This window comes from Scyliorhinus canicula, chromosome 2 (assembly GCF_902713615.1).
Source record: "Scyliorhinus canicula chromosome 2, sScyCan1.1, whole genome shotgun sequence".
NCBI lineage: Eukaryota > Metazoa > Chordata > Chondrichthyes > Carcharhiniformes > Scyliorhinidae > Scyliorhinus > Scyliorhinus canicula.
Window position 1 is genome coordinate 182,193,812 of NC_052147.1, and position 122,241 is coordinate 182,316,052.

The following is a 122,241-nucleotide window of genomic DNA, read 5'->3' on the forward strand; positions in this document are numbered from 1 at the left end:
TAGTGATGTTAACTGACCTGAAAAGATTGACATAGTTTGTGAGAAGAGTTTATTTTCAATTGTACTACATGCTTCATAAGTATCTGATTTTGAAGAATGTACAGTAATGATTATGCCGGTTCAATTAATGTGAGGCTGTTAGAGAATGCAATTTTAATGATATAACTTGCTCTGGTAATATTAAGTGATTACATGTATAAGTTTCTTCCTGTCAACCAAAAAATGATTGAACGTATTGGCGAGAACCATTTCTCAGGGTAGATGAAATGGTAGCCTGTGTTTCTTCCAAGTGGCTAAGAACGGTTAAAGTGCAAGCTCTGGAGTGAGCAAGATGAGCAGGCATTCTTGTGAAAAGTTTTATAGGTAACAGCTCCCTCCTATGGAGGGACTCAAAATTACTACCTTAACAGCATTTCCCGTCGATTTCAATGAACTGGACAACTGGAGGATTTTAAAAATGCAACCATTTATCAATGCAATCTTAGTAGTTTCATCCTGAGTTAATTAGGTGATTAGGCTAGGCTTTTGGTTTTCTCTAAGATTGATGTTTTCTAGTTCCTTGTATGTATATTCAGTAAAAATTGACAAGTTTATTTGAATTGCTGAGTAAAATGCGATCAAAAATCCATTTATTAATAAAATTGTCATAGATTTAACATACAAGCAGTTCTTTCAGCACTAACATAATCACATAATATAATTTAACATTGTTTACATCTCCACTGAAACAGATCTAAAAATTTTAATGCCCAAGAGCCCACTACAAAATCAATATATTTTGTACATTGCGTTCTTAATTTCATAGAATCCCTACAGTGTAGAAGGAGGCCATTCAGCCCATCAAGTCTGCACTGACCTTTCAAAAGACCATCCTATCTAGGCCAATCCTGCCCTGTTTCTGCAACCCAACCCCAAGGGGCAATTTATCATGGCCAATCCACCTAACCTGCACATCTCTGGACTGCAGGAGGAAACCGGAGCACCCAGAGGAAACCCACGCAGACAAAGGAATCTGAAGTGAACCCGGGTCCCGAGCAATGGTGAGGCAGCAATGCTAACCACTGCCACCATGCCACCCCGTTATTTGTAATACATTGAAGGCACTAACAATTGTATAGACAACACAATAAAGTACCCTATAACTGAACCAAAATGGGTAAATCCTCATTATTGCAAATTTGTAATGACTGGCAGAGGTGTGAGCTCCTTTTATTACAAAGAGGTTCAGGGGAAAGAGGATAAAATTGGGAAATTTAAAAATATTGTTTTTTTTAATCCGTTTAGATTTCCCACGATGGCTCTAATGCTCAGTGAGAGACCTTTTGGAGTGCTTGCCTGCCAATTATCAAGAAATGAGAGAGCTGCACGAGTTCCCTTGTAGTCCAATGCCCTCACTTTTCAGATCTGACCCCACACCAACACCACCCCGAGCAAAACCAGGCTCTTTTGGTGTTTAGACCTGTTGCTCATTTAATAATATCTCTAATTATTCATTTTAAAAACCAGGATGAACAAAATAGTTAATTTTTGGGTGTGCATTTATTTCAAATTAGAAACCTTCAATAGAATTCTTGCAATTCAAATTCTGTATTCTATTCTGTCAGATTTAATCAGCAATGTACCACTAGCTTTTTAAAAATGCTCCAGGAGTTTTATATCCATAGATATGTTTTTGCAGATTTTTTTAAAAAGTCTGACCTTCAACACAAAATGTTGCTCTGAGTTTTTACTAATAAAGGTATACATCAAGACATTGAGTGACAAATTTAACTTTGCATTTAAGCAAAGATAATCTGAAAATTTGGAAGCATATTATCCATGTGAATAAATAATCTGTATAGTTTAAATAACCTAGATAGTTTACAACTAGATAACTTTTATTTTCTCTTTCCCTTCTCCAAAGTTAAATGAATTTGATGTACTGCTTAACTGGTGAATTAATTTAAATAAGTGACAGATAGTTCATGTACCCCACTGAAAACCTTCAAAAATTACCAATATCTCTGTTTCAGTGCAAACTGTTCATTAATTCCCTCAGAAAATCCCAACACCAAGTTCATCATTGGAGGTAGGAGGAATATTGCCCCATACATTATACATTTAAATACAGGAAATTGGGAATTGTGCATCTATAATTTTCAGAAGTTTGGTCATATTAAGTTCTCATTTTAAATGAAAACTGGACCAGTTCTAGAACTGTGTTAGTAGTGGTTACTTGTTGAATATCAGAAAATTACTTGCCCCAAATTCAGCTTTCTTATTTAATTCTTGCCCTCATCATTCATTTCAGACCATGTATCCTACCCATAACCGCTCACTTTCAACAGTGAGCACATCTGGTAATGTCTTAGTCAAAAGACAAACACATCAGCTACAATAGACGCCTGTGGTTATTCTGCTTGATAATTTAAATCCAATATAACATCTGGACCCCAGAAATTCTGATAGAGTTGACTGCACTGCAATAAAGCCACTCGCTTGTTTCAGTCACCTGACTTGTTTCCTGGTTGCATTTTGGTGGATTATAATGTCACTTCATTTGTTAATAGAATCCTAACAATTTAGCTACCTTTTGAGCTTCAATGCATGGTTTTAAGAATTGATGTAAATTTTGAATGGACAGAAATTTGTTAGAATTTGTTCTTCATTTATGAACAGGCACTTAAATTCTGCTATTGATGCTCTAAATACACTGAAATGTGCTGTAGAACCTTATAATTTCTGAAATTTACATTATTAGCCATCAGTGTCTTATTGATGATCTGGGCATATTGCATAACCGTTCTTTGAAAACATTCTTTTGTTTTTTTACAAAAAAGTCCATCCTGGGGAATTTATAAATACGTTTTTTCCAACACTTTTTCATGTGCTTTGTAATCTTTAAATCTGCTCATCAAGAGATGTCCTTTTGACTTGGTTGAATAATGCTGGTTTGCTTCGGCAAACCTGGATCAATATTCTGGTTTCCGTTTCCTGGCAATGGGATTAAGTTCCTAGGCAAATTTGACTGGTTGAATCCATTCTCAGTGGCTTGGGTAGAGCTTATGCTGGTCTGCTCATCTGGTTCAGAGGTAGTGACCGGGACGTCTGCCGTTGCTAGATTGTTGGAGCTGGGTGATGATTTAAGATGTGGAGGACACCCAACTGGCAAAGTGTCTGCAGATACGGGACAATCGTTTTCCTCCTAAAGTGAATATAAAAGCACATTTAACACATTGCCAAGGATTTTTAATTCCAGATAAATGTTAAGAGCACTAAGGACTTTTTCCAAAATTAATACAATTGGTTTATTATAAAATTAAAAATGTCAAAGTTATCGAGGCTGAGATAGAACAGTACCAGAGACCTGCAGTTAAAAGCAGGAGAGAAAAAAATAATCGTGTGGCATCAGTGCAATTGATTTTGTTGATGAATATTTTTCTTTTTCTCCCTGTAAACTTAAACCAGCAGGAAATTTAACATTTTTCAATTGGGGCAAGTACAAGTAGCACATTGCTAAGTATCAGCACAGAAACGAAAGGGAAAATGCTGGAAAATCTCAGCAAGTCTGGCAGCATCTGTAGGGAGAGAAAAGAGCTACCGTTTCGAGTCAGCACAGATTAGGTCTAGCGGTATTAATTAAAAATAGTTTAATCGCGGTACTAACTAGATTCTAAATCGAGGTACTAACTAGATTCTAAAAGAAATTGTTATAATTTTTGGCTTGATGGTGAGTCATGGAGAAAATATTCCTGTTGGCTCTGTAATTAAATGATGAATTATTATGACTACTCCCATGAAAGTTTACCAAGGAACTTGGTTAAGGGAGTTTTTAAAGACAATCCCCAGTCAAATCTGCAAAAAAGATGAAAGGAATTTTACACTGTTCAAGTGCAAAATTCCTTCTGGATTTCTCATAACATTTACTATTTTCTTTAATTTCCCAAAATACTTTCTCTAATACAACTTGTCATTATGAAATATATTTAACAGCATTTGCTGCATGTTCCCATTGTGATTATTCCTCATTTTGTCCTTTTCACCAGATTTGCTTCTGACATCTAACATTGTAAAGTCAAACAGGTGTTTGGAAGAATTTAAAGTTGTTTTCCCCACAAATGTTTATGGGCATCCATCCCAGTGATAGAATTAGCATCAGAAGCCTGCATTTTATGTTAGATTTCAGAACCTTGGTTTTCCACCTCCTTCTTGGTTTGGTCACATTACCGATGGAATGTATTACCATCACAGAGGTCACTTACATACAGGAGGTTCATTCCTGGCTTGTGTCAGGGAGTTGTAATATTTTAGGGACAGATTCACTGCAGAAGGTCCTGCCACACTGGGAAGGAGAGGTAGCCTGGCAGCTGTCCAATTTACAAATACTTTTAAATTGCCAAAAGGGTTTTAAATTTCATTCACAGGATTTGGGAATTAGTGTATCATAAACCTGCTAACATGTGGCTGGGCACGGTTCCCCGTCAAACAAAACTAACTAATGGGAGAAAGGCAAAGAACTGATGGCACAGAGGATTGTGTTGCTGCATTGCTTTCTATATTCACCCAACCAATCAAAATTCAGCAGCCGGAGGTGGCAAGGATACGTCAAGATGTTAATATTTCTGCTGCAATCCCAACTGTTGAGAGGTGCGATTCGTTTTGATGCCAATGTGTGCAACACGGTAGCACAGTGGTTAGCACAGTTGCTTAACAGCACCAGGGTCCCGGGTTCGATTCCCGGCTTGGGTCACTGTCCGTGCAGATTCTGCATGTTCTCCCAGTGTCTGCATGGGTTTCCTCCGGGTGCTCCGGTTTCCTCCCACAGTCTAAAGATGTGCAGATTGGGTGGGTTTACTGGGATAGGGTGGAGGCGTGGGCTTAAGTAGGGTGCACTTTCCACGAGCCGGTGTAGACTCGATTGCCGAATGGCCTCCTTCTGCACTGTAAATTCTATGATGGTTTAAGTCTAACTTTACCAAAATGGGATGATTAATCTAAATTTCTGACATGATCCTCCTTTATTTGGGATGATGCTCACGCTCTAGAATCAGTGAGCATCACCCCTCACCCACCGCCTCATCCCATCCAAGCAAAGTTCAGGGTGAAACTACAGCACATTAAACATGAGGTGCATATTTATTATTGTGAAGCTATTTATCTTGAACTTCTACCTGCTAAAATGCAGAAATAGCAAGGTCTCCGTCCTATTGTTAAGATATGAGACACATGGCCACTTGCCTTCATTTGAAGCAAGCAACAGTTTCTTTCCATTTCAATGGCAGCATCGGGATCAGGCACCCCCTCAGTTACCGTCATCATGTAAAAATGGGCAAATATAGTTTGGAAAAGGTGCTGAGGATGCAGTTTCTGATGCCAGTCGTCATTTCGCATTGTATTTTACAAGGATGGCCGCAATTAAAATATTACTTGCTATGAGCTAAACACGTTTCCCAACTAAAACTTCTACTTTTGCAGAGTATGTTTTTTCACAGCTGATTTCATTCAGTGTTTTGACTCTGAATTATCACAATTTAAACTTAAAAATTATAAGAGCTACCCTTGAGCATATTGATGAACAGAGTGAGATTTGTAATATAAAAGTGTCAATTAACCTGCAGTACATGATGCTCAATAGTTGCATTTGTCTTCGCCAACTTCACCATCTCTATAACTTGATAAAAGGCAAATGCAAGAGTGACCCAAGGTGATGAACTGATGGCCCAGGCTGGCTTTGTAACATCTTCCTGGTCCTCTTGGTACTTGGTCTTTTTTAGAGGAAGTTTGGTTTCAAGGTGGGGCATCATACTATCTGAGTGGTGTTGCACAAGGTCAATGGTCGCAATGGGAACCGGGCTAGATGGAACTGGAATCCGTTCTGCCAGCATTTTCTTTTCTGAATAATCAAGAAGAGATAAAATTAAAAGGCTCTACCAATGATAATATACAAGAAGATGGAGCAGAAATTTGAAGTTTTCACTTATGAGCAACATGGTATAGAAGTTCATTAGCTATGAAAGTAAAATAATTAAACTTAATACTTAAATTCTTCTAATGCAAGATAAATATAACAAATCAGAAATTTAGGAGTAATTTTGTTATACCTGGACTGGTTGAAGCAGCTATAAATTATGCATTTAAGGAGAAGTTTGGTGCATATGTGAAGGAGAAGGGACCAGAGAAGGAAGGAGAGGAACAGGAGGTCAAAATGAAAAGAGATAATTCCAGTGGGAGAAGACTCGGTTGATTATAGATAGATAGAACAGTATAGCACAGAACAGGACCTTCGGCCCTCGATGTTGTGCCGAGCAATGATCACCCTACTCAAAGCCCACGTATCCAACCTATACCCGTAACCCAACAACCCCCACCTGACATAGGTCAGTTGGACCAAGTAGCCTGTTTCTGCAGTCTAGATTCTGTGTTTGCAGTGGCTGTACTCTGCTCAAAAATCCTCACTCCTTGTCATTCATTCAGGTTGACTACTCTGGTTAAGTGTAGCATTTTCAAAGCTACATACCCAATGGATGAATCTCATAAAGATATTCTATTAGTAGGTTTGCAGTTTGCACACATGGTGCATGCTTCAGTAGCATGTTAACCACAGTTACAGTTCTGCAAATATCATCAGCCGCTGTTTACCTTAACGACAACAGAAGATGCTAGAAATAGCAAAAGACAGCTTCTGTGGGGAGAGAAATAGAGTTAACGTTTCAAGCTAAACAGTTAACTGTTTCACTCCACAGATGTTGCCCGCTTTGCTGATTATTTGCAACATTTTCTGTTACTTCATATTTCCAGCATTTGCAGGATTTTTCTTTTGTATTTACCCCAATATCTCTAATGCTTCCTGCAGCATTAGACTTTTTAAAAAAGTATTCTTAATAAGTTTTTGCAGAATTTTTCATAATAAAACAGTAGTAACAATAATACCAAAACAAACGAGTGAACATTAACATAGTGTAAAAAGAGAATATACAATAACAATTAAATAGACATTACCCCACGCGACCCAGTCTTCCCACACCATCCCAATGAAGCACTCAACCCCCACCCATGGATTGCTGCTGCTGCTGACATTTTAATTTCCCCCGAGAAGTCGACGAACGGCTTCCACCTCCAACAGACCTAGCGTAGACCCTCTTAAGGCAAACTTTTATTTTTCTCGAGGCTGAGAAACCCAGCCATGTTGGTAACCCAAGTCTCTACACTCGGGGGCTTAGAGTACCTCCACATTAATAAAATCCATCTCTTGGCTACTAGGGAGGCAAAGGCCAAGACGTCGGCCTCTTTCGCCCCCTGCACTCCCGGGTCTTCTGACATTCCAAAGATCGCTATCTCTGGACTCGACACCACCCGTGTGTTAAGCACCTTGGACATTGCCCTCGTGAACCCTTGCCAGAACACTAAGCTCCGGGCATACCCAAAACATTTGCAGGGCTGCCCTTGCACCTCATACAACTGTCTTCTACCCCAAAAAACCTGCTCATTCTCGCTGCCATCATGTGTGCCCGGTGGACCACCTTAAATTGAATCAAACTGAGCCTGGCACATGATGAGGAGGAATTAACCCTGCCCAGGATCTCGGCCCACAGACCCGCTTCCAACTCCTCAGCTGACCCCTCCTCCCACTTGCCCTTGAGCTCCTCCACCGGGGTTTCCTCCGCCTCCTGTAGTTCCTGGTAGATATCCAACACCTTCCTCTCCTCCACCCAGGTGCCGGAGACCACCCTGTCCTGTATCCTCAGTGGCGGCAGCGTCAGAAAGGCCACTACCTGTTTTTTCAGGAAGGCTCGTACTTGCAGATATTTAAAGGCGCTTCCTGGCGGCAGATTAAATTTGTCATTTCTCCTCTAGCGCCTTCGAACTGGGAAAACCTCCGTCTATGAACAGATCTCCCATCCTTCGCTGCCAGCTCTGGAACCCACTATCCATCCTACCTGGGACAAACCTGTGGTTGTTACATATCGGGGTCCAGACCAACGCTCCCTCCAGGTTCTTGTACCTCCTCCACTGTCCCCAGATCCGCAGTGTCGCCACCACCACACTTGTGGAGTAACAGGTCGGCGAGAACGGCAAAGGAACCGTTATCAAAGCTCTCAGACTAGTACCTTCACATGGCGGCACCTCCAGCTAGCTCCCTACGCCGCCCCCCCATCGCCCACTTCCTAATCATAGCTATATTGGCCGCCCAGTCGTAGTTGCGAAAGTTCGGCAGCGCCAACCCCCCCCCCCCCCCCCCGGACTGTGCTCCAACAGTCTTATTCGCCCACACAAAGCCTGTATGATCCTACGCACCCACTTTAAAAAGGCCTTGGGGATGAAGATGGGGAGGAACTGAAAGACAAAAGTCTGGGGAGGACAGTCATTTTCACGGCCTGCACCCTCCCTGCCAGTGACAGCGGGAGCATGTCCCACTTTTTAAAGTCCCTTTCCATTTGCTCCACCAACCGGGTCAGGTTGAGCTTGTGCAGGGCATCCCATTTCCTGGCCACCAGTATACCCAGGTAACAAAAACTTTTCTCTACCATCCTGAGCGGCAGATCTTTCAGTCTCTCCTCCTGCCCCTTGGCCTATATCACAAACAACTCGCTCTTTGTACCCTGAAAAACTACCAAAATCCCTCAGGATCCGCAGATCCTTCCCCCATCCCCTCCACGGGGTCCGAAATGTACAGGAGCAAATCATCTGCGTATAGCGAGACCCGATGTTCCACCCCAACACCCCCCTCCCCCGAACCAGTCCCCGCCACTTCCTCAAGGCTCTCAGCGCCATAGTGGTTCTATAGCTAGGGCAAATAGTAACGGGGAGAGGGGACACCCCTGCCTCGTTCCCCTGTGAAGCTCGAAGTACCCCGACCTCAGCCAGTTTGTACATACACTTGCTACAGGCGCCTAGTTTCACCCAGCCAATAAAGCCCTCACCAAACCCGAACCTCCCCAGTGTTTCCCACAGGTACTCCCACTCCACCCAGTCAAAGGCTTTCTCTGCTTCCATTGCTGTTACCACCTCTGCCTCCCCTCCCTCGGAGGGCATCATAATATTCAAATGTCTCCGGACATTGGTATTGAGTTGTCTGCCTTTAACAAACCCAGTCTGGTCTTCCTCTATCACCCCGGGACGCAATCCTCAATTCTTGTGGCCAGAATCTTAGCTAGCAATTTGGCATCCACATTTAAAAGCAAAATCAGCCTGTATGACCAGCAATGTTCCGGGTCCTTCCCTCGTTTAAGAATGATGTGGAGATGCCGGCGTTGGACTGGGGTGAGCACAATAAGAAGTCTTACAACACCAGGTTAAAGTCCAACATGTTTGTTTCAAACACTAGCTTTCGCAGCACTGCTCCTTCCTCACCGGAGGAAGGAGCAGTGCTCCGAAAGCTAGTGTTTGAAACAAACATGTTGGACTTTAACGTGGTGTCGTAAGACCCGTTTAAAAATGAGTGAGATCAAAGCCTGTGACATTGTTGGGGGGGGGGGGGAGGGTTCCTTTCTCTCTGGCCTCATTGAGCGTCCTCATCAGGAGTGGGCTCAATATTTCCGAACATTTCTTATAGAATTCTACCTGGTAACCGTCCGGCCCCGGGGCTTTACCCAATTGCATGCCCTCTATACCCTTGACAATCTCCTCCAATCTAATTGGGGCCCCCAGCCCCTCCACCAGGTCCTCTTCCACCTTTGGAAACCTCAAGTGGTCCAAAAATTGCCTCATCCCTTCTGCTCCCATCGGGGGCTCCGAGTCATGTAGTTTACTAATACTGTTATCATGGAGGGAATCAAAGCCCCCGAGGGCTGAGGTATGGCCTAGAGAAAGTCAAGTTCGTCTTGAGAGGTTCGCTACTAGGGTTCGCCCGAAGGTGGAGGCCATTTAATGACTTCTTCGCAGAGGAGTAAGCGTCAGCAGGGGGGGGGAGGGGGGGGGCTAGGGTAGAGTAGGGGGATATTGAGGCAGGTCAGTGTGTGAACAGAGCCTGGTTTGCATTATGTTTAATGTGGAATTTGTGTCGTGACTTTTTTTGTTTGTACTGTACAATGTCATTTTTTCTATATGCCTAAAATACCTCAATAAAATTGTTTGTATAAAAAAAAAATAACTCCTTAAAGACTCCGTTTACCACCCCCCGGATCCAAGACTGTGTTACCCTCCTTATTCTTTAGTCCCCTAATTTCCCTGGCCGCCTCCCTCTTTCGCAGTTGGTGTGCCAGCATGCTACTTGCTTTCTCCCCGTACTCATAGACTGGCCCCCTTGCCTTCCTCAGCTGTGCTAACACTTTCCCTGTGGTCAGCAGTTCAAACTCTGACTGCAGACTCCGCCGCTCCCTCAGTAGCCTCCACGTATCTCCTGTCCACTTAGAATATCTCCTCCACCAGTCTCTCCCTCTCCGATCTTTCTCTCTTTTCCCTATGGGATCAAATTGAGATGAGTTCCCCTCTGACAACTGCCTTCAGAGCCTCCCAGACAGTTGCCGCTGCTACCTCACCCGTATATAGAACAGCACAGAACAGGCCCTTCGGCCCTCGATGTTGTGCCGAACAATGATCACCCTACTCAAGCCAACGTATCCACCCTATACCAGTAACCCCCCCCCCCCCCCAAATTAACCTTATTTTTTAGGACACTAAGGGCAATTTATCATGGCCAATCCACCTAACCCGCATATCTTTGGACTGTGGGAGGAAACCGGAGTACCCGGAGGAAACCCACGCACACATGGTGAGGACGTGCAGACTCCGCACAGACAGTGACCCAGCCGGGAACTGAACCTGGGACCCTGGAGCTGTGAAGCATTTATGCTAACTACCGTGCTTCCCGAATAGTTTGTTTCCAGGTAATCCTGGATGTTCCTGCTAATCCACCCGCAAACCTCTACGTCCGCCAGCAGCCCCACATCCAGCCTCCATCTGCTCCATAAAACCCTTCAGTTCTTTAGCCACTGCCGGTCGCTTCCCTGTCCTGGACTTCTACCGGTCCAGCTCAGGGTCAATGACTGTGTTAAAGTCTCCCTCCATGATCAGGTTGTGTGACTCTTAAGTCCGGGATTTTGCCTAGCATGCGCCTCATAAATTCCACATCATCCCAGTTCGAAGCGTAGACGTTCACAAACACCACACGGACCCCCTCCCACTTTCCACTCACCATTATATACCTGCCCCCTTATCTACCACAATTCTCCCAGCCTCGATTGCTACACCCTTACTGATCAGAATTGCTACCCCCTGGTCATCCAGCCCTGAATGGAACACCTGGCCTACCCATCCCTTTCTCAATGTCGTGTGATCTGCGAGCTTTAAATGTGTCTCCTGAAGCATTGCTATGTCTACCTTTAACCCCTTTAGATGCGCAAACACATGCGCACTCTTTTGACCGGCCCATTCAAACCCCTCCCCCCCCCCCCCCCCCCCCCCTGCCGACTAGCCATCGCCCTTTTTTGACCAACCTCGAGCCCGCGCCTTTCGCTTCCACAGGGAGCCACCACCCCGACCCTCAGTTGGTACCCTGAAATTGATACCTCCTCTGTCAGCAAAGCAGCATCCCCCCCCCCCCCCCCCCCCCCCCCAACAGCCCCTCGACCCAAAACCCCCACCAAGCACCAGCTGAGCACTTGCTCACCCCCCACTACGCTCCCGAGAGTCAGCTGACCCCGGCAGCTCCCGCCCCTGGCGCCGATCAGACTGTCGCCTCATTGTCCGGACCCCTCTCCCCACATGAATAAACCAATTAAACCACCTCTCCAGCCCCAGTGAGTAAATAGTAAAACGAAACGAAAAATAAACAGAAGACACTAACATTGCCCCGTGAGAAGACACTTATTGAACCAAGGCTCCAACTTCCCAAAAAATCGCACTAAGTACAGGGCCCCCTCCCCCCTCCGTATCTCAACTTTGCCGAAAACACTGCACCCTCCAGCCACCACCACAGCCCTTACACGCACCCAACATTGTCTACAATCTTATATTAGAAACGGTACCATGTTACCCAGCCCCACCGTTGCATTCCACCAAAGCTTAACCGTCCTTTAATTCGAGTCCAGCTTTTCTTGTTTGACGAATGACCACGCCTCGTCCGGCCTCTCAAAATAGTGATGCCATTCCTCGTACGTGACCCATAGCCTCGCTGGGTGTAGCATCCCAAATTTCACCCCTTGCTGAAGAGGGTTGCCTTCACCCGGTTGAATCCAGCACACCTCTTAGCCAGCTCCGCACCCAGGTTCTGGTAGATGCGTACCATGCTGTTCTCCCACCTGCTGCTCTGTTCTTTTTTTGCCCACCGTAAGACAAGTTCCTTGTCTGAGAAGCGATGAAATCTCACCACCATGGCCCTCGGGGGTTCATTTGCCTTGGGCTTCTTTGTAAGGGCTCTGTGCGCCCCGTCCAGCTCCAGGGAACAAGGGAATACCCCCTTCCCTATCAGCATCTCCAGCATCTTGGACACAAATGCTCCCACATCCGACCCCTCCACACCTTCAGGGAGGCCCACAATTCTCAAGTTCTGTCTCCTGGACCTATTTTCTAGGTCCTCCAGCCTCTCCTGCCACTTCTTGTGGAGGTCATCCTGCGCCTCCACCTTAAGGACCAATACGACCAACTCGTCCTCATGGTCAGATAGCCTTTTTCTCCATCTCCTTAATCGCTTTCCCTTGTGTCACCTGAGTTGTGATCATTTGGTCTATTGATGCCTTCATCGGGGCCAGCATGTGCTTTTTAAGATCAGCAAAGCAGCCCCTAAGGAACCCCTGTTGCTCCTGTGCCCACTGCGCCCATACACCCTGGTCTATACTGGCCACCATGTTATGCCTCGGCACTCGCTCCGCACGCTTCTGTCTGTTGGGACTTAAATGCTTCACCCGACCACGTTGTGTGATCAGTGGGATGGGGGCCAATGAAGGTAGGGGCTGGATAGGTCGTCAAGGGGGCCTGTGGGGGTTGGAGGGGTTAGATGGCGTCCTGTGGTGGAGGGGGGGGGGGGGGGGGAGGGATGATTCGGGGTCCCTTGGGGAGGGTAGGCTCAGGATTTTGTGGGGGTCAGTGCTATATTTACCCAGGATTGGAGTTGATTTTAACTTCTACTTCTTCCTGGGTATCTATTCATTTCGGACAGTCAGAACAATCCAAAGGCTGCAATTTAATTTGAGTAGCAAATGGTTCCCAGTGCAGGGTAGCTGCCTTATGAAAGTTTAAAATTCCTGGGCAACAGACTTGCAGTCTTTGTGTGGAACATCAATGTGTGTGCGGGGAGGGGAGGAAAGAAAAAAGTGTAGTACCCCAGTGCATTTTTGGGACCCCCGGGAAGTTATGTGCAATAATTTGCTGGGACAACAGTGGGTCTCGCAGCACTGTATGGATGTCTGCTCTCTCAGCCAAGCCTCATTATGCATTATCAACTGAGAGGCTACACATCCATTGGTCTGTTGAAACAGCTACACCCCAAGGAAAACATTTATTGATTGACAGTTCTTGTTCTCTGATCTCTGTCAATTGCACAATGTTTGTTTACATAGGATAAAGAGTTTTCAAGTGCTTGCAGTTTCTGCTGTTGATACCTTAAGGGTCTGGATGTTTGACACTTTTTTTTACTGGGCTGTAGTGAAAACATTTCTGGCAAGAAAGTAGAAAGTTATGCATGAATAACTGTTTTATTAAGCCTTTCCACACATCCTATTGTTACTATAGGGTTCATTGGTTCTGTAGAGTGTGTATAATGAGTGGGCATGAGGGTTCTATAGCTTTGCATGGAGGTTATGAGGGGGCATGGATTGGGTTGGGAGGCATAGCTTGGCATGGGGAGATATGGGTAAAAGCTTTTAAACTTACTTTTCCAGAAATCCCCCTTTCAGACTATGGTCCACTCCACCCATGTGGGTCCGTAAACCATGAGTCCTTTAAAAGTTGGCGTAACTCTCTGAAAATGCGGAGGACTTGACATGCCTACCTCCACTATGGAGCTGTCCAGGTCAGGAGTGCAGGGTGTAAATTTGCGACCTGCACTAGCCTCACACTGATAAATGGAATCAGGATCTCCAGAATCGGCTCCATTTGTACATTGCCACAGAGTCTCCCCGACTCCGTGAAAATACAGCCCGTTAACTCTTTTTTTCTCCAACGGTGCTGCCCGATCTGCGAAAATTTTCTGTCGCATTATTTTTAATTGATGGCGCTTTTTTTCTGATAATGCAGTATATTGTATAAATTGATTGGGTTGATTTCTCCCATGTCCCTGCCGATGGGTTCAATGATGGCTGCAGGGGAAGAATACAGCAAGAGGCCCAAAAAATGCTTTTATGCTGACGTGGTTTTCTGGGGATCTTCCATGGCGGATCGGGAAACCTGCAAGAGGCCAGCGTGAAACTCACCTGCATCCCACTGCTGGGGTGCAATGAAACTCTGACCTCCCATGCCCAATTTTCTGCAGCGCCAGCGAGAAAAGAAGCTGGTGCAAAACCCATCTGGAACAACCTAGTGGGTAGAACAATGTCTGAGACTGCCACCAGAGTTCAAGATGGAATCCGTTGGCAACCCTGGGCCCCAGAACACCACAGCAGTGAATCAAAGGGAGTGGCTCCATCTTCCATCCTCAGAATGTTTCTGGAGATCGATCTTTTTTCTCAAGAGATCCATTTTAATTTTCAGGAGGTCTACCTTTCTTCAATCGTGGGTCAATGATGTTGGGCCCCTTTTCAATATGGCACCCGGACACGACGGCAGACAATGCTGCTTCATGCCTGCCTTGTCACGGGAAACTGTGCAAACCACCGAGTTACATGATTAAGGAGGTCGTGGTTGGAAGGTTTGGTGTCTTTCCGTCAGCATCCACAACGGGAAACGATTTGGGTGCGATCGAATGGCCTTGTCGCACCAGACCTGGTGAAGCGATGAGGTTGATAAATCGAGAGAGAGGCCCCTCGAGGGATTTGTGGCTCTCTGAACACCTCCCAATATCTAACGAGATCTCGTGTGAAAGTTGCAATCTGAATCTCTCTCTCACTGGGTCAGATCCAGATTAATATATTTAAGTAAGCCATTAGGCTCATTTAAATATGTCTGCGCCTTCTTCTCCCGAGGCCCAGGAACGAATGCCCGCACACAGGAGACCTTGTCATGGCACCATTTAGCACTGGTCCACACATTTGTGGACTAGGTGTGACTGCACCTGGGGGAGGATTGGAGGCCTCCAGGTGGTCAGGCTCTGGACAGGTTGGTGCTGCCATGCTAGCAGGGTTCCAGGCTGGCAGTGCCATGATGCCCAGCCGCCAGGTTGCCCATGGCAGAGATTGGGATAGGGGGCACATGCCCTTAGGGGGTCCTCGAATCTCTCCTAACCCCACCTCATAAGGGCAGCATGGTAGCACAATGGGTAGCAGTGTTGCTTCAAAAACTCCAGGGTCCCAGGTTCGATTCCCAGCTTGGGTCACTGTCTTTGTGGAATCTGCACTTTGTCCCAGTGTCGGTATGGGTTTCCTTCAGGTGCTCCGGTTTCCTCCCACAAGTCCTGAAAGACATGGGGCTAGATTCTCCGATTCTGGCGCTATGTCCTCACGCTGGTGTGGGAATGGTGGCGTTTTACGCCAGAAAAAATGGCACAAAGCGGCCACCGATTCCCCGTTTTGCTGGGAGCTAGCATGCCGGCAGCGTAGAGCACCCGGTTCTAGGTGCCGATATTGTCGGGTCCGTGGCCGCGCATACGCACGGCAACGGCCGCGCCGTGCTACATGGCGGAGGACGCACGCCGGCCCAGCCCGCGAAATAGTGCCCACCCTTTGGCCGGCTTGCATATCGGGAACTCAGCTGGTCAGTGGCGGAGCATTGGGGGCGTGCTTCAGGAAATGCCCTGACGCCGTCAATATGCCACTTTGAAAAGGGCAGAGCGTCGCGAAAGCGGCGACGCTTACGATTTGGTCGGAAACTTGGATTCTCCAGCCAAACTCGAATCCAGCCTGTGCTGTTAGGTAATTTGGACATTCTGAATTCTCCCTCTGTGTACCCGAACAGACGCCGGAATGTGGCGACTAGGGGCTTTTCACCGTAACTTCATTGCAGTGTAAACGTAAGTCTACTTGTGACAATAAAGATTATTATTATGGAGCAGTGCGGGGTTCCGCAGTCCGCAGTGCGGTGTCGGAGAACGGTTGAGAGATCGGGCAGCATTTTTTGAAAACGGCGCCCCGATCTCCGTGCACTGACGGGCAGTGAGGCGCGGTGTTCCTGACCGCAGCCAAAAGAAAAGAGTCCCGTTTGATAGCGCTGCAGGCCCAGAGAAAGACCTCGCTATACGCACCCAAACAGGATTCTGTTGTTTGGGCATGAGATTGTGCTCTTTACATTCCTGCCTGCCACCGGACTTAGTCCCAGGATGGAAGAATTCAGCCCATGGGGTCGTAAATTCCAGTCTTGGTGCGAATACAAGTTTATATCTTTGTGGGTGGAGGGGGAGGGGAGGGGGAGGCAATTGGTGGTGGTGGAATTACACATTTGGACTAGATCTTAAAGGTTAAGTCAGGGGGTTATATTCGCTTTTCCCCTATTTCTCAATGCAGGAGGAGGTCTCCCAAGAAATTCCTTTCTTTAAACCTTGGTGGCGCTGTCCCGCAAACTAACAAGAGTCCCTTTGAGGCTTTTTAACTAGACTCCACCCTTTATTAGATTAGGGTGATCCATGCCAGAGGAGATTAAATATCTCCTGTAGTCAGAATGGCTCCTATGGGAACTAAAAGGTTTATCCCAAAAACTTCTCTTCAGCCCATTTGGACTCCTGCCTCACAAGGGTGGTTCATGCCATCGATGCACCCTACAAGCAGTGGTGTCTGGCACCTTCCAACAAACAACCCTTGCTTGGAATTTGGAAGGAGTCTCTGGCCTTGCTCAAGGTTGGAAAGCAGGTTTCACTCTGCTGCAAATACATCAGAAGTTGGGGCTTTGCAGGCATTTTCTTTTACCTGCATGCCTCATGGAAGGTAGTGGACTGGGAAGGAAGGGAGAGGGAGGTAAAACCATCCCCTTACAGCTGTTCGCTGGTAACCCGTTAGCCTGCGCCAGGACAGAGGCCACCTGCTTTTCAGTTTAACTTTGGAGGGGAATTAAAGGCCAAATATGTTTTAAACATGTTTAATATTACATAATAACATTTCAGTGAAATTTCTAGTCAGGATTAACACAGTTCCTGTGAATGCGATAGTGATAAATACCTTCATCTTCATCAGGCACTGCCAACCATTGGATCAAGGCAAAAAGTAGGAGAATCACTAGAGAGGCCATACCAATCCCACGGAATGTTTGTGGAGCACCTGAAATCCATATCACACAATATTACCGAATGGAAATACCCTGTTCATTTATGAATCACAAGGTACTTAATATCTACAAAGATAATTTCAGTAAAAGGCGTGACCATGACTAAATGAAACCTGATGTGACTACAATTTAAACCACGCAGTATAATATCATGTTAGTTTGATAGTAATGTTAGCACAGTGGCATGCCATCTATTATGATTCACTGTAACAGCCGCCACTTGTGAAACAGATCACAACTACTGGCTCCATGAACTGGGCAGGAGTTAAAACACTAGCTCTGGGCATTCTGAACTAGTGCCCGCCACCGTTTTGATTGTTTATTTTTCTTCCATTCTTCTGGGCAACCATCATCTCTCTGATGAGAGGAGACAGACAAACCTAGCACTGAACCTCGACACTGCTCTTTAGGTGGTTCAAGGAGTTGCTGGAAGAATTGGGCCCTTCAATACTCGCCTCCCAGCAAGGATTTACCTAGCTCTGCTTGGTATCTTCCTGCGGCAGAAATGAGATTGGAAATCTCATAAATGATGAATTAATGGCCATTCTGAGTGCTGCCGGGGAGGGCGGGAAGAGAGCGAGTGTCGAGTGCAGGCAGGCGTTTCCAGCAAACCCCCTGATGACTGCCTCAGAGAGTTGCAGTATTGTTTTAATGACATTTGAACCAAACATATACTGGCAAACTATCATAGCGAATCAAGCAACTGGCAGAAAAACACATCTAAATCCTCAAACATTGTATTTTATTTAATCCTGGACATTTTATCCCACTTTGGATCGGAAATGGTGAAAATACATGAACGCCACCTGACCGCTTGATCCATGTGCCAAGTATAAAAGCACACAGGCCATGTAAAATTAGGGCCAATCGTATACTTAATTAAGTTAACTGTGCTTTCAATTGTTGGCGGGTGCACTTCCGATGCTTGTGTGCTTCCCATGACCAAAATATCGCATGCGGGCACCATGACGTCAGGAAGCATGGCCGACATCTTCTCATGCAACATCATGCGAGTATGGGTCAGCCAAGTGTCTGCCCAAACTCCATAAAATTGGCCACTGAATTGTGGAACATGTTTGCAAAAAGGAACTCACAATCCAATATAACAAACAGCAATTTATTTATTCATTCAACTTTGCCCTAGGTCTTAGAACTTTACTCAAAGTTTCGCTTCAGGTGAATATTTATTTTTTGAGTTGTCAACCTTCTTTGGGGACGTGTCAAATTTCTTGATGCTGGAGGTTAGTTTCTCAAAGCCTTTGTAGGTTGGCCTGTATGGAAACCTGATACAAAACCTAACCTCCCTGACATTGGCTTTCTGCCACTTTATAGTTATGTACCTAATGTAGTAGTTCTTCACATCCACATCATGTAACAAGCAGCTTGATTCAGAAGGAACCACCAAATTCAGTTTGTTTGAATAGATTAAGGTCAATAGGACGGTTTAAATACATTGCTGAGGAAACTTCAGCTGATCCAATGATCCATTATGTTTAGATTATTTCATGACTAAAGAACTGTAAAATGTGCAGAAGCTTGCTGCTGTATTGTGTATTGCAACGGAAATGAATGGAAACGCAGAAATTGAATTTGGATACCAATATGTCAGAGTACAACTAAAAGTAGTTCTGTTCTGTTTTGTAATTTTTATATTGCTCATGTTTCTATCATCAATGTGGTGACTCCAGTCAAGTATAGACCACGTGGTCTTCTCGTACTGTTTAGTTGCCACAAGGGGTACCATTTCCTAAGTGGGCATTTCCCATTTCTGAAACTGGGCAGTAAGTATATAAGCAGGGTACAAGACTATGTAAGGCTGTCACAGCTAAAGACAATGAGCACATTTCTCCCAAAACTTTTTAAGAGCGCAATTCTCCGGAAAGATTTCCAAGTGTGGTAGCAAGCAGGAACTGCTGCGAGCTTCCTGACTCTCGGGCCGGAGACGCTATTCAACATTAACTGGCCCACATAACGAGGCCCCACAGACTTCTCGCCGCAAATTAAGGTTCCCCAGCGCTCGCCAGCACCCCCCACCACCCCTCCCACCGACAAGGTCGAGCAGCACTTAAACAGCAGTTACAAAGCGAGCCCCACTCAGCTCACAGCCATGGCGCTGAGACAACCGGCCCCAAGATTCGGGGATGCAGATCTGGGGAGGCTCCTTGATGCAGTGATGTCTTGTTCTCTCGAGGGTCCCGGTGGGTGAGCTACAGGGCAGCCAGTGCTGCCTGGGGCACGGTGGCATCGGCCGTGAGCTTGGGGAGTGTGACTAGGAGGACTGGCCTCCAGTGTCGTAAGAAGGTCAACAACCTACACCGGCCAACACGGGTGAGCTGACACCAACAACCCCATTTCCCCCCCCCCCCCCCCCCCCCCCGTCCCGTCCCCGGAGACCTTTCTGTCCCCATGTGAGCATCCTCCAACGCTCCCTTCACCCCCCTTCCTTCAACCCTGCTAACTCTCCTTCACACACCCCCCTCACACCACAGTGAACCACGCATGTGGCTAACGATGCTCTCTGTGCCTCCGCAGGAGAAGCTCTCCCACAATCACCAGGAGAGGGCCCAGGCTGGTGGAGGGGTGCCGGACATGTGCATCCTCACTACCTTCGAGAAACGGGCCCTGATGGGGCTGGCCAAGGACAGAGCAGTCACCAATGTGGAGGTTGGCGGACGCTACAGCGGTGAGGGTCCATCGGGCCCACCCATATTTAAATGAGCCGTAAATATCACTGGGCGTGATCCGGATTGCACCAGGCGCCATGAATCACGAGATCTGTGATCAGCCTAGCTCAATGCCCAACTTGGGCCTCTCCCATCATTCACCCTTCACACCCGGCTCCATGCCGGGCGCAGCACTATGGATGCACCTCGCCCCAATGTCATTCCCATTCAATAGTCATGTACATATATATTCCTGTAGGAGTTGTCGTATAATGATCTGGAAGGCACTGCCTGAAACTGGTGGATGCAGAGTTCACATCACTCTCAAAAGGGAATTGGAGGGCGGCACAGTGGGTTAGCCCTGCTGCCTCACGGCACCGAGGTCCCAGGCTCGATCCCGGCTCTGGGTCACTGTCCGTGTGGAGTTTGCACATTCTCCCCGTGTTTGCGTGGGTTTCACCCCCACAACCCAAAGATGTGCAGGGTAGGTGGATTGGCCTCGATAAATTGCCCCTTAATTGGAAAAAATGAATTGGGTAAAAAAAAAAAGGAATTGGATATATGCTTGATAAGAAAACAAATGTAGGACTATAGTAAGAGTAGGGGAGTGGAATACCAACAGATTTGTAAATTTCATTGCCGGAGCAGCGGCCAGCCATTGGATACCGGCAGGTGCTGAGCCTATCGGGAGGTGAGTGTGAGTTGTAAGTTTAAATTACTTACCTTTGCAGGAAACAGGAAGTTTGTCCCGCGGACTTCTGGGAAGGTTTACCCCTCCCTAGTCAATAAATTCTGGTGGAGAGGAAACCCGAGACACTACACGTGTAGTGTCTCCCACCCGCCCTCCTCCTCTAACCTAATAATAAGACCCATTGGGGTGAGCAGGTGAGTGCCTTATTACATTATTATTTTTCTTTTTCTTATTTGTTAACCAGAACTAGGTTGGAAAAGACTATAGCAGAGGTATCCAAGTTTTTTTTTTAACTGAAATTTATACAAAGTGATAAAGTAATTAACTAATCAGGGATGGCTGGGCAGGTGATGTGCTGTAGCTGTATGATGTGGGAGCTGGCTGTTCCCCTTGTGAATGGCAATGACCACATCTGCAGCAAGTGTTGGTTGCTGGAAGAACTCCGGCTCAGAGTTGATGATCTGGAATCTGAGCTTCAAACACTGCGGCACATTCGGGAGGGGGAGAGTTACCTGGACACTTTGTTTCAGGAGGCAGTCACACCTGGGAGATTAAGTAATTCACATTCAGTAAGTGATCAGGGACTTCAGAGTGTGACTGTAAGTGAGGCAGGCAGGGGGAACCTGAGTGCAGGAGCCTCAGCCCTTGACCTTGTCCAACAGGTATGAGACTCTTGCTCCCTGTATGGATGAGGAAAAGGGCTCTGGACAGGATGAGCCAGCTGACCACGGTACCATGGTGCAGAAGGCCATTCAAGAGGGGGGAGTAAAAAGACAAGTAGTTCTTATAGGGGATTCTATAATTAGGGGGACAGATAGTATCCTATGCAAGCCGGATCGGGAGTCTCGCATGGTGTGTTGCCTGCCCGGTGCCAGGGTGCGGGACGTCTCCGACCGGCTTGAAAGGATATTGGAGCGAGAGGGGGAGGATCCAGTTGTTGTGGTCCACGTTGGGACTAACAACATAGGTAAAGCTAGGGTGGAGGACCTGTTCGGGGACTATCAAGCACTAGGAAGAAAATTGAAATACAGGTCCTCAAGTGTCATAATCTCCGGATTACTGCCCGAGCCACGTGCCAATTGGCATAGGGATAAGAAAATTAGGGAAGTAAACACGTGGCTAAGGGATTGGTGTGGGAAAGAGGGATTCCACTTCATGGGACATTGGCATCAGTTTTGGAACCGGGGGGGATCTGTACCGTTGGGACGGTCTCCACCTGAACCGATCTGGAACCAGTGTTCTAGCGAAGAGGATAAATAGGGTGGTCAGTAGGACTTTAAACTTCTGAGTTGGGGGGGAAGGGAAAGTGAAAGCGACAGGGAGCATGGAGTTAAATGGCAAGATACACAGGAGGATAACATGTAGGCAGGTGGATTTAAGCTTGAGGCAGACTAGGAATGCAACAAAAAGGAAGGATAACTTTGGACATCTTAGGACTTCCAATATCTGTAATGATAAGAAAGTTAGCATTAAGGCACTTTACCTGAATGCTCGTAGCATTTGTAACAAAGTAGACGAACTAATGGCACAGATCATCGTGAATGATTATGATGTGGTAGGCATCACAGAGACATGGCTGCAGGGGGGTTCAGGACTGGCAGTTAAACATCCAAGGATATACAACCTATCGAAAAGACAGGGAGGTGGGCCGAGGGGGTGGGGTTGCCTTGTTAGTTAAGAACAAAATTAAATCTATGGCACTAAACGACATAAGGTCGGATGATGTGGAGTCTGTGTGGGTAGAATTGAGGAACCACAAAGGCAAAAAAACCATAATGGGAGTTATGTACAGACCTCCTAACAGTGGTCAGGACCAGGGGCGCAACATGTACCGGGAAATAGAAAAGGCATGTCAGAAAGGCAAGGTCACGGTGATCATGGGGGACTTCAATATGCAGGTGGATTGGGTAAATAACGTAGCCAGTGGATCCAAAGAAAAGGAATTCATGGAATGCTTACAAGATGGCTTTTTGGAACAGCTTGTCATGGAGCCCACAAGGGAGCAGGCTATTCTGGACCTAGTGCTATGTAATGAACCAGACTTTATAAAAGATCTTAAAGTAAGGGAACACTTAGGAAGCAGCGATCATAATATGGTTGAGTTCAGTCTGCAGTTTGAAAGAGAGAAGGCAAAATCGGATGTAATGGTGTTACAGTTAAATAAAGGTAATTACGAGGGCATGAGAGAGGAACTGGCGAAAATCGACTGGAAGCAGACCCTAGTGGGGAAGACAGTAGAGCAAAAATGGCAGGAGTTTGTATGCATAATTGAGGACACTGTACAGAGGTTCATCCCCAAGAAAAGAAAGATTATCCGAGGAGGGATTAGACAGCCATGGCTGACAAAGGAGGTCAGGAAATGTATCAAAGAAAAAGAGAGATCCTATAAAGTGGCCAAAAGCACTGGGAAATCAGAAGATTGGGAAGGCTACAAAAACAAACAGAGGTTAACAAAGAGACAAATAAGGAAGGAGAGGATCAAATATGAAGGCAGGCTAGCCAGTAATATAAGAAATGATAGTAAAAGTTTCTTTCAATACATAAGAAACAAACGACAGGCCAAAGTAGACATTGGGCCAATTCAAACTGATTCCGGAAGGCTAGTGATGGGAGATGAGGAAATGGCTGGAGAACTTAATAAGTACTTTGCGTCTGTCTTCACAGTGGAAGACATGAGTAATATCCCAAAAATTATAAAGGGTCAAGGGGCTGAGTTGAGTATGGTTGCCATTACAAAAGAGATGGTGCTAAAAAAGCTAAAAGGTCTTAAAATTGACAAATCTCCTGGCCCCGATGGGCTACATCCTAGAGTTCTGAGGGAGGTGGCTGAAGAAATAGCGGAAGCGTTGGTTGAGATCTTTCAAAAATCACTGGAGTCAGGGAAAGTCCCGGACGATTGGAAGATTGCTGTTGTAACCCCTTTGTTCAAGAAAGGATCAAGACAAAAGATGGAAAATTATAGGCCAATTAGCCTAACCTCGGTTGTTGGTAAAATTCTAGAATCGATCGTTAAGGATGAGATTTCTAAATTCTTGGAAGAGCAGGGTCGGATTAGAACAAGTCAACATGGATTTAGTAAGGGGAGGTCGTGCCTGACGAACCTGTTAGAATTCTTTGAGGAGGTGACAAGTAGGTTAGACCAGGGAAACCCAGTGGATGTGGTCTATCTGGATTTCCAAAAGGCCTTTGATATGGTGCCACACAGGAGGCTGCTGAGTAAGGTGAGGGCCCATGGTGTTCGAGGTGAGCTACTGGCATGGGTTGAGGATTGGCTGTCTGACAGAAGGCAGAGAGTTGGGATAAAAGGTTCTTTTTCGGAATGGCAGCCGGTGACCAGCGGTGTCCCACAGGGTTCAGTGTTGGGGCCGCAGCTGTTCACCATATATATTAATGATCTGGATGAAGGGACTGGGGGAATTCTAGTGAAGTTTGCCGATGATATGAAGTTAGGTGGTCAGGCAGGTAGTGCTGAGGAAGTGGGGAGGCTGCAGAAGGATCTAGACAGTTTGGGAGAGTGGTGCAGGAAATGGCTGATGCAATTCAACGTGAGAAAATGTGAGGTCTTGCACTTTGGAAAAAAGAATCCAAGCATAGACTACTTTCTAAACGGTGAGAAAATTCATAATGCCAAAGTACAAAGGGATCTGGGAGTGCTAGTCGAGGATTCCCTAAAGGTAAACATGCAGGTTGAATCCGTGATTAAGAAAGCAAATGCAATGTTGTCATTTATCTCAAGAGGGTTGGAATATAAAAGCAGCGATGTGCTACTGAGCCTTTATAAGGCTCTGGTTAGGCCCCATTTGGAGTACTGTGTCCAGTTTTGGGCCCCACATCTCAGGAAGGACATACTGGCACTGGAGCGTGTCCAGCGGAGATTCACACGAATGATCCCTGGAATGGCGGGTCTAACATATGAGGAACGGCTGAGGATCCTGGGATTGTATTCATTGGAGTTTAGAAGGTTAAGGGGAGATCTAATAGAAACTTACAAGATAATACATGGCTTAGAAAGGGTGGACGCAAAGAAACTGTTTCCGTTAGGCGAGGAGACGAGGACCCGTGGGCACAGCCTTAGAATTAGAGGGGGTAAATTCAGAACAGAAATGCGGAGACATTTCTTCAGCCAGAGAGTGGTGGGCCTGCGGAATTCATTGCCGCGGAGTGCAGTGGAGGCCGGGACGCTAAATGGCTTCAAGGCAGAGATAGATAAATTCTTGATGTCGCGAGGAATTAAGGGCTACGGGGAGAATGCTGGTAGGTGGAGTTGAAATGCCCATCAGCCATGATTGAATGGCGGAGTGGACTCGATGGGCCGAATGGCCTTACTTCCACTCCTATGTCTTATGGTCTTATGTAAACCCTTATAACATACGGCAAGCAGGTGGGTAAGTGCAGAAGAGATTACTGGTCAGACATAAGGAAATTGGAGCCTCTACCACCACTATTCCTAGGCCCAGACTACAACATGTATATAAAGTGCGACATCTTGGTGGCCAGATGGCTAGACACTGCTTTGGATCAGGTTTGTTCCAACAGTCTGGGGTTAGATCCCTGTTTCGGCTGGGGTAGATTCAGGACCTTCCTCTTTGCCCTCCCCATGGTGGAGGTTGCAACACTGTAGGTCGGACGTGCCTTCAGGCAGAGAACCGAAGAAAAAGAAGTTGATGCCCCAACGCAGATCCTTGCTGGATGCAACGAGTCATATCCTGCAAATAGAGTACTGCTCCTTATCCTTACTGTCTGTCCTCTGTTGTTCAACTGGGTTCCTGACTAGGTCAGTAAATTAGCATTCAATTCCATAAGCTTCAATTTTAGATAGGAGTCTCATATGGAAGACTTTATAAAATACCTTCTAAAAGATTATCGAAAAAAATGAATTAACTTTCCTCTGGGCACTACTTTAGTCACCCATTCACATAATTCAACCATGTTTCCAAAAAATGACCCACGCTTTAAGAATCTACCGAAAAGCTGCCACTGTCTTGATGGGCCAAATGACTCTGCGAAACTGTAACTCTCCAAAACCCAGTGGCATTGAGGGTGATCATAACACCCTAACATCTACCTGGACTGAGACCAAGCAACTGAGCATGAACTGGGTATGGACCCTGAGAATTGCCTTGGATATCTGGCTCAGTGTTTCACCAGTCGGTGCATTATCCCAGGGATCCTGGTTATATTTTTTGCTTCCTTTATTTTTAAAACATTCTGGCCTGGCAGCATGGAATATTTCTTGTTTAATAGCCTCGTGTTGCCCTTTACTCGAATCAGCTGCGCAACTAAAGTGAAAGATGCATTCTTTTTAAGATTGAAACGTTAATGATCTACCCAGACTGTCCTGAAAAACCAGTTTTATTCTACAATATTAACATCTAGAGTCTCCAAAAACCAAATGAGAACGGAAGGGAATTTTTAAAGGTCAGAAAAGACGATTCCGCAGTTCTGAATATTAATATGCTGCAGTGAAACAGGACGTGATGAGGAATGATTTTTTTCCAAGATAACGTAATAATCATTAAGTGCTCTGAACGTTATATTTATTCAATATTCTATTTGTGATTGTAGCTATAATTTTTTATTATAATAAATGACATGCATACCTCTAAATGAGCTGAAGCCCGTCAAATTCATTAGTGTTCAACACAGCTTGAGAGCAAGATAATGAGGAGAAAAAGCTGCGGCTGCTAGATAAATAATGAGCTGTTCTCTCCCAATTCTCAAAATGCCAAGACAGAAAATATGGAAAAAAGCCATCATGTCATTACTCACCAAAGGCATTTACCATTACTCCTCCCACCATGGCACCGCAGCCTCGACCCAAACCCAGATGGAGCCCTTGTAGAATTCCTTGTGTCGAAGTCCTTAATGCGGGAGGTACAGCTGCACTGAGATAGGAGATGCATGCAGCCCATACAGCTGCATGGGTAACACCTACAGACAAGTAAAAAATATTTTCAACATTTGATTTATATTCTATTTGGAATGTACAATATTTAAATAATGAAATGCGTTGGTCAAATATGCACTACCTTCACGATTAAAAGAAAATGCATCGTTTTCTAAGGCATCAAGAAAACCAAGGCAAAGGAATTCTGATTTAATTTTTCAATTGAATTAATGATACCTTTTTATGGGATGCATAAAACTTGTCCAAGATTTTTTCTCTACTTTATGCAGAGAATCATAGAATGGTACAGTGGACAAGGAGGCCATTCAGTCAGTTGCGCTTGTGCTAGTTCTTTCCCCATAACCCTGTAATGTTTGTCCCTTCATCTATTTATCTAATTCCCCTTTGTACATTATTACTGAATCTGCAACCACCACCCTTTCAGGCAGTGAATTCCAGATCACAACACACTGTGTAAACAACACAAAAATACAGTCAGCTAGAGGTGAAAAGGGAAAATGTTTTTTTACCCAGCAAATGAGACTCACTTTACCGATTTCCACTCACGATATAAATAACAAGTGGAGGAACCGTTCTACTTGATCACTTTTGTGCTGATATTTCAGGGAGGATTATTATAATTATTTCATTTTGCCTTTTTTTAAGGTTTCAAAATTTTCTTAACGTTTCCTTACCTTGCATCACCTCCATGGGGAGTACGTACCATGCATTTTCCAAATAAGAGATATACAAAAACCGAGCTGTATTACAGGCCAGACCAATGTACAATACCCTGAGGCACAAACGGAAGCACAGTTAAGTACAGAGAGATGGCTTCCCTGAAAATAATCCCAAATTTTATGAAATCTTAAAGACTAACCAATCTCTGTAACATTGCTCATAGGATATATTGGGGGAAATTTTCTGGACTCCCCACGCATGTTTCTTGGTGGCGAGAGGTGGCCCGCCCTAGGCCAGCAGTGGAATCTTCTGGTCCCACTGCCATGAAATGGGATTTTCCATTGAATTTGCCTCACGTCATCGGGAAACCTACTGTGGTGATGCGCCATCGGCAGAACTGGAGGATCCCACTGGCATGAACAGACGGAGGATCGCGCACATTGTTTTATATATATGAGCCCATTAAGTCTCTCAGTTTCCCTTTTTCTCATTTTGTTTATTACTCTTCTGTTTTAATTATTCTTCCTCTCTTCCTGTTTGTCTCCTTTTCATCTTCATTTGCTCACTATCTCTCTACAACTGCACACTTCTAGTGCCTTTAATGCATGCACTTCACAGGAGTGTTATCAAACCAAGTCAGACACAGAGGGGATAGTAGGATAGATGACCAATAACCTGGTTAAAGAGGTAGTATTCAACACCAGGTTAAAGAAGTGTGTGGAGTTTGCACTTTCTCTCCATGTCTGTGTGGGTTTCCTCCGAGTGTTCCAGTTTCCTCCCACAGTCTAAAGATGTGCAGGTCACGTGGATTGGCCATGATGAATTGGGCCTACGTAGGGTAGTCTTTCGAATGGTTTGTGCGGACTCAATGGGCGGAATGGCCTCATTCTACACTCTAGGGATTTTAAAGAAGGACGGCAAGGTCAAGACAAAGAGGTTTAAGGAGAGAATGCCAGAGTGAAAAACTTTGGCAGCCAGAGGTATGGCCAGCATAGGAGCAATTAAAATAGTGGATGCAATGTAGGGCACAGGCAGCAGAGTTTGAATGACCTCAGGTTCATGGAGGAAAGCCAGGCAGGAGTACACTGGGATGGTCAAGTCTCAAGGAGTTCAGCAGCAGATGAGCCAAGACAGGAATGGTATTGGATGACGTTACAGTGGTGGAAATATACAGTCTTTGTGACAGCTAGAATATGTAGTCAGAAGCTCATCTCGGGGTCAAATACGACACTATGGTTGCCAACAGTTTGGTTCGGCCTCCTACAGTTTGCCAGGGAGAGGACTGGAGATTCTGGCTAGGAGTGCAGACAATAAATTTGGTCTTCCAAATATTTAGTTGGAGGAAATTTTTACTCATCTAGTATTCGATGGCAGACAAGTAATCTGAATTACTGGAGAGAGTGGAGAGGTCGAGAGAGTTGATGGCGTGGTAGAGCTGGATATGGTCAGGATACATGTGAATACCATGCAGTGCTTTCGGTTTTTGTTGTCGAGAGGCAGAATGTAGAGAGAAATAAGAGGAGACCAGAGTTAGATGCATGGCCTCATGCACCAGAGCGAATGCTACAAGAGCAGGAAGGCAAGCCATTGCATATTAATTTTCTATTAAAAAAAATCTCTTTAGCAAACATACCTTGAAAGAACTATCCCAAAGAGTCACTGACCTTCACTACAGAGTGGCTACATATAATGACGCAGAGAAGGCTGACAGTAAACGTGATATAGATTTATTTATAAGGGTCTGCATAATACAGCATCTTACTCCCAGAGCAATCCTAGCTGGGAGGACTTCTCACCAGGCTCTGGTCAGGGTCTGCTTTTAACCTCTGCTCATAACTCTGCTCCACGAATCCCATGGGGAGATCAATGAAAGCTTCCCCATGGTTGTCGCGGGGGTATGACACTGCAGAACAATGATGTTTCACCTTTACACTGGGCCAGTGAACATGGGGCTATATGGAAGTTCTGAAATACGCAGGAAGATTTATAAAGAATCCAAAAGGGCGGCGCGTGGCACTGCAGTGGTTAGCACTGCAGCCTACGGCACTGAGGACCCGAGTTTGAATCCTGTCCCTGGGTCACTGTCTGTGTGGAGTTTGGACATTCTCCCAGTGTCTGCATAGGTTTCACCCCCACAACCCAAAAATGTGTAGGTAAGGCTGTGCTAAATTGCCCCTTAATTGGGAAAAAAAAATAATTGGGTACTCTAAATTTAATTTTTTTTAAAATAAAATAAAAAAATATAGAACATTGACGCCTCGAGATATGTGTCACATGCATTTAGCAGGGCAACTTTAAAGTTGTTGGAGCCATGTTCACGGATAGTTTTGCGATATTTTCATAAGTTCTTCTAATGTGGGATGCAGGCTAAATTTTCTTGTGCTTTAGAAACTGTCACTGTTTTGTATTCTGGAGGTTGGTTTGAACTTTTTGGTGGAATGTAATTGGTAAAAATTTAAATGGGAGCAAGGCTTTGCTTAATATGATTGGCAAAGAATGAAAATATAAAGTAACAAGTTACAGAAAGGATAAAACACTTCATTGAAAATAAACAAAATTGGCAGACAGTTCAACCTGCAGCAGGAATGTCATTAAAATGTCTCGACATTGACAGGAAGTAAGTGAAAGGCTCTCAAATAGAGGCAGCTTCGGACAAATGCGCTATTTTATACCCATAATCCTAGATCGTACCCAGGGCCGATGTAGTTTGAACCCATACAGATACGTTTTATACATAATTATGTTTAACTATTGATTTTCTTTTTTTTTTAAAGCCTTTACAGCTAGTTTTCATATTTTGATGGGAAATTTTTAACTAAGGCAAGACTACAGCATAACTATGGCATATCCCAATATGAGACTGTCCCATAGTTACCTGGCCATGCATAATCTTCCCATTTCATGTTATTGCAAAGCAAATTTAGTGCAAACGCATAACAAACTGACTATGTCAGGTTAAACATCACTTGAGCCTGTTTGAGGAAACAGAAAAGCGGAACAATTCAAGCATAGCTTCACTCAACAAGCTGACTGGAGCCTTTTCCATTCGGGGCACTGGTTTAAAGAATTGTAAAGAAAGTGCGATTATATTTCATTTGAACTTGTGTGGAAGCTATATTTATTCAATCAAAAGCAATGCAAAGTTTCCACCTGCAGAAATTGAATGGACATTTTTAAGTGCAACTACATCTTATTCACCGGGTTTTCTGAAAGGGTAAGAAGGTAACAATTAAGGGATTGATGGGAATTAAGGCATTCAATTAGATCAGAATATTCTATAGCTTCCTGCAAACTTAGAGATGTTATTTGTAGAGTCGCCACAGCCAGTACATTCCATGCATCCCTTAATCTAAATACCAGCAGCTCCTGCTAGGTCTAGAGAACTACAGATGACCAAGGTTAGAGAGCTGTAATTTTGTGATTTGACTGGTATAAGCTGGTGCAAACCGTATGCAGTAATGTAGTTAATGCAACGTTAGAAGACGAAGCAGAAGGAAGAGATGCAATAAGTTTAACTAAATGGCTATAAGGTGTTGTCTGCGGCAAAGCAATTGGTGTGGGATATAGGTTGTTGTCTGTGATTAAGTTTCTTTAACCCTTACTACTTGGCAGTGTTTCGCTCCTGTTGAGTCTCCAACTCTCATTTCTGGTACCTGGACAAGTACACACCTACGCCTATCCCTACATTAACAATGCTATTGCCAACAGAGGGAGTAACTGGGTCTTTGGGACATATTTTTCTTTGATCCTTCCTCCAAGAGCTGGTGGCAGTAAATCTAAGCAGCAGCCACAAGCAGATGGATTCATCCACAAGTATGAAGACAGATGTGCTGACCTCTTATCTGGCTTGTCCAGGAGTAAAAGTTATAATAGATAATCAATGTAAGGAAGAATTGCTCAGTGGGTGTTGGTCTACAAAGATGGATTGGGTGTGGTAGTGGTGTAAATCCATAAAATCACAACAATGCAGGAGGCCATTTGGCCCATGAAGTCTGCACCAACCCTCTGAAAGAGCACCCTACCTAGTCCCACTCACCTGCCCATTCCTGGAACCCACTTAACCTGCATGCACATCTTTGGACGTCAGGGGGCAATTTTAGCATGGCAAATCCACTTCCTGCATATCTTTGGACTGTGGGAGGAAACCCATGCAGACAGGGGGAGAACATACAAACTCCACACAGTCACTCAAGGCCAGAATCAAACCCAGGTCCCTGGCGCCGTGAGGCAGCAGTGCTAACTACTGTGCCACCTTTAGGTTCATTTCAAGCCCAGACTCAACTAGCTGCAGGATCCTTGGCCAGGCCAGTCCTTGGCCAGTACCAAGTGGTTCAACTCCTAATGGACTTAGGCCCAAAGCACAAGACTGTCCCTAAACTTGACACTAATTTGTAATGTCAATCAGAGAATACAAGATAGCTGGTATGGAGAGAAATCACCACATTGGTTCAGCAGACATGACCTTCTGCGTGTTGCACAGTGGAGGCAGCTTTATTCTATATCCAGCTGTGCTATACCCCAATTGGAAATTCTTGATGGTGACAATGAACAGCTGAAATGGGAAGAGTTCAACTCTCCAGCCCTCACTGTAGTCGTTTTGATGAGTAGGACCAACGGGGTAGAATGGAGCAATGACACAAAATAATAATAATAATCGCTTATTGTCACAAGTAGGCTTCAATGAAGTTACTGCGAAAAGACCCTAGACTGTATCGGATCAGCTGCCCATTATACACAGCATTTGATGTATAATTCCACTGACTGATGGAACTGAAAATCAGATGCTATGTAAGGTAAAGTTGCCATAGTCCCAGATGACCCCAGGCTGCATTCCCCTTTGAGAGGGAGAGCTGACTGGTGGTGATTTAACCCAAGGATCACCACACCTTAGGCGAGGGGCAAGGTTCAGAAGGCAGGACCTTCATGAATAACCACAACGGTACAGCAATTAAACCTGCACTGTTGGCCTCGCTCTGCATCACGAACCAGCTGTCCAACCAACTGAGCTAAACTGGCCATGTATATCTGTTGTAATGGTATTGAGCTAGACACAATGTAAACCATGAAAAATGGGTGGCTTTGAGTTGGCTGGGGAGGTAAAATCTGAGAAATGTGTTTCCTGACGCAAACCCACCGCCGACACATCCATGTAACTGAGGCTGGTAGGTAGACAGTGACCAGTCCACTTCATAGAGACAAATTAGAATTTTAGATTTGACAATGATGCTGCTGAGCTCACTCTTCTTTAGGCTGTAACCGCTGTTGACTGGGTTTTCCAAAGACCTGGCACCTTCCTGATGGTGAGGGCTTACTGGATTCAACAAGTATCTTTACACCGATCTGTTGGATGCAGATGTCTGAGGCACCTCTGTGACCAGGACACCACATCAAACTCCTCAGCACCCTTCCCCCACAGGTCTCCAAAGCGTGCACAGCATCTGACTTCCCCCAATTTTCCACTCCCACCAGTGGTGGGAATCCTGTCTTGATGGAAAAAGTCAGTTTCCTGCTGGCAGGAAATTACTTTGGGATTTTGTTTCCAGGCTTTGATGGGGGGGGGGGGGTTAAATGGGGGTCAGGTTTTGCACTGATCTATGCCATCCTGTAGATGGTGAGCTGAAATGTCCTGGGAGATATTGGATGGTCTCATCGGGGATCCCAGAAAGTCAGGGTGCAGTGGCCTCAAGAAGGGAAGGGGTCAGGTGGATAAAGAGCATGGAGACATCAACATTGAAGGATTTGGGGGAAGGACAGGAATAGCCACATGGATAATGTTAGGTTCAAGGGTAACAAGTGGAGGCTGCAATGATATTTTTTTCTTTTTTATAAATTTAGAATATCCAATTAATTTTTTCAAATTAAGGGGCATATTTTAGCATGGCCAATCCACCTATCCTGCACATTTATTTTTGGGTTGTGGGCGCGAAACCCAGGCAAACATGGGGAAATGTGCAAAATCCACATGGAGAGTGACCCAGAGCCGGGATCGAACCTGGGACCTTGGCACCGTGACGCAACCGTGCTAACCACTTGTGCCACCGTGCTGCCCGAGGTTGTAATGATAGGAGGAAGGGGAAGTAGGAGGTAGTGAGAATGGGAGGGACTTGGTGGGTGGTTGGGGGAGGTTGGAAGCTGGTCTCCCACACAAATGTTAACAGCACCATTTTTGAGTTCACCTTGCAATAATGACATTGTTCGAAAATCAGTTAGAAAAATATCAGCACAATTCTTGGCTGATTGAAGGCGCACCCTGTAACGGTTCTGCTTAAACCATGGGGAGCACAGTTCAGCTGAGTGTTGGACTCTAGGGTCTCATTCACAGTAAATGAGCTTGGCTCCTTTTCTCATGGTTTGCAGTCAGGCAACAATCTATTAAGTTTGGGTGCTGCGCTGTATATGGAGCGGAATTCTCCACTCCCCACGTGGTGTGGGAGAATCGTGGGAGGGCCTCCCGACATTTTTTACGCCCCCCGGCACCCCCAGCGATTTCCCCCCCCCCCCCCCCCGGCGCGGATAAATCGCCGCTCGCCGTTTTTCACGGCGAACGGCAATTCTCCAAGCCCGATGGGCCGAGCGGCCGGCCCTTCACGCCCGTTTCACCACGGCAGCAAACACGCCTGGTCGCTGCATTCGTGAAACGGGCGCCAGATGCCCATTTGGGGCATCTAGGGGCCCGATTTGGACGGGAGCACAACTATGCTCGGGAGGGGACAGGCCCGCGATCGGTGCCCACCGATCGTCGGGCCAGCGTCCAAACCGGACGCACTCTTTTCCCTCCACCACCCAGCAAGATCAAGCCGCCACGTCTTGCCGGGCGGCGGTGGAGAAAGACGGCACCGCACATGCGCGGGTTCGTGCCACCTGCACGCTGATGTCATCCGCGCATGCGTGGGTTGGAACCGGCAACCCGCCCATGCGCAGATGATATCAGAAAAGCGCCGGTTCCGCGTCATTTCTGGCGCGGCGAGGTCGCGGCCGGGAACGACGGGGGCCCGCTCCTAGTCGGGGGGGGGGGTGAATTAGGTGCGGGGAGTGGGCCCCAAGGCCAACGTGAACCTCGGCCGATTTCACGACGGCCATCCCGATTTTTATCGGGAGCGGAGAATACCGCCCATGGCCTTAATTGACATCGGATCGTCACAGAGCCATGTCAGAATGGGTGCATGCTCCAAGAATCAGTGGCCACATCTGCTGCGCAAAGGCTGTATGGACTCTACAAGCCTCCATCTTCCCAGTGAATAGGTCATGACATTCAAGGCAGCATGCTGAGTCAGGACATACATGCAAGAACTGGGTATCCATAGTTGTAAAGGCCACTGGAGGACAACTGAGCTCACTGTGGCTCCTACAACGTAAGTCCTTTGACCCAAATGAATACACTCATTGTGAATGTGCATTCATGTCTGAAGGGAAAGATCAACATTTGTCATCATCCAGGATATCATCCTGCACGAGGTGGCCCTTGTTTTCAATACGCAGACTAAGGGGAAAGTCGAGGTTTAGTGAATGCATTCCTGCCTTGTATATGGAAGAAGACAAATCAATGGAACTACCATTGATTGATCAATTTTATCAGTTAAGAAGAAAAAAAGGAAGAGTTGAGAATGCAGGCTGTAGGCAATGCTACCTTTTTAACAGCTTTGATGCAAATGAGAAGGGCCCGTCGCTGTTTGGCACAGTTCAGGGAAGACCGAAGCCCTGAGGAACAAAAGCCAGTGGAACCTCAGGAAGATCGAAATGCTGATGAGGAGTAACTAAATCAACAAAGATTTGCTCATGCAATCGCATCCCCATGTGTCTCATCTGAATCCTCACCCTCTTCAAATTCAAATTCATCCCCTTTGTCCGAGGAGATGTGTAGTTCCTCCACGTGGCAAAATGTCTCCCCTTTGCAACTTTAGAACCTGCAGGATTGGCTTTGAATAAAGGTCTATTGAAGATGCAGCTCATAAATTGGAATGAGCGAAAGGCAGTCCTGCAGATGCAGATGCCTTCACAAGTCCAGGAATATAGTCATTCATATTTGCCACATTTCTCATGAGGAACTCACACTGTACTGACTTGAGGGACTTCAAATGCCAGTTTCTCTTAAGACTACAGCTGCTCTCAAATGTTTTTCCAGTGGATCCTTCCAGGGCTCCACTGAGGAGCTCAGCCAAATCTCACAATGGGTGAAACATAAATGCATAAGGGGTGTGACCGAAGCCCTTTTCAATAAAGCTCACCATTACTTGCAGTTCCACATGGATGAAGCAAGCCAGGCTGTCAGAGCTTTGGAATTCACTAAAATCTCAGATTTTCCACCCATACAGGGTGCCATTGACTGCACACATGTGGCCTTGAGATCTCCCTGGCAGCAACCTGAGATTTATTAACAGAAAAAGATTTCACTCTTTAAACATCCACCTATTCCGTGATCACAGAAAGAAATCATGCATATTTGTGCTAGATACCCAAAAAGCTCTCATGACTCTTAATTCTTGAGTCAATCACAAGTGCCACAGATCTTGGAGGGTCCTCAGCATTTGGAGGATTGGTTCCTCAGTGATAAGGAGTAACCCTGAAAATATGACTAAATGGCGCCCATTCGGCATCCATAGAGTGCATCTGAGGAGAGATACAGTGCTGCACATTTAAACACAAGGTCCTTAATAGAGCAGATTATTGGCCTCTTAAAGATCTGTTTCAGATGTTTGCACCACACAGATGGGGCTCTCCAATATTCACCACAGAAGGTGTCCCACATCAACATCAACTGCTGCATCCTGCAGGTTCTAAAATTGCAAAGGGGAGACATTTTGCCACGTGGAGGAACTACACATCTCCTCGGACAAAGGGGATGAATTTGAATTTGAAGAGGGTGAGGATTCAGATGAGACACATGGGGATGCGATTGCATGAGCAGAACACAAAAGACGTAGCCACAACAACATCATAGTTACAAAATTCCAGGTGGAACAAAGTAAAAGCAAGTTTTTACAAGCACAATTCTGCTTTCATGCAGGGAGACAATAAGAACTTCATTGTCATCTTCAGCACAAAAGGTCATCAATCTCACAATGATAATGGTAGCATAGTGGTTAGCACAATTGCTTCACAGCTCCAGGGTCCCAGGTTCGATTCCCGGCTTGGGTCACTGTCTGTGCGGAGTCTGCACGTTCTCCCAGTGTGTGCGTGGGTTTCCTCCGGGTGCTCCGGTTTCCTCCCACAGTCCAAAGATGTGCAGGTTAGATGGATTGGCCATGGTAACTGCCCTTAGTGTCCAAAATTGCCCTTAGTGGTGGGTGGGGTTGCTGGGTTATGGGGATAGGGTGGAGGTGTGGACTTGGGTAGGGTGCTCTTTCCAAGAGCCGGTGCAGACTCGATGGGCTGAATGACTTCCTTCTGCACTGTAAATTGTATGAATTCTATGAAGCATATGTCGCCTTCAACCCTAACAATGGGATCATCCTTGGAAGCTACAATCTCCTAGGGAGCATGTGGTTGTTGTGTAATGGAATTAGCACTCCATAGCGCTCATCCTTAACTGACTACATATAACGCAGTCCTTTAGTAACTTGAGTCACCTCCTGACTCCCCAAAGTCTGATCACCATCTACAAGGCACAAGTCAGTAGTGTGATGGAATCCTCTCCCCTTGTCTGGATCAGTGCTCGACACCATCCAGAACAAAACAGCCCGCTTGATTGGCAATCCACTTATAAACATTCACTCCCTTCACCACTGACGCGCAGTGTGTACCATCTACAAGATGCACTGCAGGAGCTCACCAAGGCTCCTTCAGCAGCACCTTCCAAATCAATGACCACTATCATCTGGAAGGACAAGAGCAGCAGATACATGGGAACACCACTACCTGCCACGTTCCCCTCCAAGCCATTCACCATCCTGACTTGGAAATCTATCGCCGTTCCTTCACTGTTACTGGATCAAAATCCTAGAGCACCTTTTCTGACAGTACTGTGGGTGTACCTACACCACATGGATTGCAGTGGTTCAAGAAGGCAACTCACCACACCTTCACAAGGACGACTAGAGATGGGCAATAAATGCTGGCCTAGCCACTGAAACCCACACCCATTGAAGGAATGAAAAAAGTATCTCTGTCAGAAAATAAATGCCACTCAAACTGAACTTGGGTGAAAAGACTCCAATGTGGGTCATTATAAATACTTATAACATCCACAAACTACAATCTTCAATGTGACAGCATCAGGATAATGATTTAACCTTGATGAACAATTCTCATGAGGCCATATAATTTGTGCCTGCAAGGCTCACATTTTCCAGGCATCATTTTCATTCAGGAAGTGCCTTTGTTCAAGTCACTGACGAAGAACAAAGAACAAAGAACAGGAACAGGCCCGTCGGCCCTCCAAGCCTGCACCAACCATGCTGCCCATCTAAACTAAAATCTTGTATACTTCCGGGGTCCATATCCCTCTATTCCCATCCGATTCGTGTATAGAACTAAAGGCGACTCATTGGAGATTGAATGAGACTTCATTGAATTGAGACAAGACTGCAGATACGTATTTGGCGGGGGGGGGGGGGGGGGGGGGGGGGGGGGCAATTTGTACCCTTGAATGAATGTGGGACCTTCCATTACATTGAATACCTGAAACTTGGAGAGGAATAAAAGCAAAATATATTTGCAATAATGCAGATTATATACAGTGAATGAACCCCATGCCACCATTGTGCATTCAAACCTTCGTAGTTTTCCTTATTCTACCACTTCGTGTAGGTGCAGCTCCAACATCTGCAGCAGAGGTGGAGACAGCCTATTGACTGCTATGCCCTGTTGTCTGAAATGTCTTTGGCAGACCCCTGAAGGGACTGCTAAGGGTAACCTGCTCCAGGGCAATTGCATCCTCCTTGGCCTAGACAGCTGGAGTTCACAGAGGCCAGAGTGGCAGGATTCTCTTGGAAACTCCTGGTTGGATACCCCTTGGGAGTCTGGCTGGCGCTCCTCTTTCCTGGCGCTTCCTCTCTCAGCAACATCCGCGACACCTCTCCCTGCCCCCGACCAACAAGTCCCCTGAACAAAGCCCCTCCTTCCCATACAATTGAACCCCACTCCTCCTGATCAAACCCATCCAATCGACTCTGACCCGGACACCCTATCCTCCCCTGATCAAAATCCCTCAACCGACCTCCCATTCACCCCCTCCCTCCAGTGGACTCCACCTTCCCTGAACTGATCCTCATTCTCCTCCTTCTTTGAATTATCTTCCTCCTCCACACTCCCACCCCCAAACCCTGGTCAACAACCCACCCCAAATCACCAGAACAGACTTCTCATCTCCCCGTCCGATTGGAGGCCTAGTCTGCCGGTCGAGGTCGGTCCTGGATGAGGAAGTGATTGGCGATGTTAAAACTCCACAGCATGTGGTGGAGTTCTGGATTTTAGGTTCCTCAGGAAACTTTGACTGACCCACTTCTTGCGAGTTCCAGAAGTGGGGAGTGGGATGCATCCGGGCGGTTCCAATTACAGGTTGGGAGCAGTTGGTGGTTGAAGGAATCGAGTTCGATTGAAGTGGGGGAGCCGTTGGTGATGGTGATAGTCGGGAGCAATAGTAGTCACGGGTCTGAACATGAGGGAGAGTAGGCAGATCACATTGGGGAGGTGGGGTTTAAAAGGTAACTTGTTTGACCTGGGTGCAACACACCTGTCCTCCTGGATCCTAAATAGCACAATTCAGGGGCGGCATTCTCCGACCCACCGGGGGGTCGGAGAATCGCCAGGGGCCGGCGTCAATCCCGCCCCCGCCGTGTCCCAAATTCTCCGCCCCCTGAGATTCGGCGGGGGCGGGAATCGTGCCGTGCCAGTCGGCGGGCCCCCCGTGGCGATTCTCTGGCCCGCGATGGGCCGAAGTCCCACCGCTGACAGGCCTCTCCCGCCGGCGGGAATCAAAACACCTACCTGACCGGCGGGATTGGTGGCGCGGGCGGGCTCCGGGGTCCTTGGGGAGGGCGGGGGGGGGGGGGGGGGGGCGGGACGATCTGACCCCGGGGGGGTGCCCCCACGGTGTCCTGGCCTGCGATCGGTGCCCACCGATCGGCGGGCGGGCCTGCGCTGTGGGGCACACTTTTTCTTCCGTCCCACCATGGCCGTCACCATGGCGGGGGCGGAAGAGACCCCCTCCCCTGCGCATGCTCTAGTATGACATCAGCAGCCGCTGGTGCACCGGCGCATGCGTGGACTTCCGCCGGCCGGCAAAGGCTTTTCGGCCCTGGCTGGCGGAGTGCCAAAGGCCGCCAATGTGAGGGCTTGGCCCCTAAAGGTGCGGAGAATTCTGCACCTTTGGGGAGCCCCGACGCCGGAGTGGTTCACGCCACTCTGTCCTGTCGTGACCCCCCGCCTCGCCGGGTAGGGGAGAATCCCCGCCAAAACCTTTACCCAGTGGATTTAACTCTTCTTGCTTCTTGTTACCTCCTAGAATTCCTGAGGCCAGGAAAACACAGCTGATCATGGTCAAAATCACTGTTAAAATGAAAGCACACAGCCTCATATAGATACTTAAATTAAAAACTTGATAGGAAAATGTTCACCCACCCCTTACCCTGACTTCATCAAAACTGGACGTGGGTGGCTTCAATTTTCAGCTTTTTACCCGCCTATCCAAACCAAATTCATCCATTTTCAGTAGTTAAAATTACCCCCGATAATATTTTAAAAGGAATATTAAAAGGATTCCGGTAATGAACAGAGAAATGGCACTCAGAGCAGCCAACTCCAGTAGAACAACAAATGTCAGACCAAATGGCCTCCTCTGTGTTGTGAATTCTGTGTGACATGTTGTTTCAGACAGGAGGGTGAATTGATTGTTAAAAAATATCCTGGTGTTTTTGGCCATAGATAAACAAACACTGTCCCCATTAATATTCTGTTTATGAGTTTCAGTAGCCCTTTTGTATTTTGTTTGAGAAACCAGGCTTCTTTTTGGTTTCAGGAGGGCTCTCAGCTAAATAAATTTCTCCATAATCGGACTTTACTTTTCCTCTCTGAAACTATTACCTTCAAATAGATGGAAACTTGCAGCATCTCTTATACATCTTGTTTTTAAATGTGTGCTGTGTCAGGCACGGGTAAGTCAGTACAAGAGCTTACCTGATGTGACCCACCAGTTCAATCAACTTGTGACTAAAGAAGTAAGCGGTCAGTTCGGATACATGACTTAGGACCGAGCAGATTCCAAAGAGTGTAGTTGTCCCATTCAAATCTTCCAGATGCCAATAGAGGAATGTAAACACGAAGCCATAGCCAAAGCCCATGAACCAGGCCACAAACAGCACAGAACCATATTGCACAGTGCAAATTATTCTAAGTAGCTGTCTAAATTCAAATTTTCTCGTTCCCGTGCTCCTTGATTCTTCAGCACTATTTGTGACTCCCGAATCGACTGATGAAGGATTCTGAGTCACTTGTTGAATTTCAATAAATTCTTCTCTCTTATTTTCCTCAGCTTTTAGGTGACTGTAGTCAAATCTGAATTGGGTCGACACAATTAGTGCTATTGACATCAAAACTCCAAAAACTATAAAGGTTAACCTGTAGTTCTTGTAATCAGGTTTTTCACAGCCTTGACCCTCAATAGAAACTTCAATATGCGTGTGGTCAATTGAGATGCCGACTGCCAGCATGGTAATGCCCCATCCTAAGGAGCCCCACATTCGCTGCAACCCATAGCGGTCTCGGTGTTTGCCGAGGTATTGCAGGGTAACGGTGTCCACGATCGTGACTGCCGGTGCACTGAAGAATTCTCCGACTATAACAACCAACAAAATTAGTAGGAAAATATTTTCAACCTCTGCCAAGTCAGAAGTGATGTATTTGTCAGGCTTTACAGTTGAGGCCAATGTGGGATGTAATGTCCTGTTTGGATTTATGGTTGCTGTTGAATTGTCAGCACTTTGAGCAGCTCTTTCTTGTAAAATATGGCCTTGTTCTGCACTGACCAAGGGGAACGAAAAGCCGAGATCTCGCGCATATCCAAAGTCTGGCTTTTGTAAATGTCCCTCTGTATCCGACTCTTATTGGATTTGTTTGGGAGAGAGTGATTTGTCGATACAGTTGTGGGTAATGCGGAATGTGTAGAGATATTTGAAGCCAGTGTAGTAGGAGCTGGATTCCTTGATTCACACCTCATGGTGGCAGGTTTCACAAAACCAATTCCCAGATTGAAGACAATCCAACACATAACGGAAAAGAGAAGGACAATCTTCCCCTTTCTAAATCGATCTGCTATAACTCCCCAGAATGGGGCACTGCAGAATTCTATGAAATATCTTATCCCCACCAAAAGTCCGCCTTGGCTGGCCAACATGCCAAGCTGTTTGTAATACACAGGTAGTAATGGGCACAAAGATCCATACCCAGAGTAAAAGAAGAAGTAAAACACTTTGGAAATAAGGAGATCATTGCTTATTTTTATACAGCGTCTCTCAAACCAGTCCTGTTCCTCTGTTTCTGTTGCTTCTCTTTCTGCATTGGTAGGATTAGAAGGCGGTTCATTCCCTGCTTCCACTGACAGAGCATTGAAAGGTTCGTCCAGAATATATTTTCTCTTCTGATCCTCTTCATCATCAGAAAGGATGGCAACTTTGTCGTCACTTGCCATAGTTAATTGGTCAGGTGTTCAGATTCCTACACTGGCCTGCAAAGGAGAAGGAAACATTTAGAGTATTTTTCATGTGAATATGAAAATAAAGTCTTAAATTCCACTTCTTACCACTACTGCACTGGATTTCAGGAAAAACTGGCTTATTTTCAATCTGTGCCATCAATGGGATGGACTAAATTAGCCGAGTAACTCTTATTCCATTTTTCGAACAGAGGCCATTCTTCGATTTGTTTCACTGTTATTTAAATCAAACTGCTTTGCTTATATGTACTCAGTATAAGTTATATCTAACAAGGGACCTGTCTGGCAGGTAATGTTACTCAGCTTCTCGCTGTGCTAGCCAATTGAGCCATAGGAGGATACTGATTTCATCCTTTAAATTCCCCAGTTAGAATTGAAATTCATTCTTGAATTTTTTTCCAAAACTGTTTTATTGTGTTTTCACATCTTACAGGCCATCGGTTATATATTGCAAAAGTCGCATGCAAAAATAGGAAATAAGACAAACAGAACTCAGTACATATATTTACAGGCAATCATTCTTCAACTCTAACATTAAATTTAAATGTAGTCTTGTGACCTTTGAATGCAAAGACTGTGCTTATAACCAACGTCCTCTCTATCTTAGTTACTGTTGTGCACTAGCCATTCATTGAAGTGCACAGAAATGTTAATTTTGGCGGAGGAGGGGTCTGTGCACACTTGTTAAATTAAATCGACAACATGTGCTCAGCCTGATGCGCAGCGAGCTCTGGGATGCTGCACAGTTCTGGAGCTTAGAGGGAATGTTGCATATAGCCATTCTTCAGAAACAGGAAAATCAAACAATTCACCTTGAGTTGGAGGTCTAGATGAAATGCTTCTTTTTGTAATAAACAGGAGATTATTTGTTTCGTCAATAATTAATGATGCACAAATTAAATTGCAGAAATACAACTTTGCAATGGGTTTCGAACCATAGAACCATAGAATTCCTACAGCGTAGAAGGGCCAGTCGGCCCATCGAGTCTGCACTGACTTTCTGAAAGAGCACCCTACTTAGGCCCACTCTCCCACCCTACCCCTGTAACCCTACCTGACCTACATATCTTTGCACACTAACAGGCAATTTAACGTGGCCAATCCACCTAACCTGCACATCTTTGGCCTGTGAGAGGAAACCGGAGCACCTGAAGGAAATGCACGCAGACATGGGAAGGAAGTGCCCGTGACACTTAGTGACATTAATTACAGAGAAAACCAGCCACTCTCTTTTATTGTCATTCAAGGAACAATTTCAATCCTAGTTGGAAAATTGAGAAATACGCTGAGTTTCCACCTCAGGTTTAGCTGGCAAAAGCAGTGGGTGGCTGAGCTATACAGAACAATAAAGTCCGAGACTAGATCCCTGAGTAAACTGATCTGAGCAATGATTCAATTCCTGCTGAAGGCGTGTGTGTGTGTGAGTAACTGTGTACAGAATATGGGGTCAGAATCAAGATTGCTTGTGGTATTTTCCATGGTCAAACAGCCTGCTAAAATTCACTATCTGATCACAGATGTAGAATAACGTTTGCAATAGGAATCAGAGTGTGCAGTGCCCATTGACTTTAACGGAAAGAGGAGAAGAGGAGAGAAGATGGAGGCGGCATTATTTTGTAAAATGATAACTCTTATATAAGGCACCATAATTTGCTATTTCAGGGCATCATGGACTGCTGGTTAGGATTTACTTTGCCCATTTACTCACAATGATATTTTGCGCTGTAAATTTGAGCTGATAACATGTACATTACAACAAAGGAATGGGGCATCTGGACCCTGAGTGAATAGGGCTAGTGATTAACCCCTTAACAGATTGAAACAGTGTATGGATGGAGAAGGACATATAAATTAGAGAAGGTAAATTTTATATCAGATCAGGTACAGAAACAGAGGGAAAGAAAGGCTGGATTAATGGAGACAGAAAATGAGACTGAAAGGAAGAGACAAATAAATTAAATTTGACATTTTTCAAATCTCCAACAGCAATAAAAATCTGAAGAAGGGGCCTCCACATTAGTCATGTCGCTGTTTGGCAGTAGTTAAAATTGTTTATTTTTTAAATTCATTCTTAGATGATGGTGTCACTGGTTAGGCCAGAATGTATTGCCCATTCCTAATTGCCCTTGAGACGGTGAACTGCCTTCCTGAACCACTGCAGAATAAAAAGGCCAAAATCTAACTTTTTGTTGACATGGAATTATGTAGAATTTATATAGTCAGAAACAAACTCTGCAGCCCAAATGGTCTATGCTGACATTAATGCTCCACACGAGGCTCCACCCACCCATCATCTAATCCTGCCATCATATCCTCCTATTCCCTCTTGTATTTATTTGCTTCTCCTCAAATGTCTATGCTATCAGGCTTAATTATTCTATGTTGTAACATACTTCACATTCGTATGACTCTTAAGAGTATAGATGCTTCTCCTGAATTCCGAACTGGATTTATTGTTAACTGTCTTATATATAGGACGGGATTCTCTCAACGGGCGGTGAAGTGCCGACGCTGGAGTTAAAACGGGAGCATTTTACTCCGGCGTCTGTGCCCGCTCCGGGACCCCATTCTGCGGCCCACAGGGGGCTAGGACGGTGCTGGAGCGGCCTCCGCGGCCTCCCGGCCTGAACCCGGCACCGCGGGGTTCATGCATGCGCAGTTGAGCTGGCGCCAACTAGCGCATGCGCAGTTGGTCAGGCGGCAACTAATGCATGCGCAATGGCCTTCTTCCCCGAGGCGGCCCCGACGCCAAATGGCGTAGGGCTACAGGAGCCAGCACGGAGGAGAGGAGGCCGGGAGGCAGAGTGGCCAGCCCGCCGATCGGTGGGCCCCGACGCGGGCCAGGCCACAACAGATGCCCCTCCCCCCCCCCTGGGTCGGATCCCCCCCCCCTCCTCCCCCACAGGCCCCACCCGGACCCTGCAACGCCGAGGTCCCGCCAGCCCACAGCAGGTTAGAACAGCACCGGCGGGACTCGTCTTTTTGTTGACGGCCACTCGGCCCATCCGGCCCGGAGAATCAGCGCGCCCGAGCAGAGAGTCGGCGCATACCCCGACCAAGCCGTGCCGACCAAGCCGGCGCCAATGGGGGCGATTCGCGCGGTACGATTCGACGTGGTACGATTCGCGCGGTGCCGTGCCGTTTCTCCGTCCCGACAGGAGGGTTGGAGAATTCCACCAATAGCTTCTATTTTTGGACTCCAAGAGGGAATATCTTTTCTAAGTCTACTGTATCTCAATTTTTTAAATCTCTAATAGGTTCCCCCCCCCCCCCCCCCCCCCCCCCCCCCCCGCCCGACCTTTCTCTTTTCTAGAGAAAGGAGCTCCAGCCTTTTCAGCTTTTCCTGATTTTGTTTTATAGGATGTGAGTGTCACTGGCTGGGCCAGCATCTATTGCCCATCCTCAATTGCCCTCGAACTGATGGTGATATAATTCCAGCTTCTATTCCCAGTTCATGCTGAGTTCGCTGATCTTAATTGGGCTGGTAATACTAATGCCTCGAGTGTCTAAATTACATTTTAGAAATAAAATCAATAAAAGTGCATAGATCAATAGTGACTCCTGACCTAAACTGCTTGAATTTGTAGCAAATGAATGAGAATGGGATCAGGCTCTGCTATGATGGTCTCCAATTAAACATCCCGCTGATTCTTAGAAGAATTGGAGGAACACTGGAGGACAGCTGGCACCCATGGGATAGATTCCAGCAAACAATCGATTTGCATTTATTGCGTAAATAAGGGAAATTCACTCCATTTATTTATTTCAATCAGGAGGCAGATAAGATGTCTTTTTTGTGAAGCTAAGGATAAAGCAATACATCTCGGATTAAAACTATCGGATTCCACCTTCAACTGTACATCTGCCATCACGTGAAGTTACTGTGGCATTTATGTAAAAATATTGGCATGTTTTGAGATTCGCCACTAACCAGACAGCAAGCTATTGTGGCCGAACGGCCACCTAAGATGGCGGTCCTGCAAAGGATGCTGGGAGAATTGGCCAAGTATAAACACAAGCAGGCTGCAGTTTAACTAAACATTGATGAGCAAGCTGCAGCTTAGGCATCACAATACAAAAGAAAAAGGCCATCTCCAGGCCACCCCAGCGACAATAGAAGCACACCGTCAATCACAAATGTCTGCCAGACACAACAGCATCTATATTCGTTATTTGGAAAGCCTACATGTCCCTAACACTAATATACCTGGCCGGTGAGTGCACAACCGGATTTGACTTGATCGATCAGGGCAATCGAACCCTGATCAGTTGATTGGTAATGACCCAGGGACCGCCCAAGAGGGCGCAAAACAAATAATACACGAAAGGTGCTGCACCACCTTAGAATCTCTCTCTGCAGCAGTGCGCAACAGCAACGGAACAACGGTGATCTTCACCAGCCATCACAAGGAGGACCATCAACAGAAGGAAGATCAGAGCCAGAGCATCAGACCAGATTGAGGACTACAGGAGCCGGCATACAGATAAAGGCTAATATCTGTCTGGGTACTTGCTAGTCACTCAAAGTTAAGTTAAGGTCTAGTATGAACTTTTAGTACTCTGTAGAATAACTTGTGTTCATGGTGTGATTGATTAACTGTAACATTGTGTGAGTGTGAATAAACACTATTTGATTAAACAAGTCGATTCGCAGTCATTTGTCCAATGCATACAGGTTAAAGACACACCGTGGTAGCAACACTCTGGACTTGGAAGTCTGTTTTGCAAAACAAGGATCCAAAAATTCAATCACCCCTCAAACTAATTCAGAAATACCTCACAGACAAATACTGCAATTTTGGTGCATTAACAATTATGGTGTATTAACAATTAAAGCACATTGATTAAAACACATTTCTAATCATAAGTGATGTTTCTACAAAATATTAACATGGATATATAGGCCTCCTACTTCATTCAAGGAATAACTGGTTGCTCAATGATATTCGGGCTTGGAGGTTAAAACTATGAAGCCAGGCTGGGTAATTTGTCTTGCTTTCCTTCAAATATAGAAGATTGAGGGATGATCTAAAAAATGTTAAAATACTTCAATAGGGTACAAACAGAGAAGCTATTGCCTCCGATATGGAATTACAAATGAGGGGAGGTAAATTTAAAATTGGAGCTGGGTCAATTTAGGAGAGAAATTAGGAAGCACAAAAAAGACACAAATTCGCTCCACAAAATGTCCATGGATGCTGGAACAATTACAGCTTTCAAGACTTGAGATTAATAGAGTTTTGTTAGGAATACGTATCACTGGATATTGAATTAAGATGAATAAATCTAATTCAAGTTTACAGATATGCCATAACTGAATGACAAAGCAGACTTGAAGGGTTGAATGATTGCTCCAGTTCCTATGTAATTCTATGTTCTTTGGGTATATGGAATTCCGACAAGACCCTCTATAAAAAATAGTATTCCAATTCTTAATCTTCCAAAATGTGTAAAAATTATGATGACTCTAAAAAAATTGACCTGGCTTACATACCCATCATCTTAAGAGTCATCAGTTGGTTGGATTGCTGGTTCATGATGCGGGTGATACCAACAGTGCAGGTTAAATTCCTGCAACTGCTGAGGTTATTCATGAAGGCCCCACCTTATCAGCCTTGCCCCTTGCCTCAGGTGCAGTGACCCTCAGGTTAATCAGCACCAGTCAATTCTGTGGTAAAATAACCAACTGCCTGAATTTTAAGCCTGATACAGAATTGGACACTTTAAATTAAGAACTGGAAAAATTAGCCACAGTCAGAAGCACAGACAGGCCTGGTGGGAAATCAAACAGCCAAACACGAGTACACTGGGAAGAGACAGATAGCTGGGCAAGTCTGGGCCTGTCATGTAAACAGGACATCGGAAGATAATCGGCCCCATTCAAATTGATTGATTGTTGTGGATTGACCAGATAAAGCCAGACTTTCTGGCACTTAGATTTCCTGCGGGATACGGTTACACACAGACAATGCACCTAAGGATGGACACCTGGCGGGGAGTTCCGGGCATTCTGAAAAGTTGCAATTGGCAACTCTGTTGGGCGTTACGGCCCCGCCCAGTGACCTCATTGGCGGAGGGCCAGAGAAGCTTCTGGAAGTGCTTGAGGAGAGGGATAAGAAAGAGGCAACCAAACCATCCCCCCCAGTGAAGATTCAACACAAGAGGCCTCGGAGAACAGACAGATTAGGCGTGTGAGACCCACATTTGCAGATGAGGGTCCTGAGACGACAAAGGCTCAGAGTATTAGACCCGCAGCTCAATCAAGTTCATCGGCACGGGTAGTATTAGAATCTTGGAAAAAGTATATTTGGGATATTTTGGGAGGATAATGGTTTTATTGTATTTGTTAATAAATTTGGGTTGCATCGTGAACCTGCGTTTGTCCTTTGTTCATCTCGCAGGCAAGGGCACCTTGGTAAAACATTTTACCAATAATTTTGTCGAAGTGTCTGATAGTTTATGGCATCCCTGGGTGGGCTTCAATAAGAAGCGACCTAGTTGCTCGGAATTCGAACCCACCAACCTTGTAATCTCCGACATCAATCCTGAGCCTGAATTAAGAGGACAGGGATGGACAGGATTCAAGTGGAGTGAACAAGAGTACAGACATCGGAGCAGTAAATTGGGCCATAAACCCTGTGTCTGTAACACGTGGTGAACAAACTATGTAGTTAGAACTAGGATAGTCAAGGGAATTGGGTAAACTCTGTGGGAGGAAATTTAGTGAAAGCCGGGCCACTCTCCCGGTCGATTCCGACACACTCATGATGAACCTTAGGGAGAGAGAGAGAAAATATTAGAAATGGCAAGCCGTGCCAAATGGGAAGAAGTCTTAGGTGATATTGAACAGGAAATGGCCCAAATGGGTAGAATGGGGTAACAGCCCAAAATTGGATCTAGGATCCAAAGGGAAAAATTCTTGGAACCACACCCAGAAAGAATTGAGCAGAGAGACTTTCAAGTTAGGTAAAGTGATTACAATCGCTAGTTGTATGGAGCAGCTCCCTGGAAGAGAGGTGGAGAGTTTAACATTTTTTTTTAAAAAAAATAATTTTTATTGAAATTTTTCGATACAAACATTTACCCCTACTACATTTTAAATTATAACACAACAAATCCCCCCTGGAAAATCCTCCCCACGTCCTCCCCCCGCGCGCACCCCCCCACCCTCCCCCCCCCCCCCCGCGCTACCAGTCTAGCAACCAAACCGTTTTTTCCCTTTCTGCCGATGGCCTCGGGCAGTCATTGCCCGCGACCCCCCGCTGACGTGCTCCCTTCGTTGCTATCCCCCCCCCCCCTCCCTTCCCCCCCCCCTTTCTCCCCGGGTTGCTGCTGTTTCGGCCTCCAGTTCCTATCTCTGATCCAGAAAGTCAAGGAAGGGCTGCCACCGCCGGAAGAACCCCTGTACCGACCCTCTCAGGGCGAATTTGATTCTTTCCAATTGGATGAAGCTTGCCATGTCGTTTAACCAGGTGTTAACACTTGGTGGCCTTGTGTCCCTCCACTGAATCAAGATCCTTCTCCGAGCTACCAAGGACGCAAAGGCCAATATTCCGGCCTCCCCTGCCTCCTGTACTCCTGGCTCCACCCCAACCCCAAAAATCGCTAGCCCCCACCCTGGTTTGACCCTGGTTCCCACCACTCTCGATACCGTCCCCGCCACCCCCTCCCAGAACTCTTCCAGTGCCGGGCACATCCAGAACATATGTACATGGTTCGCAGGGCTTCCCGAACACCTAACACACCTGTCCTCACCCCCGAAGAACCAACTCATCCTAGTCCCCGTCATATGGGCTCTGTGCAGCACCTTAAATTGGATGAGGCCCAACCTTGCGCACGACGACGACGAATTGACCCTCTCTAAGGCATCCGCCCATGTCCCATCTTCTATCTGCTCTCCCAGCTCCGCTTCCCACTTGTCTTTCAGCTCCTCTATCGATACCTCCTCCACCTCCTGCATTATTTTGTAGATGTCCGAGACCTTCCCTTCTCCGACCCAGACCCCTGACAGCACCCTATCACTCACCCCTCTATCGGGAAGCAAGGGAAATCCTTCCACCTGTCGTCTGGCAAATGCCTTCACCTGCAGGTATCTAAACGTGTTCCCCGGGGGGAGCTCAAATTTCTCCTCCAGCTCTCCCAGGCTCGCAAACCTCCCCTCTATGAACATGTCACTCAGTTGCCTGATGCCCGCCCTGTGCCAGCTCTGGAATCCCCCGCCAGTGTTCCCCGGGACAAATCTGTGGTTCCCTCTCAGTGGCGCCGCCATCAGACCCCCCACTTCCCCCCTGTGTCGCCTCCACTGCCCCCAGATTTTAAGGGTGGCCGCCACTACCGGACTCGTGGTATACCTTGTGGGGGGGATCGGCCATGGTGCCGTTACTAGCGCCCCCAGGCTTGTATTGCCGCAGGACGCCCTCTCCATACGTTTCCAAGCTGCCCCCTCCCCCTCCATCACCCACTTGCGCACCATCGATGCGTTCGCCGCCCAGTAGTATCCGGAAAGATTGGGTAGCGCTAATCCTCCACTGTCCCTACTCCGTTCCAAGAAAATCCTTCTCACTCTAGGGGTGCCATGTGCCCACACATAGCCCATAATGCTGCTAGTTACCTTCTTGAAGAAGGCCCTGGGGAGAAAGATGGGCAAGCACTGGAACAGAAACAAGAACCTCGGGAGGACCGTCATTTTGACTGACTGCACCCTCCCTGCTAGCGACAGCGGTACCATGTCCCACCTCTTGAACTCCTCCTCCATCTGCTCCACCAGCCTTGAAAAGTTCAGCTTGTGGAGGGTCCCCCAGTTCCTTGCCACCTGCACCCCCAAGTACCTGAAGCTCTTTACTGCTCTCTTAAAGGGGAGCCGCCCAATTCCCTCCCCCTGACCTCCTGGGTGTATCACAAAGACCTCACTTTTACCCACATTTAATTTATATCCCGAAAAGTCCCCAAACTCCGCTAGTATTTCCATTACCTCCGGCATTCCCCCTTCCGGGTCCGCCACATATAACAACAAATCATCCGCATAGAGTGATACCCGATGTTCCTCCCCTCCCCTTGTCAGTCCTCTCCACCCCCCTGAACCCCTCAGTGCCATCGCCAACGGTTCGATCGCTAATGCAAATAGTAAGGGGGATAGGGGGCATCCCTGCCTGGTACCTCGATGGAGCCCAAAATACTCTGACCTCCTCCCGTTTGTAACCACACTCGCCATCGGGGCCGAATACAGCAGCTTCACCCACTTGATAAATCCCTCCCCAAACCCAAACCGTTCCAGCGTCTCCCACAGGTATTCCCACTCCACCCTATCGAATGCCTTCTCCGCATCCAGTGCTACCACTATCTCAGCCTCCCCCCTCCACTGCTGGCATCATAATCACATTCAACAGTCTCCGGACATTTGTGTTAAGTTGTCGTCCCTTTACGAACCCCGTCTGGTCCTCATGGATTACCCCTGGCACACAATCCTCTATTCTGGTTGCCAGGACCTTTGCCAACAGTTTGGCGTCTACATTCAAGAGGGAGATAGGCCTGTAGGACCCGCACTGTACAGGGTCTTTGTCCCGCTTCAGGATCAAGGAGATCAGGGCCTGTGACATTGTCGGGGGCAGAACCCCCCCCTCTCGCGCCTCATTGAAGGCTCGCACCAGCACTGGACCCACCAAGTCCACATACTTCTTATAAAATTCCACCGGGAACCCATCCGGCCCCGGCGCCTTCCCCGCCTGCATCTGGCCTATCCCTTTAACTAGCTCCTGCAGCTCTAGCGCGCCCCCAGCCCCTCCACCCGTTCCTCCTGGACCTTTGGGAACCTCAATCTATCGAGGAAGTTCTCCATTCCCCCCCTCCTCCTGGGCGGCTCAGACCGGTACAATTCCCTGTAGAAATCCCTGAAGACCCCGTTCACCTCTTGCCCCTTCTGCACTACGTTCCCTCCCTTCTCTCTCACTCCCCCAATCTCTCTGGCTGCATCTCGCTTGCGCAGCTGGTGTGCTAGCATCCTGCTCGCCTTTTCCCCGTACTCATAGACCGCGCCCTGTGCCCTTCTCCATTGCGTCTCCGCCTTCCTAGTGGTCAGTAGGTCAAACTGGGCCTGTAAACTGCGCCGCTCCCTCAACAGCCCCTCCTCTGGTGTCTCCGCATATCTCCTGTCCACTTCTATAAGTTCCCCCACCAGTCCTCTCCCTCTCCTGCCTCTCCTTCCTTTCTCTGTGTGCCCTTATGGAGATCAGCTCTCCTCTGATCACTGCTTTCAGGGCCTCCCAGACTACCCCCACCTTCACCTCGCCCGTGTCGTTCGTGCCCAGATATCTCTCAATGCCCTTCCGGACCCTTCCGCACACCTCATCGTCCGCCAGCAGCCCCACATCCAGGCGCCACAACGGGCGCTGGTCCCGTGCTTCCCCCAGTTCTACCTCTACCCAGTGTGGTGCATGGTCCGAAATCGCAATGGCCGAGTACTCCGTGTCCTGCACTCTCGAAATCAGCCCCCTGCTCAGTACAAAAAAGTCTATTCTGGAGTACACCCTGTGGACGTGGGAGAAAAAAGAATACTCCCTCGCCCTTGGCCTGCCAAATCTCCAAGGGTCTACCCCCCCCATCTGCTCCATGAACCCCCTTAGCACCTCTGCCGCTGCCGGCCTCCTATTCGTCCTGGAACTCGATCTGTCCAGCCCAGGGTCGAGCACTGTATTGAAGTCCCCCCCCATGATCAGGCCCCCTGCCTCCAGACCCGGAATGAGGCCCAACAGGCGCCTCATAAAACCCGCGTCATCCCAATTCGGGGCATACACATTCACCAGCACCACATTCTCTCCCTGCAGCCTACCCTTCACCATCACGTACCTACCCTCCTTATCTGCTACCACCTGCGCCGCCACGAACGACACCCTCTTTCCCACCAAAATCGCCACCCCCCCGGTTCTTTGCGTCCAAGCCTGAGTGGAACACCTGTCCCACCCACCCCCTTCTCAGGCGTACCTGGTCTACTACTCTCAAGTGAGTCTCCTGCAACATTGCCACATCCGCCTGCAGTCCCTTTAGGTGTGAAAAAACCCTTGATCTCTTGACCAGCCCATTCAGCCCCCTCACGTTCCAAGTAATCAACCGGGTCGCGGAGCGACCCGTCCCTTTCCCCTGTCTATTAGCCATGTCCTGTCCCCTGTTCGCCCCGGGTCGACCCTCCCCTTCTGACCCGTTCCCCATGGCGATGCCCCCCCCCCTCTCTCCTCCCGTTCTTCCCTTCCCGTCCTCGGCCTTTCCAACAGCAACCCGGTATCCCCCCCTAACCCCCCTCCCCCCCCCCCCCCCCCCCCCCCCCCCCCCCGGCTAGGACCCCTCCTAGCCGCGGTGTATCCACCATCGTACTCCCGAGAGTCAGCTGGTTTTCGCTGACCCGGCTGCCCCTGCCACACTCCGACTCCTCCCGATGTGGGGGGGGAGGGGCCTCCCCCCCCCCTTGCCATCCCTCTCTGACCCCGCTTCAGCGCGGGAAAAGCCGCCATTGCTGGCCACACCCCACTCTTCTCTCCTCCCCCTTCCTCCGTCCCGCGCGCGGGAAACAGGGGAAAGCCCGCGCTTTCGCCCGGCCACACCCTACCCCGCCATCTTCAATTCCACCCCCGTCCCCATCCAAGCCCATAAAAAAGCCCCCTTAAAACGAGAGGAAGAAAAAAGAGAAAAACAAAACACGCATAACCAACTTGCACCCCCCCCGTCCCGCCTCCCCAACTTAACAATATAACAATATAAATAACAAATCTCAAATAAATACATAAATACATAACTATGCCTGCATAACTAAATAACTACCCAATAATAACGTATTTAACCATCACCCTCCATCGAACAGAACAGTAACCATAACCCTTAAAGAACAGATCAAAAAACAGTAAAAAAGCCCCCCCTACAACAACAATAATTAAGGGAAGTTGGCAACGGGAAGAGACACACAAAAAGGAACAAAGAAACCCCCCATAACACAAGTTTCAAAGAAACCAAACGATCCATCAACTTTAACCAAGTTCCGACCTGGCCTAAGAAAGACATGGGCCACTTGATCAGTCAAGGGTACTCGGGCGGCCTCGACCGCCGGCGTTCCCAAGTTCTAGTTCAGGTCCAGCTTTTCCTCCCGAACAAAAGTCCATGCCTCCTCTGGGGTCTCAAAGTAATGGTGCTGGTCCTTGTAGGTGACCCACAAGCGCGCTGGCTGCAGCATTCCGAACTGGATCCTCTTTGCGTGCAGCACCGCCTTCGTCCGGTTAAACCGGGCCCGCCGCTTTGCCACCTCCGCACTCCAGTCCTGATATATCCGCACCGTCGAATTCTCCCATTTGCTGCTTTTCTCCCTCTTGGCCCACCTCAGCACTTTCTCCCGATCACAGAAACGCTGGAATCGCACCAGCACCGCCCTCGGGGGCTCGTTCGCCCTAGGCCGCCTAGCCATGACCCGATATGCTTCTTCCAGCTCCAGGGGCGATGGACCGGCCCCCTCTCCCATCAGGGAGCTCAGCATCTCCGCTACATATTTCGGGAGATCAGGCCCCTCCAGGCCTTCTGCTAGGCCCAGGATCCTCAAGTTCTTCCGCCTCATTCGAGTGTCCAGCTCCTCAAAGCGGCTCTGCCATTTCAGGTGGAGTGCCTCGTGCACCTCCACCTTTCCCACGAGGACCGTGGCCTCCTCCTCCCTTGCAGCCATCTCCTGCTGCAGCTCTCTTATCGACGCCTCTTGGGTCGCCTGGGCCCCCATCAGCCTTGTGGTCGTCGCGTTCATAGACTCTAAGAGTTCCACTTTCAGCTCCGTAAAACACCGGAGGAGAGCGGCCTGCTGCTCCTCCGCCCATTTTCTCCAATCTTCTAGTGCGCCACCGGCCGCCATTTTGGTCCTCTTCCCCCGCTTTTTTCGGGGAGCTGCTGCCGCTTTTTTTGTCGCCCCACTCCGAGTACCGACCATAAAGTTGGTCTCACTCTCCTCAGGGAGCCTTCCCCCACCGGGATTCGTCTTTACAGTACCGTCGGGGCCCTCCAATCGGCCCTTAAACACCTTTGTCGCAGGAGCTGCCAAATGTGCGACTTAGCTGGTCATAGCCGCAACCGGAAGTCCGAGTTTAACATTTTTAAATAAATTAGGTGACTCTAGGGGGCAGATCAAGCTGAAAAGTGAGCTGGAGGTAAGAGAGCAGAGGAACCAAGCCAACCTTCTACATATGGGCCAGTTTCAGGCTCCATGCGAGAAAGCGTATCAGAAAGTGCAACGCACAATCCAGGATCAGGATGCGGTGCGACAAATAGCAGAGGAATTAACGGAGAAATGCAGCAACCTGCAGGCTGCAGTAAAGGTCCTGCACCAGGTAGGGTAAGAGAATGGAGCCCATGCAACAGACCGTTCAAAGTGCCTGGGCGAGATTGAAGTTAAAATCACACTTATCCATAAAAAAAGGGGGATAATGTGCACCTTCACAATAGAATCAGAGGACAATGACACAGGGACAGAATGGGAAGAGATAGAAGAGAAAGACCACAAATTTGACAATTCTATACATTAGAACCGTCAGCATTCCCAACTTCCGGTGGCCACCTCGAGGAGGCAGGTCGCAGGTCGGATCGCTCCCGCCCGCGATGGGCAAACGGACCTTTTTCCACGGACGTTTCTGGGACCTGGCAACCTGAATCGGTGGAGGAGACGATAGGGAAGAGGCTTCCTCTCCGGGGTATGGGCAGCTGGACTAGAAGTGGTCAAGTGGAGCGGCAAGGATCGAAGCGGGAGCAGCGGGGACCCCAGACCGGGCGGCCAAGCATGGCGGACGGCAGGGACCGGGGAGCGGAGGCTCACTGGCCAAGGGAGCAACAGATGGAGTTCGTCAGGAACTGCTTCGCCGAACTGAGGAGGGGCACGCTGGACCTGATGAGAGCGGTGATGGACCGAATGGTCGAGACACAGGGGGTCCAAGGGAAGGCGCTCAGGGAGGTCAAGGCGAAGCTCTCCAGCCAGGCGGGCACGGTAACGGAGCTGGAGCACGAATTGGAGGAGCTGAACGCCTGACAAAGGAGGATGCAGGAGCAGCTTGAAGAGCTGGGGAACAAAGCCAGGAGGCAGAATTTGAGGATCATTGGCCTCCCCGAGGGCTGCGAGGGGTCGGATGTGGCCGCATAAGTGACGGGTATGCTCGAGGCGCTGATGGGACCGGAGGCTTTCCCTCAACTCCTGGAGTTGGATGGGGCACATAGAGCCCCCGCAAGGAAGCCCAGGACTGGCGACCGACCGAGGGCCTTGGCGGTCCGCTTTCACCGGCTTGCTGACAGGGAACGTGTGCTGCGATGGGCCAAGGCGGAGAGGAGCAGCAGATGGGAGAACTGCGAGGTGCGCATTTACAAGGACTTGGGAACGGAGCTGGCCAAGAGGCGTGCAGGATTCATCAAAGTAAACGCAGCCCTCTACAAAAAGGTGAGGTTTGGAATGCTGTATCCTGCAAAGTTTTGGGTTACGTTTGAGGAACTCCACTACTACTTTGAGACACCAGAACAGGTTTGGACTTTTATTAAAGATAAGAAGCTGGACTTGAACTAATGGGGACTTAGTTCTTTCAGTGCTGTACAGTAGTAATCCACGGGAGGCAGGAGTTCCGTCACCACACCAATATTTAGTTACAATAACGATATTGCAGGAGCAGCTACAAACAGTGCTGCTAGCAGTCCAGTCAACTTAAGACTGGCTCACAAAGCCTACACAGGTGCGTATATGGGCCCCCTCAATGAGCTATCATTGAGGGAGCTCATACTCCAATTGGTCAACCAATAAAGCCTATTACAGGGTCCCTGGTGTGTGGGGGGAGGGCCCGAGCACTCGGACGGGAGACAGGCAGGCGCCAAGGGCAGGGGTCAGCATAGCTAGCGTAGGTCAGGGGGCACCAGGGAGAGCAAGGAGGAGGGGCGGGGCGGGGCGGGCTAGGGCCAAGCGCAGGGCTGACCTGGCAGGTCAGACCTCGGGGGGCAGGGGAGGAAGAGGGTTAGGGCCACGTTAGTTTAGTTGAACACGTGTGGCATGGGCAAACAGAGCTGGCAGGGGAAGTGCCTTATTAACATGTTTATTCTTTCCCACTGTTCGTTTTCACTATGTTAAGGCTCTATTCATAGGGCCTTTTTTCTCTCTGTAAATGTTACAAATTTGTGTTAAATAAAAAATTTTTAAATAAAAAAAAAAGAACCGTCAGCATTCCAAGAACATTCCTCTGCCCCTATGAACCCTCTCACCACTAGCAGATTCGAAGGCCAGAATGCTAACATCACATATGTAACTCTGTAGACCGTAGCTCAACCGACCAACATCGCCAAGGCAGTTGAGGTGTTTGAACCAACATGGTATCCAACGCATTCTTCGACAACACAAACCAACAGAGGGTTTTACACGGGTTAGATGGTGGAGAGGAGGTAAACATATATTAACATGCTTGAGCACAGCGATACACTCCACCTTGCCCAGTCCCCAAAATATAGTCAGGGAGCCACTAGAAGAAATGAAGGCAGCAATTTAGACTGATGTGGGATATGATAGAGACCCAGTGGATGGCCTGAATAAGGGCAGGCAAAAGAAAGGAGAACACCCAACGGCATACGGCAGTCACTCGTAGACACAATTCAAAGCAGTTGAACAAGCACAACCGATCCACTTGGATCCGAATGCTCTTCTCAAATGCCACCGAAGGGAGTCGAAAGGCATATGAGAATTGTGACCCAGCCAGAGGGTTCATTTCGGCAGACGGGAAACCTTTAACACATTACCTGCTTAAATGTTTTTTTAAGACTGCCCAAGGTCATGAGTACAGTATAATTAAAGTTAAGACCCATCATAGAACTTCCCCATGGTGGCACAGTGGGGCGACATGATGGCACAGTAGTTAGCACTGCTCCAGGGTCCCGGGTTCAATTCCAGCCTCGGGTGACTGTGTGGAGTTTGCACTTTCTCCCAGTGTCTGCATGGGTTTGCTCCGGGTGTCCGGTTTCCTCCCACAGTCCAAAGAAGATGGTATCCTGTGTGTGCATCCCTGAAAGACAATCACATATGGATACAACAACCAAAGGATGATGGACAGGAATGTTAATGGGAGCTCCAATTACTGCTCCGAGGGAGACCCTCACAAGTGATTGACAGGGATTCAGAAACCATGGGTGTATGGAGCTAGCATGTTTAGCCTTCGGTCCAGAGAGGTGACTACCGCAGGAAGATCATAGAAAAAGAATATATATTTCATGAAATCAGAAATGGGCTGAGGCTAACTGCTGGTGCACCCCTCCCCACTTGTCCTGAAACCACCCCAGGGCCCCAAAACGGGTGGGTACTAAAACATACTACGAATTGGTATCTGTACTGATGGCTCTCGACGGGACACAGCTACCAGACTGGTGTCCTTCTCCACTCAGGAGACTATAGCTCCACTTGGCCCATCAGCTACTGGGCAGAAAGACAGGAATAGATGAGGGCGACAATAGACCCAGGCCAAAGGGGCGCAAGATGTGGGAAATCCAAAACGACTTTGCAACTGCAGACAGAGAAGGGGCATCCATAATTAACACACTTGAATTGGCTGATCTGGACAACTAGCTCAGAGTTTTAATCCGACAAGTAAACACACCTTGGAAAGTTTAAATTAGAACACTTGGCAGGATGCCAACGGAGATTTGGCTGGGAACAAAGCCAGCAGCCCCATGGTTGCTATGCTAGAAAGGCACACCCAAACTATTAATCAGATTGTTAAAGGGAGGGTAAAGGATGATGTCAGGCAACAGAACCGAATGCTGTGTCGTATCTATGGACAGTGGATGGTCAAGCAGCTGAGGGATACCTCGATCAAGTTAGCAGGGACAAGGTGCTGTCCTGGATCAGCGATGAACAAATAGAACATCTATCATGGAGAAAAAGGCATCCCGATATTACTAATTGCCAATTGCGAGAACTGACCAGGGCCCCTGACCAGCAGCAAATGTGAGCACATAGACTCATGGGGAATGGGGGTTTAAAGAAACCATTGTGTCACAACCTCGCTTCCGGTAGTGGTGTCAACGTGCAACGTCACCAACACCACTCTCTGTATCAGGCCACACATACCCGCTAGGGTAGTTTGATTGAATTAGCAGATATGCACAGAAGAGAGAAAGTGGTGACTGTACTTTGAAAATATGACAATGGTATAACACTTCTGCCAGAGAAATCACAACAAATTCGGACATAATTGACCACAGCACAAAAACCCTGGTCAAAGTAGTGCAACAAATGGGGCAAATCAAAAGAAACATCATCTAAATCGGAGTCACTACCTGGTGGGGGTTTCTGGGATTGGGGCTCCAACATACAGATACATCCATGGGTCTGCCTCCGTCACATTTATCTGTAATAGGCATCTTGCTGATGGCTGTCTATTTAATTATCCTCACGATAAAGCCTGTCTGCTGGAAAAAGGAACGAATGTGGCACCGGGATATGGAAACCGGGAGGGACTGTGGTAACATGACCAACGGCCTGAATCTTAGGTCAGATACAGAATTGGGCACTTGAAATTAAGAGTTGGACGCTTTAAATTAGCCACAGTCAGGATCACAGACATGATGTAAGGCCAAACAGTCAAACTCAAATACACTGGGCAGAGACAAGTCGAGGCTTGTCCCGTGAACAGGTCATCGAAGATAATCGGCCCCATTCGAATGGATCAGTTGTTGTGGACTGCTCAGATGAATGAAGACAGACTTTCTAACACCCCGCATTCCCACTGTTACCTTATTTGGGGTAAGGTTACGTGCAGACAATTTAACTGAGGATGGACCCCGGGTTGGAAAGTGGGTTGTTCCTGGCGCCCTGCAAAGTTACTATCAGCAACTGCATGGAGTGTTGCGGCACCTGCCCAGTGGCCTCATTGGTGGAGGGCCAGAGAAGCTTCTGGAAGGGCGCAAAGAGGGTGATAAGAAAGAGGCATCTAGATACCCTCTCCAGTGAAGACTTGACACAGAGGCAATGAAGAAAACTTGACGGCGGGACCAGAGAACAGACAGAAAAGAAGTGTGAGACCGTCCTTCACAGATGAGGGTCCTGGGACGACAAAGGCTCAGAGTATTAGACCTGCAACTCGATCACGTTCATCGGCACGGGTAGTATTAGAATCTTGGGAAAAGTATATTTGGGGTATTTTGGGAGGATAACGCGGTAGCATTGGGCAGCACGGTAGCATTGTGGATAGCACAAATGCTTCACAGCTCCAGGGTCCCAGGTTCGAATCCCGGCTTGGGTCACTGTCTTTGCGGAGTCTGCACGTTCTCCCCGTGTGTGCGTGGGTTTCCTCCGGGTGCTCCGGTTTCCTCCCACAGTCCAAAGATGTGCAGGTTAGGTGGATTGGCCGTGATAAATTGCCCTTGGGGTCCAAATTGCCCTTAGTGTTGGGTGGGGTTACTGGGTTATGGGGATAGGGTGGAGGTATGGGCTTGGGTAGGGTGCTCTTTCCAAGAGCCGGTGCAGACTCGATGGGCCGAATGGCCCCCTTCTGCACTGTAAATTCTATGAAAATTCTATTCTATGAAATAACTGAATTATTGTGTTTGTTAATAAATTTGGGTTGAATCGTGAATCTGTGTTTGTCCTTTATACACCATTGCAACCAAGGGCACCTGGGTAAGATATTTTGCTAAAAACTCGTCGAAGTGTCTGATAATTTACAGACAACAGCAAAGTGAAGAGCAGGCTATGGTCCTCTGGGAATGTGATGACATTTACATTTACAGAGTGTTACAGCACAGAAAAAGGCCCTTTGGTCCATCATGTCTGTGCCAGCCATCAAGCACCTATCTTAATCCCATTTTCCAGCACTTGTTCCATAGCATTGTATGCTATGTTGATTCAAGTGCTCATCTAAATGCTTCTTAAATGTTCAGAGGGTTCCAACCTCTGCCAATTATTACAGGCAATGAGTTCCAGATTCTCACCACCCTCTGAATTAAGATTTTCCTCAAATACTCTCTAGATCGCCTGCCCCTTACCGTATATCTATGGCCTCTGGTAATTGACCCCTCTACTAAGGGGTGGATTTATGATGAAACACATAGCGCTGCAGTGCGAGTTCTGGGTAAATGGTGGGTGGGGGAGAACGGGACGACCATACTGAGAGGTGGCTGTGGTGCAGGAGTCTGGTAGCTCTGAATTTGCTGATCACTTGTTGAATCAACACATCACCTGTAAAACCCGAACAAGTTGTGGGGTGGGAATTTTCAGCCGCGCCTGCATGGCGACCAGAAATTCCCACCAGAGGTCAACGGACCTTTCCAGGTCCCTTTCCCGTCTGTGGCGATCTTGTTGTGTGCACGGCCAAAAATCTAGCCTGTGGACTCTGAAATGGGATTAGACTACAAGATACTGTGCAAGCCCATTGTTCTTCTGTTACTGAAGTGAGGGAAGAAACGTACCCTAAAGACATTACCTTATGGCCAAAATCTGGTCCACTGGATGTGATTGAATATTTTGTAATAAATAGACCAGAGAACATAGGCAATATGGAACATTTTCAGAAATAGTTTGAGGGTTACGGCTGAAAGCTGCTCAGAAGTCTTCATGAGTCCCGTTTTCTGAGGGTGAAGAGAAATGACACGACGGAAAGGAGAAATTGAATGATTTTTTTCCCGAAACTCTAAATCAGTCTACTGTTAGGTTTGCAAATTATTCTCCGACTCTAGTAGGGAAACAAACATTTGTCAAAAGGTACTCTAACTGGAGAAATATTGGAAGAGACCTTGGAAGAGCCATCAGTGTCAAGTCGAAGAGGTAATTTTTTAGCCTGCCTAAAATATCTCAGTGAATTTGATGAGCTTCTCAAAGAGCATTTGAAAAGTTATCAATATTTTGGCTCACGGAAGACCAACCTTTTTAAGCACAGAACCTACGACAACTTCATCACTATAATGGTAGAGCGGCTCAGATACCATTTCACTAATGAAGTAAAAGATGCCAAATACTGTTGCATATTAGTTGATTCAACACCAGGGCTGGGATTCTCCCCTACCCGGCATAGCGGAGTGGCGCCAACCACTCCGGCGTCGGGCCTCCCCAAAGGTGCGGAATTCTCCGCACCTTTAGGGGCCAGGCCCGTGCCGGAGTGGTTGGCGCCATGCCGACTGGCACTAATGGCCTCTGACGCTACGCCGCCCGGTGTCGGGGCTGGCTGAAAGGCCTTCGCCGGTTCGCGCATGCGCCGGTGCATCAGCGGCCGCTGACGTCACCACTGGCGCATGCGCGGTAGGGAGGGTCTCTTCCGCCTCCGCCATGGTGGAGGCCGTGGCGGAAGAAAAAGAGTGCCCCCACAGCACTGGCCCGCCGATCAGTGGGTCCCGATCGCGGGCCAGGCCACCGTGGGGGCACCCCCTGGGGTCCGATTGCCCCGTGCCACCCCCAGGACCCCGGGGGGCCCGCTCGCGCCGCCAATCCCGCTGGCACCAGAGGTGCTCCAATTCCCGCCGGCGGGAGAGGCCCGACAGCGGCGGGACTTCGGCCCATCGCGGGCCGGAGAATCGCCACAGGGGGCACCCCAATCAGCGCGCCGTGATTCCCGCTCCCGCCGACTCCTGGGTGGCGGAGAATTCCGGTCACAGCGGGGGCGGGATTTACTCCGGCCCCGGGCGATTCCCCCACCCTGCGGGGGGTCAGAGAATTCCGCCCCAGATGTGAGTCATGTGGACCAATTAACAATTTTAATATACGTGACCAATGATGGTGAAGTTGAACAGCAATTTCTTAGTTTTGTTCGGCTACAATCCCACAGTTCCAAGAGTCTGGAGGCAACTGTTTTGGAAACATTGCAAACTTAGGTTATGACATCAAAAATTGTCGACTGCAGAGCTTCAATAATGCCACAAATATGACAGGAAAATATTCAGGTCTGCAAATAAGACTGAGCAATGCAGGCCCCTGTACATTATTCATCTCATGTTCCAGTCACTCCTTGAATTTAATCTGCAATGCTGTAGCTGAAACGTGTGAGGCAGTCATACATTTTTTTGACTTTGTTCAAAATGTTATGCCTTTTTTTCGGTATCCACACATTGGTGGAATATGCTGCAATCACTCTGGGAGCAGACACATAGAAAACATTTGACGATTAAAAGATTTAGTGACACCAGGCAGTGCACATGTGCAGATGCTGTTTTGGCTTTGAGCCTGAACTGAGTTATTTTACATGCTTTTCAACAAAAGGTTGGATGAGAATGCTAATAGCTGCTGCAGTAAGAGATTAATTGAGTCTAATAATAATAATAACCTTTATTGTCACAAGTAGACTTACATTAACACTGCAATGAAGTTACTGTGAAAAGCCCCTAGTCAAAACATTCCGGCACTTGTTCGGGTACATAGAGGGAGAATTTAGAATGTCCAAATTACCTAACAGCACATCTTTTGGGACCCGAGAGAGGAAACCGGAGCACCCGGAGGAAAGCAACGCAGACACAGGGAGAATATGCAGACTCCGCACAGACAGTGACCCAAGCCGGGAATCGAACCTGGGACCCTGGAGCTGTGAAGCAATAGTGCTACCCATTGTGCTACTGCCGGGAGGCCATAGACACTCTTTTTGAAAATGAACTGGAACACTTCATTAATTTTATCAGTAAAGATTAGGAGCTGGATTGTCTGATCGCCACTTTGAAATCGCACTCGGCGACCAGCCAGAGAATCCAAGCTACCGACCAAATCAGTGGCGGCGCCGCTTTTGCGATGCTCCGCCCCCTCCGAAGCGGCATACTCTGCGAGTACACTGCGCCACGTATCGATGGCCTCAGGACATTCTCCCCCCCCCAGGTTCTGTCCCCGACCGGCCAAGTTCCCGATGGCACGGAATACGTGTAGTCTCACTCGTCGGGAACTCGGCGTAATGGCTGGGGACTCAGTCCATCACTGCCACAGTCAAGGGAGGGCCGATCCGTGGGCAGGGGGGACATTATTTCAGGCTGCGGGCACTGTGGGGGGTGTGGCCGGGGTGCGTGAGCCGGTTGCAAGCCGCTGCCGTGCGCATGCGTTGCCACGGACCCGCCAATTCTCCGGGCGTATTGGTAGCTAGACCCCAGTGCTCTACGCTGCCGTCCTGCTAGCCCCCAGCAAAACAGGGAATCGATTGCAGTTTTACAACAATTTTTCTGGCGTAAAACGCTACCGTTCCCAAGCCAGCATGGGGACATAGCCCCAGAATCGGAGAATCGAGCCCGAGCTCTGTGCTTTGAGATCATTGGCTAATTTGTACAGACTTGTAGGTGGTGGTTTGCAGGCAACCTTTCCAAATGTGGAAACAATTCTAAAAATATGTTGAACGATACCTGTGAAAAAGGGGAATTTTCTTTCTCTGTATTGAAATGAATGAATGATTATCTGTGAAGTTTGGTGATTCAGGAACATTTGACAAGTTCAGCAATACGGACAATTGAAAATGCATCCTTATAAGATTTTACCAATGATCATGTTATTGATGATTTTGTGAAGTAAAAGTGCAGACAAAATCCTATCTAAATTGCCATGGATTGCAAACAACTGATGAAGCAAGAAAATCTAAAACATCTGCCACTCAACAAAGTTCTCCTGTCTAAATTCTATTCTTCAAAGGATCACATATGCTGGTCTTATATAATAGCTGGTGGTCACATACAGACAGTTATAACCAGTGAGTAACTGCCATCCCCCATCACTCTCAATACTGAACTTCAGAAAGTCTCTTCGCTTCTGGACAAAGAACAGAATCCTGTTAGACAGTTGCCAGCAAAGCCAGTATTAGACTTGGTCTGGATACTCCACTTCATTTAAGTATTTGCTCCTGCACTGGACTTTTTCTGCTCATTCTCTCCCACACTGGCCTGTGATGTGCTGCAATCATATCATCAGCTGATTTCTCCATCCCATTGCTCATCAGACAGTTCATATTTTCTTATCTCAAGATGCACGGGTAGTAATATTGGCCATCTCTACGGTCATGCTGACAACAGGTGGGCTTGGATTTCAATTCATCAATTACAGGCTTGTTCTCATAAGTTAAAGAGCACGAAAGAAGTCATTTGGTGTTTTTGTCGCTTGCATAATGGATTTCAGTTTATCAATTACAAGCTTGTTCTCATAAGTTGAAGAGCACTAAAACAGTTAAGTAGTAATTTTGCATTTTTGTGGCTTTCATTGTGTGAACGGAGGTTGGGCAGGGTCAGGAGGATATTGACATCATTGGGGGTGGGACTTGACATAATTTGGGGAGGGGCTTGATGGTATTATGGACGTGACGTAGCGCCCCGCCCCAAATGAGTAACACTTTTGAGGGTTCAACAAAGTAGCAGAGTGCGGGCCCCCAAAAGCATAAGTCCGCCTTTGCATCTCCAAAGGGAAAAAGGTTCTTCCATCTACCCTATCGATGTCCCTCATAATTTTGTACACCTCAATCAGATCTTCCCACCGCCTTCTCTGCTCTAAGGAAAACAACCCCACCCCAGTCTCTCTTTATAGCTGAAAAGCTCCAGCCTAAACAACACCTGGGTGAATATCCTCTGCATCACATCCTTCCTATAGTGTGGTCCCCAGAATTTAAAACAATGTGGTCTAATGAGCACTTTATACAGCTCCATCATAACTTCTCTGCCTCAGCCAATCCAGGCAAGTGTCCCATATGCCTTCTTAACCGTCTTATCTGCCTTCAGGGATCTTCGGAAATGCACCCCAAAGTCCCCCTGATCCTCTGTACTTCCTAGTGTCCTACCGTTCATTGTGTATTCCCAAAATTCATCATCACACTTTTCCGCGTTAAATTCCATTTGCCACTGTTCTGCCCATCTGACCAGCCCATCTATATTGTCCTGTAATCTAAGTCTTGCCTCTTCGTTATGCATCATGCCACCACTTTTTGTGTCATCTGCGACCTTACTGAGCAGGATGGTCAAGAAGAACTAAGCTATGAGTGGATCAATCAGAGAGAGTAAGGCCGAGCAGAATGATTAAAGAATGCGAGTGTGAGCAGAGTGGTCGGAGAAGGCGAGGTTGAGAGAGGAGTGATCTGAGACGGCAAGGTGGTGAGTAAAGTGGTCACAGAACACAACTCTGAATTTGAGTCTGAGAAGTACACATGATCCCATTGTGATGTAGAGGAACATGGATGAGTCCACAGGTAATATTTAATTTAATTTAATCAACCTATAAAGTAAGCTAGAGCAATTAGTGTAAAAATTAAAACCAGCCAATTTCATAAAATACATAAAGGATTAAGTTATCCAATGCCTCCCGGTCTTTTTCAAGAGGATCAATAAAATCATTTTGGGCTTTTTTCGGTGGGTAAGTCCCGACGAGTGAAAAAGGTGATGCTCGAGAGGAATCGGGGGGAGGGGGGCTTGCCCTGCCAAATTTTAGTAATTATTACTGGACGGCCAATATTGCGATGATAAGGAAGTGGGTGGTGGGGACAGGGCGGCTTGTTAGCGGATGGAAGCGGCCTCATGCAGGGCACCAGCTTAGGGGCACTGATAACGGCATCATTGCCATTCCTGCCGGCGAGATATTCCACCAGTCCCATGGTGGGGGTGGCCCTGAGGATCTGGGGTCAGTGAAGGAGATCTGTTGGTGCAGCGAGGGCGTCGGTTTGGTCCTCAATATGTAACAATCAGCGGTTCACTCCGGGGAGCTTAGATGGGGGATTTCGGGTATGACAAAGGGCGGGGATTGAGAAGATGGGCGACCTGTTTCTGGAAGGGAGCTTCCCTAGCTTAAGGGCGCTGGAGGAGAAGTTCAGGCTGACAGCGGGGAATGATTTCAGATATCTACAGCTGCGGGACTTTCTGCGCAGGCAGGTACCATCCTTCCCATTCCTGCCATGAAGAGGGATTCAAGATAGGGTAGTGTGTAGGGGATGGGCCGGGGAAGGGAGCATCTCGGACATCTACAAAGAATTAATGGGGCTGGAGGAGACGCACAAAGAGGAGCTGAAGCGTAAGTTGGAGGAGGAACTGGGGGTTGAGATGGAGGATGGCCTATGTGTGGAGGCGCTGAGCAGGGTCAACGCGACCGCTACATTCGCAAGGCTCAGCTTGATCCAGTTTTAGGTGGTGCACCAGGCGCACATGACAGCGACCCGGATGAGTAAATTTTTTGGGGTGGAAGACAAGTGGTCAGACGTGCGGGTGGACCAGCGAACCATGTCCTTATGTTCTGGGCATTCCCAAAACATAGGGGATATTGGCAGGGGTTCGCGGACGTCATGTCCATGATATTGAAGACAAGGGTGGAAATGAGGACAGGGGTAGCGACCTTTGGGGTGTTGGAGGACCCGGGTGTTTAGGAGGAGGAAGAGGCAGATGTTCTGGCCTTTTCCTCCTTGGTAGCCCGGCGACGGATACCACTGGCTTGGAGGAAGTCTAGGCCTCCGAAGTCAGAGGCCTGGTTAACCGCCATGGCAAGCTTTCTCGGCCTGGAAAAGATCAAGTTCGCCTTGAGAGGGTCCGTATCAGGGTTCGCCCGGAGGTGGCACCCATTCATTGACTTCTTGGCGGGGAATTAATCGTCAGCCGGGGAGGGGGCTAGGGTAGTATAGAGTGGAGGGTTAAATAGGCTGGCCTTGGAGGGACGGATGTCGGCGGCTGTTTTTTTGATTACTGTTCTTTGTACTCTATTGTTTTTTGTATTGTGGTTGTTTGTTATGCCACAAATACCTCATTAAAAATTGTTTGTTAAAAAAAAGGATCAAATTATATTTTGTATAATTAACTTATTTACAGCTAATTAACTGTAATTACAAAGAGTGCTGAATTAATTGGGTCTACGGGATAAAGAAAAAATTATATAAAGATAGCAACACCAAGAGGATCCTAATTTGTCAGTGAGTTAGAAATCTGACCTAGCGATATACTAACAGTCATGTAAAACATTTAAACTTCCTGAAAAATAACATGTTATGCACAAATGAAAGAGTGAATTGGTGACCAGCTGGTGAGCTTTTGGTTCAGTATTATGTTTATTTCTCTTCATTTAGTTGAACAGTCTAATAAATAGAACCATGGAAGAGTCCCTCAGATTGCACATCCTGCTCCGTGTGGGAACTCCAGGACACTTCTTCTGCCCCGAACAATCAGATATGAAAGACGTGTCATCAGCTGAAGGAGCACAGGATTTCAGGGTTTCAGAGGTTGACCTATTGATGGAGTCACTGTGGTGCGTGCTCGATCTGACAGCTATGGGGATGGTTAACACATCCCTGGATCTGGTCACTCCACATCTTTTACAGGGTGCAGACAGAAAGGGAATGGGTAACCACCAGACAGTTAGGAAGACCAGACAGGCTCAATGCAAGGGCAGCACGGTAGCACAGTGGATAGCACTGTGGCTTCACAGCGCCAGGGTCCCAGGTTTGATTCCCCGCTGGGTCACTGTCTGTGCGGAGTCTGCACGTTTTCCCTGTGTCTGCGGGGGTTTCCTCCAGGTGCTCCGGTTTCCTCCCACAGTCCAAAGATGTGCAGGTTAGGTGGTTTGACCATGATAAATTGCCCTTAGTATTCAAAAACATTTGGGAGGGTTGTTGGGTTATGGGGATGGGGTGGAAGTGAGGGCTTAAGTGGGTCGGTGCAGACTCGATGGGCCGAATGGCCTACTTCTGCACTGTGTGTTCTATGTAATCTTGCTCTACAACCCATATTCAATTCTGAATACTGGTGAGAGTGGTAGTTCATCATGGGTGTTCAGCCAGAGCCAGGTTCATGGCCCCATGGGTGGCTCAACACGACAGTGTGATAGGAGGATGTTTGCAGGGGCAACAGTGCTGTAGGATTTTATAGTTAGGGGAACAAACAGGCATTTCTGCAATCGCAGATGTGAATCTCAGATTCACGACGATGGAAATACCTCACGAGATTTAATGAGATCTTACGAGACATCGTGATCCAATTCTTGCCCTTGCTGGGCAAGATCCAGATTAACATAGTTAATTGAGCCATTCGGCTCATTTAAATATGTCTGGCCGTATTCACCCGGTACACAAGAACTAACGGCCTCGCCTGAGAGACCTCACCAGAGCGATGTTTAGCCCTGGTTTCCACAAACATGGACTGGACATAACGGCACCTGGGAATCTCCCAAGCCTTTAGAAACCCTGGGGTGGTTGGGCTCTGGGCAGGGTGATACCTTGGCACTCTCGTTGGCAGCTGGGCACCTTGGTACTGCCAGCTTGGCATCCTGGCAGTGCCACCCCAACATTGTCAGGGTGGCACTGCCTGCCTGGGTGCCAGGTTGCCCTAGCCAGGGATCGGGCCCAGGAGTGCCTTGATCTTAGGAGGTTGGGTGAGGAGGGTGGGGAGGGAAACGAGAGGACTCCCCAAGAAGTAAGTTGGGTGCAGTAAGGGGTCCAGAGGCCGTGGTGGGGTAGGCGAGGGGATTCGAATGTTCGGGTGGCATTTAACAATGGCACCCCATCCATGAGTCGTCTTCCTGCACTGGTGAGTTGAGCTCAGCAGTGCAGGATATGAGGTAAGTATCGCCGAGGCCAAAAGAAACAGCAAAGTCCTGTTAAATAGTGGTGTCATTCTCGGTACTGCAGGTGCCGAGAAACACACCACTAAATGTACCCAAAACGGGCTCTGTTTTTTCCCCGTTAAATCGTGCCCGATGTCCCTAAATGGTCCTGGAGTCAAGTATGCTAATGAGCAACTGCTGGGCACTCTGAGGCAGAAGGATAAACAGCCAGAGATCATGGTCCATATTGGTACCATGGATATAGGGAGAACGGAGGAGGCAGGTAAATTGCGGCAGCTTTTAAACAGCTAGGAAAGGGATTCACAAGCCTGACTTTGAAGGTAGTGACCATTATAATACCCCTAGTGCCATGCACAATAGGAGGATAAAACAGATTAATATGTGGCTGGAGACTTGGCGCAGGAGGAAAAGCTTTAGTTTCCAAGAATATTGGGAGCAGTTCTGGGGGAAACCTGTGCCTATCTGGTTGTACTGTTGGAGGAACAGAGTCAGGACTATGTTCTTGCTGGGTAGTTCACCAGTGCTGGGGAGATAGTTTAAAGTAACTTGGCAGGAGGTGGACACCAGGATGTACAGCATTAGAAAAGAGAAATAAGATGCGTGAAGGATTGGGAGAGGCAGCACACATGTAAGAAATAGTAATGCATTTTTGTTGGATCAGACTCAGACTGCATTAAGGTCTCTTCAGGTTTGCTGTGCTGAACATAAAAGCATGAAGTATGGCCAATAAGATTGTGAGCTGCCGGCACAGGTAGCCACAAAGAAAGATGGCATGTTAGCAATAAAGGAGACCTGGCTCAGAAAAAAGGCAGAATTGACAAAGAATATTTCTGGGTAGAAGATGTTCAGGAATGACAGGGTAGGAAGAAAGGAGAAGGAGTGGGTAGTATTGATCAAGGTGAATATTACAGTGCTAGGGAGAGAGAATGTTCTGGATGGGTCAAGGATTGAATCTATTTAGTTACTGCTAAGAAGCAATAGTGGTAGACCACCTGGTGTATTCGATAGACCACAAAATAGTGGGATAAAATAGAGCAACAAATTTACAAGGAAATTACAAAGAGGTGCAATAACTATAGAGTAGTGATAATGGGGGACTTTTATTATCTCCATATAGGCTGGGAGAGTAAAATCGGAAAGGGTCAAGAGTGGGAAGTTTCTGAACTATGTTCAGAAATATTTTCCTGATCAGTATATTTCCGGCCCAATGAAAAAGGATTCATTGCTGGGTCTGGTTCTGGGCAATCAGGTGGGTCAAGCAAATCAACAGTCAGTAGAGGGTTGTTTAGGGAACAGTGATCATAGTATGTTACGGTTTAGGTTATCTATAGAAAAGGACAAGGATCGATTAAGTGTAAAAATAGTTAATTCGAGGATAGTCGAACTTAATGGGCTATAAACTAAATTGGAATCAAAGACCGGCAGGCAAACTGTAAAGAAACAAAGTACTGCCTTTAAGGTGATGGTTCGGGTACTGCTGAGGTACATTCCCACAAGGCGGGGCAACAAAATCCAGGGCTCCCTGGCTGAGAAAAGAGGCAGAGAATGAGATAAAATAGAAAAAGGATACATATGATAGATGCAGGTTGATAATATGATTATAGCCAAGGCTGAATATAGAAAGTTCAGAGTGGAAGTGAAAAAGAAATTAAGAGGCAAATAAATAATATGAGAAGAGGCTAGCAGCTAATAGAAAAGGGAATCCAAAGTCTTCTACAGGTATATAAAAATAGTGAAAGTGTAGCTATGGAAGAGATCATTTGGTCTATTAGGTACCAAAAGGGTGATACTAGGCATTCAGGCAAAGGGTATAGCTGAGGGATTAAATGTGTACTGTCTTTACCAAAGAAGGATACATGCTGAAAAAGGAGATGGTTGAAGTACTGGATGAGCTGAAAATGATAAAGAGCTGTTGGAAAGGCAGACTATATTTAAAGTTATTAAGTCACCAGGACTAGATAGGATGCACCCGAGCAGAGTAAGAGAGACTGAGGAGAGCAAGGGTGGAAATTGCAGAGGAACAAAGCATTATCTTCCAATTCTCCTTTAATGTAAAAAAGGTGCAGAGGTCTGTAGAATTGCAAATGTTAAACCCTTATTCAAAAAGGGATAAACCCAACAACTGCTTAACCTCGGTGCTGGGAAAACTTTGAGTAACAATAATCCTGGGAGGAAGGTAAACAATATTGTTCTCCAGGAGCATTATATTTCTTGATATATATTAATGACCTAAACTTTGGGGATACGTTCAACAATTTTAGATGCCACAAAACTTGGGACGTGTTGCGAACTGTAAGGAGAATAGTGATAGACTTCTAAAGGACATTGACAAGTTGGTGTCAAAGGGTACAGTGAAAGCGCTGGAGTATTGTGTTGAGTAGAGGATGTTCATATTGAATGGCGATGTAGGCTCGAAGGACCGAATGGCCTACTTCTGTTCCTATTTTCCATGTTTCTATGATGAACTGGGCAGTTGTGTTGCAGATTACATTTACTGTAGAGAAGTATTGCATTCTACATTTTGGGAGGAAGAATGAAGATGCAATATTAAGTAAAGGGTACAATTCTGAAGGAAATGCAGGAATCGAGATACATGGGAGTAAGTGTGTAAAAATCATTGAAGGAGGAAGGGAAAGTTATGAAAGTGGTTAAAAAGGCATTTGAGATCCTAGGCATAACTAGAGCCATTGAATACAAAAGCAAGGAAGTTTTTCACCCGGGTGTTGTAAGTCTTTGGCGTTATCTACGCCAGAGGGTTGTGGATCCTCCATCATTGGGTATATTCAAGATGAGATTGATAAGATTTTTAATCTCTCAATGAATCAATGAATATGAGGAGCAGGCAGAAAAGTGGAGTTGAGGTAGAAGATTAGCCATAATCATATTGACTGACAGAACAGGCTCCAGGGGCCTACTCTAGCTCCTATTTCTTGTGGTCTTGCTTGTGTTCTAAATCGAATAAGCACCTGAAGAGAACAGATTTGCAGAGCCATAGTAAAAGGTGGCAGCAAACAGAACAATGTGGCTGTCGGGTTTAACAATTGGGATCAGTAATCCTGGACTCCAGGTGAAAATAAAACCAGCGAAATGCCATAGCCACAAGTAATGATTTCTGCTGTCAAAGTGAACATGTCCAAAGACAAGATCAGGCTTAGCTTTAATGCTCCCATGTTGACCAATATCCTGATGTTCAGTGTTTGGTTTCATGTTTGAAGAATTGCCAGTTGGACAAATTAGTTGGGAACTGCTGACTCCCATACACTGTGGTCCAATATCAGTTGTCAGCTTAAACAGAGATGAGAAAATTAGGGAAAATTGTGGACTATCCAAATTATAAAATCTTCATAGATAAGCCAAAAACCTCTCTTTCAAAATTACTGTTCTGTACTGCCCTCCCAAATACAATGAAAACATTATCACCAAGATATCTTCACTGCTTTTCTCACTCAGACTCTGCACCCAACGGCTTCTCATCCTCAATCATTGCAACCTTCATCTCAAACCATCATGTTCACTGATGCACTATCAATTATGATGAGACGAGAGTAGAGTGTTATCGAGGCTTTATTACGCAGAGATGTGCAGCCTCCCGCAGCTGCTGCCGAAATGGCTGCAGCTCGGAGCCCCCACACATTTATACTCCACCTACTGGGCGGAGCCAGCAGGCAGGGATCTACCCCCGTATCTGTAGTACAGGGGCCTTACCGTAATACACCTTATATATGATATATACATCACAATAATACAACAGTGGTGACTACCACATTCACACCTCCCTCATCAGAGCTCATTGCCCTCCTAAACTCTGCAAATTCTCCATGTTAGCTCCCTAACTCATATTCATGTCCATCCCCTTGACCTTGACATCTCAAATGACCTTGTTAGTCCTCGCAGTATCAGTTACACAAAAGGCCATTGCCGATCGCCTCCTAATAATAATCTTTATTGCCACAAGTAGGATTACATTAACAGGGCAATGGAGTTACTGTAAAAATCTTATCACTCTCCACCCACATCCCCTTCCACACCCCACCACCTTCTGTATCCATCACTGGAAAAAAAATCCCAAATTCACTTAAAACTACAATTTCAAAATTCCAAATATCTAGCCTTTGCCCCTCCATTCGTCACATATTTCTGAAGCTGCTAATTTACTTAACTGCATCCTCACCTACACCTTTGATGTTCTAGTCCACAATAAAACTATTACTCTCTCTCTCTCACTCTGATCATTCCCCCTTGAACATCCCTCATTTCCACTTCCTTAAGTCCTGGGGAGGCCTACTTGTAAGGATGTGGCAGACAACTGATAAAACTGCTTATCATTCTAGGATCATCCTGGAATGTAAAGTTAATCCCCGTCTTCTTTTCTCCACTGAAACCCATTTTCTTAAAGCCCTCTCCCTTCCAACCACACCTCCGATAACACGTGCAAGGAGATCATGGAATTCTCTGTTACGAAGATCGAGACAATCAGATCAGCTGCCTTAGCCATGCCTCTCCCTTCCACTAACTCACCTGGTTATACTTCCGTTAATGTTCCCCCTGAATTTGCATCTTTCTCCAGTTTCTCTCCTATCCCCCCTCATGCCCCCTCTGAGCTGTTCATGTCAGGAGACCCATTTCCTGTTCTCAAATCCTTTACCCACTGAGCTGCTGATGGCCCAATTTCCCTCTCCCAGCCATACATTAGCCAATGTTGTAATGGTTCTCTCTATTCAGGTTCTGTCCTCCTTTAAATCTGCCATCATATCCCTCTCCTGAAAAGAAAAGAAAAATTCTTGATCCCACCATCCTTGTAAATGAGCATTCCAGCTGTAATCTCGCTTTCCTTGCCAAAAGTTCTTGAGCACATTGTCGCCTCCCAAATCTGTACCCATTTTTTCCTGGAACTCCAGCTCAAACTTTCCAATCAGCTTCCCCACCAACCCCCTCCCCCCCTCAACCCACAGTAATGAAACTGTTTTCATCCAAGTCACAAATTACATCCAAAAGACTGTGACAAAGTAACCTTTTCCCCCTCATCCTCCTTAACCTTTGACACGGTTGGCCACACCATTGTTTTCCGACACTGTCATCCAGTTGGGTGGGACTGTTCTCATGTGATTCCATTCTTATCTACTGAATCTTGGCCGGAGAATCACTTGCTCCTTTTCCTGCTCCTGAACTGTCATCCCAGGTGTACCCCAAAGATCTATCCACAGCATCCTCCTAGTTCTCATCTACATTTTGCCCCTCAGAGACATGCACAGTGTTAGTTTTCACATGTATGCTGATGATTCCTACCTCACCACCACCTCTCCTAACCCCTCTACTGATGCTAAATTCTCAGACTGTTTTTCCGAATTCCCACACTGGAAGAGTACAAATTTCCTCCAATTCAATATTGGGAATACTAAAGCCACGGGATTTGGTGCCCACTCCAAACTCTGCTCTCTATAGCTAGTACTGTCTCCATCCTCTCCCAGATAATGGGCTGAGATTAAGCCAGTCTGTTCACAATCTACGCGTCACATTTGATCCGGAGAGGAGTTGCTGACCTCTAATTCATGCCATCGCTAATACTGCCAATTTCCACCTCCTTAGCATTGCCCGACATTCTTCCTATCTCACCTTATCTGCTGTTGAAACCCCCATTCGTGTCTTCATTACCCCGAGACTCAATTATTCAATGCACCTTTCGACAATCTCCCACAATCTGCCCTAAGTAAAATTGTGGTCACCCAAAATGTTACCTCCTTTGTCTAATCCCACAGCAAGTCCTGTTCCACTACTCTTCTCGGCTCATTGACCTACATTGGCTCCCAGTCAAGAAGCATCCGGACTTTGAAATTCTCATTTTTTGCTTCCAAATCACTCAAAGGGCAGCATGGTAGCACAAGTGGCTAGCAATGTGGCTTCACAATGCCAGGGTCCCAGGTTCGATTCCCCGCTGGGTCACTGTCTGTGCGGAGTCTGCATTTTCTCCCCATGTCTGTGTGGGTTTCCTCCGGGTGCTCCGGTTTCCTCCCACAGTCCAAAGTCATGGAGGTTAGGTGGATTGGCCATGATAAATTGGGCGAGATTCTCCGCAAATGCGGAGAATTGTAAAGGCTGCCGTGGGACAGGCCGTGACCCACGGCAGCCTTCACGCCCACTTCCGGGGCCGATTCTCCCACCCCGGGTGGGGCTAGGAGCGCGGCCCCGTGCGTCACGGCCTTGACGACGGTCGTCAAGGCCGCACGCCAAGCGTCACGCCGGCTGACGCAGCCGATGACGTCAGCGGCGCATGCGCAGGTTGGACAACGCCAACCTGCGCATGCACAGTTGGCATCTTTTCCCTCAGTCGCCCCGCAAGACGTGGCGGCTTGATCTTGCGGGGCAGCGGAGGGAAAAGAGTGCGTCCGTTACGGACGCACGGCCCGCGATCGGTGCCCTATGCCCCCCTTGGCACGGCCGTGGTACTACCGTGCCAATCGGGCCCCAGATGCCCCAAATGGGCATCTGCCGCCCGTTTCACGACGGCAGTGAGCAGGTGTGTTTGCTGCTGTGTTGAAACGGGCATGAAGGCCTGGCCGCTCAGCCCATCGGCCTCGGAGAATCGTTGCTCGCCGTAAAAAACAGCGAGCGGCGATTCGTGGCGGGGGGGTGGGGGGGAGAATAGCGGGAGGGCGTGAAAAATGTCGGGAGGCCCTCCCGCTATTCTCCCACCCGGCGTGGGGGGCGGAGAATCGCGCCCATTGTCCTTAGTGATCCAAAAGGTTAATGGGGGTTATTGAGTTACGAGGATAGAATGGAAATGAGGGCTTAAGTGGGTCGGTGCAGACTCGATGGGCCAAATGGCCTCCTTCTGCACTGTATGTTCTATGTTCAATCTCTTCCCTATTTTTATAATCTTCTCCAGCTCCACTCTAAGATATGTAAGCTCCTCTAATTCTAACCTCCTGAGCATTCCCAACTGGGCCGTACCTCAGTTTCCTCGGCCCCAAGCTCTGGAATCCTCCCCCTACACTTTTCCATCTCTCTACCTCACTTTCCTCCTTCAAGGCACTCTCTAAAACCTTCTTCTTTGACCAACCTTTTTGATTATCTGGTCAAATACCTCCCTGTGTGATTGTGTCATACTTTGTTTTAAATTGATCCTGAGAGGTTTTATTATGTTAAAACTGCTCAGCAAAGATGCACCTTTTGAAGGGATACCATATGAAATTGGTTTGTTTGCTGCATGTGTCATTTTTGATATGGAAAGATGTCAGAACATATAAATATAACTGTTATTGCTGAAAATTACTATTCTTCTGGTTATAAGCATTAATGGCATAAAATATTTCTTTTAAATTTGCTCTAGTGTGGTGCATTAGGGAGATTTATTTAAGCAATTAAAGTTACGGCATGCAGTTCGGGCAGAGTAGAGGGATAGCTTTACTGCTGATAAATAATATAGCTGATGATCCTCATGCCCACACTGGTCCCCATATTTCATGCACAGAAAAAAACCTCACTTTAATTGGTGAAACGAACGAAAACTCACCAATAAACAAATGTTAAAATTTCCAAAACGAATGAATTAAAAGAACAACGGTTTTGATACCCTGCTGAAGATATTGCTTGAATGTTAACAGGCTTTGTTATTTTTGGTCGCACATTCCCACCAGTCTGACCTCATTTCCAAAATAGGTTAAGTATAATAACAGGCAAACACTTCAGTTTGTAACACAGATTGGAACAGTTTTGCCTCTAGGCTAGACGGTTGTGAGATAGAGCGCCATAATAAGCTTTGAGCTCATTATTTAGGCCAGTAGCCCAGTGAAAGGTTGAAGATTTTACATTGAATCATGATCACACTTGCCTGTTTTGCAAATATGGGACTTTACCAGACACTAGATTTTAAAATGTCTCCTTTGGCACGGTGACACAGGTTGCACAGTGGTTAGCACTGCTGCTTCACAACGCCAGGAATCCGGGTTCAATTCTGGCCTTGGGTAACTGTGTGTGTGGAGTTTGCACGTTCTCCCCATATCTGCGTGGGTTTCCTCTGGGTGCTCTGGTATCCTCCCACAGTCCAGAGATGTACAGTTTAGGTGGATTGGCCATATTAAAATTGCTCTTCAGTGTCCAAAGATTTGCAGGTTATGTGAGGTTGCGAGGATAGGAAGGGGGAGTGAGCCTAGGGGTGTTCTTTCAGAGGATTGGTGCAAACGTGATGGGCCGAATGGTCTCCTTCTGCCTTTAAGGTTAGGATTCTATGGTTAAGGCGAAACTAAATGTCTTGGATAGGGGGATACTGACCATTCTAACTGTCCCGGAGACAGGCCCACGGGATTCAAATTGAAACCTTTTGAAAATCAAGTGTCTGGTTTCACAACTTCACACACAGAGGGACAGCTGTTTCTTGGACATAGAGACACAGAAAGTGAGAGACAAAGGTTTGCCGCTGTGGGGGAGAGAGAAGCAGCAATTTCTGCTGTGAAGAGCTGGGTGAAATGTTTATGTTTTAACAGTTAAGCTGAATGTTTGTAAAAGTTGTGTTTGAATGGAAGGGAACAAGTTGCTTGAGACTTTGAGATTTATGCAAGGAGTCACCAAGATGGGTCTTGGTGGTCAAAGCCTGTTCTAAATACTCAGTCTGAGAGAAATGATTTTGAAAGGACATTGGATGGTTTGACCTGCATGTGGTAGGCAGAAGTGAGCCTGATAATGCCAGAATTTTTGTGTAAAGTAAAAACATTCCTAATTGCAGATTTTGGTTGCAGTGGTTTATTAATGCACAAGTACTTTTCTAAGTTTGGAACATTTGTTGCTTGTTAAGCAATGTTTAGTCTATATTGACTAGTTTGTTACAGTTAAAGCCTTAAAATATGAAATTGTACCCAGTGATTCCTTCCGTCAATCTCTAGGAAATTCCTCTCTTTTTTTTAAAACATTGAAGATCCCTATGGGAATCATAACACTATGGATGTTAATTTTCCATATTCAAAGCAGAGGAGTAACAACTTCTGCCACTGTCTTCATTATATTCCTCCCTGTTTTAATGGTCAGTCATCTCACAACTCTGGGCAGTAGTTGCGCTGTTTACCTGTTTAATAATAGTTACTGCAGTTTAAAAGTCATTGATTGCGTTAACATTTTGAGATGTTTCAACATGATATGGTATACATAAAGGCAAGTATTGTTAGTCATTCTACCTAAGGCAATGTAGAGCTATTTTACTTTTTTAAAATATAATTTTAGAGTACCCAATTCATTTTCCCAATTAAGGGGCAATTTAGCTGGGGCTGTTGAGCACAGGGCTAAATCGTTGGCTTTTAAAGCAGACCAAGCAGGCCAGCAGCACGGTTCAATTCCCGTAACAGCCTCCCCTAACAGGCGCCGGAATGTGGCGACTAGGGGCTTTTCACAGTAACTTCATTTGAAGCCTACTTGTGACAATAAGCAGTTTTCATTTTTCATTCAATTTAGTGTGGCCAATTCACCTACCCTACACAACTTTTGGGTTGTGGGGGCGAAACCCACGCAAACACGGGGAGAATGTGTAAACTCCACACGGACAGTGACCCAGAGCCGGGATCGAACCTGGGCAATGTGAGGCTGCAGTGCGAACCATTGCGCCACCATGCTGCCCCTATTTTAATTTTTTTTTAAGTAACTAGCAAACTGATGAAGATTGCCCTCTCGCTGTATGCCCAACATTTAAAATAAAGATACATTACTCCTTTGAACAACACCAATGCTACCTAAAGTACAGTCACTAATGGGCTGAGGTGTTTGCAGAATGCAATACACACTTTAAAGCTTATAATAGAATCATGGTTATGCTAACCAAAATGCTCATTATGAAGTTTGAATCTCACTGTTGCTATTGATTTAGGTCACCTTTTCACTTAACACTACTTCTGGCTCCTTTGAAGCTTATCACTTTCATATCTCTTCATAAACTATGACATCATTTTGAAGCAGTGGGAAACATCAATTGCTGCTAAAGGTTACAGTCTCAGTAGACGTCAAACTGGATTTGGAATAGCTTTGCTTTATAATATCACTTCAATTGGTAAAAGTCGTAAAATATTCACAACTCAAGATTAAGTCTGGCTTATGGAGGAATCGCAATTGAGCAAATTTAAAACGAAGTCGAGAATAAAACATATTCACATCCTGTGTTTACTGGCTTCCCAAAAGCGAGATCAAACAGCACATACAAACCAAGAGCTCTAATTGGACAGCGTCACTTTGATGTTCTATTGCAAAGTGACCAGCTCTCTACAAGTCGCCTTTAACAATGGGTTGCCTGATAATTGCTAGGGATCCAAACAATTGCTTTATTCAACAGAACCAAAATCATTTGACCATACCAACTAATAATAACTTTGGTTCAAGTATTTTACATATTTGTGATATTGCATGTCGAATAGACTTTTGCCATGTCATCCTCTTTCAAATGTCATTGTGGCATAAAGACCAAGGTAATGGAGATGGAAAGGAACAATAAACCATGACAGGAAATTAAGTGGATCAAACAACACTATTATAAAATAAATAGAATATTAAAAAATGTCTTCTACCAAATAGTTACTTATCTTCCAAAGGGATAGCTGTGATGTTCAGTACTTATTAACACAGTTTATAATGTTTTGGTAAGCCAAGAAACAGGAGCGAATTCATTTACATAAATCATGACCTCACTGTGGCGGTCACTGTCAGTTCATATCAAATCTGTTTGTCCATTATCACTGCCTGCATTACCAGCCATGACAACTAATACCAGCTGCTGTCCGGGTGCTCTTAATTTGCAATAAAATGACTTGTGCTGCATCAATGCATCTCCTAAACATTGGATAAACATCCGAGTTGATTCAGTGTCACACAAATCAAGTCCTTCTGATATTGGCGCTTATGCTCCACAGAAACAAAGAACGTCTGCTACAAAGGCTACTTTCTCATTTGTTTATAATGAATTACAAAGAACCTGCGATGACTTTTCAGAAAACAAAAGTCTATTGTGCTGAATAATGTCATGAGATTGAGATTTAAGTGTTCCAAATTAGATTAGAACAATTTAAAATGTAAAGTAGTCAAAGGGCAGTGTTGTCATCTCAATTGCCCAATGATCCTAAATAAAACAAAATGAAGATATCAACACTTACTGGTATTTCTAAACAAACTATCTGTTTATGTGCTTTAAAGGTTGTGAAACTGGTTGCCCAGAGACATCCTGGAGAAAGATATTTGGTTTAGAACACTCCACCCCATCCCCTTTAATGACATCACGAAGTTCTACTCCAGTGACCTCATGAATAGACAGTGCAGCCCATAATCCAGCTTTTTCTAAAGGTCTTGCATGAACGAGTGATAATAGTAATCTGAGTTAAGGAAAAAGTCACAAAAGATGCCACAAAAAAGCATTGCCAGGATTACTGGCAAAATAATATTGCACATCAGCTTCATACAAGTTCGTGGACTACAATTTCAAAAGTGCTGATTAACACTACCTTCTCTGAAGAAAATGTCATGTTATATGTGGCAGATGTAATGGTCATCAGTAAAATATAGTTATTTCCACTGGGGTGGCAATCATATCCCATACATGATTAGATCAACCTGACTTGTGGGGTTATCTCGTGTCAGCACCCCTTAACAGTTGCGCTGAATTGAAACTTTCTGAATGCCCCGGAATATACACAAGACAGAAACAGACTAGGAGGTTAATCCTAAAATAAGCAAAATACTGCAGACATTGGGGCGGGATTGTCTAAAAATGGGGCTATGTCCCCACGCCAGCGTGAAAACCAGCGCCAACGACTCCAGCGTCAACAGCCCCCAAAAGCGAGGAATTCTCACCTTTATAGGGGACTAAATTGACGCTGGGGTCATCCCCGCAACTCCAACTGGAAGTCCGCGCGAGTCCGGCTGGCGTATTCCCGCGCATGCGCAGAACGGCCGGTGTGATTCCACACATGCGCGGGGGTTCCCTTCACCGCGCTGACCCCCGGGCAATATGGCGGAGCCAAGAAGGCCCCCATGGAACCAGCTCGCCCGCCAATTGGCCAGGCCACCATGGCCCCCCCCCCCCCCCCGCGGCCATTCCCCCCCCCCCCCCCCCCCAGGACGGCCCCCGCACACTCACCATGCAGGTCCTGCCACGTGGGAGGTGAGTAATCCACGCCAGCAGGACTGAGCCAAACTCGTTGGCCACTCAGCCCATCGGGGCCCGGACAATCATCAGGGAGGGGGGGGGGGGGGCGCTGTCAACAACCCCCGACTGGCACGGCGGAAATCCCGCGAGTGACCAAAAACCGCCCTCAGAGAATGCGAAGCCAGCATCGGGGCGGAGAATCCCGGCCTGGAGTCTGAAACAAGACTCAGCAGTTCTGCCAGCAACCCAAGTTTTGATTAAGAGTCAAACGGACTCAGAACATTGACTTTGTTTTGGCTCCCTACAGATGCTGCCGGTTCTGCTGAGTTTTTCCAGCATTCGCTGTTTTTGAGGTTAATACGTTCACTTTTTGGTATTCATTGTCCAAAATCGGGAAAGGAAGTTCTCCATTTTAGAATAATGAAAAATACCAAGCCCCCTACTTCTACAATCTCAGATGGGATGGCGATGGATGGGTGTTACAAATGACTTATCAGCCTCATAATTCATAGAATCATAGAATTTACAGTGCGGGAGGCCATTTGACCCATTGGTCTGCACCGGCCCTTGGAAAGAGCCCAGCTGCCACCCTATCCCCGTAACCCAGTAACCCCACCTAACCCTTTGGAAACTAGGGGGCAATTTTGCGTAGCCAATCCACCTAAACTGCACATCTTAGGGCTGTGGGAGGAAACCGGGGCACTAGGAGGAAACCTACGCGGGGGGGGGGGGGGGGGGGGGGGGGGGGGGGAAAGAGTTCAAACTCCATAGAACCTGGAGCCGTGAGGTAGCAGTGCTAACTAACCATTGTGTCACTGCGCCGCCCCAAATTATAAAAGGGAAATTCAGCTTGGGTACTTGATTAATATCCAGAGGTTGCTATTGTAAATGTGCATGGGTGGGTGGTCACAGTTATCCATGAGGTGCCTACATTAGAATATTATTCTAACACTCACTGCCAATATGTATTTTGGTCATTTGAGTGAGATATTAGGTGCAGGGTCAGGTCAATGGAACAATACTCCAGTAAGTAGTGAATGCCTTCAGAATGGCAGAAAAGAAAACTGGTGGACCAAAGGTAAAAACTGTGACTAACAATTTTTCAAATCCTTGAAAATAATCTATAATTATGTAATCATCGTTATCATAGGCTCCTTTTTATGGTGAGCAATACACTTACTTAAATGTCAGCTATATGTTGTTTATTGATGCGGGGGTTTTATATTATGACTAAAAATCATTTTGTCCTTCATTATCCTTAAATAAACCAAGTAGGTCTGCTTCATACAACAAGCAGCAGCAGAATCTGAAACCAGGCAAATTACATGGAAAATGAATGTTAATGGCAAAGGAACCAAGGGCGAAATTCTTAAATGTGGAAACATTGCAAAGAGCAATGAGAAAGGCCGAGAAAGCTTGCCATGGCGGTTAACCAGGCCTCTGACTTTGGAGGCCTAGACTCCCTCCAAGCCAGTAGTATCCGTCGCCGAGCTACCAAAGAGAAAAAGGCCAGAACATCTGCCTCTCCCTCCTCCTGAACACCTGGCTCCTCCAACACCCCAAAGGTCGCTACCCCTGGGCTCATTTCTACCCATGTCTTCAAAACCCTGGACATGACATCCACGAACCCCTGCCAATATCCCCTAAGTTTTGGGAATGCCCAGAACATAAGGACATGGTTCGCTGGTCCACCCGCATGTCTGACACACTTGTTTTCCACCCCAAAAAATCTACTCATCCGGGTCGCTGTCATGTGCGCCTGGTGCACCACCTTAAACTGGATCAAGCTGAGCCTTGCGAATGTAGCGGTCGCGTTGACCCTGCTCAGCGCCTCCACACATAGGCCATCCTCCATCTCAACCCCCAGTTCCTCCTCCAACTTACGCTTCAGCTCCTCTGTATGCATCTCCTGCGCCCCCATTAATTCTTTGTAGAAGTCCGAGATGCTCCCCTCCCCGGCCCATCCCCTACACACTACCCTATCTTGAGTCCCTCTTTGTGGCAGGAGTGGGAAGGATGAAATGAAAAATGAAAATTGCTTATTGTCACGAGTAGGCTTCAATTAAGTTACTGTGAAAAGCCCCTAGTCGCCACATTCCGACGCCTGTCCGGGGAGGCTGGTATGGGTACCTGCCTGCGCAGAAAGTCCCGCAGCTGTAGATATCTGAAATCATTCCCCGCTGTCAGCCTGAACTTCTCCTCCAGTGCCCTTAAGCTAGGAAAGCTCCCTTCCAGAAACAGGTTGCCCATCTTCTCAATCCCCGCCCTTTGTCATACCCAAAATCCCCCATCTAAGCTCCCCGGAGTGAACCGCTGATTGTTGCATATTGGGGACCAAACCAACGCCCTCACTGCACCAACAGATCTCCTTCACTGACCCCAGATCCCCAGGGCCACCACCACCATGGGACTGGTGGAATATCTCGTCGGCAGGAACGGCAATGGTACTGTTATCAGCGCCCCTAAGCTGGTGCCCCTGCATGAGGCCGCTTCCATCCGCTAAACAAGCCGCCCCCATCCCCACCACCCACTTCCTTATCATCGCAATATTGGCCGTCCAGTAATAATTACTAAAATTTGGCAGGGCAAGCCCCCCTCCCCCCGATTCCTCTCGAGCATCACTTTTTCCACACGTGAGGACTTACCCACCCAGACAAAGCCCAAAATAATTTTATTGATCCACTTAAAAAAAGACCGCGGTATGAAAATCAGGAGGCATTGAAACACAAATAAAAATCTCGGCAATATTGTCATCTTAACTGTCTGCACCCTCCCCGCCAGTGATAGCGGGAGTGCATCCCATCTCCGAAACCCACCTCTCATCTGCTCAACCAGCCGGGACAAGTTCAACTTTTGTAACCGGCCCCAGTCGCGCACCACTTGTATCCCCAGATATCTAAAGCTGTCCCTCACTAACCTGAATGGTAGCTCCCCCAGCCGACCCTCCTGGCCTCTTGCCTGGACTACTCATCCCAATTGCCAGCTGCTGTATGGCTAACACAAACAGCAGCGGGGAGAGGGGACATCCCGGTCTTGTCCCTCGGTACAGGCTAAAATAGTCCGAGGTTGTCTTGATTGTCCTTACACTAGCTTCCGGAGCCTGGTACAGCAGCCTGACCCAGTTGATAAAGCCCCTACCAACCCAATGTGTCCCAACACCTCCCATAAATAGTCCCACTCTACCCGGTCAAACACCTTCTCTGCATCCATGGCCACAACTACCTCTATTTCCCTACCCTCCGGGGGCATCATAATCATGTTAAGCAATCTTCTAATATTGGCCACCAACTACCTATCCTTGACAAATCCGGTTTGGTCCTCCATAATCACCTCCAGCACACAATCTTCAATCCTGGAGGCCAACAGTTTGGCCAGCAGCTTAACGTCCACATTGAGCAACAAGATCGGCCTGTTGGACACACACAACTCCGGGTTTTTGTCCTGCTTCAATATTAATGAAATGGTGGCCTGTGGCATCGTCGGGGCAGCACCACTCCATCCCTCGCCTCGTTAAAAACCTTAATCAGCAATAACCCTAATATCCCCGAAAATCTCTTGTAAAATTCTACTGGGAACCCTTCCGGCCACGGAGCTTTGCCCGACTGCATTGTCTTCAAGCCCTCAGAGATTTATTCGGCTCTGATCGGAGCCCCCAACTCACCCACCAGCTCCTTGCCCACCCTTGGGAAAGTCAGCCCGTCCAAAAAGCGTTTCATCCCCGAGGGGGGCTCCGAGCGGTAAAGTCTGCTATAAAAATACCTGAACGCCCTATTTAGCCCAGCCGAATCCCCTACCAGGTTCCCATCCCCGTCGACCACCTTATCGATTCCCCTGGCCACCTCCCTCTTCCTCAATTGCTGTGCCAGCATTCTGCTGGCATTCTCCCCATATTCATACAGCGTCCCCCTCGCCTTTTTGAGCTGCTCCACTGCCTTGCCTGTGGACAGCACCCCAAACTCAGCCTGCAGCCTCCGATGCTCCCTTAACAGTTCCACCGCTGGGGTCACCGCATACCTCCGATCTATCCATAGGATCTCCTCGATCAGTCGATCCGTCTCTGCCCTATCCGTCCTGTCTCTATGTCGAAATCAACTCCCCTCTTACCACTGCCTTCAGCGCCTCCAAGACCACCGCTGCTGAGACTTCCCCCGTGTTATTAACCTGCAGGTAGCCCAGCATACACTTCCATACTCTCTCACACACCACCTCATCCGCCAACAGGCCCACGTTCAATCGCCACTATGGACGCTGAAAGCTCTCCTCACTGATCAAGGCAGGTTTTTTGACAAGGTCTTCGCATACTTTGCCATTTTTTTTGAAGGCAGGTGTGTTTTGAGCCATAATAGTGGGGGTGCAGCCTAAATAGACCAATAAGTCCATCTTCCCAGGGATGGGGGTGCAGTTTTTGAAGAGCTCCCTGAACATAAAGTGAAAGTAAAGACCCCAACATGGACATCAGGACCCCCCCCCCCCCCCCCCCCCCTTTGATGGCATGTTTTCCCCCACTTCCTCGAACATAGACCGCTGGCTTGATCTCTCCTCACAACCCCTCCGCCCCCCCGACACATAGGTCGCCGGTCTTGAAGGACATCATGGCCCTCCCCATATGCCCCGCCACTTCAGGCCCCACCGCTCCAAGCCCCACCCCTTCAAGCTCTGCCCCTTCTGTCCCTGATCACCCAGGGACTACAATGGCCTCCAAGCTCCCTGACGTGGTCTTCATGTCTGGTCGCCATTTGTGAACACCAGTTGTGATTCACACAGGCGTGATTGGAATACTGCACGTTCCTGTAAAATTCAGTGTTATGCAGATTTTGAATATTAAAATGCATTTAAACGAATGGTAAGCAAGTTCTCACACACTTGCTGGATGTGAACTTAATTAAGTCTGCCAGGAGGGCCCAAGAGCACACCAAATTGTTTCGCGCCCAGCACAAATTCCATTTCAGGCCTCTCCCGGAATTTTCCCGACATAGCGGTATTTGAACCAGGCACAACACAGCAGGAAAATCCTCCTGTGTTTCTATAACACTGAAACAATGAAACCATACTCATTACAGCAAATAGATATCGGTTGAGCAAGCGGCATGTTAAATATGAATGAATCAAATTAAAAAACCTTTTTAATGTTGAGAAAACAAGGTAGGTCATAATACACAAGTCAAATAAAAGAAGTTTGGATATTTTGGAAGAAATAAAACAAGCGAGTTATCCTGGATGTTTAGGCCTTGACAGATGTCTGAAATTCCATTACGATTCTATTGTTAGTAATGTTGCAATCACTCATGATGTTAGTTCAATCAGTTCATTCTGGGAGGTTGAAACTGTGGTGGAAATGACTTCATGCAAAGTGCGATATTTATAAACAGCGAAGAACCAAGGAAGTCATTGGGAAGGAATACCTTTTAAATCTGAAAATCCTGTAATGAAATGGCCCTTAATTTGCTGTCGTAAGCCGGGGAACATAGAACATAGAACATAGAACATTACAGCGCAGTACGGGCCCTTCGGCCCTCGATGTTGCGCCGACCTGTGAAACCATCTGAAGCCTATCTGACCTACACTATTCCATTTTCAACCATATGTCTATCCAGTGACCACTTAAATGCCCTTAAAGTTGGCGAGTCTACTACTATTGCAGGCAGGGCATTCCACACCCCTACTACTCTCTGAGTAAAGAAACTGCCTCTGACATCTGTCCTATATCTATCACCCCTCAATTTAAAGCTATGTCCCCTCGTTTTGGCCATCACCATCCGAGGAAAAAGACTCTCACTGTCCACCCTATCTAACCCTCTGACTATCTTATATGTCTCTATTAAGTCACCTCTCAGCCTTCTCCTCTCTCACGAAAACAACCTCAATTCCCTGAGCCTTTCCTCGTAGGACCTTCCCTCCATACCAGGCAACATCCTAGTAAATCTCCTCTGAACCCTTTCCAAAGCTTCCACATCCTTCCTATAATGTGGTGACCAGAACTGCACGCAGTACTCCATGTGCGGCCGCACCAGAGTTATGTACAGCTGCAGCATGACCTTGTGGTTCCGAAACTCAATCCCCCTGCTTATAAAGGCTAGCACACCATATGCCTTCTTAACAGCCCTATTAACCTGGGTGGCAACTTTCAGGGATTTATGTACCTGGATGCCGAGATCTCTCTGTTCATCTACACTACCAAGAATCTTGCCATTAGCCCAGTACTCTGCATTCCTGTTACTCCTTCCAAAGTGAACCACCTCACACTTTTCAGCATTAAACTCCATCTGCCACCTCTCAGCCCAGCTCTGCAGCTTATCTATGTCCCTCTGTATCCTATAACATCCTTCAGCACTATCCACAACTCCACCGACCTTCGTGTCATCTGCAAATTTACTAACCCATCCTTCTACACCCTCTTCCAGGTCATTTATAAAAATGACAAACAGCAGTGGCCCCAAAACAGATCCTTGCGGTACACCACTAGTAACTGAACTCCAGGATGAACGTTTGCCATCAACCACCACCCTCTGTCTTCTTTCAGCTAGCCAATTACTGATCCAAACCGCTAAATCACCTTCAATTCCATACTTCCTTATTTTCTGCAATAGCCTACCGTGGGGAACCTTATCAAACGCCTTACTGAAATCCATATACACCACATCAACAGCTTTACCCTGATCCACCTGTTTGGTCACCTTCTCAAAAAACTCAATAAGGTTTGTGAGACATGACCTACCCTTCACAAAACCGTGTTGAGTATCGCTAATCAACTTGTTCTTTTCAAGATGATTATAAACCCTATCTCTTATAACCTTTTCCAACATTTTACCCACAACCGAAGTAAGGCTCACAGGTCTATAATTACCAGGGTTGTCTCTACTCCCCTTCTTGAACAAGGGGACAACATTTGCTATCCTCCAGTCTTCCGGCACTATTCCTGTTGACAAAGACGACATAAAGATCAAGGACAAAGGCTCTGCAATCTCCTCCCTGGCTTCCCAGAGAATCCTAGGATAAATCCCATCTAGCCCAGGGGACTTATCTATTTTGACATTTTCTAAAATTGCTAACACCTCCTACTTTTGAACCTCAATTCCATCTAGCCTGGTCGACTGAACCCGAGTGTTCTCCTCGACAACATTGTCTTTCTCCAGTGTAAACACTGATGAAAAATATCCATTTAACGCTTCTCCTATCTCCTCTGATTCCACACACAACTTTCCACTACTATCCTTGATTGGCCCTAATCTTACTCTAGTCATTCTTTTGTTCCTGATATACCTATAGAAAGCCTTAGGGTTTTCCTTGATCCTATCCGCCAACGACTTTTCGTGTCCTCTCCTCGCTCTTCTTAACTCTCCCTTTAGGTCCTTCCTGGCTAACTTGTAACTCTCAAGTGCCCTAACTGAGCCTTCATGTCTCATCCTAACATAAGCCTTCTTCTTCCTCTTGACAAGTGCTTCAACTTCCTTAGTAAACCACGGTTCCCTGGCTCGACAACTTCCTCCCTGCCTGACAGGTACATACTTATCAAGGACACGCAGTAGCTGTTCCTTGAAAAAGCTCCACATTTCGATTGTACCCATCCCCTGCAGTTTCCTTCCCCATCCTATACATCCTAAATCTTGCTGAATAGCATCATAATTGCCTTTCCCCCAGCTATAATTCTTGCCTTGCGGTATATACCTATCCCTGCCCATTGCTAAAGTAAACATAACCGAGTTGTGATCACTATCACCAAAGTGCTCACCTACATCTAAATCTAACACCTGGCTGGGTTCATTACCCAGTACCAAATCCAATGTGGCCTCGCCCCTTGTTGGCCTGTCTACATACTGTGTCAGAAAACCCTCCTGCACACACTGCACAAAAACTGACCCATCTATAGTACTCGAACTATAGTATTTCCAGTCAATATTTGGAAAGTTAAAGTCCCCCATAACAACTACCCTGTTACTCTCGATCCTGTCAAGAATCATCTTTGCAATCCTTTCCTCTACATCTCTGGAACTATTCGGAGGTCTATAGACAACTCCCAAAAGGGTGACCTCTCCTCTACTGTTCCTAACCTCGGCCCATACTGCCTCAGTAGACAAGTCCTCAAGCGTCCTTTCCACCTCCGTAATACTTTCCTTGATTAACAATGCCACACCCCCCCCCTCTTTTACCATCTTCTCTGTTCTTACAGAAACATCTAAATCCTGGAACCTGCAACAACCATTCCTGTCCCTGCTCTACCCATGTCTCCGAAATCGCCACAACATTGAGATCCCAGGTACCAACCCATGCTGCACGCTCACCCACCTTACTCCAGATGCTCCTGGCGTTGAAGTAGACACACTTCAAACCAGCGTCCTGCTTGCCAGTGCCCTCTTTCGAACTTTTAACCCTATCCCTGACCTCACTACTCTCAACATCCTGTACACTGGGACTACAATTTAGGTTCCCATCCCCCTGCTGAATTAGTTTAAACCCCCCCGAAGAGCACTAGCAAATCTCCCCCCCAGGATATTGGTACCCCTCTGGTTCAGGTGAAGACCATCCTGTTTGTAGAGGTCCCACCTACCCCAGAATGAGCCCCAATTATCCAGGAAACCAAAACCCTCCCTCCTGCACCATCCCTGTAGCCACGTGTTCAACTCCTCTCTCTCCTTATTTCTCACTTCGCTAGCACGTGGCACGGGTAACAACCCAGAGATAACAACTCTGTTTGTTCTAGCTCTCAGCTTCCACCCTAGCTCCCTGAATTTCTGTCTCAAATCCCCATCTCTCTTCCTACCTATGTCGTTGGTACCTATGTGGACCACGACTTGGGGCTGCTCCCCCTCCCCCTTAAGGATCCCAAAAACACGATCAGAGACATCACGAACCCTGGCACCTGGGAGGCAACACACCAACCGTGAGTCTCTTTCGTTCCCACAGAATCTCCTGTCTGTTCCTCTAACTATGGAGTCCCCAATGACAAGTGCTCTGTTCCTCTTCTCCCTTCCCTTCTGAGCAACAGGGACAGACTCTGTGCCAGAGACCTGTGCCCTATTGCTTACCCCTGGTAAGTCGTCCCCCGCAACAGTATCCAAAACGGTATACTTGTTATAGAGGGGAACGACCACAGGGGATCCCTGCACTGCCTGCCGGTTCCCTCTCCCTCCCCTGACGGTAACCCATCTACCTTCTTCTTTTACCTGAGGTGTGACTACCTCCCTATAACTCCTCTCAATAACCTCCTCCGCCTCCCGAATGATCCGAAGTTCATCCAGCTCCAGCTCCAGCTCCCTAACGCGGCTCTCGAGGAGCTGGAGTTGGGTGCACTTCCCGCAGATGTAGTCAGAAGGGACACTAGAGGTGACCCTTTCCTCCCACATTCTGCAGGAGGAACATTCATCTGCCCTAGCCTCCATTCCCACTGAACTAACTTCCCAACTACTGAAAAATAAAAATCTTGTTAGATTAGCAATCCAACGGACAGAACTTTTTTTTTGGTTAGAGGAGGAGGATGGGTGGGAGACACTACGTAAGTAGTATTTCGGGTAAAGCTGTCACTCGAGAACAGCCCCTTCACAAACCACCATCCAACATGGATGGGGGATTTCGGGGATGGTATAGAGCGGGCATTAGACAGCTGAGGGACCTGTTTATCAACGGAAGATTTGCGAGCCTGGGGGAGTTGGAGGAGAAATTTGGGCTCCCGCCGGGAAACATGTTTAGATATCTGCAGGTAAAGGCATTTGCTAGACGGCAGGTGGAGGGATTCCCTGCGCTCCCCGCGAGGGGGGTGAGTGACAGGGTGCTCTCGGGGGTCTGGGTCGGGGAGGGGAAGATATCCGATATCTACAAGCTTATTCAGGAGGTGGAAGAGGCGTCAGTAGAGGAGCTGAAAACGAAGTGGGAGGGGGAACTGGGGGAACAGATCGAAGACGGGACATGGGCTGATGCCCTGGAGAGGGTAAATTCTTCCTCCTCGTGTGCGCGGCTTAGCCTCATCCAATTCAAGGTGCTGCATAGGGCCCACATGACTGGGACGAGGATGAGTAGGTTCTTTGGGGGTGAGGATAGGTGTGTCAGGTGCTCGGGGAGTCCAGCGAACCATGCCCATATGTTCTGGGCATGCCCGGCATTGGAGGAGTTCTGGAAGGGGGTGGCGAGGACGGTGTCAAGGGTGGTGGGATCCAGGGTCAAGCCAGGATGGGGACTCGCGATCTTTGGGGTTGGGGTAGAGCCGGGAGTGCAGGAGGCGAAAGAGGCCGGTGTGCTGGCCTTTGCGTCCCTAGTAGCCCGGCGAAGGATTTTGCTACAGTGGAAGGACGCGAGGCCCCCAAGCGTGGAGACCTGGATCAATGACATGGCGGGCTTCATTAAGCTTGAGAAGGTTAAATTCGCCCTGAGAGGATCGGTGCAAGGGTTCTTTAAACGGTGGCAACCTTTCCTCGACTTTCTGGCTCAACGATAGGGTACTGGGACAGTAGCAACCCGGGGGGGTGGGGGGGAAACGTTGATTATGTTGGCTTATTTTATTTAAATTTTATTTATTTAATTTTAATTTATGGTTAAGTTCTCTTCTTGGGGGGGGGGGGGGGGGGGAGTGTGATACATGTGATGTTACGGTATGGGGGGAATTGTGGGTGTTATGGAGCTGTTAGTTGCATATTACTGCTTGTTGCTATACTTGTTGTTATATTTTTATATTTTCTGTAAAATATTCCAATAAAAATTATTTAAAAAATTTTTTTTTGCTGTGGTAAGGTATCTAATTGTATCTTCTATTAATTAACTCTTCCCTTGCTCATTTGGGTTTTACATTTTGTGAGGCTTCCTGCTGAAAATGTAAACTAATAGCATTTTTAAAAAATCATTTTTACAGGATGTGGGTGTCGCTGGTTAGGCCAGCATTTATTACCCATCCCTCGTTGCCCTTCAGAAAGTGGTGGTGAATTGACTTCTTGAACCGTTGCAGTCCTTGAGGTGTAGGTACACCCACTGTGCTGTTAGGGAGGGAGTTCCAGGATGTTGCCCCAGCAACAGTGAAGGAGCAGCGATATATTTCCAAGTCAGGCTGGTGAATGACTTGAGGGCGGTGAGTGACTTGGAGGGGAACCTCCAGGTGGTGGGGTTTCCAGGTATCTGCTGGTCTTGTCCTTCCAGATGGTCGTGGGTTTGGAGGGTGCTGTCTAAGAAACCTTGGTGAGTTACTGCAGTGCATCTTGTAGATGGTACACATGGTTGCCACTGTTTGTCGGTAGTGGAGGGTTTGAATGTTTGTGAAAGGGGGAGCAATCAAGTGGGCTGCTTAGTACTGGATGTTGTTGAGCTTCTTGAGAGTTTTTGGAGCTGAACTCATCCGGGCAAGTGGAGAGTATTCCATTACACACCTGACTTGTGCTTTGTAGATAATGGAGAGGCTTTGGGGGGGGGGGGGGGGGGGGGGAAGAGGGTGTCAGAGGTGAGTTATTTGCTGTAGGATTCCTCGTCTTTGACCTGCCCTGGTAGCCACAATATTACTGTGGCTAGTCCAGTTCAGTTTTGGTAACCCTCAGGATGTTGATTGCGGGGGAATCATAGATGGTAATGCCATTGAATACCAACGGACGGTGGTTAGATCCTCCCTTGTAGGAGATGGTCGTTGCCTGGCACTTGTGTGGCGCAAATGTAACTTGCCACTTGTCAGCCCAAGCCTGGATATTGTCCAGGTATACATACCTTGCTATACATACCTTGGTGCCTGTGGCAGATTTCCCTCAACTGATTCCCGTCTTTATAAGGCTATCAGAAACCTCGCTGAGGTTACGTCAGTGAGGTATGAATATTCCATGAGAGGGAAATCAGGTGACTGGGAAGCCCTTAAATTATGTTTAAATTTATTAAAATGTATGGAAATAAGGTGCCATCCCTTCTGGCAACCTCATTACATCACCGGCGAGAGGTAGGGAAAATCGTACAGTCCTACTGAAAATGAAATCCCGCCTTCACACTGAGAATGCCCTCAATCATGCTGCATGACAGAACCACCATGCTTAATGGAATATCTGCTAAACATAAGAACTAGGAGCAGGAGTAGGCCATCTGGCCCCTCGAGCCTGCTCCACCTTTTGTGGACTCAGCTCCACTTTCCGGCCCGAACACCATAACCCTTAATCCCTTTATTCTTCAAAAAACTATCTATCTTTACCTTAAAAACATGTAATGAAGGAGCCTCAACTGCTTCACTGGGCAAGGAATTCCATAGATTCACAACCCTTTGGGTGAAGAAGTTCCTCCTAAACTCAGTCCTAAATCTACTTCCCCTTATTTTGAGGCTATGTCCCCTAGTTCTGCTGTCACCCGCCAGTGGAAACAACCTGCCCGCATCTATCCTATCTATTTCCTTCATAATTTTAAATGTTTCTATAAGATCCCCCCTCATCCTTCTAAATTCCAACGAGTACAGTCCCAGTCTACTCAACCTCTCCTCATAATCCAACCCCTTCAGCTCTGTAGTTAACCTAGTGAATCTCCTCTGCACACCCTCCAGTGCCAGTACGTCTTTTCTCAAGTAATGAGACCAAAACTGAACACAATACTCCAGGTGTGGCCTCACTAACACCTTATACAATTGCAGCATAACCTCCCTAGTCTTAAACTCCATCCCTCTAGCAATGAAGGACAAAATTCCATTTGCCTTCTTAATCACCTGTTGCACCTGTAAACCAACTTTCTGTGACTCATGCACTAGCACACCCAGGTCTCTCTGCACAGCAGCATGCTTTAATATTTTATTGTTTAATTAATAATCCCGTTTGCTGTTATTCCTACCAAAATGGATAACCTCACATTTGTCAACATTGTATTCCATCTGCCAGACCCTAGCCCATTCACGTAACCTATCCAAATCCCTCTGCAGACTTCCAGTATCCTCTGCACTTTTCGCTTCACCACTCACCTTAGTGTCATCTGCAAACTTGGACACATTGCCCTTGGTCCCCAACTGCAAATCATCTATGTAAATTGTGAACAATTGTGGGCCCAACACGGATCCCGGAGGGACACCACTAGCTACTGATTGCCAACCAGAGAAACACCTATTAATCCCCACTCTTTGCTTTCTATTAATTAACCAATCCTCTATCCATGCTACTACTTTACCCTTAATGCCATGCAGCTTTATCTGATGCAGAAACCTTTTGTGTGGCACCTTGTCAAAGGCTTTCTGGAAATCCAGATATACCACATCCATTGGCTCCCCGTTATCTACTGCACTGGTAATGTCCTCAGAAAATTCCACTAAATTAGTTAGGCACGACCTGCCCTTTATGAACCCATGCTGCGTCTGCCCAATGGGACAATTTTTTTATCCAGATGCCTCGCTATTTCTTCCTTGATGATAGATTCCAGCATCTTCCCTACTACCGAAGTTAAGCTCACTGGCCTATAATTTCCCGCTCTCTGCCTACCTCCTTTTTTAAACAGTGGTGTCACGTTTGCTAATTTCCAATCCACCAGGACCACCCCAGAGTCTAGTGAATTTTGGTAAATCATCACTAGTGCATCTGCAATTTCCCTAGCCATCTCTTTTAGCACTCTGGGGTGCATTCCATCAGGGCCAGGAGACTGTCTACCTTTAGCCCCATTAGCTTGCCCATCACTCCCTCCTTAGTGATAACAATCCTCTCAAGGTCCTCACCTGTCATAGCCTCATTTCCATCAGTCACTGACATGTTATTTGTGTCTTCCACTGTGAAGACCGACCCAAAAAACCTGTTCAGTTCCTCAGCCATTTCCTATCTCCCATTATTAAAACTCCCTTTTCATCCTCTAAAGGACCAATATTTACCTTAGCCACTCTTTTTTGTTTTATATATTTGTAAAAACATTTACTGTCTGTCTTTATATTCTGAGCAAGTTTACTCTCATACTCTATCTTACTCTTCTTTATAGCTTTTTTAGTAGCTTTCTGTTGCCCCCTAAAGATTTCCCAGTCCTCTTGTCTCCCACCAATCTTTGCCACTTTGTATGCTTTTCCCTTCAATTTGATACTCTCCCTTATTTCCTTAGTCGATTTTCCCTCTTTCTACCGTCCTTCCTTTTTGTTGGTATAAACCTTTGCTGAGCACTGTGAAAAATCACTTGGAAGTTTCCCCACTGTTCCACCATAAAGTCTTTGCTCCCAGTCTACCTTAGCTAGTTCTTCTCTCATCCCATTGTAATCTCCTTTGTTTAAACACAAAACACTAGTATTTGATTTTACCTTCTCACCCTCCATCTGTATTTTAAATTCCACCATATTGTGATCGCTCCTTCCGAGAGGATTCCTAACTATGAGATCATGAATCAATCATGTCTCGTTACACAGGACAAGATCTAGGACTGCTTGTTCCCTCGTAGGTTCCATTACATACTGAATACATACATTATAAACAGATCTATTTAGATTCATCCATTGGATGTGGGTGTCGCTGGCTAGACCATTATTTATTGCCCATCCCTAGTTGCCCTTTAGAAGGTGGTGGTGAACTGTCTTCATGCAGAGTGGATCCAGAGTGGATTTAGGTACACACTCAGTGCTGTTAGGGTGTTCTGGATTTTGCCCCAGCGACAGTGAAGGAATTGATATATTTCCAAGTCAGGTTGATGTGTGGCTTGGAAGGGAACTTAGAGATGGTGGTGTTCCCATGTGTCTGTTGCCCTTGTCCTTCTAGATGGTAGAAGTCATGGACTTGGAAAGTGGGGAATTCCTGCAGTGTATCTTGTCTTGGAGGTAAGCTAAACACTGCAGGATTCCTAGCCTCTGACCTGCTTTTGTAGCCACAGTATTTATATGGCTAGTTCAGTTCAGTTTCTGGTCAATGATTAGAATCTTGTTGGAGATGGCCATTGCCTGGCAAGCTAGCAACGCAAAACAGGGCATCCATGAAGCAGTGTGGGTCATCAGCAGAAACAGGATTGTACTCAATCACAACCTGTAACCTCATGACCTAGTATATCCCTCATGCTATCATTACCATCAACCGAGGGATCAATTCTGGTTCAATGAGAGGCGCAGAAGGCAAGCCAGGAGCAGGACCTGGCATACGAGGTGTCAACCTGCTGAAGCTACAAACCTCTTGCATCAGAAGCAACATGCAATTGACAGAGCTATGCGATCCCACAGCTAACAAATAACACCTTGGCTCTACAGTCCTACCAGTGGGGTAGCACAGTGGTTAGCACTGTTGCCTCATAGTGCCTGGGGCCTGGGTTCAATTCCCACCTCGGATGACTGTATGGGTGGCGTTTGCACATTCTCTGCATGTCTGCGTGGGTTTCCTCCAGGTGCTCCAGTTTCTTCCCACAGCCCAAAGATGTGCAGGTAAGGAGGAATGGCCATGCTAAATTGCCCGTAGTGTCCAACAGCTAGGTGGGGTTATAGAGTTACGGGGATAGGGTAAGGAATTGGGCCGAGGTAGGAGTGCTCTTTTGGAGGGTGGGTGCTGAGTCGATGGGCCGAATGGCCTTCTTCTGCACTGTAAGGATTCTATGATTCATAAACAACCATGAATGACCTTTGACAAGTAAACAATTGACCAGAGGAGCAGGATCCACAAATATCCTCACCCTCAATCATGTGGGAGCCCAGCACGATAGTGCTAGGTACAAGGATGAAACATTTGCAACCACCTTCAGCTCGAACTGCTGAGTGAATGATCCATCTCAACCGCCACTTGCGGTCACCGCACAAAGGAAGATGGTTGTGGTGGTTGGAGGTCAATCATCTCAACTCTAGGACATCACTGCAGGGGTTCCTCAGGGTAGTGTCCTGGGACCAACCATCTTCAGCTGCTTCATCCATGGCCTTCCTATCATCAGAAGTGGGAATGTTTGCTGATCGTTTTTGCAATGTTCAGTACTGTTTGCAACTCCTCAGAAACTGAAGCAGTCTGTGTCCAAATGCAGCAAGATCTGGTCAGCATTCAGGCTCGGGCAAATAGGTAGCAAGCAACATTCGTGCCACATAAGTGCCAGGTAATGGCTATCCCGAACAAGAGAGAAACCTGCCATCACTCCTTAACGAATCACAAATCTTTTCTTTTGTATTTTGACCACACTAAGATATGTGTACTCAACTCAGTAACCACAAATTCCAGTAACACTTTTGGGGATTTTAAATATTACATTAAAATATTTATTATCCAAAGAAAAGAAAATGTAAAGACACAAGATTATATTAACACAGTTAAAATTAGTCTTCCAGAACGTTGCCCCCAAAGATTTCATGTTTGGCTAGACTCCCAAATACACACCCCTCCAGGCAACAATGCCTTATGTTTAACTATAAATATGCAGTAAAAAGACTCACACGGCAAAGCTATATCTCACCCCTCCCTTCCACTCTGATGTGTAACTTCAAACTTCAGAAACCAGATTTTTGTTTGTAGCCCCAAAACATTCATGACTTGACTGGGTAGCTAATCAGACTGCTGTTCATAAACTACAGCTCCACCTTTGACACCATTATCCCAACAGGAGTAATAACCAAACGCTGCAACCTCAGACTTGACCCCTCCCTGTGCAGCTGGATCCTCGACTTCCTCACCAACAGACCGCAATCTGTCAGGATTGGCAACAGCACCTCCTCCACAATAGTCCTCAACACCGGAGCCCCACAAGGAAGTGTGCTCAGTCCTTTACTGTACTCCCTATACGCACACACACACACACACACACACATCAGTGTGGCAAGATTCAACTCCAATTCAATCTATAAGTTTGCAGATGATATGACTGTGATGGGTCGTATCTCAAAAACGACGAATCAGACTTCAGAAGAGACATAGATCTCTTGGTTGCATGGTGTACCGAAAACAACCACTCTCTAAATGTTGGAAAGACCAAGGAACTGGTCATCGACTTCAGACGCGTAGCATGATACACACCCCCACGACACACACCCCCAACCCATCTACATCAATGGCTCCGAAGTAGAGATGGTGGATAGCTTTAGGTTCCTGGGGGGTCATCATCACCGATAGTCTGTCCTGGTTCACTCACAGTGATGCAACAGTGAAGAAAGCCCAATAACGTCTCTACTTCCTACGGAAGCTAAAGAAATTTGGCATGTCTGCATCAACTCTCACAAACTTCTACACATGTGATAGAGAGCATCCTATCCGGCTGCATTACAGCTCAGTATGGCAACTGCTCGGCCCAAGTTCGCAAGAAATTGCAGAGTGTGGTGAACTCAGTCCAAAGCATCACACAAGCTTGCCATCCTCCCACTGATTCTGTATACACCTCCCACTGCCTCAAAAAGGCAGATAGCATTATCAGAGACCCCTCCCACCCAGGCTTTGCTCTCTTCCAGACCCTTCCATCAGGCAGAAGTTACAGAAGTCTGAAGACCCGCACATCGAGACATAGGATTCCTTCCCACAGCTACAAGACTCCTCAAAGACTCTCCCTTGGACTGATCTGTTCCCTGTAAGAACACTATTCACGATGCCCTATGCTGCTCTTGTTTGGCCTTTGTTTCGCACTGTAACCCTCACTATTTGTTGATGTGCCACTGTCAATCTACTCTGTTGATTATTCTTTTGTCTACCATGTTCGTACTGTGAACATTCCCTTGGCCACAGAAAAATACTTTCAACTGTACTTCAGTACATGTGACAATAAATTTCAATCAATCAATTTAAACCTGATTTCTGAAAAACAGGCACTTTTGGATGGCTTTGCCTCTTCACAGCTCTCCAGGTGGGGTCTCACATGACCTGTCATGTATACAGCTCCCAACCTCTCCTTAAGTACTCTTTATTCTCTTTCATGTTTGAGTTCATTGTTCTTAGCCCTTCCTTGAAACTTAACCTCCCCAGAATATAAACGCCCCAGAATATGAACTCTTTCATGTTCTCCTTATTGCCCCCACTTTCAGGTCAAATAAAATTTAATAACGTTGCTTTATTTATTTATTTTAACCTTTTTTGCATATCTTTCACACCTGCACCCCTTTAATATCCTCAACCTTGCAGCTCAACTGTCTTCAGTTTAATGAAATTAATTTTACACACACCTTCACAGAATAACACAATAAACCCCAAAAATATTAAAATTCACAACATCTTTCTTCACAACATTCAATGGCATTACCATTGCTGAATCCTCATTATTAACATCCTGGGAGTTACCATTGGACATTAACTGAACTGGGCCAGATATATTAATACCGTGCAGGTCAGGCGCTGAAAATTCTGAGTTGAGTAACTCACCTCCTGACTCCCAAAGCCTGTTGACCATCTATGAAGCACACTGTCCAGAGACATAGAACATAGAACATAGAACAGTACAGCACAGAACAGGCCCTTCGGCCCTCAATGTTGTGCCGAGCCATGATCACCCTACTTAAACCCACCCTATACCCGTAACCCAACAACCCCCCCCTAACCTTACTTTTATTAGGACACTACGGGCAATTTAGCATGGCCAATCCACCTAACCCGCACATCTTTGGACTGTGGGAGGAAACCGGAGCACCCGGAGGAAACCCACGCACACAGGGGGAGGACGTGCAGACTCCACACAGACAGTGACCCAGCCGGGAATCGAACCTGGGACCCTGGAGCTGTGAAGCATTTATGCTAACCACCATGCTACCCTGCTGCCCTTGGATTACTTGGTTGAATGAGTGTGGCTCTAACAACACTCAGGAAGCTCAACATAATCCAGGACAAAGGTGTCTGCTTGGTCAGAACCACATCCCCCAATTTAAATATTCCAACCTCCAACACCGATACATAGTGGCAGCTGTGTGTACCACAAATGTATACCACAATGGCATCAGTGTGTAGGTGTAGGTAACAATTTATAAAACTTTCATGACGCAGAGTTTATGTTGTTATTCCCTTCTGTGCATGGGTTAACAAAGTCCAACTCCAGCAAATCTGAATTGTGCAAAGTCACTTGCTGATGAATATGTGCTATGTGTATGGTCCTTCCTGTTGATTCCCTTATTTCCTCTTTCTTCATTTTTGCTGTTATCATTTTTGATCCATGGATCTTAATGGACATATATTTTTAAGTCATACAGCAGAGAGACTGAGGAGTTCAGTAAGTTGCAACAGAGTATATGGTACTGCTGGTGTTCAAACAGGAGAATGCAGACATTGCTGCACACAACAGATGGAATGGGGCCCAGTTCAATTGATTGGCTGGTGACCAATGAATTGGCTAAAAGGGTATATTTTGCCCAGTAACAGGTGGTGATCGAGTCCTACTCAAGTGGAATGATTTTCAGAGACCCAAGGGGCCCAGATTTAATCTTGAACACACAGGGAAAGGACTTGCTTTCTTCTCCCGCTCTCCAGAAAGGCCATGAGGTGATGTGTTTCTGAACATAAGACAGAACCTGAATGAATGAATGTACAATTAAACCATTACAGGCTGCAAACACTTACCTGGGCCGGAATTCTCCCCTACCCGGTGGGGCGGGGGGCCCCGGCGTAGTGGAGTGGCGCCAACCAATCCGGCGCGGGCCTCCCCAAAGGTGCGGAATTCTGGATCAATTGGGACTGGAATTGACCATGCACAAGCCCAGGATGTTGTAACACATGCCTGTCACCTTGTTCTGTGACCTCATTATGCAGAGAGCACACTTCACCAGATGACTACATGCAGCTAAATCTAGCATTCATATTTATTTAGAGATAACACTGAAGTAGAAAGATTAATAATATGCTCCATGGTATAACTATCAAACTTGCAAAATAAGCAAGTTCAAGGTGGCAACTTAAAACACGGACTCTGGGATGCTTCCAGTTTTCACTGAGTTACCTAATTGAGTGGTAACACTTTAATGAGTAACAGTAATAACATATTTTGCTGCATTTAGGAACTCAATGCAGTGAATGATGGCCAGTAGCTTGTGATACATAGATCATAATACTTCTCTCACTTTAGAATGCTTTTTTTGATAAATTTGCCAATTGATACCTTGGCCTGGATTTTGCAATGGCAACATTTGTCGTCACTACTCCTCTGAAACTGAGAGCTACTTCTGGAGTTCGCACATGCACAGTTAAATGTGGAAATCCATAAGTAGCTGTCTGTAGTTCTAAGCTACCTCATAGGGTATGCTGTTGAAGTCTCTATAAACTGCAATCAATTGTAAACCACTGAATTGATGAGAAGTTGCCATTTTATGCTACTAATCGCACTAATATATCCTTGAAAAAGGTGCACCTTGTTGAGTAAGGAATAACAACATTTTTAACAGTGTATTGCGTTCATAATTGCTATTAAACATCCTCTCTGGCTTAAAACCTTTTTTTTTATTTGTGGAATGTTAAAATTTTCCAGAATTATATTTATTTTTAAAATAATAAATGTTTCCTTAAAGTATGTTTATGATATTTTAGCTTCTACCTTAATTCCACATATATGCTCCATTTTTCTTTTTTGCTCTCGATAAAATGGTTTATAAAGTGAAGGATAATCAGTGTTCTTTATACTTTGTGGCTTGCTGTCTGTGAGAATACACCAATGTAATTGGCTCTTTACCCTGCTTGATGACATCATTGTTGCTCTGTGCCTGGAGATCCCCTTTCCTTCATAGCAGATTCAAACAAAAGTTAGGAAAGAAGAAATCCATACCGCAGAGACACTGGAACTTTGTGAGAAGTCGTCTTCAAGGTCAGCTGCAAGTGCTGTCGCTTTGTTGCTGATCCTAAAATCTGGCCCAACAACTCCTAAACTAATTTTTCTGGTTACTACAAATGTCTTGCTGCTTTTAGTCTCAACATAAACAACACTAAAAGCTGCAAAAGACACCATGGCACCAAGAATTTACATTCTGTTAACAATATATTCAACTTGTAGGCACATAGGGAACAGCCTCAGACTGAAGGGATGATCCTTTAAAACTGAGATGAGGAGGAATTTCTTCAGCTAGAGGGTGGTGAATCTGTGCAACTCTCTGCCGCAGAAGGCTGTGGATGCCAAATCACTGAGTGCCTTTAAGACAAAGATTGATAGATTCTTGATTAATAAGGGGATCAGGGATTAAGGGGAGAAGGTAGGAGAATGATTGAATGGTGGAGCAGACCCGATGGGCCAAATGGCCTAATTCTGATCCTATCCCTTATGGTTTTATATGCGTAATATGCTCTTGTTGGCTTTTGACACATTACCGCAGGCTTGGAAATTATTTCTTCTCTGCACCAATTTGAGCTGTTCTTTGAAATTTCTGGATGCTTGCACACAATATTGATCATTGCACATTCGGCAGAACCACCCCAATACATTTCATAGGAGTTCAAGGAGTGACAACAGGTGCCACAAATAACCCGTTTACATGTGAATGAACCATCATGTTACTTAAACTGATCTAACAGGCTCTGCAATTCAACCAGCTGCTTTCATATTTCATTTACTGTATTGTGAACACATCATGCTAAATTACTGTGACAGGGGCTCAGCATTACATTGTTCAGAATGACAGAAAACATAAGCACTGGATCCAACAAAGTGATATAAATTTGGCATTTTTAAAACCCTGGAAGAATAAACAGAAATAATCAGCCAAATCAAAACCAAAAAAAATACATAAAACATAATATGTCGTTTTTACACTGTCATTCAAAGACCAAGCATCATTTTGTATTGTCATTTAAAATTTAGGAAACATTCTTCTGCATACTTTCACATCACTGGCAGCAGACAAATGCGCAAGTGTCAAGTGCAAATAGAGTAGAATGTGTATACAATACTGGCAGACCAGCCAACTATTACTTTGGTACAAAAAACATCAAAATTGTTCATTCTCAGATTAACATATAGGCCGCTTACAACTATATGAAATAGAAGCAAGCCATTCAGCCCCTTGAGTCTACTTCACCATTCAATAAGATCATGGTTGATCTGATTGTGTTTCAAATTCCACATTCCCATCTATCCCCGATAACCTTCGATTCCTTTGCCAAACAAGAAGCTATCCACCTCCACGTTAAAAATGTTCAATGACTCCACCTCCACTGCCTTCTGAGGCAGAGGTTCCACAATGCCCAGAGAGAAAATGATTCTCCTCCTCTCTGTCCTAAAAGGGCAACCCCTAATTTAAATCAGTGCTCCTTAGTTCTGGACTCACCCACAAGCAGAAACATCCTTTCCATATTCACCTTGTCAAGAACATTCAGGATCTTTTATACTTCAATCAAGTCACCCCTCATTCATCTAAACTCCAGTGGAGAAAAGCTAAGTCTGTCCAACCTTACCTCTTAAGACAATCCATGTATTCCAGGTATCAATCTAGTAAACCTCCCTGAATAACCTCCAATTTGCATTCTTTCTTAAATAAGGAGACCAATGCCCTGTGTAACTGAAGCACAACATCCTTACTTTATGTTTAATTCCTCTCATGATCAAGGATAGCATTCCATTAACTTTCTTAATTATTTGCTCTACCTGCATACTAACGTTTTGTGACTCATGCACTAGAATGTCTAGATTCCCCTGCACTTTGGAATTCTGCAGCCCTTCTCCATTTGAGCATTACTTTGTCTTTTTCATGCCAAAGTTAACAACTTCACATTTTAATCCATCAGCCAGATTCTTGGCCGACTCACTCAACCTACCTATAACCATCTGTCGCTTCAAGCCTTCTTCACAACATACTTTCCTCCTATCTTTCTGTTGTCGACAAATTTAGATACTATGCTTTCACTCCCCACATCTACGTCATTGATGTAAATTGTAAAAAGTTGAGGTCCCAGTCCATCCAGACCCCTACAGGACTCACTCATGACATCCTGCCAATTAAACAAAGACCCATTTATGCATACTCTGTTTCCTGCCAGCCAGCTAATCTTCTGTCCATGCTAATATGTTACCCCCTTCACAATAAGCTTCTATTTTCGACAATAACATTTGGTGTGGCACCTTAATCACGCCTTGTGGAAATCCAAGGGTTTCCCTTTATCCACAGCGCATGTTATTCCTTCAAAGAACTTGGATCTTCGGCAACAATCTTTTAAACATTTTCATAACTTTGTATGAATAGAAATGTGGCAATTTAGAGTGGACACAATTGGTAATCAAGTGGTTCAGTTCTTTATTCTAAAACGCTGTGGAGACTGGGTCCTTGAACATTTTCAAGATGGAGATCGATAGGTTTTTAATCAGTCTGTAAATTAAGGGTTACAGAGAGAAGGCAGGAAAGTGGACTTAGTGAGTGTTTGATCAATCATGATCTTACTCAAAGGCAGGGCATACTCGAAGGACTGAATGGACTACTCCTGCCCCTATTTGTTATGGTGGTAGTTCCTGCATCTGGCAAAACCACATTCATTTATGACCTTATTTTCTTCTTCCTCACCACATAAAACATATTCTTCCAAGTCACCTGTGGTGGCAGCATCTCACCCCCTTACCTTCCAACGATCTTATTACCGAGTTTGAAACTTATATGTCCAAATGCTTGAATATTTTAGTGGTGTGTTCATGCAAGTCCCATGATAGCTAGTACTCAACTCTGTTCAATTATCAGATGTATAAACAAACCTTGAATTTTAAAGTGTCTTGCATGATCTTAGGATGTTCCAAAGTGCCTCACAGGCAATTAAGTATTTTTAAGGTGCAGTCACTGTTGTAGTGGAAGCAAGTGAGGCAGCCAATTAGCCACAAACAGCAATGAGTTAACAGCCAAATAATCTGTTTTTGTGATGATCGGTTGATTAACAAATATTGTCTGGGGCATCAAGGAGGCCTGACCTGCTATGGCATCACAACCAACAGCTACTATAGTGATTACACTTCAAAAGTATTTATTTGGTTCTAAAGCACTGTGCAACGTCCTGAGTTTATGAAAGGTGTTGTATACATGTGTAAGTTTATCTTTCTTATTCTGTATCTGCTGGTGTCCCCTTGAATCATCTCTCATCATAAATTGTTGTCTATTTGTATAGAACTTGGTCAAATAGAATGCAGTTTTGCAATTCGGTTTCTGCGACCTGTGAAGCTACATGCACCAGGAATACAGTATGGTGAATGCAAGGATGACTGGCCCATCATTTATCTTAATAAATTTGTTGAGCAGTGCATAATTATTGCCCACATAAAATGGTGATAGATTTTGTAATGGCTTTGTAAATTCTTCTTGTATATTTCCACAATTGCAAAAGATGTGTTTTGATTACAAAAATTGAGGAAAAATCGATATCCTGTGACTAATACAAAGAAAGATGGAGAAGAAACAGACTTTGGCTGCAGGATGTAGTGTCATAAAATTTGAACCCCCTGTGTGATGGCTGTTGGAGGTGGTGCTCATGAAATGACAGAGGACAGTAGTCCTGGAAATGCCTCGAACATAGAACATACAGTGCAGAAGGAGGTCATTCGGCCCATCGAGTCTGCACCGACCCACTTAAGCCCTCACTTCCACCATATCCCCGTAACCCAATAACCCCTCCTAACTTTTTTTGGACACGAAGGGCAATTTAGGATGGTCAAACCACCTAACCTGCATGTCTTTAGACTGTGGGAGGAAACCAGAGTACCCGGAGGAAATCCATACAGACACGGGGAGAACGTGCAGACTCCACACAAACAGTGACCCAGCAGGGAATCGAACCTGGGACCCTGGCGCTGTGAAGCCACAGTGCCACCGTGCTGCCCAGAAGGAGCAGAGTAGAAGCGGAGGTAGACGCCACAAGGCCACAATAAGTTGTTGCCATTCTCAGTAGTTATGCATGTTAACCACAGGTATTCTTGCAGCATATGGCACTGTTCTTTAACTGTGTGATTCACACATTCTGAAAGGCAGAAGTCTTTTGACAAATCAAGATAGGTGCGCCTCTCTGCTTATAAATTGTGGGTGTTAGGATAATGCTGAGTGAACATAGTCTCCCTTCTAAATGCAGCCTGAGCTGCCTGGTATCTGCCTATTGGTACTCTGTTTTTTTTCTTCCAAAATAATATAAATAAGGGACATTTCCATGAGACAGCCCATTGGGCCAATAGTTTAGGCAGAAGGCGGACAAAATATGAGAAAGCCCAAAATACATTAAACAAACACTCCTTCCCAAATAGCACTCACAGGAAAAGCAAAAGAGGGAAAAACAACACAAAAGCTGGAAGACAGCAGGAAATTATAGCTAAAAGGCAATTTTGTAGGACATTTTAATATAGCTCTTCGCAGCTCTGGGTATCCATTTAATGAGTTGGTTTATGACTCAGCATTATGTAGGCACAAACTCTACAAAATTATGTGGAGGTCCAAATTACATCATCTTGGCTGCATTTAAATGTTGCAACCAGCAGACCCATGTGCAGTTCCAGCCCTCTTTGAAGTTCTGATCAGAAATTAAGGGTGGAGGGGCAGGAATTGGAGATTTGAATTTAAGTGCTCTCCATTCATATTCATGATCCATCACACTACACTTTTTTCCCCGTATATGCATCACCAATTACAAAATACAGTCAAAAATGTGGCGATACCAACAGGAATCAGTCCAAATGAGTTGATTCGAATTATTTTAATCATTATATTTTGAGCTGCTCTAAACTATAGGTCCTCAGCCTAAATTTACAATATACAAGCTCCTTTTTAAAAAACGTTTGACAGGTTATTATAAAGTGTAGTACACTTTCTCAACATGTCCAAGAAAGTCAAATAAGCACGTGAAGGAGAATGACTAGAAGAATATGTTAATTGGGTTAGCAGAAGAGCGATAGAAGCTTTGTGTAGAGCATAAATATACATAATGGACGAGATGAGCTGAATGGCTTGTGCTGTTAATTCCATGCAATTCCACATCATTTATGGGATACTGGTGTGCACCAATACCGGCTTCTGGGTCAAGCTGACCTTGAGAAAGAGACGATGTAGGTCTGGTCAGGACATAAAGCTCCTTGCAAACTTGTGATCTTCACCACCTCCGAGAAGGATAAGGGCAGCGGGTGTTATGGGAACACCACCACAGTGTGCAAGTGCCCCTCCAAATCACACATAATCCTGACTGGATGTTACTCCATCACTGTAGCTGGTTCAAATTCCTAGAACTCACAGCATGTTAGGGAGCATATCGATAACCGCCCAGGCAAGGGTGGCTCAAAGAAGACAATACCCCAACTTCTCAAGGGTAACCTCGGGATAGTAATAAATGCTGGCCCTACCAGCAACACCCATATCTTGAGAATAAATACAAAAAAAAAACACACCTTTAACTCTGCCTTTGTTCTATGGAAATCATTAACTAACTGTTTTTTAAAAAATCTTTCGAGCTACCCACAAGTAGTAGAGATCATAATTCAATGTTAAAGAACCTGGGCATCAGTGTACTTCACTTGGGAGCAATGTACAGTCTGCAAGAAGAGCAAATGAGAATATTGACTCTTTCTAATTGCTTCTCTTCCTTAAACATTGCAAAGACCGCTGACTGTTTATCTTTCTTTCATCCTGCTGCTCTTACGTTTGCGGAAGTCCGGATTGAGGTTTACATTCTAGGCGTTTTACTTAATCACAAACTGCCAGCCAGCAATACAAAGGGAAATTGTCATTTCTTTTTTAAACCCACCCCGATTGTTTTCTGGAGAGTTTTGGCAAGTTCACGGACGCGCCCATTCCAATATAGTGTGGGAGGAGGGGGGTGGGGGAAAGAGTTGAAAAGGTTGTGTATTTCCAGTCGGGGTACACCCATTTTCCAACCTGCGGCTGCTGTGTGTGTGGGGGGGGGGGGGGGGGGGGGGGGACCCATTTGGGAGTTTGGAACCTGCTCCCACTTTTGGGACCATCAGCGCTGTACAAAGGGTTCATGATCCAGTTGGTCTTCGCACTGCGCTTGAATAAAGCGGATCTTACCAGGAAGTAAAAGCAAGGTCTCCAATAATAAAAAATACATTTAAAAGCTCGTTAACCATTTACCTCAGAAGCCACGCTTATAAAGTACTTTTTTTAAAGTAAAAAAAATAGTAAAACGCCCTCTCGAAAAATGTCATTGTCAAAAAGGTTGCAAAAAGTGATGGTTTCTAATTTCTACGCAGGTTTGTTCACAGATCATATTTCACGAACATGCACCATTATTTATTTTAATCGCCATCAACATACACCTCCCCCCCCCCCCCCCCCCCCCCCCCCCAAGTGATCTTATGATATTTAGCTAATCGCTCCAAGTCCCAGCATAAACCAAGAGGTCTGACAGATCTCACCTGATGGGAAAGGTGCAGAGAGCCGAGCACCCTGATAATGTGCCTCCCAGTCACTGTCAGGCTGCCGAGTTTACCACCTGACAGAAACGCGCTACACTCCAGGTATCCATATCGGCGCATCAGCCGATTTGACAGGGAGTCGGGCTTTTTTTCTCGTTGCTGGTATCAATGCTCGGTGGTGGATTGCCTTGGGCGCGACCTGAGCCCCAAGACGTCAGCGCCGGCGTCAGGGCCCACCTGCCGCACCAAGGTTTCAGTCAGCTGCAGTGGCAGGAACTGAGAACTGCATTGTGTGCCAGTGAGGCAGACTGCGCTGCAAAGCCGGTGCATCGCGAGCCACAACAGCACAGCGCACCCCGTGCCCTGCAGCAGAGCGTAAAACATTGCAATGAAGTGATTACCAGTGGCCATCAAAGTATCAAAAAAAATGTTTTTTAAAATTATTCCTTTCCCAGAGTTCCAAAGCCAATGTGAAGTGTGGACAGCGCAAGCCCCTCATCCAGCTCCTTGCTTGCTCCAAAAAACAATTACCGGTACATTTCAAATTGAATCCAATTCATCGTTCCCACAAGAGAGACTTACTCGATCCCAGCTGACTAGAAGAGTCATTGCACCTGATCTTAGGCTTGATCCTCCACTTGATCTTAGCCAAAAAGACAGAGAAGCCATTAAAGCCAAAATACAGTGAGGGGAGGAGGCCCAACGTAAAACATTGGCGGCACAGTGGCTAGCACTGCTGTCTCATAGCGCCAGGGACCCAGGTTCGATCCGGCCTTGGGTGACTGTGGAGTTTGCACTTTCTCCCCTTATCTGTTTGGGTTTCCTCTGGGTGGTTCGGTTCCTCCCACAGTCCAGAGATGTGTAGGTTTGATGGATTGGCCATGCTAAATTGCCCCTTAGTGTCCAAAGATGTGCAGGTCAGGTGGGACTACGAGGATAGAGTGGGGTAGTGGGTTCAGGTAGGGTGTTCTTTCAGAGGGTTGATGCAGACTCAGTGGGCCTATAGTCTCCTTCTGCAGTACAGGAATTCTATGTCCACAGAACACATCACACAACATCCACTACCCTCCTTAGCATACCGCAAAACATGTTCTGCCCTATAAAATACCTGAATATTGTGCATAAATCTAACATAGGATCTAACATTGGATTGACAGAAAGCAGAGGGTTGAGATAAATGGGTCCTTCTCAGGCTGGCAAACTGTAACTAGCAGAGTGCTACAGTGGTCAGTCCCTGGACCTCAACTGTTTACAAGTTATGTAAATCATCTGCAACCAGGACAGAGGGTAACATAGCAAAATTTGTGGATGATACTAAAATAGGTGGGAAAGCAGACAGTGAAGAGGAGATAAAACATTTTGCAGATGGATATAGGTAGGCTAGGAGATTGGGCCAAATTTTGGCAGATGGAGTTTAATGTAAATAAGTGTGAGATTCTCCATTTTGGCTGAAAAAATATAAAGGCAAGTTATTATCTAAATGGAAAGCAGATTCAAAATGCATCTGGACAGAGGGATCTGGATGTCTTTGTTCATGAATCACAGAAAGTTAATATGCAGGTACAGCATGTAATTATATAGGCAAGCGGAATGTTAGTGTTTATTGTAAAAGGACTGGAGTATAAAAGTAGAGAAGGGTTGTTGCAATTATACAGGGTGTTGGTGAGACCACATCTGGAGTATTGTGTCCAGTTTTGATCACCTTATTTGAGGAAGGATGTGGTGGCATTAGAGGCAGTTCAGAGGAGGTTCACCAGATTGATTCCGGGGAAGAAAGTGTTGACGTATGAGGAGCTGGAGTTTAGAGGGATAAGAAGGGATCTATATAAATACTAAAAGGGATTGATAAAGTAAACGTAGATGAAATGTTCTGCCTTGTGGGGCAATCTAGAACAAGAGGTCACAGATATAGGTTGAGGGGCAGTACATTTAGACCTGAGATGAGGAGGAACTACTACCCGCAGAGGGTGGTGAATTTGTGGAACTCGCTGCCTCATAGTCCGGTGGAATCTGTGTCATTAAATGATTTCAAGAAGGAGATAGATATATTTCTGATTCAAAAATGGGTTGAAGGGATATGGGCAACAGGTGGGGAGGCGGATTTGAGACCAGGAAGAGATCAGCCATGATCTGGTTAAATGGCGGAGCAGGCTCAAAGGGCTGAATTGCCTACTTCTGCTCCTAATTCCGATGTTCCTATAAAAATCCTTTAACAGGAGTGTATTGCAATGTCCCGGATCATACTTATGTAAAAATTGCAAAAACATTTGCGTGGGGTTTTGCACTCATTTTTCAAGATGAACTTAATGCCCAAATGTCCTGCTGAACTTGTTTGCCTACTCCATAATGTGAAAAGTTGCATTAAATAACCTCAGATTGATACCAATATTTGCTGCTGGTGTCTCGCTCTCAGAATGGCTTGCAAAATATGTTCCTCATCCTGTTCCATTATTATAGAAAACAGCATTGTCCCCATTGAGAAGGACATCACAGCAACTTAGTGATAAAAGACTTGCAATCATATTGTAATATCAAGCGCAAAGCGATTTTCAGCCAATGAAATACCTTTTGTATCCACTGTTTTAATGTAGTGCTTCTGAGTATTGTGAGGGTCAGAGAGAGGGACTGAAAAATCATAATTTCACCAAGGGTGACACAGCCCTTTGGTTTAGTTCAGGTGTGACAATATCAGATGATTCCCAGCTGTTCTGTGCTTATATTTTTGGATATAAATCTACACCCGTACCATATTTGTGTAAATCCAGGAAACGTACATGGGGGCAAAAATATGTAAATAAGTAGAATATTTTGAAAAAAATGCCAACGACATTCATAGTGGTTAGCACAGTTGCTTCACAGCTCCAGGGCCCCAGGTTTGATTCCCGGCTTGCGTCACTGTCTGTGTAGAGTCTGCACATTCTCTCCGTATCTGCGTAAGTTTCCTCCAGGTGTTCCGGTTTCCTCCCACAGTCCAAAAATGTACAGGTTAGGTGGATTGGCCATGCTAAATTGCCCTTAGTGTCCAAAAAGGTTAGGTGGGATTAATGGGTTATGGGGATTGGGTGGAGACGTGGGCTTAAGTAGAATGCTCTTTCCAAGGGCCGGTGCTGACTCGATGGGCTGAATGGCCTCCTTCTGCACTGTAATTCTATGATTCATGTTTAGCAAGGTTCCAGCATGAATCTGTTCCATATGAATTTCCTCAGGAAAAAAAAAGCTAACTATAATACATTAATCTTTATTGTCACAAGCAGGCTTACATTAACACTGCAATGAAGTTACTGTGAAAAGTCCATAGTCGCCACATTCCGGTGCCTGTTCGGGTACACAGAGGGAGAATTCAAAATATCCAATTCACCTAACAGCACGTCTTTCAGGACTCATGGGAGGAAACCGGAGCACCCGACGGAAACCCACACAGACATTAGGGGGGGAGGGGAACGTGCAGACCCCACGCAGACAGTGACCCAAGCCAGGAATCGAACCTGGGACCCTGGAGCTGTGAAGCAACATTACTAACCACTGTGCTACAATGGCGCCCCTATATTCTGACACTTCAGTTACCAGAAAATCTCAAGTTATCTGTGGGCACAATGGAGGGCAGGAGTCTCAGTCTCCTTCTATCAGCTGCATTTCAATGTGTGAAACAAACCAGGCTTATTCCATTAGAACTGGAGGCCATTGAAAATGTATAATCTACAGTTCCGCTTTTGAGAGCTGCTCTTGGGATGGTACAAGAGCCAAGGTCAGACATTCAATTTCCATGCAAAGCACAGGCCTATGAATTGGGATTGTGGTTGGGTATTATCATAGAATCCCTATAGTTCAGAAGAAGGCCAATTGGCCCATCGAGTCTGCACGGCCCTTGGAAAGAGCACCCTGAGCCCAGGCCTCCAGCCTACTCCTGTAACTCAATAACCCCACTTAACCTTTTGGACGCGAAGGAGCAATTGAGCATGGCCAATTCACCTAACCTGCACATCTTTGAACTGTGGGAGGAAACTGGAGCACCCGGACGAAACCCATGCAGACACAGGGGGCGCTAATCTCCCATGCCGCGCCGTATGGGAGAATCGCCGTTCGCGCCATTTGTTCCAGCGGTGCTGGTCCGACGAAGGCAGGCGATTCTCCAAAGAGCGGATAATCGGCACCATTTGCGCTGGCACGTTTGGCGCAGCGCAGGTCGCGGACCACTGTCGCTGGGCTGCCGATTCTCCGGCCTTGATGGGCCGAGCGACCGCGCGGAAACGGCAGAGTCCCGCTGGCGCCGTTCACACTTGCTCGCAGCCAGCGGGAACTCTGCGCGTACAGTCGGGGGGCGCTCCTTCACCGGTGGGGTGGGGGGGGGGCTCCAATGGGGTCTGGCCCACTGATCGGCGGGCCGGTCTCTCCAGCCCTGGCCCTATTTTATTACGTGGCCAGCCCCTGAATCCCCACGCCATGTTGCGTTGGGGCCGGCGCGCTGAGGAAGTCCCCCCACGCATTCGCGGGTTGGCACGGCCCAACTGCGCATGCGCGGGTTGGTGCGGCACCCATTTGGCGCCGGGAAGGAAGGCTGGAGCGGCGTGGAACACTCCAGCGCCGTGCAGTGAACGCAGGTCACTGGAACTGTGAGGCAGCAGTGCTAACCACTGTACCACGATACCGCCCCAGCCCTGCCCTTCCACCTCACGCGAGCTGTTGTGAGTGATCTGTTTGTGACAATGCATGGGGCATTCCAATTGGCTATGTACCTCAGAGTGAAGATAGGCTGGGATACCCTCCTTGCTGTAAAGTTCACTTTGTTTCCACTAATTCAAACATCTGACAACCACATGCATAAACCTATCCCCCGCCACCCCCCCACCACCGCACCCACTGTTGGAGCAGACACCATAATTAGGGCAGGAGGCAGAATATGGGGTGCTGACTTGGGTTGGAGGGTTGGCAGCTGAAACGTTTTTTAGGGAGGTCAGCTTAACATTTTCTTTGCAAAAACAAATGGCTTTATCCAAAACGAGGAACAACTTCACGCTCTGGGTGATGAAGTCAACAAAACCAATAAAGTCCAGAAGATGTATTGTATGTATTGTTTGAGCTCTCTCAAGCATTGGCTGCCAGAAAATGCTGCCCATTTATTTGCTTGTTACTTCTTATGCCGGACAACCGAGGACAATAAGCTTCACCAAGTAAGAATCATCAAATTGAATAAGACATTTTCCCTTCTGATTGTGCTTTTGTTTTGTTTTCTGGGGCTGGCGTGTTGGTGGCGGAGTGGATAAATGTTAGTCTATCATTTCACTTCAGCGATATGGGAAATCCTCCTCCTCCATTGCTGATATCGAGAACATTTGACAATTAATCTTCAATTAAAAGACTCAAAAGGGCAACATGGTGATTTCTCGCAAGGTGCTGTGACAATTTATAAGAGTGGCTCCTGGGATGAGCGACTTCTGTTCCATGGACAGGCTGAAAAGGCTCGGAGTTTGATGTCTTTAGAGAAGATTAAGATGTGATTTGACGGAGCTGTTCAACTTGTTTGGACAGCACGGTAGCACAGTAGCTTCACAGCTCCAGGGTCCCAGGTTCGATTCCCTGCTTGGGTCACTGTCTGTGCGGAGACTGCACGTTCTCACTGTCTGTGCATGGGTTTCCTCCGGGTGCTCCAGTTTCCTCCCACAGTTCAAAGATGTGCAGGTTAGGTGGATTGACTGTGCTAAATTGCCCTGAGTGTCAAAAAGATTAGGTGGGGTTGCTGGGTTACGGGGATAGGGTGGAGGTGTATGCTTGAGTGGGGTGCTCTTTCCGAAGGGCTGGTGCAGATTCGATGGGTCAAATGGCCTCCTTCTGCACTGTAAATTCTATGAGAGAAGTCTGGAAAGAGTTGAGAGAATCAGTTCCCATTGGAGGAAGGTCCTCGAACCAGAGGATGTCGATTGAGGTGGCTGGCAAAAGAACCAATGGCCACTTCAGAAATGTGTTATGCAGAAAGAATTTTAATTTATGTAGCATCTTTCATGACCTCAGGATTTCCCAAAGACAATTAAGTACTTTTTATCATGTGGTGTGGGTGTTGCTGGTAAAGGCAGCATTTATTGTCCCTCCCTTATTGCTCTGGAAAAGATGCCAGTGAGTCACTTACTTGACAAATGAGCGGTTTAATAGACCATATCAAAGGGTAATTAAGAGCCCCCACATTGCTGTTGGTTAGAACAGTAATGGGCAAACTAGGATAGTGAATGGGCCAGGCCACATGAGTGGCTCTCCTTCATCTCAGTGGGCCACCAGATTGAAATTGGGCATGTACACTAACTATGACCTTTGAAGAAGATATATTTAATACATTTAATACACGGTACTCCTTCTCCTGACATCCAAGCAGAAACCTAAGTGGGAGAATCCCGTTAAGAAGGTTGTGCAATGCTGGTCCAAGCCACCAGAAGAGCTCCGATACGACTGCTTGGAGTTAGTGGGCTGGCTCATATTCAAGAACTCAGCGGCTAACCTAAACGACTATGCTTTATCAGGAAGTGTGTAGAAGATTGCGTGCCAAAGAAGGTAGTACGTACCAGAAACCATGGTTTGATCATGAGATTCACAGCCAACTGAAGGCCAGATCTGAGGCGTTCAATACAGGCGACCCTGACTTATAAAGATATCCAGGTACGACCTCTGCAAAGCCATCAGGGATGCCAAGAGACAATACCAGACTAAGCTAGAGGCACAGACGAATGACACAGACTCTGGTCAGTTGTGGCAAGGCTTAAACAACATAACGGGCTACAAAACAAAGCCAAGTAGAATCTCTGGCAGCAGCGCACCCCTCCCCAATGAACCCAATGCATTCTATGCTCGTTTCAAGCAGGAAACCAACAAACCGTTGTCAACTGCCCAATTGCCTCGGACATACCCATACCTACCATTGCATCTTCCGATGTCAGATGGTTTTCTTGAAAGTGAACTCTCGGAAAGCAACGGCTCCTGATGGAGTCCCTGGTCGTGCATTCAGATCCTGCGCGGACCAACTGGCAGGTGTGTTCGCGAACATCTTCAACCTCTCCCTACTCTGTTCTGAGGTTTCCACCTGCAAGGAGACCACCATCATACCGGTGCCAAAGAAGAACCAGGCAACGCGCCTCAACGACTACCGGTGGCCTTGGCATCTATCATTATGAAGTACTTTGAGAGGTTGATCATGAGGCACATCAACTCCATACTCCCAGATTGCCTTGATCCACTGCAATTTGCATACCGCCACAACCGGTCCACAGCAGACTCCATCTCCTTGGCCCTACACTCATCCATGAAGCATCTCAACAACAAGGGCTCCTACGTCAGACTCCCATACATTGACTACAGCCCCACCTTCAACACCATAATCCCATCCAAGCTCATATCAAAATTCTAAAACCTAGGACTTGGCTCCTCCCTCTGAAAATGGATCCTCGATCTCCTGATCCATAGACCCCAGTAAGGATAAACAATGACACCTCCTTTACGATAGTCCTCAGTACTAGGGCCCCACAAGGTTGCGTACTTATCCCCTACTATACTTCCTATACACACATGACTGTGTGGTAAAATGTGGCTCCAACTCCATCTACAAGTTTGCTGATGACACGATCATAGTGGGCCAGATCTCAAAGAACGATGAGTCACAGTACAGGAGGGAGATAGAGAACCTAGTGGTGTGGTGTAACGATTAGATTCTCTCCCTCAATGTCAGCAAAACTAAGGAGCTGGTCATTGACTTCGGAAGCAAAGTATCGTACACACCCCTGTCTGCATCAATGGTGCAGAGGTGGAGATGGTTGGCAGCTTCAAATTCCTAGGTGTGCACATCACCAACAATCTGTCCTGGTCCACCCACATTGACTCTACCACCAGGAAAGCACAACAGCACCTATACTTTCTCAGGAAATTAAGGAAATTCGACTTGTCCACATTGACTCTTAGCAATTTTTTACAGATGCATCATAGAAAACATTCTATCTGGCTGCATCACAGCCTGGTATGGCAACTGTTCGGTCCAAGACCGGAAAAAATTATAGAAAGTCGTGAACACAGCCCAGTCCATCATGTGAACCTGCCTCCCATCCATTGTCGCTGTCTACACATCCTGCTGCCTTGGGAAAGCAGGCAGCGTAATCAAAGATTCCTCCCACCCGGGTTATTCTCTCTTCCAACATCTTCTGTTGGGCAGGAGATACAAAAGTCTGAGAACACGCACTAACAGATTCAAAAACAGCATCCTCCGCGCTGTTATCAGACTCCTGAATGACCCTCTTATGGACTGAACTGATCTCCCCACACATCTTCTCTACTGAGTAGTACTGCACTCCGTATGCTTCACCCGTTGCCTGTGCATATGTGTTTACATTTGTGTATTTATGTATAACATATTTTTTTATTTTCATGTATGGATCGATCTGCCTGGACTGTATGCAATACAGTACTTTTCACTGTACCTAGGTACATGTGACAATAAATCAAATCAAATCAAATCAAATCAAAGGAACAGGTGGGGAGGTGGATTTGAGACCAGGAAGAGATCAGCCATGATTTGACTGAATGGCAGAGCAGGCTCAAAGGTCCGAATTGCTTACTTCTGCTCCTAATTGATAAGTTCCTATCGGCAAGAAAGTAGCTGAGGTGTCAATAGTTCTTCACATATTTCACTGTCATGCCTTCAGCCCCACAATTTCTGCTGTGTTTTCACCTTGTTTTCAGGGCAAGTTCCAGAAAGCTTGGAAATCCATAGACGCACAGGTAAGTTATAAAAGCTATATTGGGCATGATTCAACTAAAAGGGAACAAAGTCCCATAGCGAGCGCTATAAAATGTCACCCTCGTTAGATAAGGGGCCTAAGTGGGGAACGCGTAGCCAAGGCCACACATAGCCCCTTGTGTGCACTGAGGAGCTCAGCTCGCCGGAAGTCCTCAGTGCAACAAGAAATCAGACTGCCATTTTTAAATGGTGTCCTGATATCCAAGGACCCCAACGCCCTGCATTATGGGAGGATCCCCATAATATCAGCCATGATTGAATGGCGGAGCAGACTCGATGGGCCGAGTTGCCTAATTCTGCTCCTATGTCTTGTTGTCTGATGGAGGTGAAGGTCGGGTGAGACAGGCAGGGAAGCAAATTAATGTAGTTAAGTGGGCACGGAATGGTAACCTGACACTTAATCTCACTCTGAGGACGTTACGGCATTAATTGACAGTTTGCCTCCACTAACTGGACTGTTCACATGCAGCCTGACGTGCTATAGTTAAGTGCAGAAGTCAGCAGGTTCAAATTAGCTTCTCAACTAGCTCACATTTCTCCAAGAGTCAACACTCTCCACCACCACCCCCCCCCCCCCCCCCCCCCCCCCCCCCCCCCCCAATGAGGTAAATTACCCCAGGAGTCAACGATCAACTTCACAATGAGAGTATTTTCATAGTCAGGGTCACGATCCACGGGTAAGTCGCAGGCGGTTGTCGGCAGGGCCGCGGGGTCATTGGCCACAGCGTTCCCAATCGCGAGACGTTCCCAACGGCCGCGACCGCCATTTAAAAATGCCAGCCATGACTAACTTTCAGAGTGCTGGTCGTCCTGCGCATATATTCCCCCTCAGCAGTAAGCAAGCCCAGAGACAAACGAGGCAGATCACCTCCTCCTGACGTCAGTGTGCCGACCCAGGAGCAGACTCTTTTTAAAAAATCGATGGAGTCTACTCTCCAGAAGCAGTGGCAGAGAGCAGGTCACATGTCTGTATATGGGAGTCACGTGCTCTGGCAAATGAAAGATTAAAACCCTCAAAACTTCAAAGACATTTGATGACTTAGCATGGTGAGTTCGAAGACAAACCTTTTGATTTTTTTCAAAGGGTGCATTGAGAGCTGGTCTGTGAAATTTGATAGCTCTTATCTATGGTGGCATGCGATCCTGGTACACTGTGGATCGGGTGCTGTAAATCAGCCAACTCCTGTTTCCAATGTGGGAAATGTTCAAGAGAGGTGCATGCATGTATGTCAGGTGAAGCAGGAGCAAGATCAGACCTCGAATTGCACAAAGGAAATGTCTGCTTGGAGGCAGTACCTCCAAAGCAATAAATCAGCATAAGTAACTTCCTCAAGTCAGGAAAGCAGGGGTCAAGGAATAAATTGTTGGGGGAGGAAACTTGATCTAATGATTATACAATGAACAGAGTATCTACAGAGTAGAATGTATGAACTTTCAGCCATGAGAAAGTCTCTATACAATTGCCTGCCTATGACAACCAGGAGTAAGTAGACAGGAGAAAGTTCGCAGAATTTACTGTATCCTGCATACTTAATTTATAGATGTATTAATTTACATTAATACATATTATTCTAATATACATATATATTAGATACATATTAATGTATTTCACAATTTGCTTTTCCCATGAACACTCATATGGTATCTTACACATAGATTGCAGATCAATATTAGTAACATCATCTTTTAATTACAATATATCATTATACATGTATGTGTGCTTTTCGCAAAAAGCTCATATAAGCTGCTACAAACAAGTTAAAAGCTTCCTTTTACCCACCTTGGCCACAATATTCAGTAAAACAACAGTTTATTTCAGAAAAAGGTTACAGTTTAATTATATACCATAATTAAAACTGTAAAACATAAATGCATAAGAATTGAAGAACATAACAGAGGTAGCAAATCCTTCTCTATTGTTTTGTGCATACTGAATCCTTTTGGAGAGTTAGTGGACAGTCTAGATATTTGTTGGACAATGCAAAGAAAAAATTTGGTCCCTTAGGTCTGCTGCACCACATTATTACCACCAAGTAGGATTTGATTCAAGTGAATTGATTCATCCTTATTTGCTGTTAACACTGCATCTTGTGTGAGCAAGGCTTTGGCTTAGTGCTACTATTCCAGCCTCTGAGTCTGAGGTTCCAGACAATCCTGGTGAACAATAGAACATTACAGTGCAGTAAAGGCCCTTCAGCCCTCGATGTTGTGCCGACCTGTGAAACCAATCTAAAGCCCATCTACACTAGTCCATTATCATCCATATGTTTATCCAATGACCATTGGTGAGTGTAGTTTGAAACTCTAGTTTGATTACCAGTGGAAATATTTTTGCCTGGTGTGTGTTGTTGGCCCCCTAGTCATCATAGGGGAGCCTATAAAAACTTCTTGCCAACTAGGACTACCAAATGGCTGGTATAAAGGTGGATCCACTTTGGCCTATCTATTAATCAGCCTGTAAATGCTTCCACTGCTTCCCATAGTTCTCCAACGGAAAAAGGTGAAGATACAAACACGACAATTTCTGCATCTTATCTTGGAAGCCGAACATGGGATCAAATGTGAATCTGCAGGGTAGTCCCAGTTGTACTGCATACAATTTCTTTTGCTACAAGTGCAAATAAATTTCAAAAGAGTAATAGTTAAAATAGTTCCCTTTTAGTTCAGTGGGAAAGTACACTGAATGGTGCAGCACCAAGTCACACAGACCAGGAAGATCCCAGATTCAATCCCTGGTCTGTGCTGGGATAGCTGGGGTGGACTTTGACAGCACTGTCACAGTGGGGCAGGGCTGTAAGATACAGCAGGTTGTTCAAAGGTCCATTGACTTCAGCAGAACTGTAAAATACTACCAGCTTAAAATGCCATCCCTGGCCTCAGTCAGGATAGTTATATAGGGGTGCTGCAATTGGAAAGAGTCTCAAGGCTAAAGAGGAACAAAACAAAAATCAACCAGGTCTTTGATCCCAATTGCTATTCACATGTAGCCAGCACATTTCAATTTGAACAGCATGAGTCTTGCCCCTAAGGTGGACCTTGTTCACCTACAAAGCAGTGATTGCATTTCAAAAGACAATTCCTCATGTCAACTGCTTTGAACTATTCAGGTTATATGTAAATCCAAGCATTATTCTATGTTTACACTAAAGTGAATATAAAATGCATAAATTGAACAAAATATTCTGATGCACAATATATTCACAGGACTAGATATGCATTAAAATGGAATAGTTTAATCCATATGTCAAGGTGTTCCAGTCCAAATTGGAAGTGAGAAAATATGTGATTCAGACAGCTTTTAACTTGAATGGACGTTGTTATATTTTAATTTCATCGATGTAATTGGCACTTTTTAATTCGGAACTACCCCGCATTGTCAGGTGTAGTTTATACATAACCCATAATGAGCTTACTGACCTGAGTGTGAATTTGAAAACAAAGTATTGACAGTATAATGGTTATCATAAATAATTAAGTGGTTTAGTCCTCTAGAGTGTTTCTGGTTTACACCCAGTGTGGATGGGTGGGGCATGGAATGTGTGTGTGTTTGTGTGTGTGTGTAAGTGGTTTCATGGCATTTGCGAGAATGGGAAATGAGGCATGCGGAATTAGGTGGGTGCCGAAGTTTTGATTTCCTGAAGGCGGGTTGAGCTGCAGAGTTTATGTCAGTGGCGTCTTTATGATATGTCAAGCCTCGTGCCAGCTTGTGGCGGTTTCTCACTTGTAATACTGTTGCATGCCATGAGTACTCATTAGTGTAAACCCTTGATCAATTACATCCAAAATAAAGTCAGTGGTGTATAAAATCTCATGGTACCCAGTTCATATGTGGTTAAAGGTGCCATGCAACAATCGGCTTTGTGAAATTTTTCTTGTTGATCTCTGCAGCACAAGACAGGGGATGAGGCGAGTGGTAGCTTGTGTCAGAACCCATGAACAGCAAGAGTGAGTCAGTGGTGAGGAGGAGGTTAGTGTGGATTTGGGTTGAGGGCATGGAGCAGTGGAAGAGGGATCAAAGGGAAGACAGAGGGTGGGTATGGAAGGGTGGAAGAAGGGCCTGGCTTCCTGGGGCGATGGGAACAGTCAGTCAAAGTGCAGAAATGAGGGGGTCTAAAGGTTGGTGTCAGTACTGTCCACATGTGGATCCGTCTCAGGATGTTGGCTGGCAGAGTCCTTACAAGGCTTATGAGTTCACCGACAACATTTCAATTGCAATTGAAATCCCCACCCCATTGAGAGTGGTCACAGACAGTGCCCTTTACAATGCATAGAAGAGAGCCTGTTGATTCTACAAGTTTAGCCATGTCCTACAGAGTGTGAATTACAAAACTTGACATGAGCATGAACAGTCAGTAAAAAGAGTGAATGCAGAAACACATCACTGTTTTTTTTCACAATAAAGATTACTCCCTAACTCCCCTGCAACCATCAATGCGTCCCAACTTAAAGGTATGCCAAAATATTTAGTTCTCCGACTAAGCTAATTGCAACAAATAACAATTATGCCAACATGAATAAAGTGAAGCCAATGTAATATTTACAAGTGAAATTTAAATTTGAAAAAGAAAACACCCATGCCACCACCTTTATGCTCCCAATAGGCCTTATGTTAATGGCATTGGAGTTGGGCAGGAAAGTTTAGGCGGTAATGCAGAGCCTCTCTGTTTGACCAACAGTGTCAGCTGGCAGCAGTTTCACCACTCAAAAGCCTCCACTGCTGTGCGGATTTAAAGTGTTTCCCATGCATGCCACCACTTCAAATTTTAATTGTAATTGTGTGGGGACCACAAAAAGCAAGAGAGTGGAAGTGGCGCCCATTTCCCATTCCACAATCGGAATGGCGTGTCATGACTAAAATTCCGCACTGTCTGAGTTTCACTGGAATATATATAATATATTTATAGCATTTATAGTG

At 46.4% G+C, this 122,241-nt stretch overlaps 1 protein-coding gene across 1 annotated transcript; it reads right to left on the reverse strand.

The window, feature by feature from the left end:
* Nucleotides 1-612: 612 nt before the first annotated feature.
* mfsd6b (major facilitator superfamily domain containing 6b) lies at nucleotides 613-108,878 on the reverse strand. The gene is given in 8 exon segments (XM_038789147.1): nucleotides 613-3,184; nucleotides 5,592-5,872; nucleotides 17,157-17,255; nucleotides 26,386-26,547; nucleotides 27,199-27,296; nucleotides 40,298-41,159; nucleotides 41,162-41,843; nucleotides 108,560-108,878. Coding segments are annotated over 7 exon segments (2,439 nt in total). The 5' UTR covers nucleotides 41,808-41,843; nucleotides 108,560-108,878; the 3' UTR covers nucleotides 613-2,893.
* Between the last annotated feature and the right edge of the window lie 13,363 nt (nucleotides 108,879-122,241).